Genomic DNA, 142,362 nt, shown 5'->3' on the forward strand with positions numbered 1-142,362 from the left:
TTTAAACAGCCCCCTTGCACACTCCCTTAGCGCCCCGACATAACCCATTAGCCTTCCCTAAGTTCCTTCATTATATCTCCCCCCTCCCCCTCCAACAGAAACATCCACACACCCAGCTGGATTGAAACACACACATACTGTGGTGTAGTGGTAAATTTGGAAATGCAGGAGCTCATTGTGACAGTCTCCAAGGGCGGTCCAAAAATTTCAGGCAGCTGCATCGATCCATATCAACAAACCAGTTCTAGGAGTTTTCATCTCCACCAGGAGCACATCTTTGGTAAAGCGAATAGGTCTTAACTGCCCATTCCAGACCAAGTCATCCCAAATCCTTTTCAATCCAACATGGAACAATATATTGTTGCTTGGAAAATTCATTCCCCCCACAGCTACAGTGAGGATTACAGCTAAGCTCAGAGGGAACAGGGGATTTTGAGGGGGTGGCAGATGACATCAGAGTCCCTGCTAATGAAAATGTGCTGGGGCTGTGTCCATGTGAGCCCTGGACTCTACTATACCACCGACTACAAAGGAGGGATTGGGACAGGTTTTCAGAGAGGTGGCACCGTGGCAAACCCATGTTAGACAAAATCTTGGCTTGAGCACTCAATTACCCCAGGCGGGACATTGTGCAATTTGGATAGCTTTGTAGCTGCACTTCCTGCCCTCCATGTGGGTAGGCTGGATTAGGGCCAGAGCGTGGAATGCTGGCTTACTCTCCTCACTCTATAAAATATTCAGCCACTCCCTTTCTGCCAAAGTCTTGCCCGGGGATAAACAACCTTTCAGATGCAGTTTACCATGCCACAGTGCTGCGCTTACAAATATGCTCTTTGGCCAGAGCTGGCATAGTGTGCCATAGCAGGGAAAGACGGAGTGATGAACCAGGAGGTTCCCAGTTTGCATTTTACCTCTGCCATGAACTCAGTAGTGGGATGTAGGCAAGCCACTGTCTCAGTGGCGCGCGCTCTCTCTCTCTCTCTCTCACTCTCACTCTGCCTCAGCCCGCTGTCTGCAACATGGGGAAAATAACACTGACCTACCTTACAGAGTTGTGGTAAGGACTGCAATGCAAAGCAACGTATGTCAAAGGTCTTGAACAGCTTCGTGCTTTTTATCAGGGCAAGTGGGGCACGCAACACGTTGCAATGTCAGAATGCCCCGGTTCAGCGTTCCAGGAAACTGTGGGTGGCTCTCCAGGAGGCCATTCCATTTCCCCGCTCCCAGCTTTCACTTTTTCTCTTCTAAATGGCATTCATGGCTTCTGAGCATAGTCATCCCTCATTGGACTGGTTTGGAGGTTTTTGTCCCCTTGGTTTTGTTTCGTTTTTTAACATTGTACTTTGGAGCTCCCTCAAACTCGCTGATACCTCTCTCTTGTTTCTCAGTCCCCCCCCCCCACAATCCTTTTGGCACTCACCACCTGGATTTGCTATTAGAAGGAGTGGTTGTTGTTATTTTTATTATTAACTATGAACAGTACAGCAACCCTAATATTTTAAAGCTGGCCAGGCAGTTATTGGTCTAGGTCTTCAACACCCCCTAATCTGCTGTCAGTATTTTGCTGTCAGCATTTATGTAATGCCGCTTTGCAAAGGGTCTTGAGAGAGAGTGGCTATGAAAACCACTCTATAAATCCAAATTCTGTTCTATTCTAGCAGAGTTAATGGTTCAGAAAGGGCCTGTTCACAGCCTGTTGGGTATTAACATGCCTTCGAGAATAATTTGCTGTAAAACTAAACTACTCACCAAATAAGGGAGTAGAACAGGCCCCACTCTGCCTTGAAAAGAAAAAAGCATGCACTCTCCAAAACTGATTTCACACCAATTGTGTCTATAAGCAGATACATCATGGCCTACTGTGAATAACTCTTTAGGGAAACCTCACCCAGACAGACTGTTATCTAGCCCATAATTTCTTTGGAATATATATAACTTGACTCTAGAGGCATATTTACATTGCAGATTTAAACTGGTTTAGAGTGCAACCCTATGCATGTTTAGACAAAACAAAACAAGTCCTCCAACTCCCAACATTCCCCAGTCAGCAAGGCTGGCTGGGGAATGCTGGGAGTTGTAGGACCTTTTCTGTCTAAACATGCGTAAGATGGCACCCTTGACCTTCTTTCCCTCTCTGCAGGGCATGATAGGAACTGTAGGTCTGAGGGATGTCTAACCTAATTACAGAAATTAGGAATTCGGGATTTCTTGGATGGGCCATTCGGTCCTCCAACCCCTCTGAATTTGACACCCCTGTGCGAAGATATCCCAGACCCAGACTGTTTGGGCTGCTATGAACACTTAAGGAATATGCCATTACATGCACTTTGGGGTTTCTGTGTGTGTGCGTGCACGCGTGTGTTCTATGAGTGAATTTAATTTAAATTCATATTTGCTTGGAAGCAAGTCAAAAGCTACATTATTAATTGAAAATGCACACATCCTCAACAGATTCCCTCCATCCGACCCACTCCTGTACCAGAGACAAGGATGTGAGACTTTGTTCCCCCACGGGATTCTTGAAAATGCTGTGCGAGAGCTCTTCCGAGCTCAGCCTGGCAGTTGTGTGTTAAAAATGCTAATCTAGAAGCTCTGCGCACACATTGGGAGCTTCAACCTAGTTACCCGTTTGCCTGTGTCATGCTCATCATCTCTCTTGAGCACTGGCTAAGGTACGGCTGCTGTTTTAGGGGTGATGACACTTAGGATGGTGGCCAGTTCGTCCTTGGAACAATAAAGAGTAAGAATTTGGAGGGGATCTAGTTTGGGGGAAGAGGATATCGGCAAGGACCTGAGGGCACTATCTTGCGTGTGCCCCCTTGAAATACGGCAAGCTCTGGCGAGAGCACGACACAGATTTTATTTTATATTCTCCTCTTCATTTCCTCCCCAATATTGGTAATTATGATGAGAGGGATTTTCAGACCATATCCTGTGCAGGTTTGCTTCTAAATAAACACTCTTCTAAGTTCCACTGAGTTCAACAGGATTTACTCCCAAGTAAGTGTTCACAAGATTACAGCCTTGTTGCTTGGGGCAGGGGATGTGGGGGAGAGAAGATGTATAAATATTGAGCTTGGTAAGCAAAGGATTAAAAAAAATAATCTCCAAGCTCTCCTGAGGCACATGGGTGGGCTGGATTCTCTAAAGTATAGAGAATAACAACCAAGAAGATTCTTCCCTGAGGAGCTTAGGGGTGTCAATAGTCAATACACAGTGTGAGAAGAAGAGACAGTGATCTTCAGCTATGTGTGCTTGTTTCTTTATAGGGAATGAAGATGGGCAGCAAAATCCCCCAGGGGAGATGCATGCCCCCCCGCCCCCCATCAGTCTGAGGGATCCTGATTGGGAAGAGAGGCAGAAGGTATTTCAGACGTGTTTGGGTCCATCTCTGCTCTTCTAAACCACCCCCTGCTTGCACCAACTCGATAGATATGCAGCAGCAACCAGCTGTTTGGGTCTGTCCTTGCCCTTTCCGCTCATTTTACATCTGGTGCACTTTGCTTCGGAGTGCAGCCCACCCATTTTGGCCCCAAAGTTTACAAGGCTGGGGGTGGGAGGGGCGCTGCATGCACACGTGGACACAAACATGTGCACATATGTGCATGCACATGTTCATGTATGCAGGCACGCCCTGTATATATATATGTGCACGCACATGTGCGCACACATCCCAGCAATACCAATACGGATTGCTCTTTCCTCACGGGGGGGGGGGGATTGAGGCAGGAATTCAGTGGGGGGACAAGGCACCCTTGGGGGCCACAGTAAAGGCCTTGCGGGAGGGACATGCAGCCCCCAGAACACAGGTTGTGCACCCCCTGCCACACCCCATTTTATCTCTGCACAGTGAACCTCCGCTCCTCATCCCATTCATAAATTATGGACCACATTGCTCATGAACCCAAACGTTCCGAGCTGCCGGGAGAGGCTGTTGCACCACATCACTTTGCAACACAATCCTATAGAGGTCTACTCAGAAATAAGCCGAATGGAGTTCAATGAGCCTTACCCCCAGATACGAGATTGCAGCCTTAATTTCCATGTCATGAGCTCACAATTTATTTATTTATTTATTACATTTATATCCCTCCTTTTTTACTCCTTAAGGAGCCCAAGGTGGCATACATAATCCTCCCCCTCTCCACTCTATCCTCACAACAGCCCTGTGAGGTAGGTTGGGCTGAGAGTCTGTGACTGGCCCAAGGTCACCTAGTGGGCTTCCATGGCCGAGTGGGGACTTGAACCCAGATCTCCCGGTCCAACACTCTAGCCACGATGCCACACTGGCCCTCAATGGCTCCTGCTTCCCTCCTGCTTCTTTTCCTTTCATCTTTCATAGAATCATAGAATAGTAGGGTTGGAAGGGGCCTAGAAGACCCTCGAGTCCAAACCCCTGCTCAATGCAGGAATCTAAGTCAAAGCATCCCTGACAAGTGGCTGTCCAGCCTCATCTTGAATGCCTCCAGTATGGGAGAGCCCCCCACCTCCCTAAGTAATTGGTTCCACTGTCATATTGCTCTAATAGTCAGGAAGTTTTTCCTGATGTTCAGCCAGAATCTGGCTTCCTGGAACTTGAGTCCATGATTCCGTGTCCTGCACTCTGGGATGATTGAGAAGAGCTCCTGGCCTTCCTCTCTGTGACCACCTTTCAAGTACTTGAAGAGCGCTATCCTATCTCCCCTCAGTCTTCTCTTCTCTTCTCAGTCTCTAAACATGCCCAGTTCTTGCAGTCTCTCCTCATAGGGCTTTGTTTCCAGTCCCTTGATCATCCTTGTTGCCCTCCTCTGAACCCTCTCCAGCTTGTCTGCATCCTTCTTTAAGTGTGGTGCCCAGAACTGGACACGTACCCCAGATGAGGCCTAACCAGTGCTGAGTAGAGGGGAACTAGTACTTCCCGGGATTTGGAAGCTACGCTTCTATTGATGCAGCCCAAAAGAGCATTGGCCTTTTTTGCAGCCACATCACATTGTTGGCTCATATTCAGCTTGTGATCTACAACAATTCCAAGATTCTTCTCACTTGTAGTATTTCAAATTTCTTTGCGTGTCCCTTCAAAATCCACTCGCCTTCATTGAGAGAAAGAATAGCAGCAGGTGACTGTAAAACAGATGGGAACAAGTAGATGCAAGACAGGCTCCAGGCAAATATGTACCCTTTGCTTTAGAACGGCCTTTCCCTGTGCAGAATGGGTAGAACTAGCGGAGTGTTTATTATTATCCTATCCCCCCGCCCCCTCTGCTGCCCTTTGTACTGCAATTAACATAGGCTAGTGACATGACTATTTCTTGTGCCAGGTCTCCTATAGAGACTAATTTGCGTTTCTGGTTTTTACACCAGGCCAGCGAAACAAGAAGCCCCGTTTCCAATGCAACTAGCACAGCGGTTTCATTGCAATAATTTCCGAATTGACTGTACATATGGAGTCACGAGTTTGAATCCTGATGTCCTCCCCATCTGGGGAATAGCAAGGGCCTCTGTTCGGGAAGGCAGACAGGAAAAGGACCACTGCCTCTCTGGAGTGGACTGTGGAGTTCTGGCAGAGTGGAATGGATTTTTTCAAAAAAATATTTTTATTAGTGCTGTGCCGAAAATTTCTCTCACATTTCTTTTGACCCTTCTCATTCAATTTGATAGAAGAGAAGTTGCTGCTGAAAAGAAATTCAACAGTGAAGAAATTCTGGAGATTTGGGGGGTTGGACTCGATGGCCTTGTAGGCCCCTTCCAACCCTACTATTCTATGATTCTCATGCGCTGGGTTTGGCTTTGGGTTTCTTCGGCTTCCCTTACTTAGGAGGAGGCCGAGGAGTGAGCATAAGTGTCCTGTCTTTCATTGTACAGTCATCTTTGTGGCCTCCTGTAGCCTCCTCAGCTTCCTACACTTCAACTAAAGCCCAGTTTAAGGCACCATGAGGTAATTCCACCCACAGAGCTTTTTCAGACCTGGATATGGAGGCAGCCTGGGAGGCGAGCTGTGATTAGGTGAGCTCAGAAACACCACAGAAATACATTGTAAAACATCCTGAATGAGGCAGAACAATGAAAGCCTCTTTCATGGGGGAAGAAAACTGTCAGGAAATTGGAGGACAGACGCAACACCACCTTCACCTGCATTGCGGTGGATGCAATCTGGGGGCCAGCTTGCCAAGACAGTGGATGCTGTTGCAGTACGAAAAAACCCAAAACACCTTACCAAAAAAGAAAGAAAGCTACAAGCCCTGCCAACGGGAAGCCCTAGCTGGGAGAAATTGTGGAGAACCTCTCCTCCCACAGGAGAAATTCAGTGAAATTGTCTGCCAACTTTCTCTGCCCACAAGGGAAGTGGAGAATTTCAAGAGGCCACTTGTGCACAGCTCTAATTTTTATTATATATCTAGAAAACAAAAAGAAGGCAGAGGGGAACCAACCCAAAGATAACATAACAATGAAAAAAACCCTGAGAACAGTCCCCTAATAACTGGGGCACCATGGGTTGTTACCAGAAACTTAGTAATACAATTAATATATTTTTTAAAAGTAAATGTGCTGTATAATCTCCGTTCAATTGTTATAATATCCAGATGCTCAGGGCATAAACGGGTATATATTGTTGTAAATCCGGTTGTGATGTATGTTGAATAAAACTCCATATGGCATAAAATCCTAGCGGTTCTGTCTTTTCTTGAATCAAAAGAAAATCATGAGTCATTTTTTCTGATATTGCCACAGACCATATGTTCTGGTACCATGCAGCTAAGTTCAAATTATCCTCCCCCCCCCCCCCATTGCTGTGCAATTGTCTGGTGAGTGGCAATCAACAAGAATGATAACAAATCTTTACATTTAATACTTCCATTAGATCATTTATATAATGATAATTTTAAATGTTCTGGTTCATATACAACCGTTTCTTCGGTAACAGTCATTTTTGCTCTGTGTATCAGCGACCAGAATCCCTGTGTTTGTGGGCACATCCACCGTAAGTGAAAGTGCGTGCCTTTTGCCCTGCAGGCTCCCACAGAGGAGGCTGCACATGGAAGTAATGCGTGCCAGCTGGATCGGCATGCAATACCATCTGTGCAGAACTTTCAAGGGAGTCTCACTAAGCTACCTCCCAGCTTCATTGTGAGGATAAAATGTGGGAGAAACGTGTGCACCATCCCCAAACTCCTTGGAAGGGCAGGATTAAAATGTCGCTAGAAATAATAAACAAAACCAGCTCTCATGGTGGATGGCAGAGGAACATCACATCCACCCCAGTCGGGGAGGGGAACAATGAACACTTGCACATCATGTTCTCGTGCTGTAAGAGCATAAGAAGACTCCTGCTGGATCAGGCCAAGGGACCATCTAGTCCAGCGTTCTGTTCACACAGTGGCCAACCAGCTACCCACAAGCAGGACATGAGGGCATCAGCATTCCACTGGTTTCCCAAATATTGGATAGCTGCATAAGATTAGCTGCGAAAACACCCTCCTTTTAGTATTCTCCACATCCCCCCCAGCAGTGTCTTCTCCCTCATCACCCCCGCCCCGCCCCCTGCGTGCCCCCTCCACCCATCTTCCAGGGTCCTGCTCTGCAGCTCTCAGCAACAGCAGCTGTTCCAGCTTGACTGCTCTTGGCAAAGTTTGCCTCTTCAAAGACTACTGCTCCTCCCCCCACCCCACTCTCATCCCAATCGTGGCCTGAGAAAATAGCAATTGTGGTTGAATTTATAGGATACTGTTTCGGTTTATTTCCTTCCCTCTACCAGCGGGCCTGTGCTGGGCTGCTGTCCAAGCCAATTTGTACAGGCCCAGAGATACAGCACTTCCCTGTCCCTCACGCCTCTTTCCAAGAGGGCCAACGTGCAGCTATGAGGCAACCACGGCATGCTTGCCAGTGCTTGCAAGTAGGAGCAGCTCCCCCGGTGCACAGAGCCCTGTTGTATCCTCATAAATCAGCAGAAACGAGGAAATGCATCACCCCAAAAGAGGACAACAGAAGACGCTGAGTTGCCTAAAACGGGCATATGGGTATAGATGCAATTTTAGAAATAATTGTTGTTGTTCAGTCGTTCAGTCGTGTCCGACTCTTCGTGACCCCATGGACCATAGCACGCCAGGCCTTCCTGTCCTGCGCTCTCTCCCGGAGCGTGCTCAAGTTCATATTCATTGCATCCGTGATGCTATCTAGCCATCTCATCCTCTGCCGTCCCCTTCTCCTTTTGCCTTCAGTCTTTCCCAGCATCAGGGTCTTTTCCAGGGAGTTTTCTCTTCGCATTAGGTGGCCAAAATATTGGAGCTTCAGCTTCATTATCTGTCCTTCCAATGAGCAGTCAGGGTTGATTTCCTTTAGGATGGACTGATTGGACCTCCTTGCAGTCCAGGGGACTCGTAAGAGTCTTCTCCAGCACCACAGTTCGAAAGCATTAGAAATAATTATCATAATTTAAATAGAAATGCAGTACAGCTCCACATAATGTGGAAGACTGTGACCAGGTGCCCTGTGTGCCCTGCCTGTTCAGGTGTCCTCATAGTTCATTATCTTTCAGCTGGACAGCACCTAGGCCTTCTACTGAGTCAGATCCTTGGTCCATCTAGCCCAGTATTACCTACACTGACTGGCAGCAATGGCTCTCCGGGATTTCAGGCAGGAGTTTTTCTAGGCCTACCTGGAGATGCCAAGGATCAAACCTGCAACCTTCTGCATGCAAAGCACATACAGTATGTGCTCTACCACTGAGCCACAGCTCTCCCCTATAGAGAACAGTCCTCTAGTAACCCTTCAAACAGAGGAACATGGCCACCCTGTTGTACACACAAGAGTTTGGCATGTACCACAGGACATGTGGCACTTTCAGGTGTATGCCTAATTTTTTGTAGGTGTGCAACTGTCAAAAGAGTGAACACATGTGATGGCCCTGAGAGAAGATGGTTGTGGATAGAATCATGATGCCTATTGTTATTGTTATTGTTATTATTTCTATACTGCCCCATAGCCGAAGCTCTCTGGGCAGTTTACAAAAGTTAAACATTAAAATACAATATGCAAAGTTAAAAACCATTTACATAAAAACATATGGACAATATATAGAAACATATAACTAAAAACAACTTTGAATTAAAAAACATTTTTAAAAAATCCAGCAATAAAAAAACCCTTAAAACAACACTGCTTAAAACAGTATACAAAAGTCAGCAAAAGGAACAAGTGTTCTAAAAAGCATAACAGTGGCAGGCTATTTCTAAGGGAAATGGCCAACGTGGACTCTGAATACTCCAATGCGCTGGCCCTCTTGCCTTTCCAAGTCTGCTTCTCTCTTCCTCTCTTCCACTCCCAAGTTTCCACCTAATCCTTAAGATTACTAAGCCTATGGTGCAGTGTAATTGTGAGCAAAGTGCACATGGACAAAACCATCCAGGGCTTGTAACTCAAACAAGAAATTGTATAAGAACATAAACAAAACAGTGCCAAGTGATGGCTGACTTTCACCGAGATCCATGGCTCTGGGGCAGTGACGGTGGCATCACTTTCCGGCCGGGGATCTATTTTTTTTTTAAATCCCAAGTACAAATCAAAGTTATCCCTAAGCAGTCAGTGCCATAGCATGCTCAACCCTTTGTTCATGAAATAAATAGCATGCTCAACCCTTTGTTCATGAAATAAATAAGAAAGAAAGAAAGAAAGAAAGAAAGAAAGAGGAATGGAATGGAATGGAATGGAATGGAATGGAATGGAATGGAATGGAATGGAATGGAATAGATTCTCTTGACAGTTGAAGCATATGCTGCCTCTCTCTCCTGGGTTTATTTCCCTCTCTGTCCTGTTCCCCCAAGGGCTTTCTGCAGAGTTCAAACTGATTTTGTGAAAGAAAAGTTTCCAGCAAATGGTATGACAGCTTCGAAAAGGACTCAGGACGGCTTTCCATTCCTGCCCTGCTTGTGTCCACGCTCAGCCTGATGCCTTTACGGTTTGTGGGTGCAGTGGGGAGCATCAGGAATCTTTCCTGGTTGTTGGAGATTCTGTTCTCCTTGCGCATGAGTGCCCAACAAGTATTTGGGATTCATTGTTAAGGTTCCGCCACAACCTCTGTGTTAACAGTGAGGTGGTGGCAGTTTCTGAAACAGGGGTGAGGAACCTCAGGCCTGGGGCCAAATGCACCCTTCTTGGGGTCCCAGTATGGCTCTTGGGGTCCCAATCCAGCCCATGTCCCCTTCCCCTTCAGGCAGACGATCCCAGGTTCGATCCCCGGCATCTCCAGGTAGGACTGGACAAAGCCCTTCCTGAAACCCTGGAGAGCCATGGCTGCCAGCCAGCGTTGACAGTACTGGGCAACATGGAGCCTTGATCCGACTCAGTAGAAGGCAGCTTCCTATGATGGTGTGTCCAGTCACAAGCAGTGCAGCATTGTGATGTTGTTGTGTAATGGCAGCATGATGGCACCGTGATGCCCATATTGCTCGGGGAGGCATTCTGTTTTGGAAGAAGAGGAACATTTTGGCAAGTGTTCACATACCCCTTCCAGCTCCCAGGGAACTAGACTAGGGACATGATTCTTACCTTTCCCTGGAGCAGCCTTTCCCAACCAGGTGTGCTCCAGATGTCTCAGACTACAATTCCCAACATCCTCAGCCAGTGCTGCCCATGCTGGCAGAGGATGATTGGAGTTGTGGTCCAAGACATCCAGTGCACGCCAGGTTGGGGAAGGCTGCCCTGGACCATATCCTTCAAACTGCTTTTTTTGCTTATCGGAATTCTTTGGTGTACAGGTGCCTTGACTACCTGTCCTCTGCATTGGGCAATCGTTGACCTGGACTGCATAAACTAATCCAAGGAAGGACACAGATACATAGCTAGACAGAGATGCCTTGCTGTACAGCCAGGGTTAGACCTGTAGCAGCATCTTTCATGGCTGATATAGCACTGAGCCAGGGGTGGGCTAAATGACCTCCAGGGATATCTTCCAGCTCTTTGAAACACTCCAGGTTTCAGTCAGAACCAGCTTTGCAATTTGGAGAGCTCCTTTATAGTTCTGATGGTTCTGACTGAAACCCAGAGCACATTCACCGCCCCCCTGACATTGGAGCCACCAGCCTCCACTGTCCTTGATTTTATAATTCTGTGATTGCCTTTTGGTTCCTCCTGACTTATGATTCTACAGTCTGCTTCACACATATCACTCAGTGACTGTAGACTCAAGGGATGACTTGAATGGCAGAATGATCGATCTAAACTCGAGGGTGTGCAGGGCAGGCGTGTTTTATTCGGCTAGCCCTGCGCTTGCAAGGAAGCGGGTTAAGATCCCCTAGGCTGGCAGATAGAAACGGGCCACTAAGGCTGAAAGTGAATGTCTGCTTACTTGGGAATAAGCCCCACTGAACCCAGTGTCGCACTTCTGAGCAACCACGCATAGGGTTGGGCTGCAGCACATTCAGCAGCTTCTCCTGTGGCAGGTTTGCAGCTGCTGAACCTTCTCATTGGGTGCGCTTGACATAGCCGTCAATTTCTTCATCGAAACATAGAATAGTGGGGTTGGAAGGGGCCTACAAGACCGTCGAGTCCAACCCCCTGCTCAGTGCAGGAATCCAAGTCAAACATCCCTGACAGATGGCTCTCCAGCCTCATCTTGAATTAGGGATGGCGGAGAATTTCTCCCCGAAACTTCGGGGGGCTGAGCGCCAACGTGTTCGGCCCCCCGAACAAGTTTCGGGGAGAAATCCTCCGAACCCCCCCCACCCCCCGCCTCCCCCCCGGGACGGGACTTACCTTCACCGAATGTCCCTCCCGGTGGCGGGTCCGGCCGGCAGTTCGGCAGGTGTTCGAGCGGGGCGGGAGCGGCAGCCGGTCTTTCGACCGGCTGCCGCCGCCGCCATTGCAATCAAAGAAAAAAAAAAAGCCCCCTGATAGGCTACGTGATGATTCACGTAGCCTATCACGGCTAGATTTGCAAAGTCAGCCGTGATAGGCTACGTCAATCGTCACATAGCTTATCACGGGTGACTTTAAAAAAAAAAAAAAGCGCATACGGATAATGGCGGCCCCCATAGGGAGCCACCATTCCCATTCCTTATTTGGTCGCTGTAGTCTACGTAAATGTTTACGTAGACTACGGCGAAAATAAGGGCAACGCTATTTGTGTTGCCCTTATTTTCGCCGTAGTCTACGTAAACATTTACGTAGACTACAGCGACTAAATAAGGAACGCGAATGGCGGCTCCCTATGCGGGCCGCCATTAGCGTACGCGCTTTTTTTTTTAAAGTCACCCGTGATAGGCTACGTGACAATTGACGTAGCCTATCACGGCTGACTTTGCAGATCTAGCCGTGATAGGCTACGTGAATCGTCACGTAGCCTATCAGGGGGCGTTTAAAAAAAAAATAATAATTTTCGCGTTCGCGGCCGGGCGAGGCGGGAAGCCTCCTCCCCGGCCTGAATTTCGGCCGGGGCGAGGCGGGAAACCTCCCCCCCGGCCTGAACTTCGCGGGGGGAGCAGCGAAGCACCTCCCCCCCACCGCGAACGTCCTTCGACGACAGGTAAGGGACTTTCGTCCACCCCTATCTTGAATGCCTCCAGTGTGGGAGAGCCCACCACCTCCCTAGGTAGCTGGTTCCATTGTCGTATTGCTCTAACAGTCAGGATGTTTTTCCTGATGTTCAGCCAGAATCTGGCTTCCTGTCACTTGAGCCCATGATTCCGTGTCCTGCACTCTGGGATGATGGAGAAGAGCTCCTGGCCTTCCTCTCTGTGACCACCTTTCAAGTACTTGAAGAGCGCTAGCATGTCTCCGCTCACTCTTCTCTTCTCAAGGCTAAACATGCCCAGTTCTTGCAGTCTCTCCTCATAAGGCTTTGTTTCCAGTCCCCTGATCATCGTTGGTGCTCTCCTCTGAACCCTCTCCAGCTTGTCTGCATCCTTCTTCAAGTGTGGTGCCCAGAACTGGACACAGTAGTCCAGATGAGGCCTAACCAGTGCTGAGTAGAGGGGAACTAGTACTTCCTGGGATTTGCAAGCTACGCTTCTATTAATGCAGCCCAAAAGAGCATTGGCCTTTTTTGCAGCCACATCACATTGTTGGCTCATATTCAGCTTGTGATCTACAACAATTCCAAGATCCTTCTCGCTTTCAGGCTTGTGGGATCTACTTTCTTTTTTAGATGAATCCTAAGATCTACTTGGGATCTACTGGGGCTGCGGTGGCTTAGTGGTTAAGACACCGAACTGCAGACCGGAAGGTCGGCAGGACAGCAGTTCGAGACCCAAGAGCCGCGTGACGGAGTGAGCTCCTGTCTTCAGTCCCAGCTCCTGCCAACCTAGCCCTTGGAAAGCAAGAAATTGCAAGTAGATAAATAGGTGCCGCTTTGGCGGGAAAGGTAACAGCGTTCCGTGCACCTCGGTGTTCAGTCATGCCGGCCACATGACCACGGAAGCGTCTTCGGACAGCGCTGGATCTTCGGCTTAGAAACGGGGATGAGCACGGCACCCTAGAGTCGGACATGACTGGTTGGGGACACCTTTACCTTTTTTTTTTAAGATCTACTAACCAGAGCCTGGTGCAAAAAGACTTAATTAATTCTGAGCCCAGGAATTTGTTTTGTGAATGGAGCTTACAGTCTTTCCACACAAAAATCCACTCCTGGTCACCCCAGGCTTGCTTCTTTTCAGCAGTAGAATTCATTTGTTTATTAATCAGTGTATTTGTGAGCTGCCCTATTACAGAAGTTCTCTGTGCGGCTTGCAAACAAAGACAACATTAAAAACAGTATATACAACAATAAAAATTATTCAAATTCAAAATACAATTAAATCATGAATTTAGGGTGGAGAGGGTCATTTTATTGCTGCTATTGTTTAAAAAAAGGGGGGCAGAGTTTGAAATATTTGCTGATCTACTGAAATCACCCAGAGATCTAACAGTAGATTCAGATCTATCTTCTTTCCACCCTTGCAGTGAAAGGAGTTTCCTCTGTCTTGGAAACTCCCCTTGAACATTACTTTTCAAAACAACCACAATTGAGCCTGCTCCAGAGGGTTCCCTTGGGGACAAGAACACCAGCATGCATTAAGCAGGAGACGTCTGCCAGAAAGCGGGGAGGGGAGCAGACAGAGGATTCCATCTGATAAACAAACCCTAAATGTCACCATTTGCATCCTCTTGGTGGAGCAAAATCCAACAGGTTGCAATAATGGGTGGATGTTGGCGATTGGTGATTTGCAACCTTTGTTGTCATATTAAATGAAAGCCAAGACTGGTTGGCAAACAGATATGGCTGGAGTTTCCACGACTATAGGAAGATGCTTTATATCAAGTCCGACCATTGGTCCATCTATTTATTTTATTTGTTAGGTTTATATCCCCTTTTTTCCCCGTTCAAGGACCCCAAGGCGGCTTACATGATCCTCCTCCTCCCCACTTTATCTTCACAACAACCCTGTGAGGTAGGTTAGGCTGAGAGTCAGTGACTGGCTGAAAGTCACCCAGTGAGCTTCATGGCTAAGCGGGGACTAGAACCTGGATCTCCTGAGTCCCAGTCCAGCCTTCGAACCGCTACACCACACTTGCTATCCATCCAGCCCAGTATGGCCAACACTGATGGGCAGCAATGGCTCTCCAGGGTGTAAGGCAGGGTTTTTTCCAGCCCTACCTGGAGATGCCGGGGATTGAACCTGCAACCTTCTGCATGCAAAGCAGGTGCTCTACCACTGAGCTACGGCCCCTCCTTTGCTTGCTATCTATCTATCTATCTATCTATCTATCTATCTATCTATCTATTTCATTTCTATACCACCCAATAGCCGAAGCTCTCTGGGCAGTTCACAATCATCCGCTTGAAGTTAGCATGAAAAAAAGACCAGCAGCCACGCAGAAGCTGATGTGAGCATGCCACTCCCAAAGGAGTTAGCCACTCCATTATTCTCCTTACTCTCCCTTTAACCCAGCCTTACCCAACCGGGTGTCCTTCGGATGGCTTGGACTACAGCTCCCATCACCCCAGCCAGTGGTCATGCTGGCTGCGGATGATGTAGGCCAACACCTCTGGGGAACACCTGGATGGGGAAGGCTCTTTTAACCCATGAGGTACCATAACAGTCTGACGCCACAGACACCACCCTTATCCAATTCAAAGTGACCCCTGGGCAAGCCACTTTCTCTGAGTGTCGGTGCTCCACCTCTAAAACAGAAATAAAGATCAGCCTAGATTGCAAGGCTATTGTGAGAAGGGGTGAGATAGGTAGATACATGATTGCTAGCTCCGAGTTTGGTATAAAGGTACTGACTGTACCACACCACACCTACCACTATCAAGCATGAGACCAAAGCCAAAGGAGAGCAGTCTATATTGACATCTAACTAAATGGAGCCTCCATGCACAGACAGCATATATCCCAGAATACCAGATGCTGGGGACAAGTAGCAAAAGAAAGCCATCACAGTTGTGCCCCATATTTGAGCCAGTGCTGCAGCTAGGTAATCTTAGACCCTGGCCTAAGGACACTATGCTGTGCACGGTTAGACAGAAAGAAGCCCTGTCTTTTTTTCTGTCTATACATGCACAGGATTGCATCCTTAGTTGGTGGGGGACTTTAGATGGCCAAATGCATTACTTCAGTTGTGAAGCATACAGCTCACATTTATTTTCTCCCCCCCACACACACTGCCATTCCATACTTTACAACTGCTTCTTCACTACTGATACGTTAAAACAACAACGGAAGTGTGTACCAACTCATGATTTAAAAAAAAAAAATTACTCTGGGCAGGTGCAGTTTTGCATTTTAAACTAAACTTACAGCACAATCCTATGCATGTTTAGACAGAAAAAGGTCCTACAACTCCCAGCATTCTGGGACTTTTTTCTGTTTAAACATGCATAGGATTGTGCCCTGAAATCATAGCACCATCAAGAACACATGAATAAAATCCCCTTTCCTTCTACTGCCCTCGTCACCAGCCGTTCTCTGAGTGGGTTATTTGGAGCCACCCCCACCCTGGACTTGAACTCCTTGAAGCATTTCGCTGGCCAATGTTGGAAGCAGAATTATGCACGAAGCCAGCAGGACAGTTTTCTTAAGCACAAGACCCAACCCAGTTTACTGGGTTTGCAGCAATGGAAGAGATGTGATGCTCTGGACAAGCTCCACATCTCTTCTAAGGGCGATGTCCACCTGGAGGGGGACAATTTTTAACAGTTCCTGTATTTAACCTGCCTTATTATGCTCTTTGTTGTCAGAATTCTTATTAATATGTTCTTATGGGTTTTCAAAAGTTGGTTTTGTAGTATTGTTTCCATGTTGCTTCAATCAACACAAAAGCGACTCATATAAACAAAGTCAGTCAGTCTGTCTTGGTGATTTGGTTTTTCTCAGTATCTGATTGTCACCATTGGATTTGAGAAAGGATTGTCCATCAGGTCAGATTAGATTGCAATCTCCCCTTTTTTTATTTACATTCTCTGCCCCACCAGTTAATCTGGGATCAAATGTTTATCTTTGATTAAAGGGTTAGTCAATTAACTGTAATCTCTAGGGAAAGTACATTAGGTGATACAAGAAAGGGTCTTCTTTGTGGTGGCACCCTGACTTTGGAATGCCCTCCCCCAAGAGGTGCACCTGGCCCCAACTTTACTGACATTTCAGCACCAGGCTAAGAAGCCATCTGTTTACCTGCGCATTCTTGACTGGTTAGTTGCTGCTGAAATCAATCTTGCCGCTGATTGTTTTATTGCCTTTATTATATCATTATTTACTGTACTTTATTGCTGTTTTGTTGTTGTTAAGCACATAAGAGCTGTGCTGGATCACAGCAAGGGTCTATCTAATCCAACATTCTGTTCCCACAGTGGTCAACTAGCTGTCCACTGGAAACCCACAAGCAGGGCATGAGCGCAACAGCACCCTTCCGCCCATGTTCCCCAGTAACTGGAGTACATAGGCATACTGCCTCTGATACTGGAGGGAGCACAGAGCCATCAGGACTAGTAGCCATTGATAGCCTTATTCTATGTTGTTGTTTTAACATTGTTGTTACCCGCCCTGGGATTTTTATGAAGGTTGGGATATAAATAGAATGAAATAAAGAAATATTAATCAATTCAGAGCTGACAGTTCTAATAATAACTGTTAAGTCCAAACTAAGAGGCCAGAGCTTTCTTCTACTGTATCTGCAGAACCTTAAGCACAAAACACATGATCAGCCATTCCCATGTGGACTGTACTGCTTCAGATTACTGAAGGGGGATTGATTGTCTGAATGATCTGTCATGCAAAAATATACTCTTGCACGTACAAAACTAGTAAGAGATTGGGATGAAAGTTCCATAAGAACATAAGAAGAGCCCTGCTGGATCAGACCAAGGGTCCATCTAGTCCAGCATTCTGTTCACACAGTGGCCAACCAGCTGCCCACAGGAAACCCACAGGCAGGACATGAGTGCAACAGCACCCTCCCGTCCATGTTCTCCAGCAACTGGTGTATGTACATAAGCTTACTGCCTCTGGTACTGGAGGTAGCACATAGCCATCAAGACTAATAGCCACGGAGAGCCTTTTCCTCCAGGAATTTGTCCAACCCCCTTTTAAAGCCACCCAAATTGGTGGCCATCACTACATCCTGTGGTAGCTAATTCCATAGTTTGTGCTGTGTGAAGAAGGACTTCCTTTTATCTGTCCTGAATCTCCCACCAATCAACTTCATAGGATGACCCCTTCGGGTTCTAATATTTTGAGAGGGAGAAAAATGTCTCCCTCTCCACATTCTCCACACCATGTATAATTTTGTAGACCTCAATCACGTCTCCCCTTACCCTCTTTTTCCCCCCAAGCTAAACAATCCCAGCTCTTGTAGCCTTCTCTCCCCTTCGGCTCCAGCCCCTTGATCATTCTAGTTGCCCTTTTCTGCACTTTTTCCAGCTCTACAATATGTTTTTTTAGCTGTAGTGACCAGAACGGTACACAGTATTCCAAGTGTGGCTGCACCATAAATTTGTACAGGGGCAGTATGATATTGGCAGTTTTATTCTCAGTTCCTTTTCTAATGATGCGTAACGTGGAGTTTGCCTTTTCTTTTTTTACAGTGGCCACACACTGGGCTAACATCTTCATCGAGCTGTCCACCACAACCCCAAGGTCTCTTTCCTGGTCGGTCACTGCCAGCTCAGATCCCATCACTTGAAGTTGGGATTTTTTGCCCCAACATGCATCACTTTACACTAGCTTAAGTCTAGGTTTGTATAGGTGGGATTATATCTCTGTCTAGCAATCTGTCTAGCTATCTATCGATCAATATAGAAAGTCTTCAAAATAGGAACCCACGCCTTGTACTGTGTGAAGTGGTACAGTCCAAGACCAGCGACATTATCATCGTTCCTCACAAGTTCAGTCGACAAAAATAGGGACTGTCAGTCAGGGGGAAAGCCTGCTGCCACAGGACTGCTCCCTGCCCCACAAGTGCTCACTAAATGAGCAAAGACTGTCTGGAAGGGACTCATGCAAACCTGCAGTGCACAACCAAGTTATGTACATTAAATCAGTTAAGCTTTAATTGTTAAGAGATGCCGCTCATGTACCCTTGCTGTGTTAACATAAAACATGCTGATGTTTTAAATAAACTAAAATGGGGCTGTTCTGGAGTGAGCATCTCTACACCAGCCTAAAATCCCACATTTAAAACAGGCCTTTCTGCTTCTGTTCTAAATGCGGGATCACAACGGACTCCCTTTACATGTGCTTCCTTTCCCCCCTCCCCTTTCCCTCTCCTTTTCTCCCTTATCTGAGTCTTCAATATGTTTCATTATACATCCACTAGATGGCACTGTAGTCTAGTTCCTCTTCTTGCAGCTTTTCCTTTTTCACGGGGGGAACTCAAGTGGAACACAAGCGGGGTAGTTTGATAGGTCATTACTCCGATCTATTTAAAAATGGAATGAAGGTCATTTAGTGCAGGAGATGCCCTAGAAGTTCACGGTGTCATCTAAAGGGCCCACAAACTTCTGTGAGCAAACAATCTCAATAGCAGGATAAACGCTCCATCTGAAGAAGCCCTGGGCTGCAAGTTGTGACCTTAGATCAGGGTTAGAGAACCTCATTCAGCCTCGGGGCTGAATTCAATTTTGGAGAAGTTCTTGGAGGCTGCATTCCATTGGTGATCCATTGGTGAGCAGGGATCAAAAGTGTGGTAGGCCAAAATACAAAAGTACCAGTATATTGTAGCTCAAAATTCTTACTGGCTGTAACTAGAGAGACAGTGTGGTGTAGTGGTTAGAGTGTTGGACTGGGACTTGGGAGATCCGGGCTCAAGTCCCCACACAGCCATGAAGCTCACTGGGTGACTTTGGGCCAGTCAGTGGCACTCAGCCTAACTGACCTCACAGGGTTGGATAAAGTGGAGAGAAGGAGGACCACGTAAGCTGCCTTGGGTTCCTTGGAGGAAAAAAGGCAGGATATATATGTAATAATAAATAAAAATAAATAAAACCACTTTGTCAGGTGTGCAACAGATTCTTGTCTTCAGAGGTGGACCATGTTGCACAGTCTACTTTTCTTTTCAAGAACGCTGAGGCTCATCAACATGTTTAACATTCACAAAGAAAGAGTGGAACCTCAGGAGCTCTTACAGGGCCAGCCCAAGACATCTTGCTGCCTGAGGTAAAGGACAAGCTTTCAACAAAGTGCCCCATGATCTCCTGATTAGCAAACTAGCTAAAAGTGGGCTAGAAAGATAGAATCGTAGAATCATAGAATAGTAGGGTTGGAAGGGGCCTACAAGACTCTCGAGTCCAACCCCCTGCTCATTGCAGGAATCCAAGTCAGAGCATCCCTTGACAGGTGGCTGTCCAGCCTCATCTTGAATGCCTCCAGTGTGGGAGAACCCACCACCTCCCTAGGACATTGGTTCCACTGTCGTATTGCTCTAACAGTCAGGACATTTTTCCTGATGTTCAGACGGAATCTGACTTCCTGCAACTTGAGCCCATGATTCTGTGTCTTGCATTCTGGGATGATGGAGAAGAGGTCCTGGCCTTCCTCTCTGTGACAACCTTTCAAGTACTTGAAGAGTGCTATCCTATCTCCCCTGTCTTCTCTTCAAGGCTAATTATGCTAAACAAAATGTTGAAGAGCACAGGGCTCAGCTAGATGAAACAACTATCAGGTGGATCCACAGTTGGCTACAGATTCAGACTCAGAGACTGCTGATCAATGAGATCTTCTCAAACTGGGGAGAGGTAATGAGCTGAGTACCGCAGGGCTCAGTCCTGGGCCCAGCGCTCTTCAACATTTTTATTAATGACTTGGATGAGGAAGTGCAGGGAATGCATATCAAATTTGCAGATGACACAAAACTGGGCGGGATAGCTAATACCCTGGAAGACAGAAACAGAATTCAAAATGATCTTGATTGGTGGGAGTGCTGGGCAGAAAACAACTGAATGAAATTTAATAGGGATAAATGCCAAGTTCTGCACCTAGGAAAAACAAACCAAATGCACAGTTACAAGATGGGAGATACTTGGCTCAACAATACTACAATCCTGGGAAGTACTAGTTCCCCTCTACTCAGAACTGGGTAGGCCTCATCTGGAGTACTGTGTCCAGTTCTGGGCACCACACTTGAAGAAGGATGCAGACAAGCTGGAGAAGGTTCAGAGGAGGGCAACGAGGAGGACTGGAAACAAAGCCCTTTGAGGAAAGACTGAAAGAACTAGGCATGTTAAGCCTTGAGAAGAGAAAACTGAGGGGAGATAGGATAGTGCTCTTCAAGTACTTGAAAGGTTGTCACAGAGAGGAAGGCTAGGATCAATTCTCGATCATCCCAGAGCGCAGGACACGGAATCATGGGCTCAAGTGACAGGAAGCCAGATTCTGGCTGAACTTCAGGAAAAACATCCTGACTGTTGGAGCAATATGACAATGGAACTAATTCTCTAGGGAGGTGGTGGGCTCTCCCGCACTGGAGGCATTCAAGATGAGGCTGGACAGCCATTTGTCAGGGATGCTCTGACTTGGATTCTTGCATTGAGCAGGGGTTGGACTCAATGGTCTTCTAGCCCCCTTCCAACCCTACTATTCTGTTTCTATGAAACAAGAGCCCACCCCCCAATTCTACATACAGTGGCTGCTTCAACTGGCAGTTGAATCTTACTTCAGCAGAGAACATAAGAAGAGACCTGCTGGATTAGACAAAGGTCAGTGGAGGCTATGAATCCGCTCCAAGTTTCAGTCAGAACTCTAAAGGAGCTCTCCAAGGTTGGAGAGCTCCTTTTAGAGTTCTGACTGGCTCTGACAGAAACCTGGAGTGGATTCACCGCCCCACTGACTTCGGAGCCACCAGCCTCTGCTGCCAAAGGCCCATCTAATCAAGCATTCTGTCCAACAGTGGCCAACCAGCTGCCTGGGGAAGCCCACAAGTAGGACTGGCAAAAGGAACATGTCCTCTGCTGCACCTAAGGGCAGCAGACCAGCTGGCACACACAGCTCTGCCCTCCAGCAGAGAAGAGTGCCCCGGGGCCTCAAAAAGAACAGCTGGAGGGGGCTGCCATGGCTCACTCACACAGAGACGCTTACACGCTGCCCAGCATCTGCCTTCTGAGGCAGCTGGCTCACCCTGCCTAATGGAAGAGCCGGCCCTGAGCTCTTCCCAGTTAAGGCACAACTAATCCGTTTTAAGTGATCCTGAATATGTACTCTTGCTAAAGGGCCTTGCAGAATCAGACCAAGATGCTTCTAGTCTAGCATTCTTTGCAAGAATCCCAGAAACCACAAGGCACTAGGTCAGAAGTGCACAACCCCTTTCAGCCCGAAATGGAATTCCATTTTCGAAAAGCTCTTGGGGGCAGCATTTAGTGGCGGGTGGGGAGGAAGGCAAAGGGGGGAGGGGCAAGGGCAAAAGGGGCAGGGCCAAAATAGCAGCATTTTTTGCTTAAAGGAAAAAAGAAAATGGGGGGGCAGGTATAGGGGGCATGACCTTCTCGGGAAGCCCAGAGGGTCAGAATCAGAGCCCTGGGGGGCTGGATTTGGCCCCAGGACTTAAGTTTCTGCACCCCTGCACTAGGTGGACATTGAGCTCTGGTTCAGTGTGATGAAACACCTGCTTTGCATGCAGAAGGTCCCGGGTTCAGTCCCCTGCATCTCCGGGTAGGGCTAGGAAATAATCTTGCCTGAACCCCTGGAGAGCCGTTGCTGCCAGCCAGTGTTGACAATACTGGGCTAGAATGGACCAAAGGTCTCACTCAGTGTCAGGCAGCTGCCTCTGTTCCGCGCACGGAGCACATCTGCCTGGGCCACTTCATGTATCTGAAGAAGTGGGCTCAGTAACAAATGTTGCTCATGACTAACGGCACAAATCTACACGTTTACTCAGGACAAGGTTAACTAAGGTCAGCAGAACCTCTGTCCAAGTGCACAGAAGACTACAGTCTGACACAGCAATTCTGTGTGCACTTGCCTAGGAGCAAGTCCCACTGGACTTCACAGGGTTTACTTCCAAGGAAATATGCATGAGACAGGGCTGTCTTTCCCAAAAACAATGCAATGGGATGCGAGTCATGGCAGTTTTACTGGATTGACCCCAGTGGGGACGAGGCAGGTATATCAAGAAGCTGATTTCCAAAATCCCCATGAGTTTTTCATGGCTTTGCCTTCTTTTAGGAACACGGGAAGTTCCTGCCTTAAACCAGGTCAGACGGTTGGTCCATCAATGCCTGTACTGTCTACTCTTATGGACCGCAGGTCTCAGGCAGAAAAAGGTGTTCCCTATCACTTGCTCCCTGATTCTTTTACCCCGGGGAGCTTCCAGACAAGGCAGTTTATCATGCAATCCCCTTGCCGTCATCACAGAATTTTCCATGGGGTCCAGACACTGCCATCTTCAACTGGTACCGTCCCGGGTTATCCGCTGGCATCTTCTGCCTTTTTTCTTTCCACAAAAAAAAAAACAAAAACATCAAAATCCAAGCAGGAGGAAAAGATGGAATACCTCCACAGTTCCCTGGCTGATAGCAGAGGAACCCTCTGTTTGGAAGCATTCCTGGAGATGCCAGAGAAGGTGCTATCAGGGCCTTCTACTCACAATGGAGCGATCGCTACCTTTCACGCTGTTGCGTGGTACCTATGGCCCACTTTCCAGTTGCACCTCCATGGAAGTGTACACCACGACAAATGTGCCAGTCTTCAGCGGGGTCAGAGTGTTAAGGGCAGGCATGGCTGAACACCCCAGCAGGGTCACACTGCCAAGAGTACCTGGAGCTGCTGCTCCTTTTCTCCATCGCGACCTGCTTGCTCATCTGCTTCTTGGTCTGGCCCAGACGGTGGCGGCGGCGGAGAGGGGGAACAGGAGATGCCACAGCTGACTTGCTCCCTGGCTCCTGGCCTTGACAGGCAAGCAAGTGGCCGCAACAACGAGGATGAGGAGGACGAGGATGAAGAGCAATAGCAGCTGGCGAGAAGGCAGACTTAGGGAGGGAGGGGGCCCATGGCGGTGTCTTGAGCAGGGCCCCCCTGAAAGCTGGAGCCAGCTCTGCTCGGCAAGGCGCCACAAGACCCTTCGCGGCCCTTGGCCACGGTTCAGCAGTGGCCGTTTTAAGGTGCCGAAAGCCTTGGCAGTGGACCATCCCGCACTAGCAAGAGTTACTGAGCGGCACAAGGTCGCCGGTTCGATCCCCGCCATCTCCGGTTGAAATGACTCTTCCCTGCCCGCCTGAGACCCGCCTGGAGAGACGCTGCCGGTCAGAGGAGGCGATCCTGCGCGAGCTGGATGGCACAGTCTCTGCTCCTGACCCAAGGCGGCTTCCTGAGAGCATGCGAAGAGTTTGATTGTCCTCCCGCGCCGACGATATCCGCCCCATTCCCATCACATTTTTATCGGGGGGACGGACGTGGGTGATGATGGCGACCGCCGGGTTCAACCCGAGGGAGAATCAGTCCGTGGGTGGCACCCGCCAGGGGGAAAAGCGCAGCCCAGATGCCCAAGGGAAGGGAAGGGAAGCCCGGCCAGCCCCGCTCATCCCCTTCTGCCTCGCCCTTCTGAGCCATCCAGGCTGACTTCTGGATCGCGCACCTGCCGGGGTGCCCCATCTCCCCCCCATCTCCCCCCCCCCTTGCTGGCGGACGCCTCGGAGGGGGCCGATCCCTGGTCGCAAAATGGCACGGTTAAAATAATAACGCGAGAGTTGCAAGTTGCTTCCCTCTTTCTCCGACCGTAAAACTGTCAAAGGTAGCGAGAAGAAGAGGAGGCGGTGGAGGAGAGGAGGAGGAGGAGGAGATCTTGAGGAAAGAAGCGGGGTGTGCGGGGGGCGGCGGAGCGGGGGGGTCTCCTTCGCGCATGAGCTGGCGGCGGCGGCGCTTTGGCCGTGCGCATCGCGGCGGCGGCGGCTCGGGGCTGTGCGCGCCCGGGGGCCCCGCGAGAGAGCGAGGAGAGCGCGCTGCCCGCCCGCGGCGAGGTAAGGGAGCCCCTTCGCCAGCCCGCGCCGCGCCGCGCCCGGCCACCCTCCGGCCCTTTCCCACCCCGAGCCTGCTTTTTACTCCGCCCGATCGCCCCTCGCCCGGCCTCGATCGCCGCCTCCCGAGGGGCTGCCCGCTTCCTTTCGCGGAGTGCCGCTGGAGCAGAGAGGCAAAGAGAAAGGGGGATTTCTCTCTCTCTCTCCTTCCCCTTCCTTTTCTCTCATCCCTCGCTCTTTCTCTCTCTCTCTCCTCCTTCTACATAAAAAGTCGCCATTTTGCTTCATTGCTTTTCCTGGGCTTTTAATTATTTATTTTGTATGCTTTTTTTTTTTTTTTGCAAATAAGATATGCATAGATCTATATGTTCCTCCTCTCTCCTCGCTTCTTCCCCCCACCCGCCCCCAAATTTGCATGCACGAAGAAAATCAGGGGGTGTGCGTGCGTGCGTGTGCGTAGAGGTTTTTATTTGCTCTTTTTGGGTTGTTTTTGTTTTTCTTCTCCCTGCCTCCCTCTTCTCCCCCTGCAAGAGAGAAAACACACACGCGCGCGCACACACACACACACGCACACATCTCATTGCATTCCCCACCCTTGCCTTTGATTGCTTTTAATTTTTTTAATTTCTTTTTGCAATGGTGGAACAATTAAAAAAATAAGAGGGAAGAGAAATCTTGCTTCTTTCTTTCTTTCTTTCTTTCTTTCTTTCTTTCTGTCCTTCCTTCCTTCCTTCCTTCTTTCTTTTTTAAAGCAACGAGTTAGAGAAATCTAGCACAGGGGAGAGAAATAGGCAGGGGTGGAAGTTAGAATGTTTTAAGTCTTTTGCAGCTTTAAAAGAAGGGCTGGAGGGACTGGCTGCACCCCATGGATCTAGATTAGCCCCCCACTCCAGAAAATCCATGCAAACTAAGCAGTCTCACCCCTTGCAGTGAGAGGTGGTGTGACCCCCCCCCCCTTCCAGTACACACACTCGGAAGCTGCCCTGTAACTGACATGTGTCAGGAAAAGTGGTGGGGAGGTGAGGCAAAGGGCAAGGGTGATGCTTGGTTCTTGACATACCTGAGCACAGGTGACTTGGAGATCACGCAGCAGCGGGGGGGGGGAGGGGAGCTGGCTCAAGGCTTTGAGGTCTTGACCAAAGGGCAGGGCACCTTGGGTGTGTGAGGCCAAGGTCAACGGCTCATCAGGTCAAGTTCAAGGGAGTTTGATCCTTGAAGGGAGGGGGAGAGAAGACAAGAGGAGACATTTGAATTACTGGATGGATGCAGCCCTTGAATCAGGGGACCGGCAGTAAGGAACTGTGGCTCAGTGGCAGAGCCCCTGCTTTGCATGCCGAAGGTCCCAGGTTCAATCCCCGGCATCTCCAGGTAGGGTTGGGAAAACTCCTACCTGAAACCCTGGAGAGCCCTTGCTGCCGGTGAGTGTCGGCAATACTGGGCTAGATGGACCCAGGGTCTGACTCAGTAGATGGCAGCTTCCGATGTTCCGATGGAATGGGAGACCCCAAGAACTGGGGCGGCGTGATCGGGGTCGCGAGCAAGAACGGAGGAGCTGGTGTTTGCAGGGCTGCCAGTGAAGAGGTGTGCGACCTGAGTGATGCTTCTCGGGGTCCCCAGCAATGTTGTGGAGAGGGTGGGGAAGTGTGCCGCTCAGGTTGCGCGGCACATTTGCTGCTTGGGATAGCGAGGGAGCCTTCTGCCTGCCTTGGGCCTTGGCTGGGTGGCGCGGAACCTTTTGCCACTTCCAGGCAGGTGTCGTCCTCGGGAGTGCAGAGCTCCCACGGCGTGGCACTCGACAGGGAGTGTGGGCGTGCGTGTCTTGGGCTCACGCCTTTGCCTTGGGCTACCTCCGTGCTCCAGCCTGCAAGTGTGGCATCTGTGCAACCCACATTGTGCCCCCTCCCCCTCTCAGCTGTATGGACTGGCTGGAGCCATCAGCATGAGCAGAACCCTCCCCTGCCCTCACCGCCATTCCTTAACATCTCTGGATGGCAGGGGAAATAGAGAAACTGAAAGAAGCTGTGCGGCTCTGTTCTTAGGAAGCAGCCGGTCTCCAACCCCCCCCCCCCATTTATTTGGCCAGGTTCCGATGCTAATGAAAATGTTTTGGCATTTGACGGAGTGGTGAGCCATGTGGTACTGGCATGCTGCTACCTCTTCCTAAATCTTGAAAACCTCTTCAGAACCAAACTTTCCCTAGCCAAACCGAAGTATTTGGGCCAATTTTGGACAAGACAATCCATCAGCGGTGATTAGCCATGGTAGCTAATTGGAGCCTCAATGTTCAGAGGTGGTCTACCAGTTGGGGAAGCAAAGAGTGCGGAGTACTGTTTCATTCATGCGCTGCTTGTGGGTTTCCTGGAAGCATCGGATTGTGGGAAATGGGATCCTAGGTTAGTTGGACCCCTGGTCTGATGCAGTCTGATCCATGTTCTAAACCCATCCCAACCTGGTACCCTCCAGATATATTGGCCATGCTGGCTGGGCATGATGGGAGTTGTAGTCCAACATATTTGGAGGGCATCAGGTTGGGGAATGCTGCATTTAATGAGTGAGTGCATTTGCCTGCATCTCTCCCTTCGTATCCTGGCATCCCGTTGTGAGTTCCTTGAGGCAGAGTCTCTCTCTCTCTTGTTCTCTTTGCTCATGTTGATGGCACTATATAAATGAATAGTAATTACAATGGGATAATGAAGTTAAGTGGGATCCTGGAACAGGCAGGGCTACTTTATTAGGGAAGGAAAGCCCGCAAGGGTATATCCACCTGGAGAAAACCAGACCATGTAAACATGGGGTGCATGACATCGTGTCTTGCATGTCTCGCAGTGACAAGGCCAGAAGCTGTATGGAGGACGTTGTAGCTTGATTATATAGCATGGTTTCATTGTGGAGTGCTTCAAAGAGCCTTGGAAGGTAGATCACTGTTACTTCCCAGAACTGAAAGAGACAGGGACTTCGCCAGGCGGCACAACGAGTTGGTGGCCAAGTGGGACTGAACTCCCAGGTCAACTATTCAGTGGTGTTCAGTGGTTATCTGCCCAGAAATTCTGTGGAAGGGAAGCAGTAGGGTAGAAACTCTTGGGGTGGTTGGGCATTGTTTCTATAGCTCAGGTTAGGGATTTTTCAATCCTTTTCAGAAAAGGATTGATCTATGGCATTTAGTGGCCTTTAAAATTATCATTATTGTGTATTCACATTTGCGTTTATGCTTGCTGGCAGCGAGGTGACGGAGGTGGCCGCTAATCCTCTGGAAAAAAAAGCCTTCAGATCATCAAACCCACAAACAAATTTGCCGTTGCAATGATGGAACGGAATTATACCCGTTTTAAAGCTTATCCTTTCAAAAGTGCTGTGCAGGAAATCTGTTCCGTTCAAAAAACATAGTACAGCTTCTTCTTCTTCTTCTTTTTCTTCTTCTTCTTCTTCTGAAAAATGCAATGCCTGCAGAAGCAGGAGAAAGAAAAGAGTCCATTTTAATTTAATCCATTCTTTGTATAGTTGGCATAGGAATATAGCTCTCAAGGTTCCACGTCCAAGAAGATTTGTTGTAAGAAACTTACAAAATAGCACAAACTTTAAACAGAAAGAAAGGGAGAGAACTGTGGGAACCACTAGGATGCTAGAAAAAAATTCCCCTGACGTTGACCTAAGGCTGGAACTATGTGTAATGTGTAGCAAGGGGTGTTTAACCCTTTCCTCACCTGTTGTTTTCTCCCCTGCAACCAAGTCCTTCCCAGCTGTTGGTCCACAGCAGGAAACAAACCCTGCTGGAAGAAAATAGCTCAGACAGGGAGAGCAGGGGAAAGCAGCAGGCAGGGGAAGAGTTAATATTCTCCCCCTTGCTCAGTGATTCTCCCCTGCAAATGCTTCTCACCCCTGTTTTACCCTGCAAGCATGGGTTTAGCGGCTCCCACATCAGGTGTGGGGCTGGCAGGAAATTGCATTGCCAGGTGTGTGGGCCAAACACTCCCCCAACTGTGCCGCTGCTGGTTGGGCGCCTGCTTGCAACAATGGTGCTGTGTGGAAAAGCCAAAGGACGGGCAGTACTGGCATTGCCATCTTAATGATGCAGATCCCAACCCAACATACACACATGGGGGGGGCATCACTAAGATGGTGGTGCTGGCAGGTGCCGCTATGGGCAGATTGCCCCCCCCCCTCTAAAACCTGGAACTGTCCCTCAGCATAGCAGGGGCTTGACAGGCATACTTGTTTTCCCTTTGCAGGGTGCTGCGAATGCCTTTGTCACCAGAATATTCCCCACTTGGCCGTTCTATCGCCTTAAAAATATATATTATTATGTTTATATCCCGGCTTTTTCCCTCTAAGGACCCCAAGGCGGCTTACATGATCCCCCTCCTCTCCATTTTATCCTCACAACAGCCCTGTGTGGTAGGTTAGGCTGAGGGTGAGTGACTGGCTGAAACTCACCCAGTGAGCTTCATGGCTAAGCGGGGACTAGAACCTGGATCTCCTGAGTCCCAGTCAAGCACTAACTGCGACACTGTACTGGCTCTCTTATAACCATGCCACCTCATTCTGCTACACGAGTATACCCAGCCCTGATTTACAGGGTGGAAGTCCCACAGGCGAAGCTTGTGTCCCATGTGTGGCTTGCCTTGTTTGGTGCCAGGGGTGCTGGCCGCCTTGGAGGTCAACTTCATTTTGCTTGTTTTTTTTAATTGTTCGGTGTCAAAATATCTGAATTACTGAATACCTGAATTAGTAATCAGGGTGACAAGAGCTCCCTTCGTATGCTCCCCAGCTGCATGGTGGAAGCCTTTTTCCTAGGGTGGGATCTCTCCAAGGGCTGCCATGAAGGGCTTTTCCATCTGATCAGCAGCCTGTCTGGCTGGCCCCAGTTGGATACAGAATGTGGGACTGGATGGAACCTTGGCCTGTTCTGGCAAGAACGCTTCTTATGCTCTTATTCACATGATAGTAAGGAATGGAACCTCTGTGTTCATAAGCAGTCTGTCTTTGCATACCAGGTGCTGAGGGCAACAGAGTATGTATCGGGGAGGTGTTGCCTTTTTGTGGCACTTTCTGATAGCATCTCACTGACCGCTGTTGGACTAGACCAGGGCTAGACAGATGTTGTTGGCCTACAACTCCCATCATCCTTCACCATTGGCCAGGGCTGATGGGAGTTGTAGGCCAAAACATCTGGAGGACCACAAGTTGCCCACCTCTGGACTAAGTCTCCTGGGTGTAACCTGTAGGGCAATTCCTATGTTCTTTTAATTCAGAAGTCATTTTAGAAGGAGATGGTAGAAGAGAGCACACATTCTGTATGAAGAAAGGCTGAAACGACTGCTGTTTCTTGGATTAGTTCTGCGTTCCCCAAATTTATGAAAGCTGAAGGCCAGAAGCTGAAATTCCTTCCCTACCTGGAATTTAAAATTGGAGGCATACATTTGTATGCTCCAAAAAGTTACTTTTAGAGTGTGTAAATTGCAAACTGAACCTTCAGAGGAACCCATCCCTTCAGTTTTGTGCACGAGGAGAAACCTGGGTGTGCCTTCCTGGATGGAAAGAGGCAAGCCTGGTGCAGTGATTCATTCAGAGGTGCGACAGGGAGCTCATTTGAGGAAGAGATGTGGCTGGGCCAATGTATCAAGAATGACTGGATTCAGTCATCTCTCGTGAAGCAGACACATGGTATAATAATTACTGCCACTAACCAGAGGCTGATTAAAGGGAGACAAGACCAGAGCAGAGGATCATACAGAGATGTAGCAGACAGCCTCCTCCATGGGTAGCTACTTTGGTCTCAAGGGGTGGTTTGGGGGTTTTTTAGGGGGTAATCCTGTGCATCTTTAGACAGAAAAAAGGCCTACAACTTCCAGCATGCCCCAGTCAGCTGGGGCATGCTGGAAGTTGTAGCCCTTTTTTCTGTCTAAGACGCATAGGATTGCGCCTTTAATGAATTTTTTCTCGTGGCATGCTTGTTGCTCTCCCACAGCATGCTTTGGAATTAGCCCCAGCACTAATTTCAGAAATTGTCAGCTTAGTTGACAGATGACTGGGATCTGACTGGCTACAGTTTTAGAAAATCATGAGCGGCATGGAGGAAGTGAGTGGAGACTGGAGAGTTCATTCCGCTCTCTCAAAGCACAAGAGTTCAGGGACTTCACCCCATGAAACGGATTGATTGCAACTGGCGGCAGGCTTTGGATCAAACTGAAAGAGGGGGCTTCTCTGTAGAGCACATAATTAACCTGTGCTACCCGTTGCCAGACAGCTTAACTCGCCACGTGGTAAGAGTTTTCTTCCACGCAGTTGCTCGGTCACCTCTGTTACCGTGCAAGTGGTGTAGATCTTTACCATCACTTGGATGAATTTACCAAGAGGGAGACTTCCATGTGGTGTCTGTGTGCTGGAAGACTATTGCTATTAACAAACCATGGGATGTCAAGCGCTAAGAGGATTCACCCAAATGAGGAGGCTTGGTGTTGATAAAGAGTAGCCTTCCCCAACCTGCTGTTCCTCCAGATGTGTCCACCACTCCCATCATCTCCAGCCAGCATGGCCAATGGGAGTTGTGGTCCAACACGTATGGAAGACACCGGGTTGGAGAAGGCTAATAAAGACTTTCAGGCATGGTTGGTCTCTCCTGCAATTCTTGTTGGCTCATCCGTTTTGTCATTCCACAAGTTAATATTTGAAGAGAGGTCAAAACCCACAGTTTTTGTGAGCAATTTTAAAAAGATGGGCATGAGTGTGTGCGCACGCACGTGTGCGTGCATACCTGTATTTTAAAGTCTGTTTTTGGGAAAAACAGAACAGCAGTTTCAATGCATCCAAAGTTGTAGTTGTATAGAGGAGGAGCGTGGGAGTTGGTATATGTCATTACTGCTCTTTTGGTATAGTTTATAATTAGAGGGTGTTGGTAACTTTATTTTCCTGTGCTTGTTTTTTTTTTTTTAATTGTGGAGATAGCACATGCATGCGCATGAACAATCCAGTGCATCTCTCTACGTTCCCAGGAATAAGAACTGCAATAAGGAAAGACTGCAGTATTTTATTGCCACCACCTCTAGTCCTTAGTTCACAACTCACTTTTCATTTCTTGTTTTTTAAAATGCCATCATGTAGTCCGTGCACTCATGCACATGAGTGACCGATCAATTCAAGACTGTGTGAAGAAAAGGCACTGCACTTAGATTCCACAGTCCAGCTCTAGTTGTTCATATCTTTAAAAAAGGTGCATAGGGATGAATAGTTGCGCCTAAATGGGGATGGATGTCTCAATGTGTATCGCTTTGGAAGCAATGTACTGTGTGTTGAATGCATATTCTGATGCACTCCACTTTACTCACAGTTGCTAGCCAGGGAGGTCGCACACTTGTGGAAAGTTGCTTTCCTGTGCAAGCCTCCTTCACTGGATTGGAATGCAAAAAACAGGGGAGCAGTAAAGTTTCAAATATCTCCTATAAAAAACTAACATAAGCTCATAACCCTAACCAAAAATGAAATAGAATCCATTTTGGTAGATGTTGGCATATAGCTGCCATGGCTATATATATTAAAAGGAACACACAGGAAAAAATTACACAGCATTTCACATTTGAGGAAGAAGTGAGCGAGAGAGAGAAAATCACAACTATCCAACCTTAAAATATTCATTTAAAAATCAAAACCTAGAAAACATGTATTATCCAAAACAAGTATTAATATACTAACAGCACAAGCCTATACATGTCTACTCAGAAGTAAACCCTGTTGAGCTCAACAGGGCGTACTTCCAGGTACATGAGCATAGGATTACAGTCTTACAGAGCAATCCTAAACCCCAGATCTGCTGGCTGGAGAGGTTTAGAATAAGGCTGGCCATGTGCACAAGGCCCCAGTTGGATCCCGTGATATATGTTGCCAATTACTGAACCATTTACGTCTGTTAATAGAGAACAAGGAAATGGTGCCAGGAGGGGCACTATTTGTATGGAGGGGCATATAGGACAAGCACTGTGACTACATAACACCAGGACCAGTCAGCAACTAGGAATGGAGCAGTAGGGACCATGCCTGATTTTTTTTAAAAGCCGCCAGATTTCATCTGTATTCAGTACATCACACATTTAAGAAATGAGCAAAAGGCCAGGCACTGGTTGTCTCCGTAGGTCTCCTCCTTGCTGTTGCTCTCTGCTCACTCCCTGTCTTCTCCAAGCAGGTGAGCAGTGACAAGAGGGAGGAGGCAAACATATAAGGAGAGCCATGTTGGATCTGACCAAAGGCCTGTCTAGTCCAGCATTCTGTTCCCACAGTGGCCAACCAGCTGCCCACGGGAAGCCCACAAGCAGGACACGCGTGCAACAGCACCCTCCCACCCATGTTCTCCAGCAAGTGGTGTACATAGGCCTACTGCCTCTGATACTGGAGGTAGCATAAAGCCGTCTGGTCTAGTAGCCACTGATAGCCTTCTCCTCCACGAATTTGCGTAGCCTCTGCTCACCTTTCCCTCTCCCTCTGGGTAGTGGTGTGGATTGGCCTAGAGGAATTGGGCAAGCAAATGGGCGGCAGAGACAGTGTCAAGGAGAAGGCAGGCCCAATGGCTGCCACCATCTTGTCCCATGGGCCCCCAAAACCTAGAGCCAACTGATTGGGCTGCGTCCAGTGGCCTCTGGCAGGCACATAGATTCGGCCTTCTGTCTTCCTTCTTTTCCAGCCCTGGCTACCAAGATATTCCATGGAAATTCCACTTCCTGGGCTTGTCTGCTCATGGCCCCCTGGAATCCCTTGTGGTGGTTTAGTCCCTTGTTAACGTTTCACCGAAACTCTCTGTCCAAAGAAGCACTGCCAGAGTTAATACACAGGCAGATTCTTGCAGGAAGTGTGTTGTTTGTTTCTTAACCTGAGCGCCTTACTTTTTGCATTTAACTGAACCACCAGATTATCATGCAACTCAAATACCAGCCAAAGCTTTAGGCTAATCGCTTCCTCGGAATTCTTGTTGTGTTTCTGCAGCGACTTAACCTAACTTTCTCCTCCCCCTCCCTCCAAAGTTGCAATGTGACCGTTTGCTGCAACTTAGCTATTAATTAATAATGTCAAGCAAGCTGGCTGGCTGTTTGCCTGAGACCACATTAGGCATAATACCTGGGAAGTTGACTTGAAGCGAAAATGCAGAATGAGAGGGGTGGAGGGAATGCATGAAAGGCCTCTTGACTGTGGATGATTTTAGCCTCGGATTTCCCTGGGACTATTAAAGCCAGGGGTTAGTACTTAGAACTGGGGAGGGAGCCAGGAAATGTTGGATACTGGAATCGCGAAAGAGGGGATTGGTGGATGCAAGGCCTCAGTGGAGAGAACAGATGTGGACAGAGGGTTGTGTGCAATGCACAGACCTTGTATGCCCCATGTAGGGGAGCTGATCCAGGATCTGTGATACAGGCTGTTTTGGATGGGGCAGCACTCCAAAGCATCAGGCTGGCAGCTTTCAGGTGCTCTTGGACCCAGCCTTGCTTTTGGTTGGGCAGCTGAAGGCTGTGACTAGGATATAGCTTTGATCAGTAGTGTAGTGGAGCCAGGAATGCAGCACTGTCATTTTTTGATTAGCAGGGACGCTGATGTCATCTGCCACCCCCCACCCCACCCCAAAATTCCCTGTTCCCTCTGATCTTAGCAACAGTCCTCACGGTAGCTGGAGGAGTATGAATTTCTCTAGCAACAATGGTCCGGTTTGCGTATAACGAGAAACCACCATGGGTGAATTTCCCTGTGGGGCTTCTCATTGCACATTTTGAATATTCAGAGTGCAGCGGGGACATACTGTAGCTTTTTTACGTGCAAACCCGGTGAGGGTGGGTTGTTGGGGTGTTTGACAAGCCACCCACAACCCTAAAATAGCCCATGGGTTCTGGGTGGCTTGTCAACCCCCCAACAACCTACCCTGGCTGGGTTCACATGTAACGAGAAGCTGCAGGGGTTTGGATCACCAGCCTCCACCGTGGCTAATAAGCAACGGTGGGCTGCAGTGATTGTGTGAACCAGGTAACTATATCCTTCCCTCTTGTAATGCAAAGTATTTTGTGGTGGCTTGGTCTGCATGGTAATGAAGACCTGTTAGCATTACAAAAACCCTGCTCCTGGTGGAGATGAAATTGCTAGACCGGGTGTGTTAATATGGTTGAATTCAGCTGCTTGCAGTTTTGGACTCTCCTTGGGGGCATGGCTATGGGGACTATCATGATGAACCCCTGGCTTTGATTGGTGTGCCAGTTGTGCCCTTTCTTGGAAAAGGCAGATGTGGTCTCTGTTACTCTTGCACTGGTCAAATCCTGTTTCGATTACTGAATGTAAGAAGAGCCCTGCTGGACCAAACTGAAGACTGCCCCTTTCTCCCTGCAGTGAGAGTCGTGGAGCAGTCGCTCCTGTCTGTCTTTGCACGGAGAAAGGACAGTCCCTCTCCATGCTGGAGGAAGGCAGCCTTTCTCTAGTGCTAGTAGAGGAAGCCCCCGCTGTTATTTTTGATCAGTGAACAGAGATAAGAGCAGGGTTTCCTCTCCCAGTGCTAGAGAATGGCTGCCTTTCTCTAGCGCTGGGAGAGGGGGGGAGGCCTGGGAGGGAACCCCTGCATACCAGACAGGGAGCCCATCTCTGGCTACCTAGTCCAGCTTCCTATTTCCCACAGTGGCCAACCAGATGCTCCAATGGGAAGCCCACAAATAGGACAAGGGAGCAAATAGCCTCTCCCTCCCAAGAACTGGAGGTCACATATAGCCATCATGACCAGTACCCATTGCTAGATTTATCCACCATTCATTTGTTTAGAGAGCAATCCTATGGTCCCTGGGTGAGCGTCCCAGGGACCATAGGATGGCTTTGAAAACCCCTTCTGAGGTTGGAGGCAATGCTCCCACCTCGGAATGGGGAGTCGGAGATCTGTCCCCCAATCCCGGCCCCTCACAGCCAGCCTGGAGAGAACTGTGCTGGCCACCTCTCTGAGGCTGGAGGAGGCTCAGGATAAATAGTATCCTGGCCTCTCTGGTCTCCTCCCCTCCCTGCCCACCAGAATACGCCGTTTTCCCCCCTCTGAGGTTGGAAAGTCAACCTCAGAGCAGGGGGGGGGAAAGGGCGTATTCTGGTGGGCGGGGAGGGGAGGAGACTAGAGAGGCCAGGATACTCTTTATCCTGAGCCTCCTCCAGCCTCCTTCACTCCCCCTCCAAACCACCCTCTCTCGATGGGTTGGAAAGCCCGTCTAGCGAAAATGTAGGCGATGGGATCGAAGCACAGGGAGGCAAAAACCGCCTCCACTGCTCCTCCAGCCCGGGAGGGCATAGGAATTTCAGAAGCTCCCGAATTTGGGGGCTTCCGAGCAGCGAGGACGCAGTCCGTTGCTTTGTGCCCTTAATCCTCTTTTAAAGCCATGCAAGTTGACATCCATCACTACATCTCATGGCAGCAAATCCCATCAATTAACTATGTCCTGCGTGAAAGAAATCCTTCTGTTTGTCTGTCCCGAAACGCCCGCCATTCAACTTATCCGGATTCTAGTTTATTTGTTTGTTTGTTTGTTTATGAATGAATGAATGAATGAAATTTCTTAACTCCTTTTCAGTATAAAACAATCCCAAAGTGGGGTACAAGCAATAAAACACAGGAAAATAGTACACCGTTGACAAAAAAAACATAATCAAACGAGAGAACGGTATGGTTTGTAGCACACAGTAGAGCAGTTTTAGCACACAATATGCAGTCTTATTGCTGATTAATTGTATTGTGTTGTTAGTTGTTTATGTCATTGTATTTTATGTTCACAGCTTTGATACTTTTGTGGAAAGCAGGATATAAATTCGAATAATAATGATAATAACAACAACAGGTAAATAGCAGTTTACACAATTTAGCAAAAGAAAAGATAGGAGAAGCCTGTCAGAAGCCTGGGTAAACAAATAGGCCTTTCACTGGCACTGAAAGCTTATAAGACTTGGCACTGCCCGTATAGGAGTGGTGAGAGAGTTCCACAGTCGGGGTGCGTGTATCGAGAATGCCCTCCCTTGGGTGGCCGTGTCTCGGAACTCCAGGCAAATGCAGCATTGACAGTATGATGAGAGAGGAAGAAAAACTTTCTCTGCACCAAATATAATTTCATACAGCTCAATCACGTCCCCCTTAGGTGCTGTTTTTTTAAGCTAATAAGTCCCAAACCTCATAATGTTCCTCATGGGAGCATTGTTCTAGCAATGCGCTCTGTGTAGGACTGCTTTTAAAAAGTGGGTTTCGAAGCCCAAATCAAAGTGCTGGCCGTGTGACCTTTAGAGTCATAAATGATTTGAGTGAGGATATTTGAAGGACCGTCCCCTTCTACAGGGTCCTGGTCAAGGGAAGGATCAGGCAATTTCTGGTCCACTTCACTTTTGGGTGTGCTCACTCATAGTCCATTCCATCCTGTTTCCACATTCATTTGCAGTTGTTTTTAAAAATCTGCACACAAAGAAGTATTTAGATGAATGCACTTGCTTGCAAAAAACACTTCTACATGTCTCTTATCTCAAACCAGGCATTTCCATGCACATTTTGAGCCCAGAACTGTGTCATGACATTAAGAGAAGGGCAAAATCGAATGGATAGGTACTCTCCCATTTACACATTTACTTGGGAGGTGGAGAATAAGTTGGTGTCAGGGTGGAAACTGAGCCGATAGAACCCCAGAGCAGTTCTGATTCTGAGGAGGATCAGCAATCCGTGAGGGAGGAGCCAGCTCATGCCTCACAGGCACAGCAGCTGGCAGAGATTCCTCCTGCTGGCATTCCTGAGATAGAGAGTGACCCTGGCAGTGAGAAAGTGCGGGAGGGGGGCTTGCTAGACGCTCGACGCAGACGCAGGGAGCGACAAGCGATAGAGGGCATGGAAAGGAGGCATAGCGCCCATTTGGTGTGCAAGCAACGGCTGCCTCCTGTGGACCCAAGGGAAAGAGGGAGGATCTCTCCCTAGTCCATAAGTTCAGGGTCTTCAAGTGATTCTTCTTCAAACGGGGACCAACTGCCTACCCGGAGCATAGGCCACTCTGCTGTTCCTTGCTGAGTCGCTGGTGATAGCATCTGAAAGAGTCATTAAGTTGTAAAAGGATTAAAGCCTTGAAAAGAATCCTTTTGTCTGTGTCTTGAGTTGGTTATTGGAGTCTACTGAAAGGGGCTGCCAGGGCGCTCCTGACAGCTGGTTTGTATCAGAATTCGCAGTGATTGAATTCCTTGTGTCCCCTTTAAGATTTGTGGGACTTTGCTCTGTGTCCCATGGCCACCTGAGCAGCTGCTGGTAGGTATGTGGGAGGGGGCCTCCTCAGTCCAACAGATGTGTTGGACTACAACTCCCATCACCCCCAGCCAGATGGGAGTTGTAGTTCAATGCATCTGGAGGGCACCAGGTTGGGGAAGCTTGGTCTCGGGCTATGCAACCTGGTGCCTTCCAGATGTGTTGGATGACGAGTCCCATAAATTCCAGCCAGCATGGTCAAGGGTCAGGGATTATGGGAGTTGTAGTCAAAACATCTGGAGGGCACCAAATTGCCTACCTCTAGTAAGACCATGTAACCACTCCATCAGGAATTCCTTTTGGATCCCTCCCTCTTTGGTTTTCATTGATTCATGCAGTCTTTTGTTTAAAAGGACCTTCAGATTTAGATTAATTCCCTGTGCCCCTGGAATTGTTAGTTTCTTTGGGGTTTGCTGTGGTGTTGCTGCTGTTTTTATGATGCTTGGGCCATGCAACTATAGTTTTGATGCTTTTATATCATTAGGTTGATCTTTTTATTGATGTAACTTTGTATTTTAGAGTTTTCGTTTGTCCACTTGGAGGGCTTTTTGTCAAAAGCAGCCTACGCATTTTTGAAAAATATAAAACTAGGACCGTCATGCAGTGATATCTGTGCATGTGGGATAGTCACATGATGCTTTGTCAGTAGGTTTTCTAATGTCTCTTAATAATTATAGATATGCCAGTTCATAGGGCTCCATTACACTCTGGCATGATGAAGAAACAAAATCCTGCTATGCCAGTGAAAAGGTGGAGCTATGCATAGAGGGTCTGACTTGGTTCTTAGTTACTCCTGTCACTCCCTCTAATAACAAACTCAGCTAGTGAGTGCCGACAGAATTGTAGCAGAAACAGTTGAGGAGGAGGGAACCCCCACAAAACATGCACATCCACACCACCCAATGAGGGGAGAGCTCAATGGCCACAGAGTGTCTGTTGGAGAAAAAACCAGAAAACCATGGGGAGTGGGGGAAACGGGAGGGAATAGAGTATCGTGCAAGAGTGGCTGGCTTGCACGATCCCGGAACAAGAACATTCCCCGCTGCAATTTTTTGCTGCAGGTCCTACTTGTTGAGTGCTATGGGACAAAGTAAGGAGACTGCAAGTTGGGACACTGTTGAGGGGTGAGGACGCTTATTCTAATGTCAGGCTGTGTGATCATGAATGACAGGTTTAGCCCCCGCCCCAGCGGTACCCCAGAGTGCAGCTCTCAACTTTTTCCCATGCAAGCAAATGGTTGCCTTTCACTCCATAGAGCAAAGCACTACATTTGGGGAGAATGAGGAAGGAGAACACTGGGAAAGACTCCATCCTTCCACTGCCCATCGAACATGATGGACCTTTGGATGGCATTAATGCAGCCTTTATTTATTTATTGCATTTATATCCCACCTTTTTTCCTCTTGCAAGAAACCCAAGGCAGCTTACATTATCCTCCTCCTTTCCATTTTATCCTCACAACAACAACCCTGTGAGGTAGGTTGGGCTGGGAGTCTGTGACTGGCCCAAAGTCACCCAGTGAGCTTCCATGGCCGAGTGGGGACTAGAACCCAGATCTCCTGGCTCCCAGTCCAACACTCTCGCCACTACACCGCGCTGGCTTAAGGCCCTGCATGTCCATTGTCCCAGTAAAGTTTTCAGGGCCCTATCGGGAAGATCAGTGGTATTATCCCTGTATTGGTGGATCAGGAAACCTCTTACGAATTTATTTATTTATTTATTTTGGATGTTTGTACCCTGTCTTTCTATATTTAAAAAGGACAACCATCAAGGTGGCTTGTAGAATGACTGAAATGCCTTTTAAGGTGAGGTGTGTTTTTGTTTTTTTAAAGTATCATTTTAGCTGCCCTTTACTCGTGCAAATTTCCTTTTTTTTAATAACCATGTCATAACTATGGGAAACCATCTTCAGCAGCCTTCCTCGACATGGTGCCCTCCAGATGGGTTGGGCTACACCTCCCACCACCCCCAGGGGTGATGGCAGTTGTAGTCCAAAACATCTGAAAGGCACCAGGTTAGGGAAGGCTGAATCTCCTGTACTGGGCAATTGCAGTTCTTATATCCTGAGATGTACAACTCTAAAATCCTCTTCCTCACTTCGGATTCCTTTCAACATTGTTATTTCTCTATAACAACAGAGGCACCAGGTGAACTGCTTTGGCGAGGGCATGCCACAGCTGAGATGGCCGTCTCTCTTCTTGCCGCCTGCCAAGCTTCCTTCAGAGGGGTAACCATGGATCGATAGCCCTGTCCTCCATGCATTTGTCTCATTCCCTTTTCAAGCCATCTGCATTGCTGGCTATCACCCCATCTTGTGGCAATGAATTCCACAGTTTAACTATGCGCGGTGTGAAGCACAGTTCCTTTCCTCCTTAGTTTTTTTACTAGAATCCCGAGATCCACCAATTGGAGCCTGGTGCAAAAGACGTAGACTTAGAATTGAAGGATTCTGAGCCTGGGAATTTGTTTGGAGTACCTGAACTGAAAGGATCTCACAGTCTTTCCACACAACAATTCATACCTGTTTACTTTACACTTACGTCGTCTCTGTAGTCTAATTTAGGGTAGGAAGGGGAGTCATTTTGTTGCTGCTGCTATTGAATGTAGGAAGCTGCCTTATGCTGAGTTAGACCCTTGATCCATCTAGCCCAGTATCGGCGACGCTGATGGGCTGCAATGGTGCTCTGGGGTTCCAGGCAGGAGTTTTTCAAGCCTTACCTGGAGGGGCTGGGGATCAAACCTGGAACCTTCTGCATGCAAAGCAGGGCCTCTACCACTGAGCTACAGCCTGTAAACAATTGTCAGTCAATAATCCTTGCTGATCTACTGGAAATCATCCAGAAATCTACTAGTAGATCCAGATCTACCTTCTTCCCAGCCCTGGAGTCAGCCATATTGGGGTAGATAAACTAATGATTTTATTTAATATAAAGCAGGTTCATATGGGAGCAGACCCCGCATGAGCAGCCACCATGCTGTGCTCAGAACCAAGCAGAACCCCAAAGTCTAATGAAATGACCCACATGTTTTCTGTGCAACATTAGGACTTGCAAGTTGCTATGTTTAAAAGGCAGCTTGAGATCCTCACGTCACATTCCTCTGGAAGCTACTGAGCTCCGCGTCAGGAACCTCATCCTGTAAAGCCTTTAGCTCCGCTGTGGCCATGGAGGACCATAGGCTGATGAACTCCGAATTAAGGCATCCTTCACTCAAAGCTGCTGTGAATTTTTTTTTGCCGGGGGGGCGGGGATAGATTTTCAGAGGGGCTCTCCTTGGGATGCCCATCATTTTATAGGAAAGACCACTGGAATGATTAATACTGAGAATTTAGATAAGATTCACATTTCGCTGTTTAGAGTGGCTTGCCATTAATAAGGAAAATTGGAAAGTTATCGCCTAGATCTTCTCATTAAAATTCACTCCTCCTCCATCCCTGATCTGTTGTAGTGAAAATGAGAAATGAAGCAAAGAGGAGGACCCTCTTATCTGCTAGCTCTTTCAAAGAACCCAGGAAAACATTTTAAATAACTTCTTTTGCATTTGCACCTAGGGTGAGGATGGCTCTATAATTAATGGGGGGGGGGGCCCTTCAACCACATCTGTACTCAAATTGCCCATCGATTCCAAGTAGCTTTGGAAACAGCTAGAACATGGGAAGCTGCCACATCGTAGGTCAAACGTTTTATCCAGCACACTTAGTGTTATCAGTTCTAGTCTTCATCAACCAGGTATCCTCCAGATGTGTTCCATGACAACTCCCATGATCCCATGATCCACAACTGGCATGGCCGTTGCTGGAGGGCTCCAAGTTGGGGAAAGCTGATCTGTACTGACTGGCAGCAAGATCTTCAGGGTGTCAGGCAGAGGGAGGACTTCTCTATCACCCTTTGCCTGATCATTTTAAAACTTGAGATGGTAGAGATTGACCCTGGGATGTTTTGCAGGCAAAGCAGTCAGTGGGATCCACCACAAAACAATGAAACTTTGTAGAAAGGTTTGCTCTTGTCGCTCAGACATAGAGTGCAAATGAATAAATGTACAATATATGGTCATGAGATATATTTCCCCCTACATATTTAATTAACCAGTGCTGTAGTGTTCCTGAAGCATCTAAATAAGAAGGAACATAAAATGGCTACAGGCGCAATCCTGTGCGTGTTTAGACAACTCCCAGCACTCCCCATCCAGCAAGGACTTTTTCATGCATAGGATTATGCCCTGATCCTCTGTAACAAAGTAAGAAGAGCCTTGCTGGATCAGACTGAAGGTCCATCTTTTCCAGTCTCCTTTTCTAGGAAGGCCTCCAAGGGTGGCACGACTGCATTAGCCCTCTCACATTGATGTGGATGGCAAAGTGTGTAGCCCCGTTCCTGCTCTCGTGTTGAGCAATCGGTTTGTTTGATCATCTTCCCTTTGCTTTTAGCCATGGCAGACTCATATCCCTACAGAGTTGGAAAGAAGGTTGCCGGATCTAGCAAGACCAGCGCAGATAAAGAAAGCAACAAGACGGAGATGAAGATAAACCCAGCATATGAGCAGCCAAGGCTGGGTAAGGAAGCGCAGGACTTTTTCCAGGTGGAGCAGATGGGGATCCTTTGAAGTCAGGAGAAACACCTTAGCTCAGAGGTGCAGAACCCCTTTCTGCTGGAGGGTCAATTTCCATGTTGGAGAAGCTCCCAGGGGCTGCATTCCAGTAGTGGGCAGGGACCCCAAATACTAGCATGTTACAGCTTAAAGCTCTTACCTGCGGTAGTTAAAACCTTAAGAGAGGCATTTCAGCCTTTTAGAAAACCCACAAAAGCCAGAACACTGCCAAATGATCGATGGTCGGGGGGCGTGGCCAAGAGAAGGGGGTGTGGCCATCAGAGGGACCTCAGGAGGTCCAGATTTGGCCTGCAGGGCTAAAGTTCTGCAGCCCTGCCATACGTACACACACAGCAAGGGAAGTAAACTAGTGCTGTGCCGAAAATTTCTCCCACGTTTCTTTCGACCCTTCTCATTCAATTTGATAGAAGAGAAATTGCTTTCAAGAAGAAATTCAATGGTGAAGAAATTTTGGAGACATTCTCATGGGTTTGGCTTTGGGTTTCTTCGGCTTCCCTTACTTAGGAGGAGGCCGAGGAGTGAGCATAAGTGACCTGTCTTTCATTGTACAGTCATCTCTCTGCCTGCCTGTAGCCTCCTCAGCTTCCTACACTTCAACTAAAGCCCAGTTTAAGGCACCATGAGGTAATTCCTCCCATGGGCCTTTTTCAGATCTGGATGTGGAGGCAGCCTGGGAGGCGAGCTGTGATTAGGTGAGCTCAGAAACACCACAGAAATGCATTGTAAACCATCCTGAATGAGGCAGAACAATGGAATCCTCTTTCATGGGGGGAGAAAACTTTCAGGAAATTGGAGGACTGATTTTGGCAGAGCACAAACTCCACCTCATCCCTGGAGCCGGACACAACACTGCCCCCACCTGCGTTGCAGTGGATGCAAACTGGGGCCAAGATAGCCGATGCTCTTGCTGCACAAAACACCCAAAAATCCTTAGGAAAAAAGAAAGAAGCTGTGCTACAGGCCCGCCCAATGGGGAGCCCTAGCTGGGAGAAACGGTGGAGAATTTCTCCTCTCCCTGGAGAAATTCGGAGAAATGATCTCCTAAATTTCTCTGCCCACAAGTGGAGTGGAGAATTTCAAGAGGCCACTTGCACACAGCTCAAAAGTAAACAGCTAGAGAGCCTGTAGAGGGGCACTTGATAAATGAATGTTCTGGTCAGTGGGGCACTGAATCTGCTCTGGGTTTCAGCCTGAACTCTAAAGGAGCTATCCAAGGTGCTGAACCCTATCCCCAAAATAGGTTCAGCATCCTGGATAGCTCATTTAGAGTTCTGGCTGGTTCTGACTGAAACCCAGAATGGATTTGCAGCCCCACTGAAATCGGAGCCACCAGCCTCCACTGTTTCAATGCAAGCCTTAACTTTGGTAGAATGTTATCTTCAGTTTCAAACCTACCCCTCTTCCACTTCCTCTACTGCAGCACCGGCAGCATTCGCCTGTGCGAATAAAGAGCACGAGAGGGCCAGAGAGGTGATTTTTGCCTTTTGTTTGAACATGTGCCCATCCAACAGCACAGATTTGCCGGGGCTTTTTTGCTTGCTTGTTGACAAGAATGGGACACAGATCTATGTGGCCACTGCTGGGACTACGGAAAGGATTTTAAATCAGTAGGCATCCAACAAGACATCAGGTTAACAGATGTGTTGATCTAAGCCGCCTTGTCATTTCACATGCGCCCTCCTCTCTTTGCAGGAAATGCAACCAATGATAAAACAGAAGGCAAAAGGAAAGGGAGACCAAAGGCAGACAGCCAGGCCCTGAAGGATATTCCTGTAAGATTTTTAATATGCTTCATCTTTTCTGGTAACTGCAGGATAGGAAGGCGAGCCGGAGCAAGTCAGGGTGTTACAGCTGTTTGGTGGGAACCCAGTTCTGCTCCTCGTGCTCCGTATTTCCCAGCAGAAACCCCGGGGTTTCAGGGTTTGGCAGTGGCAGCAGCACTCATGGTGGCAGCAGGGACTGGTGGGGGGGGGCTGCACGAATGGCCATGGCAGGCCGGAGGCGGCCTACAGGTCAGGCGCTGCCCACCCCTGCACTACAGGATGGGTGACTGCATGCAGGTGGTGCCCCAGCCATGACTTCCCAATAAAAATGGGCGGCATGAATGACTTAGAGGCTCCAGGGGAGTGGATCTCATGCAACTGCATGCTGCTTGCACCCCTAAGCTCTCCTTTGTCTATTATTGTATCTGTGGCTGCAGGCCCAGTGTCAGCGACCCACTGATGGGTCGCTGACCCTGCCCTGGGCCCTCCCACCTGCTCCTTCTGTGTGTTCGGGGCTTAGTGAGTGGCCGTGGTAGGCAGCTGCCATTTTAAATTTCCCACATTGCCCCTGGGGGTTGCTGTGCTGGGGCATTGTGGGTAAATACAAGAGAGGGCAACTGGTGTATCGCGGCACTGCCACCTACCACCGCTGCAAGCCCATTTGGGGGGGTGGGGGTCTGTGGTGTCAGTGCGGGTCCACCAGAGGGCCCTTTGCTAGTGGGGGCTCACAGTTAGAGAAGCTCAGCTGCACACCACAGCAGGTAAGGAGGAGATCAGGTAGATTGACTGTAGCAGATCCCTCAGGTAGAGGAGCTCTGGGTAGGCCGGACAGTGAGAATGACAGTGCTCAAGTTATTCTCTACATCAGACTTCCCCAACCTGGCATCCTCCCAACTCCCATCACCCCCAGCCAGCATGCTGTAGATTGCCGTAGGCTGCAGGGACTGGATGAAATGTGGCTTGACAAAATCGGCCTTCCAGCTGTTTGCTGCATGGGTGGCAAGGAGCAGATGTTACTCAGCCGGGAAGGGCAGCGGGAGCTGTCCCTGCAGCACAGCTCCTTTGCGTTCGAGCAGCCATTCCTAAATGGTGTGTGCCATGAGGGGATAGCTGCTGGGCCGCGATATATATTAACCGATGACTGAGTTAAAGGCTCCTTGGAATCCAGGGGAGGGTGCCTGCTGGGTCTCTGCATCATTCACTGCTCTGGCCTTTTCTTCCTTCTCCATTGAGAGAGTATCTGTTGCCTCTCTGCATTGGGTGGGATTGGATCACACAGTCATTCCTGATGTAGGAGAAACTCCTGACAGAACAGAATTGCCCAGTCCCAGAGGATGCTCCCCATTGCGTCTCTGCATGAGTCCCCGCTCTGGGGTTGCCTCCTTCCATCCAGATGGATTCCTCTGTATCCTGATCCCAGCTGGGAGACACAGCAGACTGCTCTAGCCATCAGCAGGGGTGGCGCTGCAACACAGCAGAGGCCAGGCCCGCCTGCAAACTGCCCCAGAGAGCCTGAGCCCCCCGTGCTCTACACGAGCCGAGATGGGGGGTCAAACAGTTGTGTGCTTTGATGATGTCATCCTGTCATGCACTTCCTGTGTGTGTGTGTTTGAATTTGGTAAACAGCTGATTGCACAGCCTGCAAGCGAGACCCAGTAACTGCCGTCACACCCCTTTGGGAGTTCTATTCTCATCCCTTTTCAGTGAAGTGAACCTTTCTGTTCTTTTTCTCTTTTCTTTCTCTCTTTGCTCTGTTCTACGTGGATGTTCCCCCTTCTCTCAGCTGCCATTGATGAACCAGTGGAAAGATGAGTTCAAGGCCCATTCCAGGGTGAAATGCCCCAATTCAGGTTGTTGGCTGGAATTCCCCAGCATCTGCGGTCTGAAATACCACTACCAGCGCTGTCAAGGGGTAAGGAAGAGAGAGGTCTGTGTTCCATCTTTACAACTGTATTATTTTTGATGTCAGATATGTCCTGCTAACCTTGTTTTCATTTAACCCTGTCAAAGCTTTGCTGCCTTTCTAGGAGTCTATATTAGAGATGGGAAGGCTTTGAAAACAATCCAGAAAAATTAGGGGAAAAAACTGTCCCTGCCCCCCCAATTTTCCAAAAATCTCTGGGAAAGAAATGTGTTTTTTCCCTAATTTTTCTCCCCACCACCACCATTTTTTTCTCTTTTTCCCCCCCAAGCCTTCACACTTCTACTCTGTATACATGAATACACATCCATAATCCTTGGTCGTGCAAACGTCTATCTGACCCACTTTCAGTATACTTTAATGTACAACATCTCCCCTATAAACCCTCTCCCTCTACTCATAAGAATGAGAGAGTGAGAAGAGAGAGAGATTGGAGCAAGGCTTCCTAGCTGTGTCTCCACAGTTGTGGCACGCCCTGCCAAAGGAGACCCACCAAGTCCAATTATCCTCTTTCGCTGGGCTTTCCTGCTCATGCAGGTTTCTGCAAACGTTTAAGTTCTTAATTAGCTTCTTCAGGGAAGGTTTCAGTGGCATTTTTCTGTCCTGTTTCTTTTACTGCGGGTGTACATTCTTTTGGGTTTTTTTTTATTGATATGCCATATGTTTGCAAGAGGTAATGTAGGAAGAAAATTGGAAGAGAAATATTAAATATTACAGATGAAAAATAGGGAGTTCCCACGTATGCGGCTGGTCTGTTTAAATCTGCAGGGTGATCTGTATACTGTGATTCTGTGGTCCTACAGCACAGGTGAAGAGATTGCTTTTGAGTGTGGAAGGCAGCATCCCAAGGATCTTGGGTTTCATGTTAAAAAAAAAAATGCATGCTTTTAGCTCTTAAGGTTGAAAGTTTCCATTTAGAAGGGTGAAGGAAATGCCTGGTGCAGATGATGGAATCCAGCTTGTGAGATTGTGGAGGGAGCTTGGGGACTGCTTTGTCAGGGCCCCTGATCACACAGAGTCCTGCTCGTGTACAATGGAATATGAGTAGAACTTCCCTGCAGAGCTTTCTTCTGAAGACGAGAAGACCAGGGATGTGATGGGCCAGTGCTGGCATGCACAGGGATTTTGAGGGTGGGGCCATCATGTGTGGCTCTGCCCCTGCCCCCTGTTTTAGCCCTCACATGTTGGAGAAGGCGGGAAGAGGGCTTATGACTTTCTGTGATGTGGACACTGTAGTTCAGCCGCATCACACTGCCAGCTCACGTTCAGCTTGTGATCAACTAAAATCCTAAGATCCTTTTCACACATCCTACTGCCAAGGCAGGTCTCCCTAACCCTATACTTGTAAGCCTTTGATTTTTCAAAATTATTTTTTTGGACCTACATGCAGGTCTTTACATTTACCTCTGCTGAAATTAATCTTGCTGGTTTTGGCTCAGCCTCTCAGGATCATTTTGATGCTGAGTTTTGATTCTGTCTTCTGTGGTATTAGCTAGTTCTCCCAGCTTTGTGTCATCTGCAGATTTGTCATATATAAAAATGTAGAAGAACACCAGGCAGAAGACAGAGTCCTGTGAACAGATGTTGCAGCCCTATTAAAAGATAATAATCCATCGGTTGATTTTAAAAGGTGCCCCCGATGAATGAGGCAGCAGAATTGTTTAAAAAATTCTTAATTCTTTTTAATATAAGTACATGCAAACTCATGAGTGGCATGTGCCATCTTAGAAAGGGCATCCCCCCTTCTCCCTCTTACCCAGGGAGGAATACCTCTTCTGAGGAGGTGCCTGCTGTGACATGCATGCCTCTACTAAAAATAAGGACTTATATCTAATGTAAAATTATTCTCTGTGTTGGCAGTCTTGGGCTGGATGCGCCCGGTCTCGTCTGATCTTGGAAGCTAAGCAGGGTCAGCCCTGGTTAGCACTTGGATGGGAGACTGCCTGGGAATCAGGCTTCCTGCACTGAGCAGGGGGTTGGACTCGATGGTCTTGTAGGCCCCTTCCAACCCGATGATTCTATGATTCTATGACACTTTCACAACGGGGGGTCGGGGGCGTTGCAAATGGTAGAACTTTGCACGAGTGCAGGGGTGGGCAGCTTGTGGCCATCCAGATCTTTTGGCCTACAGCTCCCATCATCCCACACCATTCGCTATGCTGGCTAGGACTGATGGGAATTGTAGGCCAAAAGATCTGGAGGGCCACCCCTGAGCTGGTTGACTGACACCATTGGATATAACCTGAAGAAAGAATGCTTGGTTGTGGTTCAGAACTTCTGTTTTATTTCTATGCAAAGGCATGCCAATTGAGTGGCTTAAAACTCATGCAGTTTGGGTGCAATCCTGTGTATGCTTAGACAGAAAGAAGTCCTTCAACTCCTAGCATTCCCCAGCAAGTACATAGTATCACGCCCTCAATCAATTAAGATTATCAAGTGACTGCCCTCGTTTGTAGTGCAGTATATCCAGAGCCCTATATTTCGGCTGGAAGACCGAAGGGTTCCCTTTCCTCTCTGCTGGAAGACCGAGGGGTTCCCTTTCCTCTCTGCCCCGGTTCCATTTCTTTCCCCCTCTTCCTCCCCTCGTGCAGGGCACCATTGTGGAGAAACGGACCTTCCCCTGCCCGTACTGCGAAGCCGCTTTCACATCCAAAACCCAGCTGGAAAAGCACCGCCTCTGGAACCATCTGGACAGGCCATTGCCAGCCATGGCCCCCCCGGTGGAAAACAAAGTGCAGAAAGCTGCCGGCAAGGGCGGGGGCAAGAAAAGGTATCGGCCTGTGGCCCGTGGGGCAGAGAAGAGGGGCAGCCCCCGCGTGGAGGTGGGGTGGAAGGAGGTGGTCAGACGTAAGGAAGGCCTCGATGCATTGACTCCACTTTAAACCAGCCCTCTGTGCTTTGCCCTAGAGCTGCCGAGGGTTCGGCTTCCCCCACCATCCATCCCAAGCAGGCAAAGGTGGAGAAGGCCATTGCCCTGCAACGCCCTGAGAACGGGGAGTGCGCGGCCGTCAGCCAGGGTGGCAAAGAGTTCCAAACAACGGCAGCCAGAGGCGGCGGGGCGGCGGCTACCCCAGCTGCCCAGCCATCGGGCGGCAGAGGCTCGAAACAGCAGGCCAGCAGGCAGGCCGTGGTGCAGGAGGAAGACCCCGAGAGGATGAAGCACAGTAAGACGACAGCAGTGTTTCCTAGGCTTTGGGTAGCTGAAGCCCCCATTCCCACTCCTGTTTCAAGCTGGGAGTACACATGACTCTTAGACCTGAAAGTGGTTTACTTTTAGAGCAGAGGTGCAGAGCCTCTTTCAGCCCAAATTCCATTTTGCAAAAGCTCCCAGGGCCGCATTCCAGTGGTGAGTGGAGCCAAAGGCAGAAGGGCAGAACCAAAAAATTGCAGCATATTTTAGCTTGAACCTCTTACTGCCAGCAACTAAGCCTTAGGAGAGGCATTTCAGCCTTTTAGAAGTGGGTGGGGGGACACAAAAACACACTAAAGCCGGGAAACCACCAAACAATTGGTGGTTGGGGGAAAAGGGGCTGAGCCAGGAGAAAGGGGGCATGGCCTTTGGGGGAACCCCAGAGTGTCAGATGCAGCCCCTGGGCCTGAGGAATTGCACCCCTGTTTTAGAGTGTGCAAGGGTTAGATTTAGCCACCCCCTAAGAAGGCCACACTTTGGATTTCTACATGAGTCCCTGATCTGGATGTCTCCTTCCGGGGAGGAAGCAAGCCCAGAGTGGTGAGTCATGCTGAGATGTGATGGGCAGCCTCCTTTGAAGATGGGTCGCTCTGCTGCCTCTTGGCCACATATGCAAGTTTCTAGCTCTTATGACTGTGTTGATAAGCTTGAAAGTGTATGGGCAGTGCTTGGCAAAATCCGAGAAGCCAGCGAGAGGCTAAGCAGGACTTTCTGTGGCCTGGAATAAGACTTCAGCACTGTGCTTATTCTCTTTAGGGCAAGAAGCTGCTGAATAAATTAGGCAAAACAGGCCACCGTTGGCAAACGTACTTAGCAGGAATAAGTAGCTTTGTGTAGATAGGGGTGGTGCACACTGAACTTACCATGCAGGTGTTTGACCAAATTTTTATTTCTGTTTTCTCCTTTTTGAGTTAGGAAGGAAACAGAAAACTCCTAAGAAGTTTACTGGGGAGCAGCCGTCCATCTCGGGAACCTTTGGACTGAAAGGTAAAGGAAGAGCTGGCCTCGTCTCAGTGCAGGGCATCTGGAACTTCCTACTTGCAGGGGCCACCCCTTCCACGTCACCTCTTCTGCCATAGAGCCCTTTGCATGTTGCAGAGGAGACGTTCTCGGCAGCACATTCGGTTCAAGCTGGGCCCTCAGCTGGCCTGTGGGGCCTCACTGTTCCTTGCAGGAACTGAGAGTGCACCCCAAATGGCAGCACCTTTCAGCGGAACATCAGCTGTGGTGGGCAGAAGGTCTTACAGGACTGACTTAGTCATAGGGAAACTCCAGGGTTCCCAGGACCACAGTTTGGAAACCCAGTGGGTTTCTCTCTATACTGTGTCATGACAAGGCTTTAACAAGACACCAGGGTAAGCTCTCATGCCTTATGTTAGGGGTGCAGACCCCCAGGCCCGTGGGCCAAGTCTGGCCTGCCTGGGGTCCCAATCCAGCCCCCTGGGGTTCCCAGATGGCCAGCCCCCTGGCCCCATTGCCTTTCCCCCTACCCCCAGTTGGCTGGCGGTTTCCCAGGTTTTGTGCAGTTTTTCCCCATTCTAAAAGGTCAAAATGTCCCTCCTAAGAGCTTCAAGCTAAGATATGCTGGTATTTTTGGTGTTTTGGCCTCAGCCCCTTTGCCTTTCTCCCCGCTCAGTTTTACCATCAGGCTTGTCCACCACCAGAACACGGCCCCCGAAAGCTTCTCTGAAATTGAATCTGGACCTCAGGCTGAAAAGGTTCAACACCCCTGCTTTCATCCTAGATTTGAGGCAAAAGTCCTCTCCTGAGAACTTGCAGCTTGAAATTTGTCCGGGGCAAAAGTGGGGACTGAAATGCCCCGCACGCACACACACTGCAATATTTTGCTGCTGATGCTGCTTGTTTCACCATCTGGTGGCTGCCTGTTCGTGGATGTCCAACCCCCCCAATCCTCGTCCAAGCAGCCTCCCATTATGATGTAGCAGCTTTCCGGGCAGCCTAGGAGAAGCCCATGCAATATCGTAGCTACGGTGTTAAGGGGTGACTAATCCCTCGATAAAAGACCTTGAGTCTACAGCTACAGCAGTGATCAGGAAGCAGCCACCCTGCAGTGTGGCTATGAGTCCCTGATTTCGCTTTTCTCCGTCAATATCCATTGCACTTCACAGACTAACATAAGCCTAAAAGACAGACCCTTTCCCCAAGGAAGTTATAATGTAAATGCTCACAGTGGTGGGCAAGAGCAGAGGTAGGACAAGAAAGAAAGAAAGAAAGAAAGAAAGAAAGAAAGAAAGAAAGAAAGAAAGAAAGAGGCAAGGGGGGCAAAACCTTGCAGAAGAATGGGTGTGGCAATTTATGTATTATTAGATTTAGATCCCCCCTTTCTTCCATCATGGAACTCAAGGTGGCCACATGTGGTTCTCAGGTGGTCTCCCCTCCAAGCCAGACCTAGACCTGCTTAGCTTCAGCAAGGGGGCTGCCTCATGTGCCTGCAGACCATGCCCTGGGCAAGGGTAACACCTATTTTTGGACAGGGGGCACACATATGAGAAAACGCATCCATTTACATGTTTATCTCTGTCCCTTTGCTCTGCACTCTTCCATGGCTCTCCAGCCCTCCAGGGCTTTATGCTGGCCATTCGCAGGCGCTTGTCTATGTGCAGCCTGACAGCTGTTTCTGATCTGATCTGACAGCTGGAGTTTGCAGGCGTTGGTGTGTCGACGTGGGGTGAGCCACTGGGCTGTGATGTCTGCATTCCCCACTGGAACACACCTACTCTCTTCGTAAAGTCCTTTCAAAAAAATCCGTATACCAGCAGTTCTCAGTCCATCCCCCGAATAATATTACGAAATAATATTTCGTAATATTATGAAAATTACGGACCCTACGCCTGGGCCTTAGTTAGCCTGTTCGATAATCTGGCCCTGATCAGAATGCCTTGGATCTCCATTGTCAGACAAAATCAGTCAAGTTCAGGGCCAAGGACCAATCTTCTCAACTGTTCCACAACCTTTCCACAGACCACCCGAATGGAACTCGCAGACCACCACTGGTCTGCAGACCAGAATTTTAGAACCCCTGGCTTATCCTAATAATGCTTAGCATTTAAATAGTATGCTATTCAAAGCCCTTCATGGGCATTATCTTGCTGCCTCACAACAAATCTCACCAGGCAGATCAATATTACCATCCCCATTTTGCAGTTGGAGGGAGATGTGGTTATGTGACTGGCTTGTTTGAGGTCCCCCCTAGTTGGTCCGTGGCAGAGAGGAGATGAGAACCTGATTTGTACCTCAGTCTCTTAGGGCCCAATCCTATGCATATTTAGACAGAAAAAAAGTCCTACATCTCCCAGCATTCCCCAGCCAGCATAAGGCATGCTCGGAGTTGTAGGACCGTGTGTTGGACTACAAATTCCATGATTCCCAGCCAGCATAGCCATGTGGTCTGGGGCTTAGGAAGTTCATAGTCCGACACATCAGGAAAGCACCCAGGTTGGGGAAGGCTGCAGTACACTATCCCAGCTTCTAAGATCCCTTCTGTTCCCTTTCAAAACACCCCACCCTCCGCTCTTCTACAGGGCTGGCGAAAGCAGAAGACAAGGCAAAAGCACACCGAGCAAAGAAACTAGAGGCAGCCCTGAGCAGCAGCAGCAGCAACAACGACGAGCAGAAAAAGAAGCTGCTGGGATCCAGTATGAAAAAGGAGGTGGTGTCGACAGCTGCGGCAGCTTCTTCGACGACAGGTGGGCCATTCAGCTGGAGGCTGCATTCGATGTGGCCTCTGAAAAAGGGTCTTTGGAATGTTGTGCCGTTTCCCTAGATCAGGCGTTAGGCCACCTGGTGCCCTGCAGGTTTTTTGATGACAGTTCCCAAGAGCCACAGCCAGCATGGCCAAGGGCTATGGGTGATGGGAATTGTAGTCCAAAACACCAGGAGGGCACCCAGGCTGCTTATCCCTGCCCCAGATTATTGAGTTTCTCCAGAAATTATAATTTCTTAGGTGCAGTTGTTTATGCATGCAACTGAACGTGTCAAAATTTAAAAGTTACAAACAGGTGTTTGCAGATGTGTGTATCACACATGCATGCTCATTAAGGGGACCTGGGATTGGCTGCAGCACCCCAATGAAAGCACACTAGTGGCAAATCTGGGCTGGCATCACACACGCAATGTGTGAAATGGCACTGCTGTGAAATCTTGGCTAAATAGCCCAATGTAGCACAGTGGCTAGAGTACCAGGCTTCCAGTAGGAGGCTTGGGTGGAAATCTCTGCCCTGCTGGTTCGTATTTTCAGATAAGGTACTGCAATAAGCATTCAGATTTAAACAGCAAAAAACACTAAACGCACCAATTGTGAATGGCATGCACTTTTAAATGGCCGTTTTCCCTGCAGTTTGCATGGATCCAGTGACTGGATATGACTAATGTTTTCATATATATATATATATATATATATATATATATATATATATATATATATGAATAAAAAAATAAATAACATTAGTCTTACCAGTCACTGGATCCATGCATACTGCATATATATATTATATATATATATGTATGAATGACAAACCTGGCCATTTGAACATGCCTACATGCTGTTTCTGGTGTGTGTTTAGTGATTGAAACTTGGCTACTTTCTGTCTCCAACTTTAAAAAAGGAAAGTCCTGTTAACTTAGGGCAACCTTCCCCAATCTTGCTCTCTGTCTGTCTGACTACAACTCCCATTGCTGAGGATGACGGGGTTGTAGTCCAGTACATCTGGAAGGGACAGCTGGCTTAGGGGATGTGTGAAGTGTCTCTCAGATCACCTCCTCTGGATTTTCAAGTGCTGGCAAGTAAGACATCGGGAGCATGAGAAGGCAGTACGGGAGCCAAGCAAAAGCATGCTTCTCTGGGGATCTCTTTACTGGCTTGAAGAAGGCAGGATGTTCCAAGTAAACACAGCTGCAGCCTCTTCCAGCCGATCCACGTTCCCAGCTTTTTGGATCTCTGAGCAATGTGAGGCTGGTCAAATAAACAACTCAGCAGGCATCACTTTGGCCTAGTCTTCTACGCTACAATGGGAACAAGGCCAGGCCCATGTTTGCTTGTGAGATCACGGAGCAAGAACTCTGCCTCTTTTGGCTACGCAGCCTCATGTCGAGCCATGTCTGTAAACACAGCTCCCATCACCAGTAGTCAGCCATTGACTGCCCGCATTAGTCCAGGTGGTGTATTATGCTTCAGGATGGAACTCTTTATGAGGCTGCTCCCAAGCCCTGTGTCCCTTTGCTTGAGAAGGGTTATCTTAGGGAAGGTCAAGTATTATTATTTAAAAGATGTATTCTTTTTTTTTTAACCTACCCTATCCCAAAAGTTCAGGGCGGCTTGCAACCGGAAAACAAGATTTTGAGGCAAATAGTATAGAAGAGCATAAGAAGAGCCATGCTGGATCAGGCCAGAGGCCAACCTCGTCCAGCATTCTTTTCTCACAGTGGCCAACCAGATGCCCCAATGGGAAGCCCACAAGCAGGACATGAGTGCGTTAGCACCCTCCTGCTCATGCTGTCCAGCAACTGGTATACAGAGACATACTGCCCCTTATAGCGGAGGTAATAAATAACCATCATGACTAGTAGCCATTCTGTTTTCTGGGTGGCATTCTCAGGGCCTATTTATATGATACATGGGGAGAGCAATCCTATGGCCGCTAGATAGCGTCTGGGGGGCCATAGTGGGCTCTCCCACACTGGAGGCATTCAAGACAAGGCTGGACAGCCATCTGTCAGGGATGCTCTGACCTGGATTCCTGCATTGAGCAGGGGGCTGGACTCGATGGCCTTGTAGGACCCTTCCAGCCCTACTATACTATGATTCTATAGGCTTTTTCAGATTCCTGGAACTGAGGCCAGGGACAGCGCTCAGTCCCAGGAGCCCGAGCTCCCCGCCCCCTCCCCCTCGCAGCCGGTGTGGAGAAAACCGTGCCAGCTGCTCGTAGAAGGGGGCAGTTCGGTGGGCAAGGAGGGGAGGAGACCAGGGCAGCTGGCTTACGAAGAATCCTCCAGCCACCCCAGCCTTCTCCGCTCCCGCTCTGCAGAGCACCAGCTAGATGAGCAAAATCGCCCGTCTAGCGAAAATGCAGGGCGCAGACATGACGATTGCCTCCGTGCACCTCCTGCCTTGCACTGGATATTCAGAAGCCTCGAGTTCAGAGGCTCACAGGTATCAAGGGCAGATCTCATAGGATTGGGCCCTTAATGTGTCACCAGCGGCCTCATGTCAGAGTTTGAAAAAAAGAATGGCAAGTGTGGGGTGGCAGGGCTCTATTTTGAATAGGGGCTGCAGTGGCCCCGCTGCTGTCATGACGAAGGTGGACCCACCTTGGGCTACAAAAAAAACTCTGGTTGCCAGTTCAGGTCCCCGTGGAACTGCTGTCTGCACCTTAAAAAAAAACCTTAAAGGAGGAGCTGTAGCCCCAGGGTAAGAGCACCCACTTTGCTCTTCCCTCACTGTATTTCCTCGGAAAAATTGCTGGTTTTTTGCCACTGCTGCAGCAGCAAATTCAGAAGCAATTTCGGCAGCAATGGAGGATGGCCCTGGTGGGTCCCAGGGGAGGGCGGTGTGGTCCCCCTGATCCCTGGCAATTGGTAATCCCTGGTTTAGGGATTGGTGGGGGGATTCATTTTCGTGCTTTAAAGTGCACCCTCCCCCCCACCCTGGCTTTACTTATCACATGCAAAGAGGTGGGGTCACCTCCATCACCTGAAGCTCGCTCTAGAGTACCTAGGTTTAGCTCTGGGCCCAAAACAAAGTTGCATTTCCCTGCTGTCCGTCTTGGCTTCCTCTTGCCTGAATCCCGGGCCGGTCTTTCCCCTTCTCCAGCAAGCCCGGAGGAGCAGTGGCAGCGGACGATCAACGAGAAAGGGGAGGTCGCCTGCCCAACCTGCAGCATGATAACCAGGAAGACGATCCTCGGTCTCAAAAAGCACATGGAAGTCTGCCAAAAAGTAGGATGCCGCACACTTTGAAATTAGAAATGACAAACAGGAGACAAACAAGCAAACATCTCAGGGCTGCCCAGATTCATGCCAGTAGAGAGAGGTGTTCAGCCTCCAACCTGGCTGGATGTTACACCATCCCTCCTAGAAACTCTGTCCTGCAGTTCCAAGCAGTGCTGATCAAAATCCCCCCCCCCCCATTTTTGTAACCCCACTCACAATCCGTGGAAGTGTGCCCTTTTGGCTGCTTTCGAGGGAAGAATTTTGAGAGCGGGAGGCATGAAACTTGCCTGTGCTCTTCCCTGCAGGAGGCATGAAACTCGCCTGTGCTCTTCCCTGCCACTTCCCACCATTTTTATTTCCAGAACATCCTGGAATGTCCCAGGGCATTCTGGGGTATGAAAAATGGTAGATGGTAGCAGTGAAGAGCCTAGAACAGGATTGATGAGGTTTCCTTCCTTGTCCCTGAAATTTACCCCAAAACACAAAAGAGGAGAGGTGGTTTTCCCCCCAGGTCTCTTTTGCTGTTAAATCCCCAATACCCCATTTCAGGCCAGAGTTTCACTAGACTGAAAGTTTGTCCCAAGACCACTTAGAGATATATGGGGTTGTTTGAGTTCCTACAGTGAGGGGATTGCTAATCTGTTCTTTCTGATTTCTTGTCAGATTCTTGGGCTGGCCCCTGGCCCTGGAAAATATTATTTTTGGAGAATGGCAGTTGGGGTGTTGGGTCAGCCCACCACCCCTTCCTCCATTCACAGAGTGGTCCTCTGGCAAATCTCTTGCCGTTTCCTTATAGGTCTTTCCCCTGATCCCTTCCCAGTCTTTCTTTACCATCCTTCTGGAAAAACCTGGACTAGGATTCCAAATTCTACCCCAGATTTTGCGTCTACAGTAGTAATTGGAAGCATGGAAAGTACTCAAATCTGTATACTTTATTTCTGTTGCAGAACTGGGGAGTTGTGAGATATGCAGCCCCTGCTCTGGGATAATTTGGGGCAGGGGGTTGAGTGGGGGGATGAATTTGTGAGCTGCATGCACATTTTCATCCTCTAAAAGCAAAGGTAGCCTTAAGGTTGTCCATAAGAAAAAAATTCCAAAATCTCTATTACGGTGATACCTTTATTAGGCAAAGGCCGAGGTCTCAAAAAATGTGTGTGCGTTCAAGACCTCCAGATTCCTTCATTGGGCAAGATGTTACAAAAAGCAGGTTTGGGGAGAGGAGGAAAAAAGGGCTGACGATGCTGAAGTCCTGAAGTCTGCATGGTCAGAGTGTTAAGATGAAGTGTGTGTCGGGGGGGGGCGGGGGGGGTAGCTATTCCAGTTAGACTCCACAAGGTGATGTGGCGGTTTCAGGTTGCATCTGGGACTGCCCCTCGGACTGCTAGAATGAAGAAAGAAACCATGGTTGATCCCCCATTTTTGAAAATGTCAAATCCATCTGTTACTCTTCTGTCTTGGATGTCATGTTTTTCATGTTTGGATTCAGGGCAAAAAAAATGCAGAAACCCATGTGCAACCTGGGCTTCTGCATTTGAAATGCACGCCTTGATTTCCCATCTGCTTTGTTCAGCTGCAGGATGCCTTGAAGTGCCAGCACTGCAAGAAGCAATTCAAGTCCAAAGCCGGATTGAATTATCACACCATGGCTGAACATGTCAACAAGGTAAGGGGCGCAGTCCGCTGTAGAGCTCTGCTGTTATACAGCAGCCTTCTGGGATCTGGATTACCATGCTTCACCAGCTAGAAAGTGCACACCTGCAGCAAAACGTTGCAGTGTGAGTGCTGCTTTTCAGGATTCCAGACACTCCATCCACACCTCCCCAGTTTTCTGTCTCCACCCCCAACTGTCTGCCACCATTTTGTGACCACTGAGCATTCTCAGTCCTCACTGGGTTGTTTTTAGGTGTCTCCTCCCCTTCTGGGTTTTTCCCCCTAAAGATTTTGTGTACTTCTGTAAAGCTCGGGGTACCCCCAATCCTGCTGATATTGTGCATGGGTGATGCCCCTTTGGCTACATAAAGGAACGGCACTCTGCACCCGCACGTGGGAAATATAGCTATGTATTCCATCTAGTGGTAGTACAAATGGCCAGATAATATATACAATCTGGTGGGCTTTGCCACATGTTATAGAGGTTTCCTGAGAGCAGGATTTTTTGAGGCAGAAATCGGCACAGGGACGGCACGAGTAGGTAGATAACGTGGCAGCCTGTCTTGGCTCCTTCTCTCCAGCCTGTTCCTGTGGAAGCCACCATCCCTCTGAACGAACATGAAGAGCGGGAGAGGCTGAGGAAAGTGCTAAAGCAGATGGGGAAGCTGAAATGCCCCAATGAGGTATTTGTTTTCACTCTTTGCGAATGTGCCACCAGCAGTGTTAGGGGAGGAAGCAGCCTTTCCAGGGAATCAGTCCAGACAGAGGGGGGACATTTCAGCATGGCCAGCCTGATTCTTCAACCTTTGTTCAAGCAAGGTGCAGAGGCAAAGGCCGGTGCCAGCCTTTCTCAACCTGGTGTCTGCCATGCTGGCTGGAAAGATTTGTAGTCCTCTGGAAAGCACCTGGTGGGGATAAGTTTACCCTGCTTCCTGGGCGACGTGGAACATCAATGAGCTCGAGTTTTGCTAATTCGCAAATCCCTGCCAGGAAGTGGCTATATAGCAATGGAGGCTGGTTGCTCCAATGTCAGTAGGGTGGTGAATCTGCTCTAGGTTTCAGTCAGAACCAGTCTGAACTCTAAAGGAGCTATCCAAGGTGCTTCTGACTGGTTCTGACTGAAAGCCAAAGCAGATCCATTACCCCGCTGACATCAGAGCCACCAGCCTCCACTGGAGGAATTCTATGGGGAAAGTGAAATGCTCTGAAAACTCCAGGTAGGTTTAAACTCAGGTTCAGCAGAGGACTGACGTGTTCCAGTTATGTAAGGATCTGGTTTCAGCTGCATCAGACCAATCCATCCATCTAGCTCAGGACCATCTCCTCGCTTGGAACTCTTTTAGAGTTCTGACTGGTTCCGACTGAAACCCGGAGCAGATTCACTGCTCCACTGACATCAGAGCCACCAGCCTCCACTGCTATATGTCAGGAATGAGTCCAATCCCTTGCAATGTCTGACCGCTCTGATTCTGAATCAGAGTTGGAATAGCTAAATCAGAACCCTGGGGAGGAACTTTCCCTAGAGCCCCAAGGCACTGGGAGAGATTCCTCCAAAGGCCTTGACAAACAGATGGCCCCGGCTGAGTCGCTGCCTCCTCCCTCTACCATCAGAACTCAAGCTTCCGAGGAGGAGGAGGAAGAGGGTCATGACTTGAGAGATGCTGGAGCATGACGCAAAGCAGGAAAAGTTAGGGACCAGGCTCAGGTGCTCCACCAGAATAGCCACTCTGAGAAGCCAGCATAGGAGGGAGCCGCCTAAGGGAGAGGTATCACTGCGAAGCAAGTTTGGCCATGAGGATCACAGGCAAACTGTTGGCAACTTCACTACCCTCCGGTTTGTCTTCTCTGATTAGAGATTGCAGATTAATTGTTCAGAGTCTGGGGCTGTCTGAGAGCTTCCTTGAATCTGCATTTGTAGAAAAACTAGTCTTTAGCGAAATAAAGTCATAATAGCATGAAGCTTTGACTCTCTGTGGTTTTGATTGCGAAGGGGGAGGATGATCTATTCTCGACGCTATATAGCATGCTTCCTCTTTTCTTTCTCCCTGAATTGGTCAAACAGCTTCATAGAGAGGCTTCAGCTGTAAGCATATGTGCCCAGCTCTCCTCCCTGTAGCTGAGGGGACAAAGGGTATAGTGCAGGAGGGAGGGAGGCCACAGTAGGCCACAGTAGCCCTTTACTACTGTGTAAACACAGTATACTGTGTAAACTACTGTGTAAACACAGTACTGTGTAAACACAGTACTGTGTAAACACAGTAGCCAGTAGCCCAAAGGCCACAGTAGCCCTTTGAACTTGCTTGTGTCCTGCCACACCATCTCAGCCTCCTGGTGCCATTTTCTCTGCAGGGGTGCGTCGCTACCTTCTCCAGCCTTATGGGATACCAGTACCACCAGAAGCGCTGCGGGAAGCAGCCGTCGGAAGTGGAGAAACCGGTCTTCAGCTGCCCACATTGTGGAAAGACTTACAAGTCAAAAGCCGGGCACGACTACCACGTGCGGTCGGAGCATCCCTCCACGGTGAGTCGTAGGGATGTGGGAGAAATCCACAACGGAACCAAATGAGTTCGGGTTTTTATGAATACCGCCCGCAGCGGACTGGCCTTTCTCCTGTCGGGCAGATTCCACAGACTTGCAAACCATTTTTCCAACTTTCCTGAATTTTTGTTATAGAAAAATACACAAAATGTTTGAAAAACAGCCCAAAATGCGCATTTCTCCCATAGGCTAAAATGTGAAAATGCACATTTGGGGGGAATTTGTGCATTTTTGCACATGGGAATTTGCACTTTTGCACAAATGTGCATTTGCAGAAATTCAGAAACAAAAACATGAATTCTGTCTGTGGGCGGAGGATGGAACAAAAGGTGCCTGACCATCTGCGAAACACAGACAGAATGGATTTGACACAATCCGTGCATCCCTAGTGAGTCATGCTCTGGACCTCTCCCCCACCAGTCATTTATTGCTGCAGTTGATCATTAATCTGGCACTTGCAGTTTGCAAAGTGCTTTACCATCTTTACTGACCCACATTTGCTCTTATAGCACCCCTGTGCCAAACCTCACTCCATCTTCATTTTGCACCAAGAAGATGCCAATTCTGTATTGCTCAGTGCTGTTAACAAACTATGCAAAAAGTAATTCCTATGTATGTAAATGACCTATTTTGCATAAATGTGCTTCATTTGCATACTTCTTCCCAGGACATAATGGACCCGTGTCTCAAACTGGACCTAAGTGCCCCATCTCTACAGGTAGAGATGAAAAGGGTTATGAGACTCACCAGAGTCCGATATCTAGTGCTCTGTCTAGTACTTGACCTATGGCAGCTTCCCCAAACTGCTGCCCTCCAGATATGTCAGACTGGAGCTCCCACCATCCACAGCCAGCAGGGAAATGCAGGTTGGGGATGATGGAAGTTATAGTCCGACATATCTGGAGGGCACCAGATTGGGGAAGGCTGCCCAATGGCTGACAAAGCTGATGTAATGTGCATTTGGGAGAATTTTCCATGCTCTATGTTCGTTTAAATGAGAAGCATCTTTCGGGGGTGGAGAGTAGGAGCGGCGGTGCTGAACTAGAAATGTTGCCTGACCTTTTCCCTGTCAGCTGCCTTTCTGCTCCAAACCATGATGACACACCCCCAGCTGCTTTTCCCATTGTTGGTAGGGATGTACAAAAATCACCTACCTTTCGGGAATTATGCTGATGGTGCAGGGGGAGGCGTTCCGTCCCTCCCCCCGGAATCCTCGCTGGGGGGGGAGGCGCTCCATTCCTCCCCCCTCAGAATCCTGGCCGGCTGGCTGTGCTCTGCAGCGATTCTGCGGAGCCGCCGGCCAGCTCCGCCAGCAGCCGGACATCCAGCCACTGGCTAGCAGGGACGCAAATGGCGGCGGCCGTAGCCGCTGCCGTTTGCGTCCCTGCAGTCAGCCGTGATAGGCTACGTAAATGTTTACGTAGCCTATCACGGCTGAGTAAAAAAAACACAAAAAAAGTGCATACGCAAATGGCGGCGCCGATGGGCGCCGCCATTTGCGTTCCTTATTTTGGCATGTCTTAGTCTACGTAAACATTTGCGTAGACTAAGACGATGAAAATAAGGGGAACGCAAACAGCATAGCATCTACGCTATTTGTGTTCCCCTTATTTTCGCCGTCTTAGTCTATGTAAGGGGGCCGCGGTGGCTTAGTAGTTAAGACGCTGAACTGCAGACTGGAAGGTCGGCAGGTCAGCAGTTCGAGACCCGAGTGCTGCGTGACGGAGTGAGCTCCTGTCTTCAGTCCCAGCTTCTGCCAACCTAGCAGTTCGAAAGCAAGGAATTGCAAGTAGATAAATAGGTACCGCCTTGGTGGGAAAGGTAGCAGCGCTCCATGCACCTCGGTGTTCAGTCATGCCGGCCACATGACCACGGAAGCGTCTTCGGACAGCGCTGGCTCTTCGGCTTAGAAACAGGGATGAGCACCGCACCCTAGAGTCGGACACGACTGATTGGGGACACCTTTACCTTTAGTCTACGTAAATGTTTACGTAGACTAAGACGTGCCAAAATAAGGAACACAAATGGCGGCGCCCATGGGCGCCGCCATTTGCATACATGCGGGGGGGGGGGTTAAGTCAGCCATGATTGGCTACGTAAAGATGTACATAGCCTATCACAGTGTTTTTTTAAAATCTAGCCGTGATAGGCTACATAAATCTTTATGTAGCCTATCACGTGTTTTTTTTTACTGGACATGGTGGTGGTGGCAGCCGGTCGGAAGACCGGCCGCCGCCGCCAAACCGCCGCCGCCAGGAAGATCCGCCCCAGGTAAGTCTCGTCCCGGGGGGGCCGGGGGGGCAGACCGTTCCACCACCGATTTCGGGGGGCTGAATGTGCTGGCATTCGGCCTCCCCGAGATCCGTGGCGGAATTCTCTGACATCCCTAATTGCTGGGGAAAAGATACAGATAATGGTGGGGGGTGGGGGTTTCTAAATGAGCATTAGAAGAATGTTACACACATCTGCCCAGTTTACTTCCAGTTTACCACAGCTGGGAGGTGGTAGCAGTGCCTTCAAGGTTTCCTTCAGGAGCTGGGACCAAAAGCAGAATCAGTCATTCATACTAAGCCCCGCTTTTCTCACTTAATCTTTTCTCTGCATCCGTGAGAGCAAGATCTAGGGGTGCTTGAGGCATTCAGTCTTTGCCAATTCCAGCACAAACTGACTTGATCTGCACCTCCCGGAGTAACGTGCAAAGTGAATCTTAGCCATCCACCAGCTTCTGCACTTCCTTGATATTCTCTGCTCAGAAAATGTAACAAAATGTCTTTTAAAATGTGCATTTTGAGAGAGAGTGCATTTAAAAACATACATTTTAATGCAAATTTACATGCACTTTTTAAAAAATGCAGATTTAATGCCCAAATGGGAAGGGATGGATTTATGAGCGAACACAAGTGAAAGTGACACAGACCGGAAATAGACAGATGCATCCATCTGTAGCTAGAACTGTGCCTTTTCTTTGCTGCTGTTGTAAAGGGAAACGTAGGGTACATTAGGAGGCAATCAGCTACAGCGAGCCAATTTGGGCTCCCTTTCTTTTCTGCATGGGAGAGCAAGTATAGCTCTTCTGCCTGTGCCACACCCCCGAAAACAGCCTCTCCCCAGTAGAGAAAGGTGTGGAGATGGTGCATCTAGAGTTACTCGTCAAAAGCACTGCTCTGCATGTCTTTATTGTTTGCTAATGCTGAGCTCACAAAACAGAAGGAGGATCAGGAGGAAAGAAAAGAATCTGTAGGAGGGTTGCTTCCTTGACTTTGGAATGAAAAGAATGTCATTGCCAAACAAACAAATTTGTGGTTTACAACAGAGTCCTGTTGCTTGCCGAGGGACGTTAATAACACCCCTTTCTACAGAGCTAGCCGGCGTCCTTACATTAAGTAGCAACAAGATTATCCAGCATGACTTTTATGCGTTTTGTGGCTGTCAGTAGAATCACTTGTAGGAGCCCCTTGTAGAGGTCAGTAGGTTCAGGAGTGGGGAGAGGGAATCCCATACATCTCTCCAGTTCTGCGCAAAAGCTTCTCACAATGCCAGCTTAGTAAAGGCTGCCCAGGTCTGGCAGTTTCGGACAGCCTCTGCTTTCTCTTCGGCCTCCGCTTCCTGTGGAACGGAAGGGGCTTTACGTCGGACGGATCGGTAAACAGCCCCACCCTCCCGGTCGACCTTCCATGCAGCTGCTGCCAACCACACCCCATGCTCTGCATTCAGGGCGGTGGCCTGACAACCGAGGAGTGGAGCAGCAGTTTCTCGGAGGTCAGTGTCAACCCCAGAGCCAGTCCCAGCAAGCCGATGGCAGCACGACACAAATTGAAAATGAAATGAAAGCCAAGTGAGAGCCAGTGTGGTGCATGGTTGGAGTGCTGGACTGGGACGCGGGAGTTCCAGGTTCTAGTCCCCGCTTGGCCATGAAGCTCACTTGGTGACTTGGGGCCAGTCGCAGACTCTCCGCCCAACCTACCTCACAGGGCTGTTGTGATGATAAAATGGAGAGGAGGACGACTATGTAAGCTGCCTTGGTTTCCTTGCAAGAGGAAAAAGGGCGGGATATGAATGTAATAATAAATACATTTAAACAGTGAAATACCAAATCCTCTGCTTGTGCATCATACTTGGGAACACTGCTGATAGCACCTGACGTAGTACCCAGGCCCCTTTGCATTGACTCGTCGAAGTGCTGATGCAGAAGATGAGCCTGATGGGCCAGTCACCACCCCGTCAGCCTTTCTGCTGGTAACTGTCCCCTTTTCTGTCTTCTCAGCCTCCTGAACAGCCTGAGATGAAGCCCGAAGCCAGCCCGGTCGAAGACTTCGAGAGGACTCCGAGCGGCAGGATCCGGCGCACGTCCGCCCAAGTCGCTGTCTTCCACTTGCAGGAAATCGCCGAGGACGAGCTGGCGAAGGACTGGACTAAACGGAGGATGAAGGACGACCTGGTCCCCGAGACAAAGCGGGTGAGAGCCTGGGGCTTTTTCGGGGATGGGGTGCGGAGAGGGGACGTCTCGTTCTGCAGCTCCTGTTGGAGGGCTCGCTAAGGGGACTGTTCCATTTGTTGATCTGGGAACGCCCTGGAAGCCAGAGCCATGCGCTGAGCAGCAGGGCCTGAGTAGTCTATGCCAGCCTCCCCCAAGGTGGTGCCCTCCAGACATTTTGGACTACAACTCCCAGCGTAGCTGGCTAGGGGATTCTGGGAGTTGTAGTCCAACACATCTGGAGGGCACCAAGTTGGGGGAGCCTGGTCTGCATTACAGATCCAGCTGGAACACCCTTGGCACCTGACTCTTGCTGAGCTGGGTGCAGCAAATGACTCGAGGCCCTTGTTCCCAAATCTGATGAAACATTTCTCCGGTTTATTCAAATGCGCGCATGCACGCACACACACAAAATCCAGTCAGTCTTCCTGAACTTGGGGCGGGCGGGTGAGTAAATGAAACATATTTTTGAAGTTGTTGAAACAAGCGCACACATAACTCTGGCTCCGGAGAGTGGCCTGGCGTAGTGGTTGTCCTAAGGGCCAGCCGGTCCATGCCATGCCCAGTTTGTGAGGTTGCAAACAGGAAGAATGAGGTTCCGCTGAGCTTGGTGCTTAAGAGAAGGCGCCGCATGGCTAGCAAAAGCGGAGTGTGTGCGGTTCCATAGTGGGTTTTCCATTCAAATTCTGTTTGTCTGGACACGCCCATTGCTAGAGTGCCAGATGCATTATAGCAGGGCTGTTGAACCTCTTCCATGCCGAATCCCGTTTTGGGGAAGCTCTTGGGGGCCGCATTCCAGTGGTAGGCGGGACCAAAAGCAAAGGAGGTGGAGACAAAGCCAAAAGGTGTGGGCCAAAAGGCCAGGATGGTTTAGCTTATTGCTCTGACTGTCCATAATTAAACTTTAGGAGAGCATTTAACCTTTTAGAATGGGGAAAATTGCAGCCCAGTCCAGGCTTGATGTTACCAGTCTCCTGAATATTTGAAATCCTGGTGCCACCCTTTGCCAATAGGGCAACCTTGGTTAGCTTGAACTGAGGTTAGCACTGACACACAGCATTACACCACATCATAATTCAAGGGGAGAATTCGCATGGGGGGTGGGGGTGGAGAATGAGGATGCTCCCAAACTGTTCACCAGTTTGAGAGAGCAGGATGGATAAGAGATCTGGAAGATGTGCTGCTGCCATCTTTTGTGGAATGGCGCTCTACCATGCTGACGCCCATTAACAACTACGGTTCGTTTGGCAGCTCAATTACACCCGTCCCAGGCTTCCGAAGTTGAGTCCGAGGCTTCTGGAGACGTGGAAAAATGAAGTGAAGGAAAAAGGCCACATCAACTGCCCAAATAACGTAAGTGACCAGCTTTTTGGTAGCGTTCCTTGAAAAATTAAAGGGACAATTCCCCAGTTCCTTTTTCCCACATGGAGATTCAAGGAATGCGTGGATCAGCCCAAACCTGTGGTTGGCAACTGTTCGGGGCACATGTGACATCTCAAAAAAGTGTCCCGAGCACCACCACAAATTGCCATGGGGGGTAAAATGTTGGGGGCACCCCCATCTGGATTCTCACTTTTCTTGCCCCCCGCCCCCAGCTCTGCTTTTTTGCATGGGACTTCTGTCCCCACCTCGATTGAAGTCTGTTGAGCAATATTGCTCTGTTGACTTCAGTGGAGTTTGGGGGAAGGACCCCTTGCTGAAAAACAGGTGAAGGGAAGGGAAGCCCACCCCCCACCAAGGACCCTCTTGCCCCACGGGTCTTGGTGGGGGTTGGGCTCCCTCCCCTCAAGCTGTTCTTCAGAAGGGCACCCTAGTCCCTTCCAGTGGATCACTCCAGTGACTTTAATAGAGGCAGGGAAAAGCTGGTTGCGGGCTGGGCCCTGGCCATAACAGCGCAGGGAACTTATGGACCAAATACAGAAAGGAAGACTGGACCATCTTCCTGGGAACCAGTTCCCCACCCTCAACACCCAGCAGGGCAGCGGACTGGCTGGAACGCCAGGCTGCCGGAGAAAAGGCCACCAAAATTCTCATCGCCACAATGATGGCAAGCAAGGTCAGTAGAACCAGCGAATGGGACTGATGCTAGGGATGCTGGAGAAATCTGCCGTGGACTCAGATGAGGCCAGATTCTAAAGAATCTGACCTCCAGAGTCTGCTGAGGACCAGCCGCACTCCCCTCTTGGTCTGGAGGCATTCCTGCGAGGCTGCTCTCCGGCTTCCTATAAAACGCGATACGCTAATGATAGCTGCAGGAAAGTTACAGTCATAAATGGCATATTGTATGCCATTTGCGGCCTTAAAGCACTTACTTTTACCTAAATACAGCCGTAAAAAGCTGCAATTCATATAAAAGTAAGTGCTTTATGGCTGCAGATGGTGTAAAATATGCCCTTTATGACTGTAATTTTCCTGCGATAGGCTAATGGCAGTTGCCATTAGCGCATCGCATTTTATAGGAAAACAGAGAACTGCTCCACCAACTCTGGGAGATGCAGCAGGGCTCTGGAGGACTTCACAGGGCCCCAAGCAGCCGGAATTGCCCCACAGCGGACACCCCCCCCGTTCAGACGGTGAGGGGTTCATACATCCCTAATTGACGCCACTGCATTACCACAGTTGTGGGGACAGGTCTTCCACCCCCACCCCAGCAGAAGGACTGGGGGAAGCGGTAGGATGCCGGGCTTACCTGCACCTTGGCTTGAAGCAGGGGATATGGGCAACCTGTGGCCCTTGAGATGTTCTTGCTTACAATTCCCATGATCCCTCACCATTATCTATACTGCCTAGGGCTGATGGGAGTTGTAGGCCAAAACAACTGGAGGGCTACACGTTGTCCACCCTTAGCCAAACCAAGGCCGAGGGGGATCTGCATGAACCCTGGAACCCTCCTTACAGTAGCTCTCCGTGGTCCAGCCGCGTGGCTCCTGTGGCTGCCCGGTCCTTGGCAGGTGATCTTTGCTCTGCCTGAAGCCCACCCACATCTCCACGCAGCCCCTTTGCAGCAGGCGGCCCTGGGACATGGCTGGCATCTTTTCTCCCTGCCCTTCGCGGCAAGAATTTCGTGCAAATATCCTAGAGCCAGCATGGTGTAGTGGCTAGAAGGCTGGACTGGGAGCTGGGAGATCCGGGTTCTAGTCCCCACTCGGCCATGGAAGCTCACTGGGTGACTTTGGGCCAGTCACAGACCCTCAGCCCAACCCACCTCACAGGGTTGTTGTTGAGAGGATAAAATGGAGAGGAGGAGGATTATGTACACTGCCTTGGGTTCCTTAACGAGGAAATAAGGTGGGATATAAACGTAATTAATAATTAAGGGAAAGGCGCCGTTGATGCTTCAATCCGGGGGATGCAGTCAGCGAAGCCACCTATTCAAATCGAGTGCCTCGTGTGCGCATGTCGGCCATCCCGACGTGCCACTTGCACACTCAGAGTCCTGGTCTCTCAAGGGCTTTTGCATTCAGTCTTCCCCACACGTCAGGCACCTCCAGCTTGCCAAGAAGGAAAGGAACATGCTGGCCAGCACTGGGTACGTTTCTGCAGCCTGTGTCCCTTGGCTGTGATTCATTCTCCACAGTGACAAAAGCCAACAGGTGGCTGGCAAGCCACATCCTCCCCCCAGCCGGTTCTGCCGAGCACTGGCCACCACAGAGATAGGAGCGTCTCGCATGCTTCTGCTGGCCCAGGCAGCGGCACGTGGACTAACGGCTGTGGACGAGGCATGGGTTCTTAGCTGGCCAGCTGACTGCCCTTCAGCCTTTCCAGGGCTGAAGGGAAGGATCCCCCTGCCCCGGGGGCGGTGGGGGGCAGCCTCTATGATGACACAGATTTCTGGAACATCTTTCCAGAGCTAAAAAGGCTGCATGGTAATTCAGCCCAGAGCCAGCCAATCACTCTCGGGTCTGTCGTCCTTTCTGAGCAAGCCCCTGGGAATCAGCGCCACCCGTGCACAGTCCAGAGCATCTGAAAGCTGCCCGCTGTTTCTGAGCTGGGCCACCCCTTCAGTTTTCCTAGGGCAGAGAGGTGCTTCAGGGATCTGTAATGATTCAGAGGCTTCTGGGACCTCTTCCCATCCTAGCCCTGGCCAGGACACCGTGGAGCTGGGCCGGAAGTCAGAAAGCAGTCCGCCCTCCTAGCTGGCCAGGCGCACCTGCCGTTCCTGTGGGAGGTCCCTGCATTATCTCTGGCACATCCTCTCCTTTGCTGCCGAAGGGCGGCTTCAGCCAGGGGCAGAGGAGGTGCTTGGATCCTTCCCAGCCAAAACAAGGGGTGTGCGTGCAGAGATGAGTGATGATTACTTGGCCAGGGTCTCCAGCCCCCAGCTGCAGGTCCCTGAGCTGCAGACATTGGCTGTCCCTGATGGATGGGAAAGGCTTGTTAACCGGGTGTGGGGAAACCTTCAAATGGGGGAGAGAGGATGCTGTTGCTGGAGTGGGTGAGAGGCGTTTGCTAATTAGCACCCCCCCCTTTGGAAAGGCGGGCGCCTCTGAAACAGGCTGTGCCACCGCCTAGAAATGATTAACCCGATTTCCCTTTCAGCAGCCGCCTCTCTGCCCCTGCTTCCTTAAGATCTCCCATCACCCAGTAGGGCCTCCCGTAACTGCTTGAAAATGTCTGTATTTGAAAGGCCCATTTGGGGATAGATTTTGCCTGCCAGGGCCTGAGCCACACGACTGCCGTTAGCATCTGTGAGAAGCATGTGGCGAGACCCCGACGGGTGGCTTATCAAATTAAACCTCGGGCTGAGTGGGCAGAGCTTGCAAAGGAGGAGGGGCTGGTGGGGAAGGGGAGGCTGCAATCTGTGGGTGGTGGGCAGGGGAGCTCGACGAGTGAGGGAGGAGAGCAGCACGCCTCGTTCAGCCTCTGCCTCGCTGTCATTTCCTTCCAGTGCTGCACAGCCATCTACTCCAGCGTGTCTGGTTTGAAAGCCCACCTTGCAAACTGCAACAAGGTAATGTATGTCAAAGGTTCATGCGAGCAGCCACCCACCGGTATGTTCCCTCCCCCCACCCCCACCCAAAATGCCCCTGGAATGATGATAGGTCACAGCCTCTCTCCAGGATGCATTCCGGGAGAGAATAATGGCAGCCAGACTGGATGTGGCAAAAGAGAGCCAAAGGACACGGCAAAGATGTCAGAAAGAAAAACAATAGCAACTGCTGCCCATTCGCCTGGCAGTGGTGAGCCCGCTCCCCTGAGAGCAGTTGGAAACATGCCCTGCCCAGACATCCCCCCTCTTCCATTTTGGATGCTCCTTTTCAGCACCCTCCTGCAAAATTCAAGCCTGGCTTGAATGCAACACCTTGAAATTTTGCTTAGGGATGTATGAGAATTTCATTTGTGCTTTCAAAACAAGCGAGCGTGCCCCGTTCAAAGCTCCAAACGCAAGCTCGAGTGTGTGTCTGCCAAAAATGTTCGCAAAGCATTGAACACGTGCTCACATTCATCTCGTTCCCAGTTCAGTTTGCACAAATTTCCTAATTTGCACAAATTTCCCCAGACTGAATGAGCCCTGCTTTAGCCCATGGAGGAAAATTGCACAGATTTGGGGAGATTTGCGTAAATCCCCTGTTCTGTTGCTGCTCGATTTGCACAGGTTTCCCTTTCGCGCAGAGCAAGCAGCAGTCCCAAACATGAATAGGAATCAGGCAAGTGGCAAGGCGATATTTGGACAATCCTGGAGGTCTCAAACGTTGCTCATGCGCCCAACCCTAATTTTGCCTCGTCCCGATTCATTTTCTAAGGGCCCAGAAGGTGGCTGGGAGATTTACTTAAGACACCCTTCCCCAGCCTGTCGCTCTCCAGATGTGTTGGGACTACAAGTCCCATCATCCCAGCTGGGGATGATGGGAGTTGTAGCTCCGGCAGTAGCCAAGGTGACTTACAGGACCAGCCCAAAACATTTAACTGCCTGAGGTGGAATGATTAATGACACCCCCCCACCCTCACCCCCACCCCCACCCCAGTCAAGGTTCAAAGTACCCAAGGCTGGCCTACTGATTTTGGCACGTGGAACAGAACAGAACATCCCAGAAGTGCCTCTTCCCCTGCCCTGGCTGTAAAAGTACAATAATGAATCAAAGAACTAACAATATGCACTTTGTCAAACCGGAAATGTGCAGAATTGGCTCTGTGCCGGAATGCACTCTTCCTTTAAAACAAAAACAAGACTTCAAGGAGGAAGGTGAGAGTTTTAAGAAAAAGTGGTTTGGAGAGAAAGGAAGGGGACAGCAACAGCAGCAGCAGCAGCCCAGATGCGGAGATGTATGGAGAACTGGAGAGAAAGAGAGGGGAGAGCAGGAAAAATGCCCCAATGCAAAAAGAAATAGCATGTTGAAGAGAGGGGAGGGGGACAGCAGGAAAGAAGCTCAGGCGTACCGAGAATTTAGACTTAGAGAGTCAGTTGAGATAAAGAAAAGCCCAGATGCAAAAAGAGAAACCGGCAACAAGGCAGAGAAGGAGGAGGAGCTGGGTAGAGTGAGTGCTGAAGGAAGCCACGGACAAACTATGGAGCCGATGGAGGGGGCAGGGCAGGGATGCTGTGGGCTGGACTCAACAGCTCCCTAACCTCTTAAATTATCCATCTGCGGCTGACAAACCCAGCTGTTTTACACCAGGCTGTGGCTCCAATGTAGCCAGCTCTGCACACTGAACTCCTCAGCGCCCAGTTCTGCAGCATGTGCGCGTTCTCCCCCGTTGTGAAAGGGGGTGGATGGCCTGGGCTGGCCCCCCCTCTGCCGTCTTCCTGACTTCCACCCCCTCCATCACCCACGTGCAGGCTTGTTATGGCGGTGGCGGATGGGACTCGGCTGGGCTTCTCTGGGACTGAAGCACACCACACTCCAATCCAGTTTAGAAAAACCCAGCCAGCCCGGCACTGCATGGCCGCTGGAAGACACCCAGCCTTCTCTTTAGGTGCAAGATTGCTGATAGCAGGGGGCTGAGGAAGGAGATAGCAGGGAAGTGCTCATTCCGCCATCCCCCCCCCCCCCCGGTCTGGCACTTGAGGCAAGAGATTCACCTTGCCTTGTGGTAGGGCCGGCCCTGCTGACTTCGGTGCTTCAAATTGTGTGAAGATGCATGCAGTCCTTCAACTAAAGACCGCAGATCCAACCGGAAGCAAATCTCGCAGTGTCTCCTTCACCCCCACTCCCATTGGGAGCTCATACAGTATGTCCTCGTCAATAAAGAATGTATTAACACACGCTGCAGTGGTAGATGGAGGCAAAGGGGAAAGCTCATTTTTCACAAGCTGCAGACTAACAGAAATCCAGCATTTTAATTAGCTGCTCAACAACCTTAAGGAGAAATTACAAAAGCTTTATCGATCACATTTGGTCATAAATTAAAGAGAGTCTCCGCTCTTCATAGATATCTGTAATGCAGAATGAAATTCCAGAGTCCTGTGAGAATTGCATGTCTAGCAATGTTGAATATTAGTAATAGTAGTAGACTGTCACTGGGACCCCGCAGAAACAGGTAGCTTGCTAGGGCTCCACAAATGTCTGAAGGAGGGATGAGGTGAGAATTTGGCCTTCTCACGTGGGTCTTTTATCCTGCGATCGAGATTGGCTATTCACGGAAGATTGCAGGTCCTTTACATCACACCATCAAGCTCCAGGGCCTCTCCTGTGCTTTCTGACCTTTATCCCATTTTTTTAAGATTGTGGATAATGAACTGTTTAAATAAACCAAGTTGAATTGCTCCGTGAAAAGAGGAAGTGGCGTTGTAACACAGCACCATCTAGTGGCTGTATAATGAAACATAAAGCTTTGCAGATAAAGGAAGTCCCTGGGGGAAAAAGCAGAAATGCGTGAAAAGGGGCGATCTTAATCCTGGAAAGAATATGGAAGCAGAAGCCCCAGTAAAGTTGTGGGATAAAAAGCGTCTGTGTAGAGAAGCCCTTTGAAGCTAAGGTTCGCAACTGTGCCAGCATCCCTGCTCAACTCATAGAGAACAGAATCAAGGTGAGCAAGAAGTGCAAATGGCTCATGTGATCAAACTGTTCCTGGACTGAACCATTTCAGACCTCTGTGCATGTGTCTTTGAATGCTGTCCTGTAGGGGAACACAAACTCTCTGCAGTTAGAAAACTAGTGTGACAGGAAGAAGACTAGGCTAGAATTTTTGCCCCCGACTTCAGTTTTCTTATATGTAGGGAGGTGTGTGTCCCCCTGCCCTGTATATATGAAAGAGCAGGAAATCATGTGATTCCCCCACCTGCAGCCTGAAGCAGTATAGTCCAAGAACTAAATTATATAATATGCAGGTGAGCTCTAAATTTCGAAGACAAAGGTTGAGGTAGGAGGGAGAATTCACATGGCTGGCGTTTGCTTTGCAGGGAGACCATTCTGTGGGGAAGTACCGTTGTCTTCTGTGTCAGAAGGAGTTTAGCTCAGAAAGCGGAGTCAAATACCACATCATTAAGACTCACTCAGAGGTAAGTGCTGAGTCTGGTTGACGGAGGGCTTTGGGGGAACTCTATTGCAGTTATTCAGTGCAGCTGCTAGAAACCCTCTTGGGGCTTGGAAGGCAGCTGTTGCCTTTCTCTCTCCCTCTCTTTCTCTTTTATATAAACATTGTTCCTTTTCTTGTACTATAGGAGTGGTTTTCACACTTCCTACTTCCAAGAAACAGTTTTAGATTCGATTGAAATGGTCCCCTAAAAATGCTCCCCTGTGTGCAGGTGGCTGATTTGGAGGGCAGAGAATTTTCAGAATTTGGGGGCAGGGGGCAAAATGGGGGGGCTTATGGGTAGCAGTGGGCAGCGGTGTCAGCAGCATTAAGAGCTCTTCTTGGTAGCTGGTGGTTGCCATCCCTTCCCCCGAAGCACCCTGGGAACGATGCGCCGTCCTTGCATTGCGGGTCCCTAAGCTCTCGTGCTTGGGATAAAGAAGGATCAGCATCCCATTCCTGCCTTCTTTCAGGGTTTCTTAAAGCATCTGGATGGCCCCTATTAGAACGTTAGATTAGGTAGACCGTTGATCTGACCTGCAAAGCAGTATATATATCTTTTTAAAATTGTCCTCTCTCTCTCTCTCTCTCTATATATATATATATATATGGGACAATTTTAAAAAGATCTCAGAAGTTAGTGAGGGCCACCAACTTGAATGGCTTTAGAAGGGGATTAGACAAATTCATGGAGGATGAGGCTATCAATGGCTACTAGTCATGAGGGCTATAGATTATCTCCAGTATTGGAAGCAGTGTGCCTCTGAATACCAGTCACAGGGAAACAACAGTTGGAGATCATTATAGGCTTCTCTGTAAGAGGCTTTTAACATGCGATTGTGAGGGGTTGCTCACAGATGTTTGTGGGTCCTTAACACAATGTTGTCAACCTCCAGGGCCTCTCCTGTGGTTTATGACCTTTATCCTGGCTTTTTCAAGATTGGGGAAAGTGCAGCATTTTCTCTAGAAGCACAATGAAGTGCTTGAATGGCTATGTGAACTTCTGTAATTGTGCTATACCACAGTGCCATCTAGTGGCTGTATAATGAAACATATAGAACTTGCAGAGAAAGAAACCCCCTGAAAAACAGCCCATGTCAGCCTGTGTAAAGGAGCCAATCTTAATCTTGCAAAGAACCCGGAAGCAGAAGCCCCGGTAAAATGGCAGGATAAAACCCTAGTGTCCTGCTTGTGGGCTTCCCATGGAAATGTCTGGTCAGCCACTGTAGAGCCAGAATGCTGGACTAGAGAGGCCTTTGGTCTGATCCAGCATCGCTCTTTTGTTCTGAGGCAGTCTCTGATGGGGGTAAATTATTTCCTGACCCCAGATATGCTGATCAGACCCCTGGAGTTTTTTGCCCCCTGCCTCGCAACTGACGTACATTTATGCTCAGACTGCACTAATGGAGATTCCATCCCTCCCCACCCCTCATTTCATCCCTCCCCACCCCTTTCCATTCCTCCCCACCCCTTTACTTCCGAAATGCAGAACTGGTTTCGAACCTCTACGGAGGCCATCCAGAAGAAGAAGAGCAGGGAACAGACCACTCCCAGCCACAAGGAGAAGAAGAAAAGCACAGATGGGAAAAAACGGGGGCGCAAGCCAAAGGAAAGACCTCCGGAGGCTTCCGCTAACAGTAAGGAAAGCATGACGGGAAAGACTAACCATAAGAAAACGACAGGGTTGTGGCAGATCGTGGACTCCAACCCCGATGGGCGAGAGAGAGGTAACAAGGCCCCCCAGAGCAAGAAAGGGGGAGCCAGTAAAATGCCAGAGAAATAAGCAGCTGAGAAGAAAGAAAAACTCTTTAATGATTAGTTTACAGCCCAGGGTAATGGGGCGGGTGGTGGGGTTACTCCCTGTTTGCCAAGCCCCCCCCCCCCCCCCGGCTCATCCCTTTTTTAAACGAAAAGCCACTTTAAAGCATAATCATGGACATTTGTTTTCGCGCTGGAAAGAAGAAAACAAATCAGATGGCCGGTATGAATCTTCCGTCGAAAACCTCCGCGGATTGTAAATACACCTGCGCTCGTGGGCTTCCGTGAGTCGTATACTGCGTCCGTGGACAGGCCACATAATGAGACGGTTGCTGGCGGGGTCCTGCATTCAACTTTTCCTCCTTCGTCTGTCTTCAAAACTGACACCGCTCGACTGGGGAAGAGCAAACGGGTGTTGCTTGAGCAAAGGGAGAGCAAAGTGCAATAGGAGCCCAGATGTAAGGTTGTCACCCTTCTTTATCTGTGGATTACTTTTCGGGTAGCAGTTGTGTGTTAGGAAATAGAGCTGGTGGGAATTCTATGAATGAATTTATTGTTGTGGTTGTGGTTGCAAACCAGCTTTCTTTTATCATTTTCATAGGAAATGCTTTTAAAAAAAAGAAAAGAAAAGAAAAATCTGATGAGATTGTTTGACGGTGAACATTTCAGAATTGTTAGTGGGGGTTTTTCTTTTGGTTGGTTTTGTTATTATTATTTACCCTGGTTTTGGATCTTATCTTTGCTTTGGCAAGATGACACCCGTTTTGGAAATTATAATTTGGATGTCAAGGTTTTAGGAAATGTTTTCAGAAAACTAAAAGTGGGGACGGGGGCAGGGGAGGGAACTTTTTGAAACTTTTCTTGCAGAGTAAATTGCCTGGGTGGTTTTATTGTGGAAACCGCAATAGATTTTTGTACAACCTTTTATTTGAAGAAAGATTTGAAAAGAAACCATTTGTTGGGTGGGTGGAACACTTTGAAGAACATACAAAAAGAAAGAAAATACTAAGCAGGCCTAATCAATTAATTAGTTCATCTGTCAATCAGTTGATTCCTATAGAACGTGAAAAGTGTATTTTGTCCAAGATCATGGGGTTTGTCCTGGCATTGTATATAACCTTGAGTCAATGTATCTGACTCTCACCGCCATTGATGAGTCTTGAGTTTCAGCTGGTCTTTCACCCATCGCACAACCAGTGGAGTCCACTGTGAGACCAGTATGCACTGCTCAGTATGCACGCCTAGTTTCACAGTGTTGTCATAAGGGTTCTTCAGAGAAAATGTAGCTGGTGCTTCCCTGGAGTGCTTCCTGTGCTTGCTTTTGGTACCAGATTTAGACCCCAGGAAGATTCGCACCAAGCTCTCACTGCGATGGTAAAACTGTGTCCCGGGCTGTACCGCTTCAGGCTGTGCAGGGAAGGGAGGGGTGTTATCACAGGATCGAATGCTCCTCCAAACAAATTCATTCTTTCCACATAGAAAATTAGATTTCAGAGGAAAGGATTATGGCTTAGCCTTCTTTCTTACATGCAGGGTGCTTGTTTGCCTTTGTATGGAGGAGCATTCCATCCTGCGAGCCCCCACTTATAGCTTGAAGTGGTATAGCCCTGACATAGGTTTACTACCTCAGTGACAACTAGGCCTATGTGCAGCAACATCATTATAGGACAGCCATCCCAAACCTGGTGCCTCCAGATGTGTTGGATTACAACTCCCATAATTCCCAGCCAGCATGGCCAATTGCCATGCTGGCTGGGAATTATGGGAGTTGTAGTCCAATACATCTAGAGGGCACCAGGCCAGGGATAGCTGTTCTAGAGTGATGGTGGCAGGCCAATTCTAGGTTTGGGGGAGCTCTCAGTAAGATATAGTCCAGTGCCCCTCCCCCCCCCACACACACACAGGCAGAGGGATGCCAAAGACTAGAGTGGGCCCAATCCTCCTGGGATGCCCAGTCCCGCCATCTTCCACAGGGAGAGGATGAGTAGTTTGCGATGGCTGCTGTTGTTTGGCAGTAGTTGGGCAGTACACCCTCCCAGGATTCTTAGGCCTTGGTAGTTGTGCAAATCCCAGCTCAGCACAGGCCTAATACTTAACCATGGTAAGTGCTAACGATGGCTTGTTCCCTTAACCTTTGTTATGTTTCCAAACCGATGTGGAAACCTTGGTTTAGCTTGCCTACCCAAGACCTGCTCCTCAAGAGCACGTATAGCATGTCCTCCTTTTCCCCTTGCAAGCAAAGAAGCCAGAAAATGCTGGACTGAGTTTGGTCTGACCCAGCACGACTCGTCTTATGTTCTTATGAAATCACCTTAACCATCATTTGTGTAGTGCAGATGTTAACACTTGAGGGAAATAAATCGTGGTTATGACTTTTGTCTGCACAGGGCCTCTGTTGTTTGGGATAATGCTGACAGAGAACAGAGAGGCATTACCGCCAGTAACCATTTCTTCCTCCCTGTAACACTCTGTGTTGGGGGCAGTTTCTGGGGTTGAGAACAGCTACCTCTTGCACAGGGAGACGCTCTGAGGCTCTAATTTATTTCAAAAATTGAGCGGATTCTGTCACAGCATCTCCACGGCAGTGAGAAAAAGCTTCACCTCTTCCACTGCTGACCATCGTACAGCTGGCAGAGGTACAGGACCTTAGTTTGTTGGTGGGTTTTGTTTTATTTAAAAGGGGCAACCAAACTCAAATGACCAAATCTGTTTCTAGTAGGGCTACATGGACAGATTCACACAAACAGCTTGGGGACAGACATACAGCGAGGCACAAGCGTTGCATATGTGGGCTTGTCTCCCGCTACACAGAGCAAGAAGGTGCTTGCTCTGGTAAACGATGCAATAATGCGGGAGATATGATAGGTCCCATGTTCCTTGGAAAGAATTCCGCTTTGGGATGGGATAGTGGGGAAAGTTCAGGAATTCCCCAGATATCAGTCCCGCTTAGCTTTTATTAATGATTCTTGTGTAGTTATGGCAACCCTTAGACAGCTGTAGAGATTTGAAGGAATGGAAAAACAGGGGGGGGGCAGAAAAATGCAGGGGGAACATTTCCCCCCTAAATTTTCCCCAAAAAAGCCCTGAGGAAAAAATCTTAATTTTTCTGGATTTATCTCCCATTTCTTCTGTCTGTTTTTTCCAGGCCTTTGCACCTCTAGGCATCTGGAACAAGGAGTCATCTAGGAGCATCTGAGTCTTAAAAGCATGTGCCTATACACTTTGGGCGTGTCTACTATGATATAGGGTTGCCAGGTCTGAGGGCTTGCACTGAAGTTTTAGATGTTTAGCCTAATTCTGAGGGGCTCCAAGGGAAGGAATAACATTTCAGGTGAGAGGCCAGAAGCTAAGAGGGCAACAAGCTATTTTTTGCTTGGCCTGAGAGCTTTTCGCGCGTGCACGCACACACGTCCATCAGGTTCCATCCTGAGGTATGAGGATGGATCCTAACTGGCCAGATGCCATCCTGTGCATTGTTAGGCTCCACCTCTAACCTATGAGGCTCCACCTCTAATCTTCCAGACTCTTTGCCTCAATGCTAGGCTCTGCCCTCTGCATCTCAGGATCTAAGTCTCAGAAGACCTGGCAACCGTAACGATGAGTTTCAGCTAAGGCACGGCTTTCTCCCAAGGAACCCTGGGAATTGTAATGCTTGCTGTTAGGGAGTGAAGATTTTCCAAGAAAGCATTGTCAGCTCCCGCATAAAATGACAATTCCCAGAATGCATTGGAGGAGGCCACAGAAGTTAGATGGATTAAAAAAAACCACTTACGTTAGCAGTAAACATGTGGCCTTTGATCGACAGAAACCAGGTCTTGGACCTTAGGTAACTAGAATATTCATGAAATACCACTGGAGAGACTCAGAATGCCCCACTGTGATATAGATGGATGATAGTAGGATTTCTGCTGATGTGCATTGAGAAAGGTGCCAAGTAGACTAAATATCCAAGTTGTCCATGTAGTTCGTATTATTCTGTGCCCTGTCATCCATGGTTGGCATGGTAATTAATAATATTACTTCCATTCTTAGAGGAATCCAGGCTTGTATATAGCTCAGCCTTCCAGTGGAGGCTGGTGGCTCTAATGTCAGTGGGGCAGTAAATCCGCTCTGGGTTTCAGTCAGAACCGATCAGAACTCTAAAGGAGCTATCCGAGGTGCTTCTTTAGAATGACGGGCTGTGACTGAAACCCGGAGCACATCTACTGCCCCACTGACATTGGGGCACCCAGCCACCCCTGCAGCCTTCCCAAACTGGGTGCCCACCAGAAGTTTTGGACTGCAGTTCCCATCAGTCCCAGCCAACATGGCCACCGGTTAGGGATGATCGGGGCTGCCGTCCAAAACAGCTGAAGGGAACCAGGTTGAGGAAGTCTGACAGAGCCACTCTCTTGGTTACTTGTGGCCACTATGAGTGTTTTCATAGGCAGTCAGAATTTTTGTGGGCTAGCAACTTCTGCAGACTTATTTGCAAGGTTGGGGCAACCCACACCTGTTGGGAAGGTTTGGCCTTCGATTATGTGCCAAAGCACAAGGAAAAGGAGGAACTGGGAAAGGGTGAGAGTTACCTGGTTTGGGTTTTCATGCAAAAAAATACAACTCAACACTATAGGAAATTACCTACTGTATCTGTGATAAGTACAAATGGCAGTAATATGAGGTGGGTTGGGTTTTTCCTTCTACCCCCATGCAAGTATAGCTTTCCACTCTCCTTGATATGGAAAAATTAAGCACATTTTACTTGTTTGGGATTATGGGGATTGATGTATAGGGAGAAAGGGGCCTATATGATGATAGCGATGTTGTTGAGCACAATCCCCCAGCAACGTCGTCTGTGCAATACACGCCCTGTTCCTGTGGCGTTACACAAGAGCATGGCTGCACTTGGGACTTTCTCCCCCTGTGTTGTTCATGTTTTAAACTGAATGCCGGGCAGTTGCAAATGGGTCGTACGTATTTCTGAAAGCAGTACTCCTTAAATGTTGTTGTTCTGAGGACTGTTATTCTGGTTTGGTTGTCCTTTGTGGGCCGCTGCAATTTCTTCCCATAACAGCCATTGTGAGTCATGACACTTGAAAAGCTTTTAAATTAAATTGTCACTTGTCCTCTGTAGCAGCAACCCAACAAGATAGATATTCGCAAGGTGAAGAACTGAGCACACAGCTGCGTTTTTCTTTCCTCTTGTTTGTTTGGGGGAGTTTGCACTGGTGAAGAGGCAAGCTGCTGTTCTGTTTACATTTTCCAGTTCATACTGAAAAGTGGCTTGCCTCTTCAGCATGTGGTGGAAAAACCAAAGGAATCTTGTGCATTTTCCTTTATTATTTCCCTTATGGTCCTGGAGACCATATGAAAGCATACTCAAGATCAGTTGTGGTCTGCTTACCGCAGTTTAAGAACATTCGTCTTACAGCTTTATGGGGTCCTCACATGAAACAAAGAATGAGAAGGGGACAGATTTCTGAGTTATATTTCCCCAGATTTTTGTTTTCTCATTAAAGCACCCATTGTTATAAAATATTACCCAAAATTAATATTTTATGGTCGGCAGAACTATAAGTTCAGGTGCAATGTACAATTCTATTCTGTGGTACCTTCTTTGATGGAATATGCATCAAATGCCACTGTAGCAGTAAAATCCAGGCAGTTGAAATGAAGGCAACGTAATCTAGCGGTAGCTGGTTGATTTTCCCTACTAGAGAAGAGCAGTCATTCCCAGGCTAAGCGAGCCTCTGATCTTCACCAAAAACATTTGATGCTATGCCGCTGGCCAAGAGGAGGGTGGGCAGGGTGTATACGGTGGCAGTATTTCAAGAGGCAAGTCTGTCTCTAGAAAACCGCAGTCACCAAGCGCACAATCCAATGGGAATGTCTCCTTTATATGCCCCATAAAGATGAATGGGATTTGCGCAAAACAGTGTGGCTTGGATCCAAAGATCCCTTTGCGCAAGTGGGAGACAGGTCAGACGTCAGGTGGAGGGGCTTGGCTGATTCCTCCTCATGTAAGATTCCCTTTGGACCCTGAAATGCCACTCTGCAGGGTCTTGTGACTTTCTGGAGCCAGTTTGAGGGTGGGGTGGGGGACTCGGAGCAGGGAAGAGAAGATAGTTGACAGCTTGCCCCCATGCAAGCATAATTGCCTTCAGTTCATGCAGCAGGATCTTTGGATCCACACCAGGATCCATGTTCAGTTGCATCCCATTCATCTCAAGAGGCCTTGCGCAGGAGCTGTTCTCAGTGGACTCTACCCACAACAGTTGCAGTGGTGATCTGTGTTTATCTTCTTTGCGGTTTCATCTTGGAACCTCACATCTCAAAAGTGTGTGTGTGGGGGTGGACTTTGATCAGGAGACAGAGCCACAAGGGTTTCTTTTCCTTCTCCAGAGTTCAGAAGGTGGGATGGCACTATCTTTCTTCACAGGTTTTGCAATGTTTGGGAGCGCTTGAAAAACCTGCTAACTCTTTTCGATCCAAGATGATAGCAGAGTGACGGAGATGCTTCTTTCTCTGCACCAAGCTGGACACTGTCTCTGGCGCAAACCTCCAATGCCTTCAGCTCCCTTAAAAGCTCTTGTTTGTTTCCATTTGTGGAGCTAATATCCATTTTAAGAGGCTTAGTGTAGAAGAAACTCCGGATGGAACGTACCCTCCCCCCGTGAATAACAGGATTAAACAATTCCATCCTTTCTCATTTGAAGGTTTTTTCAGAAGGCAAATCTATTTACTTTTTAGTTAACTAAGCTGCCAGGTTTATTTTAGCCTTTGGTGCCCCAACTCCCAGCTTTCCGGATTCATAGTCCTCTCTTCACGCTCTGAGGAACCCATTCAGCAATTTCAAGGGAAAAATCCCTCTCATGAGGCACATCTTTAATGGTGTGCAAAGAGGTGTCAACCTAAGCTCTTAGCAGGTTGGCTCTCCTGGGAATTTTTTACTTAAGCCATACCACCTATCTTAGCAGCTGAATTAAGACACCTACAGAGCTCTTCCTCACGATGTAACATCATTCCAAGGACATTATAGATATGGTGACAATCAAGGGAAGCTGTACTTTGGCGGTGGCGAAAATAATGTGGTGGAATTTTTTTGTAAAAAAGGAGAGAGAAAAAAACTGCAACTAATGGCAGTAATCCCACCTAAAACCTTTTGAAACATTTTGCAAATTGGTAAAATGACACCCACCCACCCCAGTTTTCACTATTTGAGAATAGGTTAGTGCATTGATGACCAAATGCTAATGCCATGGGTATTTTTAGCTCTTGCTTTGCAGCTCGAAGCCATAAAATGTGTCCCACGTCACTTTATATGTTTACTACCTGTGGCTTTACTGACTGTTAGTAAAGCAAAAAAAAAAAAGCTCTTCTTTCTTGAGTGCTTTCAGTGTGCAGAGAAGAGTCCCAGGTACAATTTGGTATCTGAGGCAGCAAATCCCAGTGGTGAAAATGTAAGAAAAGAAAATAGCTGATGAATCACCTACCCTTGAATGGTTCCCCCCCCCAAATCTGACACCTGGGGCAGGCCACCCCACCCTACCAAATGATAGGGCCGGCCTTAGCACAGACCGAATGAATGGAAGGCGCCATAACTCAGGGGCAGAGTGTTTGCTTTGCACGCCAGAAGTCTGGGTTCAATCCCTGGCAGCTCAAGTTCCAGGATAAGGTTGTATGTGTCAGGGAAATACCCTTGCCTGGGACCCCAGAGAGTCACTGCTAGTCAAAGTAGATGATGCTAAGCTCTGTATGTATGTTCTTGCCAGCCACATACCACCCCTCCAGTCCACATCACAAACTGCTGGCTCTATGCTTCCCTGAGTGATGAGCAGTTCCAGAGCTGCTTTACAAGAGCCGTTTCTTTGCATGGAGAAAGAACTGGAGGCCTATAATATTTATGACTCTCCCAGACCCCCATGGTGAGCAGCAACGGCCTTCAGGCGACCAGACAAGGAACCTTTCATAAACTGGGAGAGGGCTGGCTCGTTTCTTCTGGAATGCCGTGTTCCACAAATGATTACAAATGGCTAGTAGAAATTTTTGTATGCTCACAACCTCTTGGGGATGCATTTGCAAAGGTGTGTTTCCCCCTTCACAGGCTCCAGGGCCGTGCAATGTTTAAATATCAACATTTGGCCTTTTATAGCACTTTTCCTTAAGCACTCGCGTTATATCTCAAGAAATCCACTACCCTGTAAGAGTGGCCAGTGTTTTTATCCATTTATTATACTGGGGGTTAAGGCTAAGACACAATGGCTTATAGAATAAGGCCAGCCAGTGAGATCCTGCATTGAGCAGGGGGTTGGACTCGATGGTCTTGTAGGCCCCTTCCAACCCTACTATTCTATGATTCTATGATCATAGCTGTGTTGAGATTTGAACTGGGGACTTGTGGCTTATTTGCTTAAAGCTAGATGCAGTCCATTTATGCCCTCAAGACTGTACTGTAGCCTCCCTAGTATACAACTCTTCTACTGAGGCATGGCGATACCATGGCAACTGCTAGTCTCTAGAGGAGCAAGTGACATCTTTCTACCAGCTGGGTGCAAGGTATACTTAGAAGATCGGGTCGGCCTGCATGTTGTCTTGCTGCTTATGTGCAGGAGACTAACATATTACGGGTCCTTTCTTGGGGATTCACCTTTCTTCAAATTGTCTAGGATAGCAAATCAGGACATCACGTCTGCGTAACACTGCTTATAGACTGGTACGAATTACCTGTGAGAGCAGCAAAGTTGTCTTAGGGGGAAAGGAAATGAAGTTGCACAGTGGTAGATAGCAGAGTCTCCGTCCGTGAATTCCTTGGGGGGAGATGCAAGAACAGTAAAGGGGAACCTCATAGCTGGGGGTCAAATCCAGCCCTCCAGGGGTTCCCCAGATGGGCATGCCCCCTTTCCCTGACCAGACCCCCTTGTCCCAACCACCGATTGTTCGGTGGTTTCCTGTCTTTTGTGCAGTTTCTTCCCCATTCTGAAAGGTAGAAATGCCTCCCCTAAGGCTCAGTTACTGGCAGTGAGAGCCTTAAGCTACAATATGCTGGTGTTTTCCCCGCCCCTTTTGCCATTCAGCCCTGCTCCCTTTGCCCGTGGTCCCGCCTACCGTTGGAATGGCCCCGCCCCCCACATCTCTGAAATGGAATTCAGACCTTGGGCCAAAAGAGGTTGCCCACCCCTGTGCAAGAGAAAGTGTCTGAACCCAGAGGGCAGTGCCCTCTGAATTTCCCTCACAGAACCACTCCAAAAGCTGGTCCTGCTACCTCAGTTTCTCTTTGAAAAAGTATCCGCCTCAGCCTGTAGTTCAGTGCCACTGGTGGATGAGGAACAAGCCAGTTCAGAAGCTCCCATGTCACACAGTCCAACTTCTTGATGTTTGCTTTTCTGACTTTGCAGTGCCTGTGTGGATAGGGAATGCCAAGTAAGTTTGCGATTACTCTGGACTAGGGGTGGGCAACTTCCTTTGGAATCCTCTGAGGGCCGCACCTCTCCCCAGTGACTGCTCGAAGTGGCCACCGCCGCTGAAATCACCTGCTCTGCATGCAGAAGGTCTGAGGTTCGATCCCCGGCATCTCCGGGTAGGGCTGGAAAAAATCCTGCCTGGAACCCTGGAGAGCCATGGCTGCCAGTCAGTGTTGACGACACTGGGCTAGATGGACCAAGGTCTGGCTTCCTATGTTCCTGTGAAACAAGGTATGCAAGGAATGTGGGCCTTGTTTCCCAGCAGAATCGGGGTCACTGTTGGGAGCCTAATTCTGCTGGGGAACCGAGGTGAGCACTCCCCACATGCCTCGTTTCCCAGCAGAATTGCTGGGGTTGGGGGTGTAGCAGCAGTGGTGACAGCAGCAGGATCCAGGCAGCATTTCTTGAGGCTCTTCTACTAGACGGTGCAATAACCCGAAGTCTTAAGCCATATTGTATCACCCCCGCCCCCCCAATGGCGAACCATCACGGTCTTTTGGCTCTATTATGAGGAAGCCAGACCAATCTGAAATTCTGTAAGGGGCACAATCCTAGGCATGTTTAGACAGAAAAAAAGTCCTACAACTCCCAGCATTCCCCAGCCAGCATGGCTGGCTGGTGAATGCTGGGAGTTGTAGGATTTTTTCCATCTAAACATGCATTGGATTGCACCCTAAGCTGCCCTTTGGGGCTAAAGGGGCTGATGTATAGACAATTTCCCCCTCATCGGTGTGGCTGTTACGTTGCAACCCCCTTATGAAGGGTTCACAAACCTGCACTTAGATGTTTTTAAAACCCTCCCAATTCTGTGATGAGAAAGGCCAGATGCAGTAACTAAAATAATAGATGATAGAGACTGAGCACATTTGTGGAAATGCTCTTAAAATGCATGCTTTACTGTGCAAAGATTATTTTGTCCAATTCAAACATTGTGTGTGTGTGCATCTGTGTTTATGTTCCTTTAACAGGGGATTTAAGAAGGTGTAGCAAGAGTCATGCACCATTGAGAAGGAGCTAGTGGGGGGGGTGCAGAAACTGGGGACCATTTGGGGGAGGGGACGAACTGGGAGCAGTTCTGAATGAAGACATCCTACCTCATGTCCACTAAATGCAACCCAGGTTTCCTCTGGCTTCTAAGCCTTTCCATGTCTTGGGCGGGGGGGGGGGGGGGCTGCCTTGATGAGGGCTAGAAACTTTTAAATAAAATTGTGATGCTCAGGAGTCATTGTGAGCAGTATCCTCTATTCCTATTAGATCCTGTTCTTACGTTGGACCTTATAAAAGTTCACACACAACTTTTCTACAGGTTTGCACTCACGGCATTGGCTTTACAACATTCACTGTGTTCATGGCGATTTTTATGCCAGAATTGGTCCTCCATACCCAGAGGGGCAGCAGAGTCACACAAATTGTCACAGACAGACACATTTCTAGACCAGCTTCAGGGAGTTAACAGCAAAAGGCCAAACACTGGGCGTCACATCCCCGGTTTTTAAGTCTGACTCCCCCAACGCTTAATTTTTTGAAAGCAGCCCACCCCACTCCACTGCCTCCAAGAATTCAAGGACAGAGTCAGAAGTTGCTTCAGAAAGGGGAACTTCAGTAACCCACGGACAATCCCTTCTTTGCACCCAAAGGTGCTCTTTGCAGCATAAGCATCATTGTGAGGAATGAACTAAGCAGAAACACATTTCTCTTAGCATGCATTCCTGTGCACATGTCCCTGGAAATAAGTCCCATTGAACGCAATGGAATTTACTCCTGAGTAGGCATGCATAGGATTGTGCTGTTAGAAGTGGAGAAAGGCCTTTCCGAGCGAGCATTTGTGCATGTGACGCAGCCACATTTTTAGGATGACTAAATGGATATCCGCATCCTTTGGCCTCTTTCCTCCCATGGAAGGAGGCTTCCAAAGCTCAAGACCAACTGAGGCTTGGCCTCCACATGCAGCAGCACAAGGAGACAGGATGGGCTGCACCATGTTCAGAAGGTCCCTGGTTCAATCCCTGGCATCTCCAGTTTATGGAATCAGGGAGCAGCTGATGGGAGAAGCCCTTGGACCGCCACTGCCTGCCAGAGTAAACAACGCCGGGCTTCATGGGAATGAGGCAGCTTTCTGCCTTCAAATTACAGGTGGGATAGCAATCTTCAATTCTCACCCACCTTCCCTACTAAAAGAAAGACCTCCCTGCAAGTAAGAAAGCAGCACATCAAGGGGAAAGTTTTTTGAATTTATTTTTATTTATTTAGAAATGTATATCCTGCTTTTCTTGATTAAAAAAATCTCCAAGCAGCTTACAACAAAAATTATAGAAAGAACACATCAGATGCTTTCGAACTGCTAGGTTGGCAGAAACTGGTACTGAAGATGGGAGCTCACTCGGTCACGCAGCACTCGGGTCTCGAACTGCTGACCTGCCGACCTTCCAGTCTGCAGTTCAGCGTCTTAACCACTAAGCCACCGCGGCCCCCCTTATCCTGCTTTTCTTGATTAAAAAAATCTCCAAGCAGCTTACAACAAAAATTATAGAAAGAGCACATCAGATGTGGTCCTAGCCCAGCCATTCCCTGTTGTGCTATATTTCTACTTGCAGGCATGTTTTTTTTTTCAACATAGGAGAGTGTTCAGAATTTGATTCCTGCAGATGCACGCTGAAGCACCTCAGGTAGATTGACACAGGAGACAAACTTTTGCTAAAAAATATTCTGCAGATTTTTTTCTTTACCCCCTGAAGAAGGCTACAAGAAGAAAAAAGCCCAAAACGCATTGGGCTTCCTAGCATAAATTCTATCTTGCATCCTGAGAACCTGTTTCTCTTCTTTGTGATCTGCTTCGGATGCTCACCTCCTTCTATTTTCTACACCCAAGCTGTGGCCACCCCTGAGCACCTTGCTGCTGGTTTTCCGTTGGAAATGCCCCCTGTTGAGTTAGGCTGTGGGTGCCGCTTGTGGCTGTTGATAGTGAAGCTTGGTTTGATCCTGCCAAGGGCTCCAGCTGTAGTTCTGAGCAGTCCAGGGGGGGAAACATGGAAGGGGACAGCGTGAAGGTTTCTGAATGTGAAGTTATAGCACCTGTCTTACGAAATCAGCCTTTCTTCAACCTGGAGCCCTCCAGGTGAGTGGAGTTCAAGTCTCATCATCCCCCAGCCAGCACACCAGTGCTGACTGGGGATGTTGGGGGTTGAAGTCCAACATGTGTAGAGGGCACAAGGCTGGGGAAAGGCTGAGGACCTAAATGGTGGAATCGGATGGCCCATTTGCAATCCTTCCTTACTCTAGCAGGCATTCTGGACTCCAGTTTAGCTCCACCAGCCCAGAGGCAAAACAGAAAATAATCTCATGGAGAAGGTTCCTGATCACATAGCGGGGTGGGAGTTCCCGTTGCTTGTTCTCCAGTACATTTCTTCCCTCGCCCCATGCTGATCTTGAAACTGGCAGCCGTCCGTGCAGGAGTCAGGCACAGCTGTTGACTTCTGAAACCGGGAATGGTTAAACCTTAATGGGGCCGTCTGTGTAAATCAGGGATGCAGAACTTCAGGCCACTGGGTCCCAGTCTGGCCCTCTGGAGTTCCCCAAACAGCCATGCCCCTCCCCGTGGCCCCAGCCCCTTTCCCTGAGCAACCCTTGTTTGGTGTCTCCCAACTTTTGTGCATTTTTTTCCCCATTCTAAAAAGCTGGAATGTCTCTCCTAAGGCCTAGTTACTGGGAGTGAGAGCTTGAAGCTAAAATAGGCTGGGCGGGGGGGTTCTTTTCCACCTCCCCTTTTGCCTTCAGCTCCACCACCCCCCGAATGTGGCCCCCAAGAGCTTCTCCAAAAGGAGATTGGGCCCACAGGCTGAAAGAGGTTCTGCACCCCTGGTGTAAATGCTACTGCAAGTTCAGATCCTCACACAGCCATGACCTTGGGCCAGTTACTGTCTCTCAGCCAAGCCTACCTCGCAGGGTTGTTGTGAGGATAAAGTAGAGAGGGGAGGACCATAGGGCTACCTGAAGGAAAGGTTGGATATAAATACAATACATGATACAAATACAGCTCCTAAAAGTTCACTATCCACTCTGGATAAGAGTGCATTCCCAGATTAACACTGTTTTGTGGTGGTCATTTCCTGCTGGACGTAATCTTACCGCTGTAAGAGTCCTACTTGACCAGCAGTAATTTGTGTTAAATTAGCAGTAGTTTACTGTCATAGTAAACTACTGCAATGAACTACCGGAGTGATCGTTTACTACTGTTTCCCCTGGAATGCTTGTAAATGATGGCATGAATAGTTGAGGTGTCTACCTACATGGGTCTTCCTGGACATAAAGAATTGGGTAGAGTGTCCATTTCAAAGGCACCATCTGCCATCTTCCTGCCCTCAATGCAAAGGAATATGGAATAGCCACACAGCATTTTCTTCTCTGCATGGGAGCAAAGCAAAGACAGCAGCTATGATTTAATCCAAGCAGAAATGGCAGGCGTCAAAAGTGGAGAAGCGATTCATTGCTGGAGTCGGTGTGGGAATAGACTCCTGTCCTTGAAAGGTTACATGTGAACACATCCCAGCTCAACCTTCCCCAACCTGGTGACCTCCAGAAGACACTACAGCTCCCAGCATGCCTCAGCCAGCCATGCAGGCTGTAGACCAGAATGTTTGGAGAGCACCAGGTTTGGGAAGGCTGCCCTGGTTTATGAACTGTTGTCTTATTAAAGCCGAGGACATTCACGCAGATGTTTTCCCACCACATGGTGATTTCTGAGTCAAGTGGTCCCATTGACGATTCTTATTGTGATCCTTCTCCAGGGAAAATTATTTTTTAAAAAATTAGAGCGTTGAATTCATGCTGAACCTTTCAAATGACCCGGTTTCATACGGATCTCCCGAAACATCATCCAAAACTGGGGAGAAATTGATTGTATTGACGCCTTCCCATGGCTTAAGTTCCATGTGGAACTCCGCCACAGGGTGATCTTGGAAAATACAAGCATAGATAGCTTTTAAATGTGGCGAAACCCGAGTAGCCGTTTCAAGTGACACGACTGCTTGGGGAGTCGTGTCACTCAACCCAAGTGACACAACTTGATACAAACCATGACTCATTTCCATGCAGATGTTGCATTTCTGCAGAAACATCTTGTGATCAATGGAGAAAAAAGTTTGAATCCCATCTGGAGATTTTCAGGTATTTTGACAATCAGTTTCTCCACATGAAATCATATTTGCATACTACAAAAAAACAATGTGCCTAAGTGTGCATCTCACATCCTGTCCTATGCTGAGTTAAGCTGAGCCTAAACCCATTGAGATCAGTGAACTTTGGTGCACTCAGCTCAGCATAGGACTGGACTGTCAGTTGCATTAAAAATCTGGCAGTGCAATGTGTATATGCGTAATGCACTTACGGTGGGAGAAACAGAAGCACTGGACATGGGCATCAGTCAAAATGTACTAGGATGTTCTTGAATGAGTCCCACTGTAGTCACGCACTCTTTGGGGGGAAAAATAGCCACTAAGATCTGTTAGCCTCACCTTCTTCTTAGCAGCAAGTTAAGGCGAAGACAAGGCTGCCGTAAACGTGTGTATACTAACCTAGCACATTGGGAAGGATCCAACAGTGTGCTCCCGCTAGCACTATTGACAGTGTGCTAACGTAAATCAACACTGGACAATGGAACCAGCTCAGTGGTGAAAAGCAGCAATTCGCCGCTGAAATTCAGCGCTGATAGCAGGTTACAGCTGCAAATTACCACTTTTTCCTGTAGCACTAGTTACATTGCGCAAACATTGGTTAGTGCTAGCGCAACGTCATTAGCGCTAGCACTGGGACACCATTGGATGCCACCTGTTATTATACTTCAGTGCAGGGAACTTGATCATCTTGCCACTGCAGTTCTCCATGGAGACCAAATGTCACTGCCCAGAACAATTCATTCAGTACTAGAGACAATCGCCCTGATCAAGAGGCCATTTGTGCATACCAGTGGAACGTGTGCAGGGAACAAGGCGGTCCATCGAAATGAACGGGGAGGCTCTTGCATGTGCATGGGGGCAATTTTGAATGGGAGGGATGGAATGACCACACTGCCACAGATGCAGTGGAGGCTGGTGACTCCAACGTCAGTAGGGCAGTGAATCCGCTCCGGGGTTCAATCAGAACTTTAAAGGAACTATCCAAGCTGCAAAGCAAAGCACCTCGGATAGCTTCTTTAGGGTTCTGACTGAAGCCCGGAGCGGATCCACTGCCCCGCTGATGTTGGAGCCACCAGCCTCCACTGCACAGATGTATGGATCAAGGGGAGGAAAGGCTAGAATCCATCAGGAGCTGCCCATCAGTGTGAGTCCCATTCTTTTCAGTGTGCCCAAGCAAGGATAGCAGCCTTCACTCTAGATTCGCACACATATAGGCGAAATCATTTTTTTTTCCCCTCTCTTTCTTTTTAGTACCCATTCCAGGGCATCTCCGAACGTGGTTGTGGTTGTTTGGGTTTTGTTTTTGTTTTTCTCCCGATACCAGACAGTAATGCATATGTGTATTTTGAAAAATTAAAAAAAAAAGATTTTCAATCTATCACTTGTAACCATATATAAATATATATAAATATATATAAAAAAGTGTTTATTTGCAAAAAAAAAAAACCACAAAAAATAAAATGTTTTAACTGTAAACTATCTTATAAACTCCGGATTTGTGACGAACTGTCCTTTTGGTAATCATTGACGAAATAATTCCTCAGCTTGAGTACTGTAATAAATAAATATTAATATCAGCACCACTGAAACCCTTGAAGAGACAAATCTATGTACTGTATGTATTAAAAAGAAACCCACAGCTGTATCAAATAAATGTTTATTGCCTTTTTTTGTACTTTAGCATGAGTGTCTTTGTTGGTTAAACGGCCGGGGGCAGGGAGGGGGAACGCAGAGAAATAACCATGTGCTCTTTCATCTTGATCCCCCCAGGGTTTTTATATAAATTTGCATCGCTGGAGCCTTTAAATGAGCTAAGAGGGGGAAAGAACACACAAAATGTGCCTATTAGGGGAAAGTGTGCACAAGGTGTGTATATGTGAGAAAAACGTGTGGCTTAGAAATGGAGATGAGCACCACACCCTAGAGTCGGACACGACTGGTTGGGGACAACTTTACCTTTTTTACCATTCAAAACAACATGCATCTCGTCATTTAAACTAGGTGCTTTTAATATTTGAGTTCAATAAGTAAAGTGACCAGGATTCTTGCTGTTGGAGGGACTTGAATTCCCACTGAAGTCCTTTCAACTCTATTTTTTGCTGATTTTTTTTTTTTTTTAAGCTAGATGTAATGGGCAGGCGAAATTGCTGGCATGGCTTTCTGGCTGCAAATTCCATGTGTAAGGCTTCCTCTGTCTCTCTCTTTCTCTCTTTTAATCCCTCTGTGTTGACACTGTTGGTAGGAGAACAAGAAGCACTTGAGAGACAAATTGACAAGCCTTTTCCATCTGCTTCCCGCTGCCAAAGGCTGACAGCTGTCCTAAAAGCCTGTCGTCGTAAAACCAAGGCTGTTCCATTGAATGAACATGGCGCATCAGGGAACGGCTCGGGGGAGCTGAACGATAGACCTGACATGTTTGTGACAACGCAAAAGCATCAGGTGGAAGCCAGTGGAAGCTTGCATGCCACGCAGCTCTGGGGATGCTCTACAAGGAACATGAGGGGATCTCCTGGGGGATGTCGTTCCCATGGCTTGCAATACATAGGCCTGGACGCAACCGACGGTCCTGCTTCTGCTTTGCCAAGGGCTTGCTTGTTTGCTGGATACACCACTGGGATGCTCGCCAACCTGGCAAAAGCTGCTAAGATTCTTTCAGGCACAGCGAAAGGACATGCCGATGATGGCACCGCCGGAATAAGAGGCAACAATGGGGGTGGGAGTGGGGATTTGGCTTAACCCTTTGGGAGATCGTCTGTCAGAAAAACAGGAGTCGAAAACAAAAACAGAACCATGTATTATATTCATCAGAGAGCTTCAGCTATTGGGAGGTATAGAAATGATATAAAGAAATCATCATTCACATAGAGCAGGCTTTCCCAACCTGTTGCCCTCCAGATGTGTTGGACTAGTCCAACAGGCACCAGGTTGGGAAAGGCTACCACAGGGTCTATCAACTCACACCAAGTACTTAAGTCTTCTGCATGAAAAAACATGGAAGATTTGACACACAAATAAAGAAAACAAACTGCCCAATGACCCCCTTGAATGGGAATCTTATAATCAACATTTCCTGGTATTTCCGACAGATACAAGGAAACCAACTTTTGTAAACATTGAAATAAATCAAGAGCATTCTACTAATTGACTTGCTTGCAATTTTGGTGTTAATTTCTGTAAAGTTTATCAACGATGCCTATGGGTTGTATCCATGGTTAGTCCTACTTAGAGTAGACCTACTGGAATGAATGGGACTTAAGTTAGTCTAAAATTGGATACAGCCCCATGTTCACATGCAATCAGCTGGACCTCCTTTGCCCCTTTGCTATTTTTACTTGGGACATGAGCTTTTCTGTTATCACCTCCCACATTAAAAGTAACAGCTTGTCTAAGGCCCCCTGTGAATTAATAGCTGAGGTGAGATTTAAGTTGCTTCCATGCAAAGGTCCTTTAGTGCTGCAGTGGCATTGTTTTTCCACCATTAGCTGGAAGCAGAATTAAAACAGTGGTACCACATAGCATTCAATATAGTGATGTGTTATCCAGCAATACTTCTCATGGCCAAATTCCTTCTATAATTACTCATAAGCAAGTCCCATTCAGCAAAGGTGCCCTGCAACTTTAATTGAAAGCTTCCTGGTTGTAGTTCTGCCCCTTTTATTGCTTCCTGCTCAACATGAGCAGGGGATTAGTGATAGATTTCCCCTTAATGAGTCTGCTTTATTTTCCACAGGGATGGGTTGTGTTGTGTTAATTACTGATTTACTTGCGTTTTATATATAGATGTGAGAAGAATGCAGAAGGATTTAATTCCACGCCATTTTAAGGACTGATGTTTTATTGTGTTTTTTGTTATATTGTATGTGTGATTTTATGTTTTGTATACCACCCTGGGAGCCACTTTGGTGGGTGGAGAGCGGTATCATGATCATATCACTCCAGTACTGAAAGACCTTCAACCAGCATGGCTGGTTGGGGCATGCTAGAAGCTGTAGGACTTTTTTCTGTTTAAACATGCATAGGATTGCACCCTAAACTGCTTAGGGCCTGGTTAACTGAGGAACCGCCCATCTTGGTATGAACCTGCTCAGTTATTAAGATAAATAGGGGACACCCTCACTTGCAGACACCAATTTGTCGGGCCTGAGGAAAAGGCTTTCTCCTGTGTTGTCCCCAAGCTATTGAAAGCATTCCTGTGGAATTATTACTGGTTCCCACTCTCTCTGCATTCAGGAAAGGGGTCAAGAGACACATCTTTTGGGGGTGCAATCTTGGCTGGGGCATGCTGGGAGTTGTAGGACTTATTTCCATCTAAATATGCATAGGGCTGGGCCCTTGGCTTTTAAAATCATTGTTATGGCTTTTAATGTCATTTTCAATGTTTTACTATGATTTTATTTGATTGTGGGTTTTATATCATAGAATCACAGAATAGTAGAGTTGGAAGGGGCCTATAAGACCATCGAGTCCAACCCCCTGCTCAGTGCAGGAATCCAAGTCAAAGCATCCCTGACAGATGGCTGTCCAGCCTCGTCTTGAATGCCTCCAGTGTGGGAGAGCCTAGGGAATTGGTTCCATTGTCGTATCGCTCTGACAGTCAGGAAGTTTTTCCTGATGTTCAGCCGGAATCTGGCTTCCTGTAACTTGAGCCCATGATTCTGTGTCCTGTACTCTGGGATGATCGAGAAGAGATCCTGGCCTTCCTCTCTGGGACAGCTTTTCAAGTACTTCAAAAGTGCTTTCCTGTCTCCCCTCAGTCTTCTCTTTTCAAGGCTAAACATGCCCAGTTCTTTCAGTCTCCCTTCATAGGGCTTTGTTTCCAGTCCCGTGATCATCTTCGTTGCTCTCCTCTGAACCCCCTCTGAAGATGTCCCAACCTCTGTAAACTGCCTTCGTTGATCTCAGAAAGGCGGTATAGAAATGCAATAAATGCTCTTTTTTTTAAAGAGACATTTTAAAAATAAATAATCCTGACTACCAGCCATGGCATGAAATGGAAGAGAGAGGAATGCCTGCATGCTACTAGGTCAGTGATGACTTTGGTCAACTCATCGTTCCGCCCTGAGGAGGGCAACCGAGAGAAGAAATCTGCCCTATCAGAAGTAATACTTCCTGTTGCAAATTTTATAAAATGCCACAGGAGGCTGAAGTGTGGATCAAATAAGCATTACTGAGCAATGGTGCAGCCCCCAAAGACCAGCCAGAGAGCTGCAACCGCAGAAACTCCACATATTTTATTCCTGTAGTCATTGTGGGGCTACTGTTGCAGAACTGCACATGCTCAGGGTATTATGGATTTTTTAAAAACCAGGGTGGGCAAACAGTTTTGCTCTGTTATCGCACATATCAGGAATGTAGAAGCAGTTTCAAAACATGGACTGGCAGTAGAAAGGGGGAAGAGAAATGTGAGCTGTGTGCTTCACAACTGAAATAATACACATGGCCATCTAAAGCGGACCCCTGTATGATCATCAAGTCCAGGATCTAAAATGACCTCGCCACACCACTGTTGCTTAGTGCTGTGCAAGTTGTACAACAATCAGAATCAGTTTCAACGGTGCTCTTCTGAACATTTCCTCCCTCCCTGAAGCCACTGCTGCTACAGAGGTTTCATTCCTACTGTCATTGGACATTACAAAAGCTCATGCCTTCCATAATTTAGGCTGTGGTCCTAACAGCCACTTAATGCTCATTATTATTTATTTACAATATTCATAGAATCATAGCATAGTAGTGTTGGAAGGGGCCTAGAAGACCAGCAGGTCCAACCCCCTGCTCAATGCAGGAATCCAAGTCAGAGCATCCCTGACAAGTGGCTGTCCAGCCTCATCTTCAATGCCTCCAGTGTGGGAGAGCCCACCACCTCCCCAGGGAATTGGTTCCATTGTCGTCTTGCTCTGACAGTCAGGAAGTTTTTCCTGATGTTCAGCCAGAATCAGGCTTCCTGTCACTTGAGCCCATTATTCCGTGTCCTGCACGCTGGGATGATCGAGAAGAGATCCTGGCCTTCTTCTCTGGGACAGCCTTTCAAGCACTTGAAGAGCACTATCAGATCTCCCCTCAGTCTTCTCTTCTGAAGGCTAAACATGCCCAGTTCTTTCAGTCTCTCCTCATAGGCCTTTGTTTCCAGTCCCCTGATCATCTTTGTTGCCCTCCTCTGAACCCTCTCCAGTTTGTCTGCATCCTTCTTAAAGGGTGGTGCCCAGAGCTGGTCACAGTACTCCAGATGAGGCCTAACCAGTGCTGAGTAGAGGGGAAGTAGTACGTCATGTGATTTGGAATCACATGTTTATATGTGATTTGTTGTTGTTCAGTCGTTCAGTCGTGTCCGACTCTTCGTAACCCCATGGACCATAGCACGCCAGGCCTTCCTGTCCTGTGCTCTCTCCCAGAGCGTGCTCAAGTCCATATTCATTGCATCAGTGATGCTATCTAGCCATCTCATCCTCTGCCGTCCCCTTCTCCGTTTGCCTTCAGTCTTTCCCAGCATCAGGGTCTTTTTCAGAGAGTTTTCTCTTCACATTAGGTGGCCAAAATATTTGAGCTTCAGCTCCAGTATCTGTCCTTCCAATGAGCAGTCAGGGTTGATTTCCTTTAGGATGGACTGATTTGACCTCCTTGCAGTCCAGGGGACTCGTAAGAGTCTTCTCCAGCACCACAGTTCGAAAGCATCAGTTCTTCAGCGCTCAGCCTTCCTTATAGTCCAGCTCTCACAGCCATACGTTGCTACTGGGAAAACCATAGCTTTGATTAGACGGACCTTTGTCGGCAAGGTGATGTCTCTGCTTCTTACTATGCTGTCTAGCTTTGCCATAGCTTTCCTCCCAAGGAGCAAGCGTCTTTTAATTTCATGGCTACAGTCACCATCTGCGGTGATCTTGGAGCCCAAGAAAATAAAATCTGTCACTGTTTCCATTTCTTCCCCTTCTATATGCCAGGAAGTGATGGGGCCAGATGCCATGATCTTCGTTTTTTTAATGTTGAGTTTCAAACCAGCTTTTGCACTCTCCACTTTCACCCTCAACAAGAGGCTCTTTAGGTCCTCTTCGCTTTCTGCCATTAGGGTGGTATCGTCTGCATATCGGAGGTTGTTGATAATTCTCCCAGCAATCTTAATTCCGACCTGTGATTCATCCAGCCCAGCGTTTCTCATGATGTACTCTGCATATAAGTTAAATAAGCAGGGCGATAATATGCAGCCTTGTCGTACTCCTTTCCCAATTTTGAACCAATCGGTTGTTCCAACTCTGGTTCTTACTGTTGCTTCTTGACCCTCGTACAGGTTTCTCAGGAGACAGGTAAGGTGGTCTGTTACCCCCATCTCTTTAAGAATTTGCCAGAGTTTGTTGTGATCCACACAATCAAAGGCTTTAGCATAGTCAATGAAGCAGAAATAGACGTTTTTCTGGAATTCTCTTGCTTTCTCCATGATCCAGCGAATGTTGGCGATTTGATCTCTAGTTCCTCTGCCTCTTCGAAACCCAGCTTGTACTTCCGGTAGTTCTCAGTTCGCATACTGCTGAAGCCTAGCTTGTAGGATTTTGAGCATAACCTTGCTGGCATGTGAAATGAGCGCAATTGTGCGATAGTTTGAACACTCTTTGGCGTTGCCCTTCTTTGGAATTGGAATGTAAACTGACCTTTTCCAGTCTTGTGGCCACTGTTGAGTGTTCCAAATTTGTTGGCATATTGAGTGCAGCACTTTAACAGCATCATCTTTTAGGATCTTAAATAGCTCAGCTGGAATACTGTCATCTCAGCTAGCTTTTTTGTTAGTAATGCTTCCTAAGGCCCACTTGACTTCACTCTCGAGGATGTCTGGCTCAAGTTCAGTGACCGCACTATCCTGGCTATCAGGGACATTAAGAACTTTCCTGTATAGTTCTTCTGTGTATTCTTTCCACCTGTTCTTAATCTCATCTGCTTCTGTTAGGTCCCTGCCTTCTTTGTCCTTGATCATGCCCGTCTTTGCACAAAAAATTCCCTTGATATCTCCGATTTTCTTGAAGAGATCTCTAGTCTTTCCCATTCTGTTGTTTTCTTCGATTTCTTTGCATTGTTCATTTAAAAAGGCCTTGATTATACTTCTATTAATGGAGCCCAAAATATTTGTATACTGCTCCACATCCAAAGATTGAGGAGCAGCAAACAGCAGAGATAAAAAAATAAAACACCATGTTAAAACCATTCAAACATTTTAAAAAGAAACAAGTTCTGATAAGACCGAATTTAATAAACCACGGCTGGTCACTCAAGGAAGACTTCCCAAAATAACGATGACTTCAGGAGGTGCCAGAAGTAACACAATGTTGGCGCCTGCCTGACTGCCAAAGGCAGGGAGTTCCACAGTAAGGGGGCCACCACACTTAAGGCCCTTTCCTGGTGGACTCCAGCTGGGCCATGGGTCCATGTGGAACTACCAGGAACATACCTTCTGATGACCTCAGTGACTGGGCAGGTTGGTAAGGAAGAAGGTGCTCTCTCAGGTATTGATCATTGAAATCAATGGGGCTTGCTTTTGAGTAGATATGTATAGGATTGTGTTGTAATTGGGTGAGTTTTTGGAGACAGTCTATTGCATGATAGACGTTAAGCAGGATTCAAGACCTCTGCTTTACAATTCCTTTCAAGCCACTGGGTGGAGCTATTCTTACACAACAGCATTTCCTATCAGGGACTACACACAAACGTTTACAAGGTCATCCTGACTGATCATCAGAAATGTCGTGCAAAGAGGGCTTCTGCAAATATTAGCCATGTCAACAAGGTGTTGGATGTTGGAGTAGATAGCTCTAGCCCAACATCAGAATGAGATAGATTTTACTCTGATCCAGCAATAGTAATTCTGATCAGAAATGGGACCAAAGCTAAGACCCAGATACTACCCTTGATTTTTTTGGTTATTTATTTACTGTTTTATTATTTTTATTTATTTACTGAATTTTTGTGTGTGTGCACAAAGAGAAAGAATTTGTATAGCCACCCATCAACATATGATTTCTGAGCAGATCACAGAACATGGAGGATTTGAACTCAGATCTCCAGATGTGCCCAGGACACAGCATGAAATGGGAGAAAGTGTTACTTAAGGAAATTCATGTTTAGTACAAGCAGCTGCTGAGTGAAGGAACCACCATATGGGCAGAGCCAATATATATACAAACTTCACGCTCTTTCCTGGCTGAATGACATTGCAGTGCAAACTAACCCTGTAATTGTCGCTGTATAGGGCTGTCACCCAGTTACAGAAATCTTGATTGCTTGATGGCATAACTTCCAACTAATCAATTAAATCTGCATATGAATAAAACAATAGTTCTGAAGAAAAAGGAATACTTCCTTTGTTTTTAGATTATGCACACATACGATGTGGCAGCCAGTTGGATAGCAGGGGCCAAGAGGTCTGAACGTATAACACTGCTTGTGGCCCGTTTGCACTGGCTGCCTGTATGTTTCTGAGCCCAATTCAAGGTGCTTGTTTTGATCTACATGGCTTGGGATCAAAATTACTGATGGAGTGCCTCTGCCGATATGAACCTACACTATTATCACATCTGAGGTCTTCCTCTGAAGGAGGCTTGAAGGATGGCAACAAGGGAGAGGGTCTTCTCAGCGACAGCCCCCTGACTCTGGAATACTCTCCCCATGAGGTCTGCCTGACACCAGGATTGTTATCTTTGCAGCGTCTCCCAGGCATTTGATATCACATGGGTTTTTAGTGTCAGTTGTTTGATCAGGTCACGGTACCTTATCATAACTATGTTTTAGCTGTTTTAAATTGTTTTTAAATGGTGTATGTTAAAAGTTTTTTATATTATCTTTTTTGTTATGTTGTGTTTAGGGGTTGTAATGTTTTGTGAGCTGCCCAGAGAGCTTCGGCTATTGGGTGGCATAGAAATGAAAGAAATGAAATGAATGCAGCAGACACCGACTTGGAAAAGGATTTTCCCTCCTGCGTAGGGGATGGGAAGTGTCTCCTAAAATGAAATTGCCAACCTGTGGTTTTCATATATCAAATAATAATTGTTTTAATAAGCAGTCCAATTAATTGGGGCACTTTTTAAATCTATCTAACTTTTAAAAATCGACTCATCTGACCAATTAATCAGCTAAACATAGTGTGCCCATAAAACTGGGCATTCCTTGTACACACATCAGCGCAGTGGCGTGGACTAAAACACCTTCCATGCTGCTGCCGGCAACTGTGGATTGCTGCTAAGGACTGGTAAATGGCTGCCTATATTTGTTTATGTTGTTTATTTATTTTTATATTATCCAGGTTTCTTCTTCCAAAAAAAGAGTAGCTCGAAGTGGCTTACAAAATATAAAAACAATGGGTTGGCTCCAACCCTCGCATGAGTGGAAGTCCACTCATGCAATGGGACTCCCCTGTCCTCTCCTCCCCCCCTCCTCATAGCGCCCAGGTGTGTCCCAAATCTGCTTTGGAGGGTCCCCCAACCCTCTGAAGCAGATTTGGGGGGCACACGGGGTGAAGGAGAAATCCATTCCACCAGCGATTCCCTTCCACTGGCAGAATGACACCACTGGATGCAATCCAATAAAGCAATAACAATAATTAAAATATATTAACAAGCTAAAAACAGCAGCAAACACACAAAAAATGAAAACAATGACCAATACATAAAATTCAGCAACAGCAGAGTCAAATGCTTGTTTAAGATAGACACTTGCAGGTGGAGCACAGCTCAAGAGGAAGATTATATAACCTCTTGTGGCAGGGAGTTCCACACACGGGATGCTACCACCAAGAAAGCCCCTTTGTTCTTTCCCACCAGCCACGCTTCTGAAGGCAATAGTACACATGAGAGCTGATCTTAAAGGATGGGTAGGATCACCTCGTGCAAGCTACCACCCCGTTATGGATTATGGGTCCTGCAGCGTTCTAATCAGCCTACCAGCTGACCAGCCATTCCTCCTGCTGCTTTGACCTACAAGCTCCACATTCCATGAAACTGTTTATTATTTAGTGATTTGACTTTGACTTCTGTACGAGGATTACCACGGAGGTTACAGTAAAAATATAAAATCAGAAAAATACCAACCCCACCACCACACACACATACAGTCAATCAAATAACAAATAAACTAGCAGAATGAAAGCAGCAATAAAAGCAGATAATAAAACAACTCAGATAGTGACAGCCCAGGAAAATAAAAAGGTTTTTGATGCGTACCTGGAAAGAGAGGTGATTAATGTAAGCCCTAGGGAAAGAGTTCCTTAAATGGTGTGTCCCAAATAAGGTTTTCTCCACAGTAGGCATCTGCCTCACCTCAGGTGGTGGGGGTGCCCAAAGAAAGGCCTTCAAAGATTATTGTAGGGCATGGGCAGGTTAATGTGGAAGGGCCATAAGTCAGTGGTAGAACAAGTCAGTGGTAGAACAGAGAGCCAGTATGGTGTACTGGCGAGAGTGTGAGGCTGGGAGTCGGGAGATCCGGGTTCTAGTCCCCACTCGGCCATGGAAGCTCACTGGGTGACTTTGGGCCAGTCACAGACTTTCAGCCCAACCTACCTCGCAGGGTTGTTGTTGTGGGGATAAAATGAAGAGGAGGATTATGTACGCCACCTTGGGTTCCTTACAGAGGAAAAAAGGCAGGATATAAATGCAATAAATAAACAAACAAACATCTGTTTTACATGGAAAAGGTCCCAGTTTCAATTTCCAACATCTCCAGGTAGGGCTGGGAAAGTTCCCTGTCTGACACCTTGCAGAGCCACGGCTGCCAATCAGTGCTGACAATACTGAGAGATATGGACCAATCGTCTGACTCCATATAAGGCAGCTTCCTATGTTCTTGTGGAACCAGACGTTCCATAAAGTATCAGGGTCCCAAGCCATGCAGGGATTTAAAGATGAGTGCTAGCAATTTGAATTGCACTTGGAAACAGACCAGTAGCCGCTGGAGTTCTTTCTACTCAGGCAAAATAAGTTCCCTCTTCGTGCCCTGAAGCTGTTCCGTTTTGTACTGACTGCTTTTTCTGAACCAGCCCCACGTACAACACATTGCAGTAATCCAGCCTATGTTTAAGAGTACCATTGACTGGTTGCCTTCCCCGGCACTGTAGTCCTTTCCAGACTATAAGAGAAACACAGACGCCAGGAAGACCAAGGGAAGAACCTGGATAAAAAGGTTGCCTCATCCCTGCCAGACCTCACCGTCAAGGTGAAGATTTCTGTTATTCACATGGATCTGTCTTGTGCCCTCTTAATTTGCACGCAGATCTTCTTTTAACCCCTACCGACACTGACGCTATTAATGGCTCTCCAGACAGCTGCAGAGTGCCAGTGAGATGCCAGAGAGCAGGCGGTGCTCTTGCCTGATCCCTTCTTGGCCTCCTCTAGAGCATCTGTGTTTTCTGCAACGGCAGATATTATATCACAGTTTGCTATTTCAGTGGCTGTTGGTGGTGAGGGAAACCGAGGCGGCTCTTGTTCTCCAGCATGATGCTAGGAGCATGGGGGTGGGGCATGTTCTTTCTTTTTATAGGAGCTGCTTGTCATGCTTCAAGAACTGGGCTGAATGCATGGCCTACCTGTGGCTGTGTGTGTGTGTGTAAAAGAGAGAGATTTAACCCGTTAGGTTTTAGAAACTTGAGAAGCTAATTATCGTCTTCAGCTCCATTAACAACTTTATGGAAGAATTTATGGGAGGGTCCAAGCACCAGAGATCTCTGCATGGGTGCTTCCCCTTGCAGGCCTCATTCTCGCAAATCCCCTTGGTGGGCCACATGGCACAGCTGTGTAACATAAATATCTTCAGCAGCTCTGGCAGGAGTGGAGACAGGGCCGTGATGCCCTTTATGCCACAGCTTATCAGCCATCCATCTGACAGGGAGCCAGGAACTTCAACTCAGTCCAACACTCCTGTTCCCTAAACCACCGCTCTAACGGATGTGTTGCTGGCCTCTGGCTGTGATTGGCTAAGCTGCTATGATATCACAGAAGGGTTGGGCAGGCAGCACTTTCTTGTGAGGGCACATTGCAGGGAAGGATGGATAGCGACAGGCAAGCTGTCCTACCAGAGAAACTGTCTGTTCTTAATGAATTCACTGAGAAATCAAACTTCCAAGTTCCCAGAATACAGTTTGAAAACCATTGGTCAAGTTAATAACCTCAAGGGAATCCTTACACGCCAAGCAGACTTTAAAAACATCAAGTTGTAAAATCCTTATCTTTTTTGTCCACCAGCCTAGATCATCACCAATTAAAATAAAAATTAATAATAATAATAATTTTAAAGCTCTGCTTTTTGCATGCAAAGCAACTGCTCATTTGCCCTTTGCATTTATTTAAAAGAAGGCTGAATCTACACATAGCGGTTATACCGTTTGTTGATTATTCGCTCAGTCGCTTCCGACTCTTCGTGACTTCATGGGCCAGCCCACGCCAGAGCGTCCTGTCGGCCGTCGCCACCCCCAGCTCCCCCAAGGTCGAGCCCGTCACCTCCAGAATATCACCCATCCACCTTGCCCTTGGTCGGCCCCTCTTCCTTTGGCCTTCCACTTGCCCTAGCATCAGCATCTTCTCCAGGGTCTCCTGGAGTTATACCGTTATCATGCCGTTATCATAACTACTGGTGCCCACTGGTGTCATGCGTCCCAGTAGTTATGATAACGGTGTAACTGCTGCGTGCAGATGAGAGCGACGGCGGGCCGCGCTTCGGGGACCGCTCAGTTTCCTCCCCTTCGCGGGCCGCTCCTCCACGGCCCCCCCCGAACTACAACTCCCGCCATGCACAGGGCTGCAGCGCTTCCGGGTGCTTGTAGTCCTCTCGAGCTCCCCGCCGCGCTGGGCTCCGGGCGCCGCCGCCCCCTGGGCGCACTACAACTCCCGTGAAGCCGCGGGGGCCGCGGCGAGGGCTCTCCGCGGCTGCTGCTGCACAGCTGATCGGGCGGCGCGATGGCTGCAGCGGGCGCCGCGGGCGCGGGGCGCGGGGCGGCCGCAGGAGCCGGGAGAGGCGACCTCGGGGAGGACAGGTGAGGGGAGCGGCTGCGGGCGCGCCCGGCGGAGGGCCCCGGGGATTCCCGCCGGGCGGGCGCGGCCGCGCCTGGTCGTCAAGGGGGAGGCAGTTCGATAGCAACCCCGGGCAGGGATGGGATGGGCAGGCAGGCAGGCAGGCAGGCAGGGCTTCTTTCCCAATGCGCGTCCGTGCAGCCCCTGCTCGGGCCCAAGCAGCCCCATCTGCCCCCGTGATCCGCCTCCAGCAGCGGCCCGCGGGGCGCCTCGGAGGCGCTCCCGAGCAGAAGCTGAGAACGACGGCCCTGCCCCCGTGCTGCTCCTCCGCGTGACTGAGCGCCAAAGGTAGACTGCCCCGGGTCCTGGAGGCTCTGCTCAGCCATCCTGGCTGCCGGTCGGCCTTTTCCTCCAGGGATTCGACTCGTGATCCAGGGGTGCAGAACCTCTTTCAGCCCAGGGCTGGATGCAAGTTCGGAGACGCTCTTGCCCATTCCGGTGGTGGGCCAATGGAGCGGGGTCAAAGAGACCAGAAATACCTGCCTGTTTTAGGTTCGGTCTCTTCCTGCCGGTAAGTGAGAGTCATTTCGACCTTCTAGAGTTGGGGAAAATTGTGCAAAAGACAGGAAGCCACCAAATGATTGGTGGTTGGCTTCTCACCCCTGGTCTAATTCTCCCCGTTTCTTTCTTCCTTCCTTCCTTCCTTCCTTCCTTCCTTCCTTTAAGCTTTGTTTAAGCTAGTGGCCGCTGCTGTGTCTTGTGACCGTGAAATTCATGATTTGCCAGCTGACCAGGAAAACCCGATGTGGCCTGCTCTTGTACCATTATTAGCAGGTTGATCCACAGCAGTTGGCAGCAGGTGAAGGTTTCTCCACCGAGTGGAGAAAAGCATAGTCTCCTGTTAATGCAGGTAGCTCAAATTGTTGTTTTGAAGCGGCACAAGGGCAAAGCCTGGTCAGGAAGTTGGGAATAACCGTGGGAAGTGCTGCTCCTTTTTAGCAGCCCTGCTAGTCCATTTAAGTGGGTCACCCCAAATACACGAGGGAAGGAGAAAATGTAGATCCACGCATCCCATCCCGACAGGTTTGCTTTAGAGAGGGAGGTGAACATGCTTGGCAAGTCAAAAATCCCAGGAACGTTTTGTAGGATCCTGCCTGCATTTACAGCTTGGCAGTGCTACTTGGCTGTTAAACTGACTTTTGTTCTAGCCGTGGTATTTGGACTTCAGCTACTAGATGACTTTGGCTGTGGGGCACTGTAGAAATGAAATTAATAATAATAATAATAATAAAAAATAACCTGACTGTAGCTTGGATGTTGCTTGGAGGAGCCACTAAGATTTAAGGTGGAAATTGGGGGATAATTATAGCATCATTATCAGGACAGCGATCTCCCCTTTCCAGGCAGCACAGAGCATCTCCTCTATGCCTTCCCATCGTTATGACCACACCAGCCCTCTTTAAGCCCCTCCACTTCCTTCCTCTTATGGTTTGCTTCAGCATCAAGATTCTAGCCCTCATTTCTGCTTCTGATTACATCACTTCCCCCGTTTCCCTTCTGTTGCTGCTACTATTGATGTTCTCCATGTGCCACTTGAGGCCTTTCCAGGTGACTGCTTTAATGTGTTACTTGATCAGTTGTTATGGAGAGGGGGATCCAAAATTTGTTTTGTGTCTGTGTGTGCGTATAGATCGATATACCAGTTTTGTACATATGCACGTATTTGAGTTCTATTGCTTTTGATTGCAACATTAACGTTATACTGCTCCAAAGATTTCCTTATAGCTTGAATAGGAAAGCACAATGCCTCAAGGACCGATTTTTGCCTTCTTTGCACATGTTGTACCAAACATAATGAAACTTGAAATGTCCCTGGGTGTATTTCTTTCTCTTTATCCAGAATATTATCTTAATTATGCTATCAAAAACTTAGAGAAGGACAACAAAATCTCTGTTTTCCACTGCTGGGAAATATATTTCCTTGGAGACGCACCAAACCTGAGACTAACTTCTTCTTTTTTTTAACTTTTTAAACTTTTATTTGATCTGCCTGTAGATTGTCAAGTCTAAACCAGTTGTGGTAGGGTGCAGGCCTAGCTTTTTTTAGCAGCTGTCACACATGGACACTGATGGGGTTATAGAAATAACAATATTCATCCTCATCCTCATCATCTTAAAGCCACAGGTCTTGGCTGAGATGCTGTGATGCCATGGAATGTTTGCAAACATTCTGACTTCTGAGGAGGAAGGGTCAGCCATGGAATGTTGAAAATCCATACTGCTTTGCAGGAAAAGCTGGGGGAAGAAGCCTCTTGCAGGGTTTAGGAAGAGGAAGGGTTGTGTGCTGCTGGCAGGAAAGAATTCAGGCAGGCTGGGTGGCCTGAACCTCATATAATACTTCAGTACAACAAGACACTGTTGTCTGCAAGTTTCTTACACTGTATATGTCTGTCCTCATCTTGTATCAGCTGATGGGATGGATATATAAATAAGCAAAGAATAATTCTGCAGGCTGACCAATGCTGATGTTTAACATTACTCTTCCTGTGACCGTAGGCTCTGTATTTTATGCTTTTCATGCTGAAAAGTTCACTGGGAAACTTTTCCTGCTAAAACTGGAAGCTGCTTCCCAAACAGTGGGAATGCTCCTTGCTGAAATGTCCTCAGCAACGAGTTAACCCAGACTGGCTGTTGATCTTGCTCATTTGGACACTAGCAAGAAGCTCTGGCGAAGTCAACGTTCAACAAGTCTGGCATTCTCCTTTGTTGTGTTGTTGTGGGCCTGGAATTTAATCCACTGTGGGGATCGGCCTTCTGGGAAGTGTGGCAGTTTTAACCTGTTTCTCGCTTGCATGTCTGTATTTTTATTTTTATTTTTTTAACAATATTGTGCAGGGGTGGACTGACACGTTTTGGCCAGTACTGAAAGCAACAGCCCTCCTCTCACTTTAGAAAGATAAAACGTCCAACATGTTATCATTGTATTACGTGTTTGCCCATCACTGCACCATTCCATCGGATGCTGCTTACGGGACTGAGCAAACTCACAGCATGATGTCGTGTCATGCATTTTGCCTTCCTAGATGTTCCAGGAGAGAGGAGGAGATGGCCCACGTCAGCTGTAAAGTGTAGTTCCAGCCTGTGAAACTGCTGCAGTAATGTTCCACTGAAAGAAAGCAGGTTTCTCCCCTCTCCTTGTTTGGATGGAGAGTAAAATACATGAGGTGCCCACCCTACAAAATAGCTTTCGTCTAGGCCAGCCTTCCTCAACCTACAGTTGTATTGGACTGCAACTCCCATCATTCCCAGCGATCATGGCCATTGGCCGTCCAACAGAACTGAAGGGCACCAGGCTGGGGAAGACTGGCTTAAACTAAGTCTAAGAAAAACAACCAAGTTAATTCACGTTTATTATTTATTGTATTCTTACATTTTACATCCCGCCTTTTTTCCTATTGCAAGGAGCCCAAGGCGGCTTACGTGGTCCTCCTCCTCTCCATTTTATCCTCACAACAACCCTGTGAGGTAGGTTAGGCTGAGAGTCAGTGACTGGCCCAAAGTCATCCTGTGAGTTCCATGGGCAAGTGGAGACTGGAACCCTGTAGTCCTCCTTCCAGGGCTGAAATTAAACTGAAGAACATGTAACTGAACTGAACACGTCTTCTTCCCCTATTTACCTTTGTCACTGTTTCCTTTCCCTCTTTCTTTCTGAAGCCTAGAGAAGTGTTGTAGCTTCTCAGCAGCCCTGTAAGATAGGCAGGGTGCATGCTGCAGTAGTGCAGAAGAAGAGCAGTGTTTAACCAAGGATACCCCGTAACTACATTCCGAACAACGCTGCATATCCCAGAGGCCCTACTAGGTAGGGCGAAATGGCTTTCTTTTTTTCTCAGCAACAATACTCGGCAGTTTGAACGATGGGGGAAAAGCAAACAATGTCCTTGAAACAGGAGCATTTCCTTCAAGGATTATTTCTGAATTCCATACAAATGAGATAATAACAATAGCACACTGACTGAATGGAGTGCTCCTTAGCCTCCAAGGTCCCAGTCCACTTGGAATGTCTCTGATGCAAGCCCTGCTAAAATGAATGGGAGCACAGCTGCCCCTGCATTCACTTCCTGTCTCAGTGGGGCTTGTGCAGGAGATGGTCCTGGTATTTATTTATTTGCAACATTTGTATACTGCTCCACATCTAAACAGATTCTGGAGCAGTGAACAAGACATGAAATGAACAAAAGATAAAAAGAAGAATCATGATATTAAGATTATTCATGGTATTAAGAATAGGCCCCAAAGCTCCTTAGGTTGCAGTCCAATGCATGAAAAAGTCCAACAACTCCCAGCATGCCCCAGGCAGCATGGCTGGCTGGGGAATGCTGGGAGTTGTAAGACTTTTTCTGTCTAAACATGCATTGGATTGCACCAATAGAGCATATCTTACTCTTACAGCCACCCTCCTTGCTACTCTCCTCCCTCCCTTGTCCTCTCCACTTTGGAAATTTAATTTGCAATCTACTTGGGGCAGGGACCTCCATATCTTGCTTTGATTCCTTTGATAGAGTGCCATGTATGTTCATGGTGCTGCACAATGAATGATGATTATAATGGCAAAGCTGTGGAGTCTAACCAAGTGCACTTGAATGTACTGGGCCTTCCTTCCGAGTAAGCATGCTCAGCATTGCACTGTTTTGGAAGTGCAATTCCTGAACGTAGTTCTTACTAAAGCATGCAACTGCAGTTCACCAGCAGTCCCAATTCTACAACCAGATCAATGTTATTTGGTCCTCCAGTGGCCCTGCAAAAGTTTCATCGTGAGGTGGTTAAAATGTTTGTCCACAGGTTGACTTGAAAGGGGGAAAACTGTCTCCTGACTTGTAAATTCAGAGGAAGATTCCATGCTTTTAATGTTAGAGTGCTCTCTTGGATTCCGTCATGCCCCAGCTCTATCTGAATACATGGGGGCCATAACTGGAGACATCACTGTTTGATGATGCCAGTTGGTATAGAATCCGACTGTCTGTAAGGCTGATCATTTTATGGGGGAAACCTCACTTCCTTCTGGCCTCCAGATCACTATCTGGGGAACAGAGTTTCCCCCGAGGATATAGACGCTGGCAATCCCTAGAACAAATAAACAGAGATCTAGTTCTCCTTGCTAGAACAGTAAACTAGCATGTGCAGACTGTACCACTTTGGATTGCTGGCCAGATTTGCATTATAGACCATAGGCTGTCACGGAGAAAGGTGTTTAGTCTCGCCTTCTGCAAGACATGCTAGTGTTTTCTGGGAAAGTTGCTGTGTATGAAAGAGCATTCCATCATGCAAGCACCCTAGCTGCATTCTGAGTGGTACAGCCCTGACACTGGTTGACTCCCTGAGTCAGAACGAGGCCAAAGCTAACACTGAACCAACCTGGTGATTTGGCAGCCATGCCACCTCTGTTGCGCTGATTCCTTTTGGAGCGGCCTTGTTTTCAGTATAAACCATTAGCCCGCATAAATAGTTCTTGTTTAGCTCTTGCAGCTGGCGCTCCCTTCTTGACAGGCTGCTATGACTCGGCATTCTTTTGATATGCGCCCGGTGATGTGAGTGCCTTTGATGTAGGTGCCTGCTGGTTCGGGGTCTTCTGTCGCGAGGGGGCGATGTTGCTGTGCCATTGGCCAATCTAAGGCAGGGGCAGTGGGGACTCTCAAACCCCTCCAGGAAAATACTGACTGAGGGTCAAGTCAAACATTATGACCCTTGATATGGAGTCCACCTGAAAAAAAACAGTTTTCCTGTGATGGTGCTCTACACCGTGACTACGAATTTTGAAAGCTCCTTTCCGCTTGCATGATCTGCTCGCTTGACAGTGTCAGCTTTCTGTCCAGCAGAGGGATGGGCAGGTCTGTTTGTTCCAGCTTCTACAACTTCTGAACTTTTTGAACCACAATTTCGTTCCAGCCTGTTTCCGCATCAGTTTGTAAATTTTGTAGTAAGTGTTTAGTGTTGTAAGTCTTGTGGAGCAGGAACCTGTGTCCTTAGCCTATGCTACTCTAGAATGCACCAGATACGTTGACAGTGCTATGTAATAGTAGTAGTAGTAGTTTATTGACCCGTATTATTACTTAATTTGTTCAGGTTAAATTTAAAAATTTACACTGCAGTCCTATATACCTCTAGAGGGTTCCACCCTTAAAAGCATCCTCAAAATAATTTTATGTAGATAGATATACATTTACCTGGAAGTAAGCACATTGAACTCAGTGAGAGCAGACCTGTATAGGCGTGCACTGTTAATTGTTTCTTAGCCATAGTTTACTGATCTAGCTTGATCTAGCAAAAGAGCGCTGACTGTTTTGTGTGCTGATGGTTTTCCTACAAATGGTATTTCTTGCCCAGGAAATCACATGCAGCCTTTGTGTAGCTCGTCACGTGTGCCGGTTGTACAGTTGTGCACTTCTCTGCAGCAGCTTCCTGGCCATGCGAGCTTAGAATTGGCAGTCAGAGAAACTCCAGCAATAGGCTGGCCAAAGTTTATCAAGTAGTTGAATATATTCAGCATCAGTTGATAGGGACAATACCCAGGAAGAGAGAAAATCATGTGAATTGTAACAATGACTGTCTTCTAGAAATCTCCACGTTTGCTTATTGCACCCTTTAGAACAGGGATGCAGAACTACGTGGTGATGGTCCAAATTGCCCCCCTCCCAGGCGCTTGGAGGGCCAGATGACATCAGGGGGTGTGGCCGTGCTCACTAACATCATCACCTTGTCCCTCGGGCATTTTGCCTTTCTCTGTGCTGGGAGAGGCGTGGAGAAACACACCCGGCAAGTGCTCGGAGGAGGAGTTGCTTCTGCCAGCACCAGCCAAGCCCCTGGTTTTGCACAGCAGGCGTCATTCCCATGCGGGCGGCACATACCGCGCAGAGCCACTCAGCCGGCGCCAGGCCAAGTCCCAGAGCTGGCCCAGTCCCCCACCTCCATATCCCCCCTGTTATCTCTAATCTGCGATTGGAGAGAACAGCAGGGATTCCTCCCAAGGGTGGGGCTTGGAGGCCAAGCTCTGTCCTCTGGAGGAACCCACAGAGGCTCTAGGGCCAGAGGCAGAAGTTCCACAGGCCGGAGGCTTCACATCCCTGCCTCACGGGAAGGACCAGAGCTCAGCTGTGTAGCATCTGCATTGCACGTCGAAGGTCCCAGGTTCAGTCCCTGGTATTTCCAGCTAAGCCTGGGAAAGAGCCTCACCTGAGCCTGTGGAGAACCACTGCATGTCTGGGTAGACCATACTGAGCTCGATGTGGATGATGGGTTGGCTTGTAATAAGTCCGCTTCCTGTGAGCCTTGCCTCCGGACGACTCACAAGTTGAAGGAATACATTTATTTATTTATTTATTTAATTTATTAATTGCCCATCTGACTGGTCACCCAGCCACTCTGGGCGATGTACAACCCACCATAAAACAATTTAAAACAATAAAATTTTACCATAATTTTTTTTTTTTTTAAATACCCTAACCCACCCCAAATGCCTGCCTGAACAACCACGTTTTTAATGCACGACGGAAGCTCATTAAAGAGGGGGCATGACGGAGTTCCCTAGGGAGGGAGTTCCACAGAGTGGGGGCCACCACAGAGAAGGCCCTCTCCCTCGTCCCCACCAGTCTAGCTGTCCTGGCTGATGGGACAGAGAGAAGGCCATCCGAGGCTGATCTTGTTAAGCGGCCTGTCTGGTGCTGCTGGAGGCGCTCCTTAAGATAAAGTAAACACCTCTCCGACCCAAACCCTGTGTTGATTTTTCAGATAAACCTGCCCCAACAGGGAGCCCGTGTACTGTAATGTTCTATCCTACATAGGCTCCTGCAAAGTTATGATGATGATGTATTACATTTCCATACTGCCCCATAGCCGAAGCTCCCTGGGCGGTTCACCAAGATTAAAAACAATTAAAAATACGTTATACAAAGTGTAAAAACCATTTACATAAAAACATATAAACAGACAGCATGCACACGCGCGCGCACAGGCAACATATCTAAAATAATTTTGAATGATCAACCAAAGACAATCCTGATTAAAACTTATTGTTTGCTGCCAAATGCCTGAGAAAAGAGGGCAATTTTAACCTGGCACCAAAAAGATTACAGTGTTGGCTCCAGGTGAGCCTTGTTGGGGAGATCATTCCATAACTGGGGGGCCACCACCGAGAGGGCCCTCTCCCTTGTTGCCACTCTCCGAGCCTCCCTGAGAGGAGGCACCTGGAGGAAGACTTTAGATGCTTAATGTAGTGTATCGGTCATTTCATGCTGGGAGATGTACTCCATCAGGTATTGTGGTTCCAAGCCGTGTAATATTTTATGAGTGAAAACCAGCACCTTGAAAAGAGGGAATGTTCCTATTGGATGTGGTTAGGCATCAATTGCACATGTAGACTAGGCAGTGGAACCACGTGATACCAAATGATCATGGTACCACGTGATAGCAAACATCTGGAGATCTACTTTCTGTTCACCCATGTCCTAGGATACCCTTAGCCCTGTGCCCCGTCCCAGATTACTGTCTGCAAGCCAGTGGGAACATGCAGTCCTTAATAATCTGCAACGGGCCCATTTAGCATCTTCTGCTTCTTCCGTCACCATTGGCACCACACCTCTTGGCTGCTGTATCGTGTAGTACCATGATTCTTACCCATGTGGCATAGCCTTTATGTTCTCTGTCTGATAATCCAGCCAGCTAAGATGGGAATCCCCTTCATTTCCTGACATACTGTCATAGGGAGGGGCCATAGCTCAGTGTGATGGAGCCCCTGCTTTGCATGCAAAAGGTCCCAGGTTCAATCCCCGGCTTCTCCAGGTAGGGCAAGGAAAGAATCCTACCTGAAACCCTCGAGAGCTGCTGCCAGTCAGTGTCGACAATACTGGGCTAGATGGACCAGTGGTCTGCCTCAGTATAAAGCAGCTTCCTATACTCCTATGTACTGTACCTCTTATCCAGGAAAGTGCCAGGTGAGTAGGATGCGTCCATAGCTCAGTGGTGAAGCACATGCTTTGTGCGTGCAGAAGGTCTCATGTTCAATCCCTGGTGCCTCCCATTAAACGGCTCTCCTACCTGTGGGCCAGGAGGGCTTCTGCCATCAGAGTGAACGATCGCTTCTTACGGGTCAGCGCTTCTTAGGGCAGCTTCCTGTGTCCGGGGAGGGCGCATGGCTCCATCATGGGCCCATCGCTTCATGACGGGACGTGCACTTTGGATGCAGGAGGACCCAGGTCAAGGCTCTGGGCCCTCCAACTCCCAGGCCCTCAAATGGCAGTCTGTGTGAGACCTTGGGCAGCCGGTCAGAGCAGACATAGCTGAGTGGATTGGTCCCATGAAGCCACGACCGCTTGCGGCTCCTCCGCCTGGCCCGGGCTGCGCTCTGAATGTCAGAAGCAGCTGTGTGTGGCCTTTGGCCAGCCGCGTTCTGGTGTCCCTGGAGCGGAGGGGCTGCTCCGGGCCGGGCTGCGTGACTGCTCTTCTCTCTGCAAAGTCAGTGCTATTAATATCAGGTAATGAACATAATCTCTAGGTTAAGCTGTCCTCTTACACGCGTTGGCTGCTCTCGCGCTCTCCGTCCAGTTCCCTCTTTTTTCTCGTCCCTTCTTGCTGGTGTCACACCGGACTTTTTCAGATGTCCTTGAGATATCTGGTAGCCTCTCCCAAACCCCAGTTTTCTTCCCTCGTTATCGGAGAAGAGGCCCACATTCCCTGTCACCACGATGGGCAGAATGCACACGTAATCTACTTCCTAGGGACTTCAAATGCTTGGAGGCTGGGATGAGACCCCAAAGCCAAACACCAGCACGCTCACACAACCAGTAAACTATCCCAGGGTCAAAACACCGGAAGCGTTTCCAACCTCCGCCACATCCCCTTCTCCAGCGTGGGGGAGATGAGTAGGTCCCCTGAATGCTCGGGGGTCAGGATCTCGGGCTGCTGGGCCCTCGGAACTGAAAGCAGGTGAGTGGCGCAGTGTGCTTTGCTTTCACCCCTGGCTTCTCTGCAAGTTGATTAGCGCTCAGTTGCCCCATGGATGATTTTCAGAAGGCTGAAACAAAAAACAAGAGGGGGTGAAAAATGAGAGGGGGTCGGGTGAGGGCCTCCTTCATGGGGTGCCAAACAAAAGGCTTTGTGCATGTAACTAAAGGGTAATTGTGGGGACGGGTTCGTATGCAAAGCAAGAGGTGGGACTGCCAGAACCTTTGTTAATTCAGAGATGTTGCATCCAAGAATGGGCTGTTTTGCAGATATTGAGGGAATGCACTTGGGATGAGAACTGGACGGCTTTGGCATTTCTGCCTAGCATCCTCCTGATAAGGGGTTCACTGGGCTGGTCCTTTTGTGAATTGTTTTCTAGTCCCACCCACTCCATGGAGCAAAATGCATTTTGTATGGGAGAAGTCCCCTTAAAACGTGCCTCTTTCAGGGCTGTTAACTTACCCCTTAGCAGCCCTTTATGCTGGCTGGGGCAATGCAACAGTTCCAAAAGTTGGATTTTTACCCCTATTTCAATGCATTTTCTGGGCTGAAAGACTATTCTGTTCCATTCAGGACTGCGAGTGCACAGTTAGGGCTAGAGATGTTATCCTGGATTAAATCGGGGCCCAGGAAGGCCAAATATGATCCTTTCATGTCTGTCCATGTGTGTTGCGTTCACACCGCCCATCCGTGTTTTAAAGATAAACAAGTAATAGGTATTATAAAGAGACATTCCCTCCTTTGTCCCTGTGAGCATCAAACCCTCCAGTTGTAGCTAATCACTATTTTTCCCCACAGCGCGTTTGGGTGACGGATGCGCACCGAATTTGTACCTAATGCTTGGGGCTCATCTACCCGCTTTCTCTTTTGCTGCAATAATGTCTCACAACCCAGAATGTTGACAGTTATTCACCTGTATGTTTCAGTATCTGGGAAGCAAGTCATTCAGGAAGCAGTTTTGAAAATGGACTAATTTGGGACTGAAGTTTAATAAAATGTGGTCGAGGGATTTGTAAAATGATGTGTGTATGGAGGAAGTAGATGAAGAGACATTTCCTTTAATACTAGGAATCGGGGGTTGCCCAATGAAATGGATATGCGGTAGGTTGAGGACAGAGAAAAGAAAGCATTCTACACATAACAGGTCCTAAATATCTGAAATTTGCCATCTTTAAAAAAAGATTAAACAATTTCATGGAAGGTGGACAGGTCAGTGCCTGAAGGCCAAAATATCAAAAATGCCAACATATTTTAGCTTTAAAGCACTTACTCCCTTTGGGGAGGCATTTCAACCTGTTAGAATGGAGAAGACGCTGCAAAAAAAAAAAGCCATGAAACCAGCAAATGAACGGTGGTTGTGGCTGGGTGGGAAGTGGGTGTGGCGTGGTGAAGGGGACATGGACATTTGGGGAACCCCAGAGGTCCAGATTGGGACCCCAGGCCTAAGGGTTTGCACCCGGGCATTAGTGGAACCTCCCTGTTCAGAGACAGTGTACCTCTAAATACTAGTTGCCTGGGGGCAAACCACCGGGAGGGATTGTTGTCTCTGGGGAGCTCATAACCAGGGCATGAAGGCATCTGGTTGTCCTGTGTTGGAGACGGGATGCTAAACTAAGTAAACCCTTGGTCTGATCCCGCTGGGCTTTCCCTGTGTTCTTAAATATTCATTGCTGGGGTTTACTGAAAATATTTTAACATTTTAGGTAGCACGTTCCAAACGTCCAAAGCGTTTCACATTAGTTATCTCAGTAACTTTACCGGCATTTCTGGAAGGCGGGACAGTATTATAAGCCCCATTTTGCTGGATGGGGCAGAGCAGGGAGTTGAGGTTGGGCAGGAGAGAGAGTTGGTTGCCTGAGGCTACCCAGTGAGTTTTGGGTTGAGGTGAAATTTGAACTGGGGCCTTCCTGCCTCATTGCTCTTGCTGGCAGCAAGACATGTGGGCTAAGGCTGCAGTCCTGTATAATGGAGGTAGGCAACCTGGTGCCCTCCGGATGCTTTCGACTTTAACTCCCATCAGCCCCAGACAGTATGGGCAATGGTCAGGAATGTTCCACACTCACTTATCTGGGAATAAGCCCTGTTGCACTCAAGGTGACTTTATTTATTTATTTATTTACAGTATTTACATACTGCTCCACATCAGAAGATTTCAGAGTGGTGAGCAAAGATAAAAGAATAAAACACCAGGTTAAAACTGTTAAAACATTTATTATTATTTTTAAGTTTTAAATAACATTTATTATTTATTTTTATTTTACCAATAAGGTCGAATTTAATAAACTGCGGCTGGGAACTTTCCGCTGAGCAGACATGTGTAGGATTGCAGGGATCCATAGACGATGTCCTAATAAATAAGGAATTCTGCCCGAAAGTAAAGCAACCAGTCTCCAGTATGCAAATTAAGGAATTTTGCATGCATCTGTTTCTTTTGCATTTCGCCTTCCTAACTCCTTGATTCTTCCCCCAAATTGCTTAGAGCAACTCTCCTGAGGCTCCCATCTGAGACAGTGCTTTACGGCTCTAGATGTCGGTGGACAATTGTCTATAGACTGTGGTGGCTAAGGCTGATGGGAATTGCAGTCCACCAACCTCTGGAGGAACACATAGTCCCCACCCCTGGCTTAGAGACAGGCCCTCTATGCTTCTGCTCAGCATAAACTACCTTCAGACCATTCCCTGCCCTGTATTTGGTCATTGATCTGTTTTTTACACTGCCTTTTTCAATATACAGTTTTCAGGATGGTTTACAGAAGTTTTAAAATGTAGCTGAAAATTGCAATAAAACATTGACAGAAACATAAGAACAGCAGTAAAGATTCCATGATCAAAACTCTTCAGTTACTGAAAGCCTGGGGAGATAATAATGATAATAATAAAAAAACGCACCTGTGTATGAATTCAGCTGGTCTTAGAATGCATGGCCCGCTCTGGAAGCCTCCGCTTCAGCAATGTGGGCAAATAGGGCTTTGAAGTGCCACCCCCTGGCCACTGGAATTCCTGCTCAGTGCTCCCCCTGGCTTCTAAGGTAAGTATTGCTGCCACTTTTTCAAACATGTCTTTTCAGCCTTGAGGGCTAGAAACATGTTTGTTTGTTTGTTTAAAAAAACTGAAAACAAAGATACTCAGGATGCTCAATCCTGTGTGTGCCCAACTGCAATTATTTCTTGTCTCTGCTGCTCTGCGACTCCGTGGTCGCACTGTTGGCTCCAGAGCCTGTGCCGGAATACTGGCCCGTTTTCAGTCTGCTGGTAGATTTTTAAGGGTTCTGGGCAGAGACGACATCACTATACTGGGGCTTGCATGCTAATGGGAAATAGTTGTCGTGATGGTTAAACGGCTGCAATGAACATAGCTCGTATAAATTACCTGTAAATATTGGTGCTGACAAGGAGCCCAAGGTCCCTTTTGCATCCCTCTGGAGACCTGAGCTTTGAATGAAGCAGAAGCAAAGTCCTTGTGTGTGAATAACAAGCGTGCTGGGCACGTCTTCCCCCAGTGAGTGGCACCGCTTGCTCATGTCAGCGTCACCCTGGGAATGATGTGGACTTGTTAATTGGTACTGGAGCATCACTCAGGAGTGAACCGCACCAAATACCTTGCCCCTCTGAGGTTTGTTCCTCTCCCAAACACTGTCTCTCTCTCTCTCTGAGGGAGCTGGAGTGGTGGTGATCGCAGATGAAAAGGAGATGAACCGCTTTCCCCAGGACTGATTCAGGTTTCGAATATTCCGGAAGATGGAGGTTGCAGGGTGAGGCGCAGTGAGTCTCTGCACTTTGCTCACGGAGACATATTGCAGCCTGCCTGTGTAGGGCAGCCTTCCCACACCCGGCGCCCTCCAGATGTGTTGGACTACAAATTCCATCATCCCCAGCCAGCATAGCTGGGTACTCCAACACATCTGGAGGGCACAAGGTTGGGGAGCCTAGTGTAGGCTAACTCAATGGAGGCCAGCCAGCTCGGAATCAGGGGCTCAGTTTATTTTATTTATTTATGTTATTTATTTGAAATATTCCTTGGCCGCCTTTCAGAGCCGTTTGCCCCCTATACGGGTGTCCCTTTTCCTGTTTCTTCATTGGACTGTATGGCTGACTTGAGAGAGAAATGCTTGGGAGGCTGGAAGTAGATGCTGGGGGGTGCAGGCCTGGCGGTCTATGCCGCAGAAGTAAGCGGATTTGAAAGTCGCTCCTTTTCCCCCTGGGAACTCTGGAGCGGCAGATCTGGGTGGTGGGTTAGGCGTCCCAAAGGGGAAGCGCTCCTGGTCTAGGCATGAGCCGCACGTTTTCAGCTTCTCTCATCTCAGCCGGAATATGGCTTTTTAGCAAACCTCCCCCCAAAGGGTTTTTTTTTAAAGCAAAGCAAAACAGCTCTTTTCAGGTGGCTGAATTACATAGCCAGTGCCAGCTTCTGTGCTCGTGCTGTACAGTCACAGAAGAGAAATCGCCCTGCTTGTATTGATCTCTCGTGCTCCTTGTGGCTACCCATAAGTTTCTGCTTAGATCACTCCTCTTGAAAGCTGCAGGACTTGGAAGGAGAGATGGAACATTTAGATTCATTTATTGGTTAGGCCAGCCTTCTGCAACCTGGGGCCTTCCAGATAGTTCCCAGCCAGCATGACCATGGCTGGGGATGATGGGAATTGCCCGCAACACCTCTGGAGGGCCCCAGGTTGACGAAGGCCGGGTTAGGCTGATGGACTGAACAGGTACTCCTGGTGGTAGCAGGTTTTTAAAAATATATTATTTTTAATGCAAGCATTTCTAAAAATGGCAGGCGGCAAGAGAGGCACCATGTTAAAAGAGAGAGAGAGTTTCCTCTCACCTAGGACGACACACTTCTGCCAACATGGCATCTGTGGGGACACATCTGTCCTGCCATGCCAGGAGCATGAAAGACAAAGGAAGGTGGCAGCCCTACTTATAAGTACTGGCTCATGCTCTGAAATCAGCCTTGCCCAGCTTGGTGCCTCCTCGATGTGCCGCCAGACGACAACTCCCATCAGTCTCAGGCATTCTTGCAGGGGATTATGGGAGTTGTAGTCCAGCACATCTGGAAGGCATCCGATTTGATATTAGAATGATTTTTGTATTATAATAACGTTCTCCTCAAGTGGGGAACAGCATCTTGATCCTTTCCTGCAGGCAGTGAGGAAAACCGGGGATGCATCACATGCTCCCTATTCTGTGATTCCTGCCCTTGGTATTTTTGCCTTTTGCAGGTGCCATGTTAACATTTTGTTAGTGTCAGTTTTCTGGATTTTTCTGGTAGAAAGGTTTAAGCTCCCTACCCCAGGTCTATACCAGCGACACATCTTGAGCTGCGTGGGGAGCTGCATCTTGTCTCTAATGCACATGCACATAAATACATGTGCATGAGTGCTAATGCGCAGCCTGCTCTTTCACCCACTGCCGCTGCTGAGATGTACTGAGAACGGTTAACTTCATGTCACTGATGTGGCTTGGATTTTAAATCGGTGTAGGAGAGGAACAAAATCTGTTTGTGGTTGGGTTGTGAACTCTGAGTTGTTTGGGTTGTCATTATATGCAAACCCAGAACCATGGGTTGTTTGCCAGGCTACCGAGGCAGCGGGCAAGAGCAGTGAAAAGAACCACCTGCTCTACGTGCCAGTACTACGGCTCTTGGGATACAGGAAGGGAGCAGGAGGAGGGAAACAAACAACCCAGGGACTGAGAAAACAAACGACAGTTTGTTTGATCATCTGCCAAACAAACCATGGGGTAAATAACTCGTAGGTGAATGTTATGTGCAAACCAGGTCAAAGGGAATGAAGCGCTTGGCTTTTCTTAGCTGCTCTCCGCATCTGTGTGTTGGGGTGGCTGATCTGGCCTGAAACACCATCAAATACCTGCCTGGCGAGATGATCCCCTTAAGCTCCCTTGGCCGTGAGCCTCTTGTCGCTGCTGTTGTGCGCCGTTGTGCCTCTCCAGCAGGTTTGGAAAGGTTAAGAGCCCAGTGGTGGAGCCCAGACCTCCCTGTCCACAGTCTGTGACGCCCTGGGGTTTCAAGTTGTAGCTGTAAGCTGAGCGGCATCAGAATGTGCTGTGAACGTATTTGGCCCGTGCTCCAGCTATATCCTCTTTCCCACTTGGAGCAGCAGATCCTAAAGCTCTTCTCTCTCCTATTGTCTTTGGTCCTTTTCAGCTTGCCGCCTTGGAGCTGGTATAGGTCAAATGCAGAATAATAATATTCAAAACCACCACCACCTCACTGAGGCATTCTAGGACAGTCTTCCCCAACTGGCGGCCCCCCATATGTGCCAGACTGCAATTCCCAGAATCCCCAGCCATCACAACCAGTGGGCTTGCTGGCTGGGGCATGATGGGAATTGTAGTCCAGAACATCGGGAGGCCACCTATTTGGGGAAAGCTGTTCTAGGAAATGCTGTTGGCAATTCAGAGTGCAATCCTATGTATGTTTAGACAGAAAAAGTCCTACAACTCTCAGCATGCCCCAGCCAGCTATGCTGGCTGGGGCATGCTGGGAGTTGTAGGACTTTTTTCTGTCTAAACATACATAGCATTGTGCTCTAAGATGATCTTCCCAAGTGCTGAGTTTCCTAGATCAAAGAAAATCACTCTGTAAGAAAGTTGATGCTTGGCAAACTTTGCAGAACCTGAGCTGTTAGATATAAAAATTTGGAGTTTGTTACTGCTTTGTTTCTCTTTATTACTCTCTCTGTAACTTGGAACGCAAACTCATTCTGCCTGGCCTCTACCTTATTAAGTCTGTGAGTACTTCCTTTTTCTTTATTCCTTTTTTTAACAAGAATAAGTTGGTTAGAAAACATGCTAGACGAAATCCACTTTTTTTTTTTTAAACTGGCCCTGCTCCTCTGCCATTAACAGTAGCCTGAAATATAGAAATCGTACAGGTGAAGCTTCTCTTGTCATAGATATAAAACGATAAGAAAAGTTTCCCCTGTCCAAATGCTGTTTGACAGGCTGCTGTTAAAGGCAGAGGAGCAGAGCCAGTAAAAGAAGGTGGCAACTCTAAAACAAGCTCATATTTAGGGACATCATTTCTCCACCCTTCCCCCCCCCACTTAAACATCCGGCTGCATCTGGAATTGGAGGCCACGTTTTGACTCCCAAGATCTTGAAAGGGGCAAACTTTCCCTATAGACACTGAACAGGGAATTTGATCTTCTTACCTGTGAGCAAATGGAGGGGCCGTCTGTCTCATTTCATTTGCAGGACATTGTTAATCCTGCTGTGGGGCCTGTTTTGCATGGTTTCTCTCGCTATAAATGCATCAGCGAAAGGGGATGTGATGTGGCCCAGAAATGGAAAACTGGAGGAGGGACAGGCAGGCGTTCTGGCTAGCCAGCATCGGAAAGATTGGCTATAAATAATCCATTCCGTTCTGTCTCTGACTCTCTGAGCTGGCCTGTGGCCACGGAGCAGTGCTGACTTTCTGCGACGCAGTTGCCAAAGAGGACGTTTATCTCCTCCGTTCCCTAAACTGCACCGCAACTGATAAGGGAGGCTGCTTAGCTGAACTTTGCTGAGCACTAAGAGATTCAGAATGATCAGATGGCCAGTCACAGGCTTTCATGGCATATCAAAAGCCAAAGAAGCCATGTCAGCCCACTAGGAAAATAAACGACAAAATCCACAGTTGGGCAACACCTTTATTAGGACGACCAGACTTGTCACAAAATAGGGTGCTGGGTTTGGAGTTCTCCAGACTTCTTCATCAGGCTGGAGGGTACAAAAAGCAGAGGGTGGGGTGGAAAGAAACAAAACAAAAAAATACAAAAAATAGAGCCTTTCTGGGGGGCCACAAGTTGCCCTCCCTGGCTATATAGAATTGCCACCAAACTACATCTCAAATAAAACATTGAAGGTAAATGTGGAGGTCCCTCCTGGGGTAAAACATCCGAGGAGTTTTGCATGGAGAAGGTCCCAGGTTCGATCCCCGGCATCTCCAGGTAACGCTGGAAAAATCCTGCCTGAAACCCTGGAGAGCGGCTGCCAGTCAGTGCCGACAATGCTGGGCAAGATGGACCAAGGGCCTGAGACTCAGAATAAGGCAGCTTCCGATGTTCCTGTATTCCGGAGGGGGGAGCAAAAAGAGGTTCCAGTGAGAGTGGCGAACTTTTCTCTGTGGAGCAGCGGTGTCAGCACATCTTTTCCTAGGATGCCCAGGAAATACTAATGTAGGTTGTTAGCTGAGCTGTGATAATGACGTTTGTCATCTGCTTCTCCCGGCACCAGTGGGGAAGCCGCGGCTGGTGGGGAAGCTCTCCTTGCAGTGGGCAAAGTTGACAAAACTTGGGATTGGAGTTGCAAACAGCACTTGCCTGATAGCCTCCTCGATTCCCCTTCCAAAACGAGTAACAGTTAGGGCCTAAAATCATACCACAGTCCTCCTGGTGTCCAAATTCTGGCTCTCACAAACAAAAAAGTAGTAAAACTTGTGTCTTGACTGTACCACTTCATACAGCAGGTGAGGAGGGCTCACATGATCGAGGGCCCTCCATACAAATAAATAAATTTGTGCAATACAAATAAGTAATAGATCATCCTTGCATAGAGAAACTAGATATTGGAGACAAGGGTTCCTAGCCTTAGCCTTTTTCCTGACCTGCTAGTTTTTTATGCATGGGGCATTTTCAAAATTTCTCCCGTGGAGCAGAATTTGACCCCCTGAGTCCTTGTTTGCCGTCTGGAGTGATCCAGCACAGGAACGATTTTAGATCCCTGCCTTCTTCCAAGGAGCTGAGGGTCATATGCATGGCCCTTTTATCCCAACAACAGCCTTTTGTGGTAGTCTAGGCTGAGCAAGGGTGACTGGTCCAAGCCCAGTCTTCCCAGTCCAAGCCCAGTACTCTTATCAGTTATTATGCCATCGTCGCTCAGGTCTACAACCTCACCTGTTCTAGTTAGAAGCAGGCCTAAATCCCTCCCTCTCCTTGGCTCTTAGCAACAGCGGTGCTGAATCCTTAGACAGACTGCTGCCTCCAGTGGGCACCACAAGGTCACCGCGGAAACGGACCACCAGCCAGTGCAAATCTGAGCCACCCCTGCTGCGGACGAGCAAAAGGACGATTTACACTGCCGGCCGGCCACCCTGGTACAACGAACATGGCACGCAGTCCAAAGAGGCATTTGTCATTGGTAAGATGCTTCTCTGGCAGGGGCGCCATTTTGGATTTCCATCCAAGTTCAGCAAACGTCCAAGGGCCAGCTTTTCAGCTAGTTGTCAGGCAGGGGTGTTGAACCTCTTTCAGCCCATGGGCCAAATTCTGTTTTGGAGACATTCTTGGGGACCACATTCCAGCGATTGATGGGAGAGGGGGAAAGGAAAAGGGGCAGGCCCAAAGTATCAGGATATTTCAGCTTCAAGCTCTGAGGGCCAGTAACTAAACTTTAGGAGAGGCATTTCAGCCTTTTAGAATGGGGAGAAAACTGTGAAAACCAGAGGGGAGTCTCCACAAGCTATAGAGCAAATGCGTGATAGAGGCGTGAAAGAAATCTCCCATCCAGAAAGTTAGAAGTTAAAAAAGCACACTTACAAAGGGGTTCTCAACGTCTCTAGGTCACTATTGCACATTTGTCCAGCAATAGCCATGCCCCATATCTCTCAGTATGTCACCATCACGTATTAGCGCTATTGCTCGATAGTGACAAATTGAGATAGTGGTTTTAGAGGGGGAAGAAATAAAAATTGCTGGAATCAGGCATAGCTTGGGGAAGGGGGCTCCTCAGAAGTAACTCCCATTGTGGTCAATGAGGCTAAGCTTCCATCCATCACTTTACGGGGAAGGAAAAAGGGGAGCCTGGACGAGGGAGGCCTTCTTATTGGTTGAGCAGCCCCTGCCAGTCTGATGACACTTACTCCAGTCCCCTACCCCACCTGGAAGTATGTTCTGTGCCGTGGCTTATACTGGAGCAGTGCACTCTCTCATGGAGCTCTCAGAGGACCAGAGTGCACCGAAGCCAATTCCTTTAAAAAATCCAGGTAAGCCTCCCTTGGCTTCTCCTGCTGCTATTGTGGAGACAGCCCCCAGGAAACCACCAAATGATTGGTGCTTGGGGGAAAGCGGCTTTGACTACCCGGGCAACCCCAGAGGGTAAGATTGTGACCCCAAGCAGCCTGGATTTTGCCCCCGGACCCGAGTATCTGCACCCCTGCTGCAAGGCTACATTGGAGTGTATTTGAGGGACGTCTGTCCTGCTTTGGGAGCGAGGCCTGATCATGTGCCAGGGGGGTACCGATCCATAACGGATAAAATGGAGAGGCAGTGCAGCGGCTGGAGTGTGGAGTGCAGACGTCAAGATGTCTCAGTTCAAATCCTTCCTGGCCCTGTCGAATGCGTGGCTGTCTCTGGGTGAAGAGTTGCTGTCTCTCAGCCTGATCCTACCTTACGAGGTTGTTGCAAAGCCCAGAGGCCTCTCTGAGCATCGTGGAGGAAGGGTGGGCTACAAACGAACAAAGCAGTAATTTCCCCGTCGGTACCAATAGTACTAATAGCAGCACTGGGTATTTGCAGTACTACTCCAAGAGGAAGGGAGATGCAGAGCAACGGAGATACCTTTGGCCCTGCTGGCTGGGGAATGATGGGGGTTGTGGTCCAGCACATCTGGAGGCACCAGTCTGGGGAAGGCTGAGCTACAAAATGAGCCCTGTTGAACCGAGTGGGTTTTCCTCTCGAGTAACCATGTGCAGGGTTGCACAGCTCATTTGCTTATATTTCTGTATCTTATTTACTGCCTTGATATCAGCACTTTTATTATAAGATAAGCGCCCTCTTCCTGTGACAGAGGATGAGGTCGGAAAAGCTCACTTGGTTATGATTGCACCAATCTTCCTGTCTCATATCTTCATCATCCCCCCCCCCCCCCCGTTTCCCAGGACTTGGTGGAGGCAGCGCCTCTGGAAAAACCACAGTGGCCAGGATGATCATCGAGGCCCTGGATGTGCCATGGGTGGTTCTTCTTTCCATGGACTCCTTCTACAAGGTGAGAGAAGTTGCTCCATATAGCATCACGTTACTGTTTTTGTTCATTCGTTTTTAAAGTAAAGAATGCCAGATGGAATGGCGAGGGTAAGACATGATGCAACACCTCACCTAGCAATAATCCTGCTGAAATGTCAATGCTCTCATGGATAGAAAGCCCCAGAGCCTGTGGGCCATGTGAGGTTAGATGTATCCATCAGACTGCCCAGAAGGAGGGGCTATTCGAAACATCCACTAAAAAGTTTGGTTGTTTATTTATTGTTAACATTTATATACTGCCTTATCTACTAAGAAGCCACCAAGGCAGTATACAACAATTTAAAATAAAAAAAAACTTGCAATAATAAAAAAGAACATTAAAAACACTAAAGGTGCAATCCTGTGCATGTTTAGACAGAAAAAGCTGGCTGGGGCGTGCTGGGAGTTGTAGGCCTTTTTTCTGTCTAAACATGCACAGGATTGCACCCTAAAACATTAAAAACGACACATTTTAAAAGGCCAAACTAAAAGATGCATCTTTGCACCCTTTCTAAAGGCCAAGAGGGTGGGGGCTGATCATAGTTCTTCAGGGAGTGCTTTACATAGTTTGGGGGCAACACAGGAGAAAGCCCAACTTCACCTAGACCCACTGAAATGAATGGGACTTAGGTTTGAATAACATTGGATACAACCCCATGAACTTAAATCACAGCTGCCGTAACTTACAGACCTCCGTAGCATTACATCAGTTTTTCGACTGCTGGGACAGGTTATGGTTCTACTTGCAAGGAAGGATGATTTGAGCAATCCATTTAAAGGGGAAACCCCAGAGTTAATCTTTTTCTCTTGTGTGGTAGAGGTGTGACCTCCATTAACAAGCCGTACTCCCTTAAAGTTTCAGGTGTCTGACAGTATCTGAAATGAGGATGGACCAATCACTAAATTATTTATTTTATTTATTTCATTTCTTTATTTATTTCATTTCTATACCGCCCAATAGCCGAAGCTCTCTGGGCGGTTCACAAAAATTAAATTAGGCTTCTCCCGAACAATAGGCTGTATCAACATCAAACTCAGAACAATCAGTTTTTATAAGAAGGCTTCTAGGATGTTTATTTGGACCACTTTAATGGGATTCAGTGGTTAAACATTAAATCCACCCAAGCTCCTTTGTATCAGCACATTTAATTAGGGAGCTATCCAGTTTTCTGCAAGCTGTTCCCCTCATCCTCCTCAGCTTTTATTTTCCAAACCTGGCACAGTTAAATTAACTGAACAATGACCAACTCTTACCTGTGAGTTAATAATTGCTCCTAAGTTATCCTTTTCTTGTTTCAGTCCAGTCCTTCTGTACCTTATTATAAATTTAGTTTCCAGAGCATGCAATTAATTTTCAGGTTTTTTATTCCATCTTTAGCAGCTCAGAGGGAGAGCACATGCTTTTCATGCTGAAGGTCTGAGGTTCAATATCTGGCATTTGAGTAAAAGGAAATGATGGGAAAGACCCTTCTTGCCTGAGACCCTGGTGAGCCACTCCCATTCAGAATGGACCAAAGGTCCAACCTAGCATAAAGCATATTTCTGTGTATATCAGTCTTTTAATCCATATGGTAGTCTAACCCGCCAATTTCATGCAAAAATATTTATTTTAGTCTTTATAGTCCTTGTAGTTCAGGGTGGGCAATTTGGGGCCATACAGCTGGTTTGGCCTACAACTCCCATGATCCTTCACTATTGACTGTGCTGGCTAGGACTGATGGGAGCTGTAGGCCAAAACATCTGGATGCCCAGAAGTTTCCCATCCCTGTTGTAGATGAAGGAGCCTCACATCCTTTGAATCAGACCTGCAATTAGGCTGAGTAGTCATTTTATCAGAAACCCGAGTTGGAATTTTTAATGTCGTCTTTCTTTCCCCCTCTTCCATCATTAATAAACTTAACTCTGCCCAATTAAACAAAACAACCTAAGAGAGTCTATGGTACCATCCATCAGTCACCAACATTTGAATTGCTATTTTGTCCAAACAATCAGTGAACGCTAGCAATAAAAAACAATTGTCCTTGCTGGATAAGGTGAACGGTCCATCTAGCTGACCAGGTCGTCTCTAACAGAGGTCAGCCAGAAGCCCAAGAAGACTTACAAGGAGGGGATGCCAACTATGGCTATCCCCAGTTGTTTGCTTCCAACCCTTCTATAGTCAGAGGTATACTGCCCCTGAACATGGGGAACTCTTTAGCTATCATGCCTAGTGCACCCAAGCAGTGTTTAAAATCCGACACACACTTGCACGTGCACGCACAAACCACTGTATGGCTTTGGTGCTGACCTGATGCTGACACACAGCTCGGCTGTCATTTCTGCTGGTGTGGCCCTCAAAAACATTTCCTTTCATTTCCCCTGGGAAATTGACTTGGCCAGGAATAGATTGGCTGCCCATCAAGTCAATTTCATCCCTCCCTATGATTGCCACTGAATACACCTCCTGTCCGATACCTGCCTTGGGTAAATCCCTTTGCCCTCTCCCAGCCAAGACACCTCGGCACCCGGCTGCCTGCATCTTCTGCGCTGTACAGCTGCCTCCTGTCTCCTTCTCCGGCAGGTACTGACAAAGGAGCAGCAGCAGCAGGCAGCCAGCAATGATTACAACTTCGACCACCCCGATGCCTTCGATTTTGACCTGATCATCTCCACCCTGAAGAAGCTCAAGCAAGGCAAAAGCGTCAAGATCCCCATTTACGACTTCACCACTCACAGTCGCAAGAAAGAATGGGTGAGCCCCGCTTCCCAGATGCTTTCCGTTTGAGTTCCACACCGCTGGGATCGGGGAAGCCTCCCCTCCCTGGGTTATCAGGGACTGCCATGACTGGAGGCAAGATGTCAGGGGACACGAGATGCAGACTTGTGTATTTATCAAGGGTGGGCAGCTTGTGGCCCTCCGCATCTTTTGGCCTGCGACTCCCATCATCCCTCACTGTGGGCTATGCTGACTAGGGCTGATGGGAGGTGCAGGCCAAAACATCTGAAGGAACACAAGTTGCCCGTCCCTGGTGTATACGCAGATAAGTTTATTTTTAAAGTGGCTTCTTAGTTGCAAGGTTTGGAGATCAAACGTGCTCATGAGCACCTCTTATTTATTTAGTTGGCCCTGTGCAAGGGAAACGACTGTCGGATTGTGCCCAGGTGCATAGAATCTGTCCCCATCGTCAGCTCCTTCACAATTAAGGGTGCAGTCCCATGCATGTTTAGACAGGAAAAAGTCCTACCATTCCCAGCACCCCCCAGCCAGCCACGCTGTTTGGGGAATGCTGGGAATCAAAGGACTTTTTCTCTGTCTGGGGAATGCTGGGAGTTGTAGGACTTTTTCATGTCCAAACATGTACAGGATTGCAGCCTACAGCTCGCTTTATAGAAATAGCATTAGACCAACCTTCCCGAACCTTGCATCCTCCCAATGAGCTGAGACTACAAATTCCATCATCCTGGCCACTGGGAATGATGAGAGTTACCGTCCCAACACATCTTGAGGAGATCAGGTTAAGGGAGGCTGCATTTAGACTTTCCATGGGTTCTTGTCTCTCCTCTGCTTGCAGGCTTTTCCATTTAATTGCGTGGATAAAAAACAAGGCTTGTTATGAACAAGCGTCAATGTCCCCTTTGCCCCCGCCCCACATTTATATATATATATATATATATATATATATAACCTTTATGATGTGCCTCTTGCTTCCAGAAAACTCTTTATGGAGCCAATGTGATTATATTCGAAGGCATCATGGCTTTTGCCGATAAGGACCTCCTGAAGGTAAGATGGGATCTCTGGTCTTTTCAAAGTAGCGCGAGGCCCTGTCTTTTTACACAGAAGGTGAAGGCCCTTGTCCACCTCAGAGCTCAGAAGCCCCATTTTAGGAGTGGCCTAAAATTAAATGTTGGGAAAGAAGATTCCAGGGGAGGCTGGTGGCTCTAATGTCAGTGGGCCGGTGAATCCGCTCCAGGTTTCAGGCAGAGCCAGTCAGAACTGTAAAGGAGTTCTCCAAGGTGCTTCACCTGATCCCTCTGGATCAGTCTCTCATCCAGTCTTTCTTTCCCAGACCGCTTGCTTCACCCAGCATTTACTTAGTTGTTGTTGTTCAGTCGTTAAGTCGTGTCCGACTCTTCGTGACCCCATGGACCATAGCACGCCAGGCCTTCCTGTCCTGCGCTCTCTCCCGGAGTGTGCTCAAGTCCATATTCATTGCATCGGTGATGCTATCTAGCCATCTCATCCTCTGCCGTCCCCTTCTCCTTTTGCCTTCAGTCTTTCCCAGCATCAGGGTCTTTTCCAGGGAGTTTTCTCTTCGCATTAGGTGGCCAAAATATTTGAGCTTCAGCTTCAGTATCTGTCCTTCCAATGAGCACTCAGGGTTGATTTCCTTTAAGATTGACTGATTTGACCTCCTTGCAGTCCAGGGGACTCGTAAGAGTCTTCTCCAGCACCACAGTTCGAAAGCATCAATTCTTCGGCGCTCAGCCTTCCTTATAGTCCAGCTCTCACAGCCATACATTACTACTGGGAAAACCATAGCTTTGATTATACGGACCTTTGTCGGCAAGGTGTTGTCTCTGCTTCTTACTATGCTGTCTAGGTTTGCCATAGCTTTCCTCCCAAGGAGCAAGCATCATTTAATTTCATGGCTACAGTCACCGTCTGCGGCGATCTTGGAGCCCAAGAAAATAAAATCTGTCACTGTTTCCATTTCTTCCCCTTCTATATGCCAGGAAGTGAAGGGGCCAGATGCCATGATCTTCGTTTTTTTAATGTTGAGTTTCAAACCAGCTTTTGCACTCTCCTCTTTCACCCTCAACAAGAGGCTCTTTAGATCCTCTTCGCTTTCTGCCATTAGGGTGGTATCGTCTGCGTATCTGAGATTGTTGATAATTCTCCCGGCAATCTTAATTCCAACCTGTGATTTATCCATCCCGGCGTTTCTCATGATGTACTCTGCATATAAGTTAAATAAGCAGGGCGACAATATGCAGCCTTGTCGTACTCCTTTCCCAATTTTGAACCACTCGGTTGTTCCATGTCTGGTTCTTACTGTTACTTCTTGACCCTCGTACAGGTTTCTCAGGAGACAGGTAAGGTGGTCTGGTACTCCCATCTCTTTAAGAATTTGCCACAGTTTGTTGTGATCCACACAATCAAAGGCTTTAGCATAGTCAATGAAGCAGAAATAGACGTTTTTCTGGAATTCTCTTGCTTTCTCCATGATGCAGCGAATGTTGGCGATTTGATCTCTAGTTCCTCTGCCTCTTTGAAACCCAGCTTGTACTTCCGGTAGTTCTCGGTTCACATGCTGCTGAAGCCTAGCTTGTAGGATTTTGAGCATCACCTTGCTGGCATGTGAAATGAGCGCAATTGTACGGTAGTTTGAACACTCTTTGGCGTTGCCCTTCTTTGGAATTGGAATGTAAACTGACCTTTTCCAGTCTTGTGGCCACTGTTGAATGTTCCAAATGTGTTGGCATATTGAGTGCAGCACTTTAACTGCATCATCTTTTAGGGTTTTAAATAGCTCAGCAGGAATACTGTCATCTCCACCAGCTTTGTTGTTAGTAATGCTTCCTAAGACCCACTTGACTTCACTCTCTAGATGTCCGGCTCAAGTTCAGTGACTGCACTATCCTGGCTATCAGGGACATTCAGATCTTTCCTGTATAGTTCTTCTGTGTATTCTTGCCACCTCTTCTTAATCTCATCTGCTTCTGTTAGGTCCCTGCCTTCTTTGTCCTTTATCATGCCCATCTTTGCACAAAACATTCCCTTGAGATCTCCGATTTTCTTGAAAAGATCTCTAGTCTTTCCCATTTTCCTCGATTTCTTTGCATTGTTCATTTAAGAAGGCCTTCTTGTCTCTCCTTGCTATTCTCTGGAACTCTGCATTCAGTTGGATATATCTTCCCCTTTCTCCCTTGCTTTTCGCTTCCCTTCTTTCCTCAGCTACTTGTAAAGCCTGATCAGACAGCCACTTTGCTTTCTTGCATTTCTTTTTCTTTGGGATGGATTTAATTACTGCCTCCTGAACAATGTTACGGACCTCCGTCCAGAGTTCCTCAGGCACTCTGTCTATCAGGTCTAATCCCTTAAATCTATTCCCCACCTCCACTGTATAGTCATAAGGGATATGATTTAGGTCATCCCTGAATGGTTTAGTGGTTTTCCCTACGTTCTTCAATTTCAGCTGAAATTTTGCAACAATTTTGCCACAGTCAGCTCCAGGTCTTGTTTTTACTGACTGTATAGAGCTTCTCTATACAGAAGAAGGCCGTGGTGGCTTAGTGGTTAAGACACTGAACTGCAGACTGGAAGGTCGACGGGTCAGCAGTTCGAGACCCGAGTGCTGTGTGACGGAGTGAGCTCCCGTCTTCAGTCCCAGCTCCTGCCAACCTAGCAGTTCGAAAGCAAGAAATTGCAAGTAGATAAATAGGTACCGCTTCGGCAGGAAAGGTAACAGCATTCCTTGCACCTCGGTGTTCAGTCATGCCGGCCATATGACCACGGAAGCGTCTTTGGACAGCGCTGGCTCTTCGGCTTAGAAACAGGGATGAGCACTGCACCCTAGAGTCGGACACGACTGGTTGGGGACACCTTTACCTTTTTATAGAGCTTCTCCATCTTTGGCTGCAAAGGACATAATCAATCTGATTTTGAAATTGACCATCTGGCGATGTCCATGTGTAGAGTCGCCTCTTGTGCTGTTGGAAAAGAGTGTTTGCTATGATCAGCGTGTTCTCTTGGCAAAACTCTATTAGCCTTTGTCCTGCTTCATTTTGTACACCAAGGCCATGCTTGCCTGTTATCCCGGTGATTTCTTGACTTCCTACTATATATCCTGTCTTTCCCCCAAAGAGCCCAAGGCAGCATACGTGATCCCCCTCCTCTCCATTTTATTCTCTCAGCGCCCCCCCCCCCCATGAGGTAGGTCAGGCTGGGAGGTGGTGACTGGCCCAAAGTCACCCAGTGAGCTTCATGGCCGAGTGGGGACTAGAACCCAGATCTCCCAAGTCCTAGCCCAGCACTCTCACCACTGCTGCACGCTGCCAAGCTCTTTTCTCACCCTCCTAGCCCTCGCCTCCTCTTCTGCCTCTCCTTCCCTGGCCCTTCTGCCCTGCCCTGTCCAGTGGCAATTGATTTGTGATGATGGTAGCCCCGTGTGTGTGTGTGTGTGTGTGTGTGTGTGTATACACACATGCATGCATGTGAGGTTTGGCTGCTACCAGTTTCCTACAGCATGGTGGGTATCTGGACGAAGGAGAGAGCATCACAGGTGGGAGATGTGATCTCCTTGCAGACAAAGAAGGTTGGGGAGAAACTTTCCTGAGCACAGGAGGTGGGGGGGGGGTTAGCTCCCCTCCTTCCAAGCAACCCCACTGATCTCTACTTCACTTACATTTATTTTATAAATTTATCCCCAGCCCTTCCCATCCAAAGGTGTCCTGCCTTGGGCTAACCATTTTATAAAATAAAAACAATAGAAAGGAAGTACAGTTCAGAATCATAGAGTAGTAGGGTTGGAAGGGGCCTATAAGGCCATCGAGTCCAACCCCCTGCTCAGTGCAGGAATCCAAGTCAAAGCATCCCTGACAGATGGCTGTCCAGCCTTGTCTTGAATGCCTCCGGTGTGGGAGAGCCCACCACCTCCCCAGGTAATCGGTTCCATTGTCGTATTGCTGTAACAGTCAGGAAGTTTTTCCCGATGTTCAGCCGGAATCTGGCTTCCTGGAACATGAGCTAGATTATTCTGTGTCCTGCACTCTGGGATGATCAAGAAGAGGTCCTGGCCTTCCTCTCTGTGATAACCTTTCAAGTACTTGAAGAGCACTATCCTATCTCCCCTCAGTCATCGTTTCTCAAGGCTCAACATGCCCAGTTTCCTCAGTCTCTCCTCATAGGGCTCTGCTTCCAGTCCCCTGATCATCTTTGTTGCCCTCCTCTGACCCCTCTCCAGTTTGTCTGCATCCTTCTTAAAATGTGGTGCCCAGAACTGGACACACTACTCCAGATGAGGCCTAACCAGTGCTGAGTAGAGGGGAACTAGTATTTTCTACTAAATACTAAATAGAGCTTCGGCTATTGGGTGGTATAGAAATGAAATAAACAAACAAACTAGTACTTCCCGGGATTTGGAAGCTATGCTTCTATTAATGCAGCCCAATTGACCCAGTCAGTCAAGCGAAAATGATCAGACGACAGACAATGGCCATTAAAGCACTGGAGAAATTCCCCTCCAGCACTGCTACTTTGGACAGATGGGTCGTACCTCTGTAACATCTCGTTTTCCCCTCGACCAAGGGCAGTCCGAGACTCTCTGCCCTGCCCTATCCCTCTATGACATTTGGGGGCAGCTCACCCAATCCCTGTCGGAGGCATTCCTGCCAGGAACATCCCCGCCAGGAAAATCCTTGGCAAATCAACGGCATAGACACTGAAAGTACAGAGGAGACTACTAAATGGTCATTGGTTGGGGGGAAGGGGGAGTGGGCATGGCCATCTGGGAAACCTTGGAGGGCCAGATTTGGGTCCCGGGCCTGAATTTCTCCCCGCCACACTCTTATGCATTGCATTGCAGAACTGCTTGACACTTCTTGCAGCCATCCTGCTTGCCACAATCTTTTCAGCAGCAATCTGCTGCCCTCTATTTATGCTGGACTACAGTTCCCATCATCCCAGCTGGATGCCCCCTTCGCCCATTATGTGTTTGCTGCAGAGCAACATAGTCAAGGCAATTAACACCAACAGAGCCGAGGCAATTGCGATCGCTGCATTCCGTGTGAAGCAGTGGCTCTGGGAGCGGGCTGTCTCTTGCACAGAGATGAAGGGGCGCGCTGTTAGCGGGAAGGCTCCTGCCACTTGCCTGGGGGAGCAGGGCTAGGCAACCAGTCACCCTCCAGGCCTTTTGGACTACAGTTCCCATCAGCCTCAGCCAGCATGGCCAACAGTTGGGGATTATCGGAGCTGTAGTCCCCCCAAAACTGGTGGGGCACGCCGGGTTGCCTAGTCCTGCCCCTAAAGGCTTCTAAAAGGGGTAAGTTGGGCCTGGATTCTATTTAGAAATGGAGACCCAAACGCTGCAGTTCCAGCTTAAAGTGAGGCAACGCTGCGCTCCAGTGGCCAGCTGGGACATTCCCAGCGGAAGAGCATCTGCAACATGGGACCTTTGCACTACTCCTGTTTCAAACACAAAGCGCCGAAGCCGGGAGGCTTTTGAGCTTCCTCCTCCTAGGTCCCCATCCCTCTGCTACATGCGGAGCTCCATGGTTGCATCAGGGCATCTGAGCTTCCCAGTTGCTAGATGTGCTTCCTCTTTGTCGCTGAACATGCCACCTGCAAAACAGGACACCTGGTACGCCGCCGCTGCCCCACTTTTGTTCGGCACATGCGGGGGTTTGGCCAGGACAAACTTGAGTCAATTCTCACTCTTTACCAGCTTGCTGGTGAGGCTTATTTCTCACCGAGGTGGTCAACCTGTGTTTGCACATAACCACTTCAAGATGCAAGTGGAGGCAAACATTATTTGGTATTCCTCCATACAAACATTTCCCTGTGCTTAGAAAACTAGCCTGTCCCTGCGCTTAGAAAACTAGCTTGTCAGGGAGAGAAGTCTGGATTAGGAGCATTTGCTTTTGGATGTGGAAGGAATGTCCAAATTTGGGTGGGCCACGTCAGTGAGAACCAGCCCCTCTGCTTCCTGTACTTCCAAGGAGCCCTGGTCCTGTCAGCACCCAGTTTTTTAAAATTAACATTCCACTCTAACCGTTCCATATCGTTTCCCCTTCCAGCTTCTAGACATGAAGATATTTGTCGACACCGACTCCGACATCCGGCTGGTTCGGCGGCTGCGCAGGGACATCAGCGAGCGCGGCAGGGACATCGACGGGGTCATCAAGCAGTACAACAAGTTCGTCAAGCCGGCCTTCGACCAGTACATCCAGCCCACCATGCGTGTGGCCGACATCGTCGTCCCGCGAGGTAGGCACCCCGGCCCAGCCGGACAGATCGCCCCATCCTGGGGTGGAATATGAGTAGTTTGCAAGATCCACTGCTCCAGCTGGCCTAAGAATTCCCTTGCTGGGGCAGACCAAAGTCCACCGAGAGCGCCGGCATTCTGAGCCCAACCCCATCCAGCGCAAATGCCTCAGAGTGCACACGGGCCAGGTGTGAAGCTGGAGGTTCCCCCTGTTCATTGCTCGCAGCTGGTACCTGGAGGTATACTGCAGCTGTACATGGGACTCTACTTTTATGTATTTTATTATTTATTCTTTCATTCATTCTATTTTACTGTTGTGTCTTAAAACCATTGATAAAGCTCTCCAGTCTGCCGTGTGACTTGAAGGTTGGGCGAGCCAATTTTTTGTTGGCTGGTCACTTTTTTAAAAAACAACTTCCCTGCAAGGTTTCCTGTTCATTTTAAATTTGTTCATTTTACTCTGTTTAGATGAACAGATTAGTCCTACTCAGAAGAAAGGGCTAGGAAAACCTCTTTTACTCCTGGCAGAGTTCTTTGCATTTAACAGCTGGGTAACATGCAGAAATTCAACTGGTACAAAAAAACCCAAGCTACTCTCAAAATAGAGTAGCATAAATATATTCATATATAAAAAGCTGGCAGCCCTAGAAAGCTGAAGCAATTTTTAGTTTTGCATCTGTGCTTAGGCATAGGAGAAACATGGATGCTTGAGGTTGACGGAATTCTCTGAATTTCATTTGGCTTCGCTCTTCTTCTTCTTTGCGACATGTTTTTGGTAGGTGCATTTTTCAGAGGTGCTTCCTTTTTCCCCATTGACTAAAGTGTGAAAATGCTTTTTTTATATTGTGCATTTTTAAAAGAGTGCCTTTCTTACTGTGTGTATTTTTAAAAGTGCGCATATTTTTAAAAAGTGCGCATTTTGCAAGCATGAATGCAAGTTAAGAGATTTGTGAATATTTTCAGAGCACATGCACACCCGTTTGCATTCAGGGCTGTGAACGGGCGTTTTCGAGTGATTTGCAAACTGAAACAAATCCTCCTTGTGGATTGCGATCCGTGCGCCGTTTCCATTTGCCTACTCACTGCCTGAGTGCTGGCTCCCTCTAGTGGTCCTTTCTGGTCCTTACTTGTTGCTGTCGGCTGTGCCCATTCTCTCTCTCTCTCTCTGTGCGGTTTTAGGCAGTGGGAACACGGTAGCCATTGACCTGATCGTCCAGCACGTCCACAGCCAGCTGGAAGAGGTAAGGGCTACCTCGGGGGTTGGGGCAGCCCATGCCTTGGGCATGCCACCGGGGCAGGACCTGGGGCAGTCCCGCACAGTTTCCCAGCATTCGTGTCCCGAGGCGAAGTGAGTTGTGCTGGCATACTGAACGCTGGGATGTGAAACCAGCCAGGTCCCCTTCCAGAGCAGTTCAGCCTTGTTCCAAAGCACCCTACCCTTTGCTGAAAGGGATTCAGGATCCGACCCTGGGGCTCAACCGACACTTCCCAGTTTGTCTAGCCAAGGGGAGCCGGGTTTGAATGGCCTTGGGCAACCCCCCAGGCAGGAATACAAAAGGTGTAAGAGAGACCAAGTTTCACCTGAGTCACAGTGCAATAAATCGCTCTCCTTGCCTGGAGCGCCTCTCTCAAGCTGCTGGACTCCTGGCCAGTCCCCTTCTGGCTTGTAGATTTTCTCTCGTTCTCTCTCTCTTTCCAGTAAGGAAGGAGGCTCAGCCCAGCGCCCCAGCGAAGCCAGGACGGGGTGGGGGGGAGGCTCCTTGTTCCTCCCGGGGGCCACATCCCCTTGGGGGCCAACTGCTGGGAGCTGCATGGGTGGGAAAGTGGAGAGGGCAACGTTTTCCTCCCTCTCCCACACTGCTGGAACCCAGTGCAGCGGAGGCTGGTGGCCGCGCTGTCCGGGGGACAGTGAATCCTTGGAGAGCTCCTTCAGAGTTCTGACTGGGAAGAGTTCTGACTGCCAAGCCCCTTGGAGAGCTCCTTTCAGGTTCGGACCAAAACCCACAGCAGATTCACCCCCCACGGACATCGCAGCTTCCAGCCTCCACTGATCAGACTGGGAGCGGGGGACAGGCGCGAGACACATACCTTTTAGTGCTCCCAGTGTGAAAGGTTCCCTGCATGTAGTAAACAAGCATATTGAGGAGCGAGAGAGAGAGGTTTAACGCAGCTCCATCCCTCATTCAGGGCTGGGGGCAGGGGGCAGGCAATGGTGGCCATTTCCCCAGCCCTCCCTCACAAAGTAAGCCCCTCCATTCCCTGCACTTATTCTTGGCTCCTGCCCTGGCTTTGCTGCTTTGCTCACCAGAGCCCCTCGCATGCATGGGGTCCTTGTAGGGGCAGCAGCGGGGGCCCCAACATCGTATCTCCCCAGGCCCCACCAACCCTCTGTGCAGCCCTGCCCTGATGTGCTAGTTTACTTCATGCAAGGAATTTTTTGCATGGTGGAGCACCCAAAAATATGCTCCCCTCCCGAAAGGCTGAAATGGTGCAGTCCAGACGTCTACCATCTTACTTTACATAGTATGTAGACCAACTTCCATTTTACCTGCTTACTCCAACTGAATGGTCTACCTCTGTTTCAGGGCCGAATTATTTTATTTATTACACCTTTATCCTGCCTTTCCTCCAAGGATCTCAGGGCAGAATACATGATTTCCCCCTCCCCCACCTATCCATCTTACCTTCACAACAACCCTGTGAAGTAGGCTTACTGTGCTGGCCCAGGGTCTCCCAGGGAGCTCCACAGCTGTGGGGGACTTGAACACCAGCCTCCTCCAGCCTCCTCCAACTCTGATCCAGCCTTCCCCAACCCCAGTGCCCTCCAGATATTTTAGATTACAACTCCCAGCATCCCTGAGCATTGGCCATGTTGGCTGGGGCTTCTGGGAGTTGAAGCCCAAAATATCTGGAGGGCATCGGGTTGAGGGAGGCTACTCTAACCAGTGTGCGGTACTGCTCGGCAGGACTGACCACGTGGCGACCATTTAAGACAGGATCGTGTGGCCCCTCTGGTGAGCGCTTGTTGAAGCTCCTTCCAGGCACAGAATCTGTTCAGAAAGCACCACCATGTGTGTTACTGGTTTGCACGCTGGCTGTCTGGTTTGATGAATGGCAGCCAACTCATGCAATGTAGGACTAAACTATGTGCTGTGTTAAAAACTGGACCACCACACGTGGGTAGGGGATCATAGAATCATAGAATAGTAGGGGTGGAATATAAGATCATCAAGTCCAACCCCCTGCTCAGTGCAGCAATCCAAGCTGAAGCATCCCAGACCAATGGCTGTCCAGCCATCCAGGCTTAACCCTTCCCACCCAGCCACTCTTCCCCTCAAAATTCATCTCCCCCCCCCCCCACCATCGCAAGGACTAAAAGAAGAAGGAAAACCTTCAGTTTGGAGGGCTTTCCCCTCTGTTTCAAGCCCCTGCAGTAGTGGAGGGGGTGAATTTTGCAGGGAGAAGATTTGGCTGGGTGGGGAGATTTAAACTTCCCCTACCCACGTGCTTGGGCCCCGATCTGGGTTGGGGCCCCGCGTGCTTACGCTAAGGTAAACGAAATGGTAAGGATCAGCTGCACGCTACGTATTGGATTCAACTTAACGTGCAGCTTAGCCCTTAGTTGCCGTAAGTCAGAAGCTGCCATGTGCTCAGTTCTAAATACTGTGCATGATAGCAGTGGTGTGAATTGGCTCCAGGTCCACCTGCCCAGGGCCGGGCCAACGCAACAGAGGGTAGGAGCACGGGAACCCCTTGGGGAGGAGTGAATTTGCACTCACTCTGCTCAGACGGTTGAGAGCGCAGGGTTATGTGTAGGGCAGGCTGGTGCAGGGGGAGACCAGCCCCTTCTTGTCACCCCATTCATTCAGGAAGCAAGGAAAGGAGCAGCAGTGGAGAAAGCTAATGAGGAAAGGGACACAACTGCCTCTTTGCCCCTCTGAGCTGCAGTGCCATATGTGAGCACAAAGCGGATTTTTTGCCGAGGGCATTGCAGGGGCTTGAGAAGGCCCGGACGGCCCCCAAACTGCTGGAAGGAGGCTAAAGCTGCCTAAAGGCACAATCCTATGAAAGTTTACACAGAAGAAAGTCATAGAATCTTAGAATAGTAGGGTTGGAAGGGGCCTGCAAGACCATCGAGTCCAACCCCCTGCTCAATGCAGGAATCCAAGTCAGAGCATCCCTGACAGGTGGCTGTCCAGCCTCGTCTTGAATGCTTCCAGTGTGGGAGAGCCCACCACCTCCCTAGGTAGTTGGTTCCATTGTCGTATTGCTCTAACAGTCAGGAAGCTCTTCCTGATGTTCAGCCGGAATCTGGCTTCCTGGAACTTGAGCCCATTATTCCGTGTCCTGCATTCTGGGACGATGGAAAAGAGATCCTGGCCTTCCTGTCTGTGACAGCCTTCCTTGAAGAGCGCTATCCTATCTCCCCTAGGTCTTCTTTTCTCAAGGCTAAACATTGAGAAGTTCTTTCAGTCTCTCTTCAAGTCCTACAACTCCTAGAAGAAAGTCCTACAACTCCTAACATTCCCCAGCCAGCCATCTGTAGGACTTTTTTTTTGTCTAAACATCCATAGGATTGTGCCCTAAGTGGTCTCCAGAACTCACAAACTAACCGCAGGGGCCCTCCGTTCCAAGTTCACATCCGGTTGTTAGTTTAGGATATTTTTTGGTGCTTATTTTTTTCCTCCTGTTTTGTTTTGTTTTTTAATCTGCTTGCTTGCCCTGCCTTTTGCTCAGCATGCTGCTCTGTAGGTCAGCTAACGGTGAAGGTGGGATGCAGCACATGATCAACTCCTGGCACACAAATCGATTTGCTTGAGTGGCTAAAAAAACTGTTGGTCGACATAAAAGGGGGCACCCAATGAATTGGGCAGAAGGGTTTTTTAGTGGTTATTTTTAACAAAGGTACTTACCAAAACCAGGAGTGGCAGTGCACCATCTTTGAAGAGGCATCCATTTGCCCTTCTCTTATTTTATTTATGTATTTATTACCTTTATATCCCCCCTTCCTTCCATTGTGGAATTCAGGGTGGCTACATGTGGTTCCCAGGGGGTCTCCCCTCCAAGCACTGACCAGGCCCAGACCTGCTTAGCTGCAGCACGGTGGCTGCCTCATGTGCCTTCATACCTTGCCCTGGGACCTTATGCTCTTATACACCGAAGGAGTAGCTCTCCTGTGCCACATCTTTGCATCCTCTTAAAACAGCCTCCCCCAACCTGGTGCCCTCCAGCTGTGTTGGACTACAACTCCCCTCGTCTCCCAGCCAGCCATGGAGATGCTGGGAATTGTAGTCCAGCACAGCTGGAGGGCACCAGGTTTCAGGGAGGCTGTTGTAAATCATAAAGGCAGCAATGCTTTTCTTCTTTGGAAATCATGTTTGTGTGCATTTCCGCAGACTGAGTTGGCTGATGAATTGCAAACAGACTGACATTCACATGGGTTTATTTGGTGACTGGTGCATCAGCTGGTCTTATGGGTGCAGGACAAGCAAAAATGAACATGGTTGGTCACTCACGCTTTACGTCATTCACCAGCCTTCCCCAACCAAGAGGCCTCCAGATGTGTTGGACTACAACTTCCATCATCCACAGCCACCAGCCATGCTGACTGGATGGTGATGGTACTTGTAGTACAATACATATGGAAGGTGCCAGGTGGGGGAAAGCTGGTGTACATCATTCGTATACCATGTATGTATGGTATACATCCCCAGTATGGGCATGAATGCTAAATTGCTGTTGACACTGCTCCTGTCCCTTTGTTTTCAGGTGTATCATATTTGCTCTCTTCCCTCCACATTTTAAAACTCTTGCAGTGCAACCTCACAAGAGAAAACAGGCTGATGGGAAGTGCAGTTCCTGGGGTAATCCCTGAATTACATTGTAACCCTCTGTGGAACTTGCATGAGGTTAGAAAGGCAAAAATACGACAGGGTTTGTCATCTGTGACAAGTGCCAACCCCACTGAACTTCAGAGAGGTGGAGAATGTTATCACATCAGTTTGATCAAAAGTTCAGAGAAATGTAGAAACCTTTTGGCCGAGAATGCCATCTCCTCTAACGTTCCACAGGAATGCCGTAGATCATAGGAAGCTTACGATGACTCTTGATCCATCAAGCTCTGTATTGTTGACACTGACCAGCAGCAGCTATCCAAGGGTTTCAGGCAGGAGTTCTTCCCAGCCCTACCTGGAGATGCTGGGGATCGAACCTGGGACTTTCTTCCTGGAAAGCAGGGGCTCTACCACTGAGCTACAGTCCTTCCCTAGCAGAAGCCATATACATGGGTTGAGCATGAATACGTGTTCAGATTAGGGATGGCCAAATCTGCCCATTTCATTTTCTCCTGCATCTGCATGTTTAAAATCTTCCAGTTCTTTCCATCCCAAATTTGAAGAAAATTGCAGATCTTGTCATTCTTACAAAAAATGAACTAAATTGAAATTCTCACGCATCTGCACCAGCCAAATTCAATAGGCACAGGTATTCCCAGCATGGACAGGACCATGTTGTACCTGACTGCCATGCTGCTATTGAAGCGGAGGAGCCTGCTAGAAATAAGAGGTGGCAACCCTGATTCAGCACCTCAATCATGGATGAATACACAGAAATTCAGATCCAGACTTTTAAGAGCAAAGCACTCCCAAAGCCCTCTGCCTGGATGGTCAAATTTGGGAATTTTGGTTTCTCCTGCATTTGTGTGTGTTTTTTTAAATCTCAAGTTCTTTCCCTCCCGAACATGAAGAAATTTGTGCATTTTGGTAAATTCTTATCAAAAGTGAACTGAAACTAAATTCTCACCTGTCCCTAATTGCAGGGGGAGGTGTAATTAATGAGCAGCCATGGGGGACTCTGATTAAGATTGGGTCGTGGGGGTGGAGGAGGAGAGTGGGCTTAACCGTTTCCTCCAGTGCTATCGTCCCAATGAAAATCACACATACACACCTCCAGAAACCCAGCAGAAAGGGCAAATAACAGCTTCAGGAAAAAAGGGTGATGTCAGTCTGGATCGGGTCCCCTGCATGGGAGAGAGCAAAAGGGAATGCCATCCAGGTTGTGTGCAATTATGTTGACACTCAAGCCAAATTCTAAACCTGATAAAAAGACACACGGGCGTGTAATGATGCGAGGGAGAGGCCCACCAGACCTGGCGGAATTTGGGAAATCGATCGGTTAGCCGTGGCTGCCTCACAACGCTGCCTCCAGCCCCGAGAGCTGCAATGAGCAAAGCCTGGAGTCCAGGTGCTTTAAAACAATAATAATACTAAGATGCTAACTGCTGCAAGTGCTACGAATTCGGGAAACATATTCCTGTTTTCTTTTGTTGTTGTTTTATTTCCCCTTTTGTCTCTTAACGCCCCGCTGGTGTTTCCACTGTTTTAATACTGGTTGCACGGTGTCCTTTGTGTTGCTGCTGCAGCGTGAACTCAGCGTCAGGTAAGGGTTTCTAACTCTCTCTTTCTGTCTTTCTCTCTCTCAGTCCTTTTTGTCTGCAAGACCCAAGGCATTTTTAACAACGGGGGCTGCTAAACCAACTCCTTGCACTTAATTTTTTTTAACAAATCAAAGCTGAAATTCTCAGAAAGCCAAATTTTCTATCCTGTTTTTGCCCTTATGTGGTGAAGTCACAGGTTTTGTCTGTCTCCCAGCAATGGGGAAATTCAAAACGGGCTGGGAGGGCAGGCAGGACGACTGGAGCTGCCCCCATGAAAATCCTTTCAACCATCCTTTTAGGCTGCAGTCTGGAAAAACCTACCATGGAGTAAGCCCTGCTGATCACAGTGGGGCTTACTTCTGAGGAAATGTGCACAGAATTGCACTGTCAAGTGCCTAGTGAGGCATTTACATGCTTCATTCATTCATGATCTTGGGCC

The 142,362-nt window shown here is 48.3% G+C and overlaps 2 protein-coding genes and 2 long non-coding RNA genes across 11 annotated transcripts in view; 2 read left to right on the plus strand and 2 right to left on the minus strand.

The window, feature by feature from the left end:
- The first annotated feature begins 24,167 nt into the window (after positions 1-24,167).
- ZNF512B (zinc finger protein 512B) lies at positions 24,168-75,930 on the plus strand. Of its 2 annotated transcripts, XM_084854411.1 has the most exons (18): positions 24,168-24,394; positions 42,070-42,195; positions 43,944-44,023; positions 45,798-45,941; positions 48,527-48,705; positions 48,843-49,099; positions 50,041-50,112; positions 52,668-52,832; positions 55,955-56,079; positions 57,644-57,736; positions 58,305-58,406; positions 60,073-60,243; positions 64,526-64,717; positions 65,987-66,088; positions 69,624-69,686; positions 73,077-73,175; positions 74,679-74,826; positions 75,149-75,559. In XM_084854411.1, exons 1-18 carry the CDS (start codon positions 24,277-24,279, stop codon positions 75,205-75,207), a joined length of 2,295 nt encoding a protein of 764 aa, XP_084710537.1. In that variant the 5' UTR covers positions 24,168-24,276; the 3' UTR covers positions 75,208-75,559. The 2 variants fall into 2 exon arrangements, with proteins under 2 accessions (XP_084710537.1, XP_084710535.1); XM_084854409.1 differs by having other exon boundaries at positions 24,190-24,394; positions 45,798-45,926; positions 74,679-75,930.
- A 27,524-nt stretch (positions 75,931-103,454) lies between these two features.
- Positions 103,455-142,362, plus strand: part of UCKL1 (uridine-cytidine kinase 1 like 1) — a 53,393-nt gene continuing 14,485 nt past the window's right edge. The window contains exons 1-8 of one of the 5 annotated variants that reach the window (XM_084854415.1): positions 103,455-104,099; positions 122,468-122,661; positions 124,400-124,506; positions 127,084-127,254; positions 128,215-128,286; positions 134,301-134,490; positions 135,668-135,729; positions 141,909-141,925. In XM_084854415.1, coding sequence (XP_084710541.1) covers positions 104,038-104,099; positions 122,468-122,661; positions 124,400-124,506; positions 127,084-127,254; positions 128,215-128,286; positions 134,301-134,490; positions 135,668-135,729; positions 141,909-141,925 — 875 coding nt within the window. In that variant the 5' untranslated portion in view covers positions 103,455-104,037. Of the gene's footprint in view, positions 104,100-113,333; positions 113,504-122,467; positions 122,662-124,399; positions 124,507-127,083; positions 127,255-128,214; positions 128,287-134,300; positions 134,491-135,667; positions 135,730-141,908; positions 141,926-142,362 lie in introns of those variants that run through there. The other 4 variants (XM_084854413.1, XM_084854412.1, XM_084854414.1 and 1 more) reach the window with 4 other exon arrangements.
- Positions 110,952-120,992, minus strand: LOC146348987 (uncharacterized). 3 transcript variants are annotated; one of them, XR_014790770.1, is made up of 3 exons: positions 120,693-120,992; positions 119,392-119,698; positions 110,952-113,591 (listed from the first exon to the last, which is right to left on the minus strand). It is a non-coding gene; the product is annotated as an uncharacterized LOC146348987 (long non-coding RNA). The 3 variants fall into 3 exon arrangements; XR_014790771.1 differs by having other exon boundaries at positions 119,388-119,698; positions 120,693-120,862; XR_014790772.1 differs by lacking the exon at positions 119,392-119,698 and having other exon boundaries at positions 120,693-120,971.
- On the minus strand, positions 121,153-126,513 carry LOC146348988 (uncharacterized). The gene is made up of 3 exons (XR_014790769.1): positions 125,778-126,513; positions 125,211-125,399; positions 121,153-121,589 (listed from the first exon to the last, which is right to left on the minus strand). It is a non-coding gene; the product is annotated as an uncharacterized LOC146348988 (long non-coding RNA).

Source organism: Heloderma suspectum, chromosome 4, assembly GCF_057233095.1.
Source record: "Heloderma suspectum isolate Gila_16-S chromosome 4, 16-S_ref, whole genome shotgun sequence".
Classification (NCBI taxonomy): Eukaryota; Metazoa; Chordata; class Lepidosauria; order Squamata; family Helodermatidae; genus Heloderma; species Heloderma suspectum.

Coding starts and splice junctions, on each gene's coding strand:
- ZNF512B (XM_084854409.1), top strand. CDS start 24,277: ATGAGCTGGCGGCGGCGGCGCTTTGGCCGTGCGCATCGCGGCGGCGGC. Junction 42,196..43,943: donor ATATGAGCAGCCAAGGCTGG/GTAAGGAAGCGC, acceptor CTCTCTTTGCAG/GAAATGCAACCAATGATAAA. Junction 58,407..60,072: donor AGCTGAAATGCCCCAATGAG/GTATTTGTTTTC, acceptor TTTTCTCTGCAG/GGGTGCGTCGCTACCTTCTC.